This window comes from Pinus tabuliformis, chromosome 9, assembly GCF_031772625.1.
Source record: "Pinus tabuliformis cultivar Carrire ecotype Pingquan chromosome 9, CPIR1, whole genome shotgun sequence".
NCBI classification, from domain to species: Eukaryota; Viridiplantae; Streptophyta; class Pinopsida; order Pinales; family Pinaceae; genus Pinus; species Pinus tabuliformis.
The window spans coordinates 1,236,282,364-1,236,426,542 of NC_142307.1; the positions used below are offsets into that span (position 1 = coordinate 1,236,282,364).

At 38.5% G+C, this 144,179-nt stretch overlaps 1 protein-coding gene across 1 annotated transcript; it reads left to right on the plus strand.

Annotated features, from left to right (window-relative positions):
- Positions 1-12,771: 12,771 nt before the first annotated feature.
- On the plus strand, positions 12,772-99,493 carry LOC149153020 (ATP synthase subunit d, mitochondrial-like). Its single transcript, XM_089437912.1, has 5 exons — positions 12,772-13,066; positions 33,343-33,424; positions 73,553-73,617; positions 98,818-98,904; positions 99,066-99,493. The coding sequence occupies exons 1-5, from the start codon at positions 12,911-12,913 to the stop codon at positions 99,165-99,167; spliced, it is 492 nt and encodes a 163-aa protein (XP_089294038.1). The 5' UTR covers positions 12,772-12,910; the 3' UTR covers positions 99,168-99,493.
- Positions 99,494-144,179: the final 44,686 nt, after the last annotated feature.

Below are 144,179 nucleotides of genomic sequence, written 5' to 3' on the forward strand. Positions count from 1 at the left end.
GGAACCTTGCTGCTAATTCGGGGTTTGTAACTGCATGAAAACCGAGCTAATAAACATGCTTAATATGATGCTCTGATGAATCTATAAGTGCAGATAACCTCCCAAGATCCAAATAACAAACAGGTTTATGAAGTGCACAGAAACAGGGTCTAACAGTCTGTTTATATAGGCCTGGATATTCAAATATACTAGGCCACAGCAATAAGGAAATGCAAATCAAACACTAACAGTGATATCAATTGTACAGAAAATTCTCGGTACGAATAGAAGAAAAAGAATAATGATCAGTTCATTAAGAGGAACAGTACAAAGTGGGTTCACAGATTTGCGGTCCTTGCACCTTGATTAGAGAAAAAACGATTCACATTCATCATTTGGGTCTGCGTCCCCTGCGACTGCAGCCTCTTCCTTGCCATTCTTATTCTCCTTTAGTAGAATAAAAGCACAAAACCGTAAAATAAACTAATCAAGAATTAAAACTTCCATTCTGTTTCCTTCGAAACTGTTTTTGAAGACTTGATTTGCCAACGTAGTCTCAACGCCCACGTGGCAACAATCATGGTATTTAAATCTGTCTTGGTCGATCTGCTACTCGGTCAAACTAGCTTATTCATTAGGCTCAGAAGTCAACCCATCCAATGTACCTAGTTTGGGTTGAGGCAGACCCCGATTTCGTACCAATCCGGTCATAAACCAGTCGATTCTGTCATCAATTGGCCGAGTCATTGCTGTGGCGGTCACGAACCCCACGCGCAGTTGTTTTGGGCATCTGTGAGTGATTTTGATGGAATTTGGGGGTTCTTTCTCTCCTAAAACAACCTGTTCAAGCCTTTAAAAGCATTCCTCCCCTCTCATTTGCCTCACACATCTCATTTGGAGTTTTTGTGTGTAGAAATTTCTCATTTCCCACCCCGGTTTTCAGTTTCACCTTATTTCTCCAAAATAGTTAAATGCCATTTCCCATATCCATACATTCAACAACTGAAAAATAAATTTTGCTGAAAACACAAATTCTGGAAATTTTACAGAATGTTGGAAAATGCAGAAATATAAAAATCAGCACATACAAACAGCCATTTAACACATTTAAACACAGTGATTTTTTGTCAAGGTGACCCTGGAAAAACCCCCTACAACTCTTGGGGAAAACCAGTTCGAGAGCTCCTTCTTATTTCTGGAAAATGCTTTTTACAGTGAGAAATATTCAGCAAAAAATCAGCAAGCAAACTTTTACAACTTATCTCGTTTTCCGTGCCTCACAGCCAACTGGAAAAACTTGCAAACAGCAAAATCTGAACAACAATAAATGTTGTACGTCCTCCTCGATTTCTGTGCCAATTTTCAGCCTTAAATTCTGCTGTACGACCTGCCTAGAAAATCGTGCAAGCTGCCAGAAATTCTGCTGTACGATTTCCTCGATTTCTGTGCCGAAAACTGTTGTACGGCCTCCTTGAAAATCGTGCCAGCAAACTCAGATTTCTGCTCCTCGATTTCTGTGCAAACTGCTGTACGGCCTCCTTGAAAATCGTGCCCAAAAATCTGCCTTTCACTGTATGCTAACTCAGCTGTACGGACTTGTTGGAATGCTGCCTTGGAATGTGTGCCAAGCTGCTGCCTCCTTCTCCTCCCTGTCCAGAAATCTCCCTTGCTCTCTTGCTCTCCTTCTCCCAATCTGCTCATGAAAGAATGAATGACCTTTTCCTCCTTTAATCTAACCCTAAGTGACTTTTGGGTGATCCCTAAATCCAATGGCTGAAATAGATTGAGATCTAGGGCTGAGATTAAATGCTCATTTAAATCTCACTTTCTATTTTTTAATTCACCCCACTTTAATAAAGACCCACTTAGTCATTTATTTCCAAAGTCACTTTTCCTTTCTAATTTTACATTGACTTTATTAAAGTCACTTTAAAATTAGACTTTAGTAACTTTATCACTTTGATCAGTAGCATCAATTTGAAAGAATTTGGGCTCCTTGCATTTATGCCCGGGGGAGTATTTTTCATTACAGTAGTAACACAATCCTTGCTTTCTTCTTTCCGCCATTTCCGCTGGTGACACCTTTTGAACCTTGAGTGTTTGGGTAGTGCTTTGAGCCTAGGTGGGGTGACCCTTGGCTATGAAATTTGGGCGATTGGGCTGGGCTGCTAATGCATGTTCTACTTCTTGAGCTATCTTGCAAGCATCCAGCCATGAGGTTGGGTGTTGCAGTCGGACGTGGGCTTATATGGCTTCTTTGAGATCACTGACAAAACATTCCAAGTAGAACTGATCGTGTAGACCTCTTGTGCAGAAGGCTAAGGCTTCAAAGGTTGTAACATATTCATTCACTGTTCCTGTCTGTCGGAGCTTAGTGAGACGACCCAAAAAATTAGATTCATGGTCAAAGCGATCCGTAAGAGTTTTTTAGAATGTCTGCCAAGTCACGGACCTTCCATAGCAACGTTGATGCCACTGCCACCATTGCCATCTTTCATTGTCCAAGTACATGCTACCCACACTAAGCTGAGTTGCATCGTCTCTGATGTGATTCAGAGTGAAATATTGCTCCATTTGTGCTAGCCATGTGGCCGGATGAGAGCCATCAAATTTATACATGTCCAGCTTGGGTGGTCACGTCTGGGACTGTTGGTGGTTGCCAAAGAGGTGAAGAGAATGGCTAGACTCGCCCTCAATGTTTTCATTGAAAGCATATGCCTCCAAGTGTTCCTCCGACTTGCCCTTTGTGAGTGTGTCAGCTAAGGTCTTGAGCGACGACAGTACTGCGTCCAACTTTTGTTCAAGGGTGTCGATCTTCTCATTGGCCATAGCTTGAGCTCTGGTTTGTACCATGCACCGATCCGGTGCACTTAAAATTTGGGACCACTCGAAATTTTTGATGCTAACAAGTGAATGGTACCACCTTGCTCAGCTCGTCGACCTGATTCTTATGGGCTAAGTCTCCTATAAGCGTCGCGGGAGGGTCTCAGATATTTTTTTTTTTACTCCTCGCTTAGGAATACTATAGTAGCCGAATCCCAGAAAGGTCAATTCTGCCCAATGTCCTGCGAGAATCATGCCTAGGTATTGGGGCCCACACAAATAGTCTGATCTATCGGCTAACCCTCAACTGCAGAGTATGAGTATGAATGTGGCAGTGACCGAACCCCGCTGCTAGATCTGAATGGCGGATCTGATTGTGGCGACTGCTACCGAACCCAACGGCTAGATCTGAATGGCGGATCTGATAAATCTGATTGGCGGATCTGATAGATCTGAATGGCGGATCTGATAAATCTGATTGGTGGATCTGAGAGATCTAAATGGCGGATCTGAGAGATCTGAATGGCGGAACTGATTGTTGCGGCTGCGACAGAACCCCACCTACTAGAGCTGATCTGGAAAAGATGATGCGTGATCTAGAGAGAGACAAGGGAACTATGGTCTCAAGGAGTGTCAGGTGCTACAGATCGCAATATACATAAGGGTCTGACAGTAGTACTCGGCCCAATCTTTCAGGGCACTAACCAAGGAGGATCAACTGTACCCTTAGTCGTACAACCCGACTACCCTATCGTACGTGCGAGTAATCTCCCCGAGTGTTGTTCTCGGTGTACTGTAGCAGCAATACGGCGGACGGTTTATCTATGGCGAGGTTTCAAGAGAGCCTAGGGGGCTTCCAATATACCCAGAGGGTACTTGGAAGACAACCCATGCGCGGTTCTGTCTAATACGCTACTACTCGAAGGGGTACCCACAGGGGTTACAAGGGAGTCCAACAAGCGTGACCACCTCGTGTATTTCCTGCGTGCATGCCTCCCCAAATCCGCAGGTTTATGCGCTCAACGACAGATCCCGCGGTTTAAAGACGCCGAAACACGTCTCTAGCCAAATTTTTTGTTGTTGCTAAAAATGGAGACCCCCCGCGGCCCTGGAAAGTGCTTCGATACCACTTGTTATGCTCTTGACCTGCAAGAAGATACCAAAATACCAAATATGCGAAGAAATATACCCAGAACACAGAACAATAAGAAATAACAACAAGTATTTTATTATTCAGAAAGGAAAGCAATGTTCACTTGCCTCTTCGAGGGGGTAACCTCCAATAGAGCTGGGCTCAATTACAAAATAAGACACGATGCTCCTCGAGGGGAGTCTCTATCCTTTATATAGGATTCATACATGCAATACCATGGGTCAATACCATGGTTCTTATTAATACCATCTATCTAATACCATGGCCCATTTGCAACTAACTGTGGTCCCTTCTTTAGATGCGGGTCAACCACTTACAATTATTAATATGGGCTTTATTGACTCTTTACTTAACTATAACTATGACTCAATCCTATTACATAAATAAGGGGGTTAGGGTTGGACCCTAACAGAAAGCATCGCACTTTCGATTTGTCAATCTTCTTCCCACCATGGGAAGAACCGGATTTGGGATGGGACGCCTTCCCTTTCCCTTTCCTTGCCTTACTCGCTAAGGCTAGATTTTCCTCATCATCTTGCTTCGATGAGGATCCATCTCTGGTGCTTCTTCTTATTTCCTCCTACATCAGATCCGACCAAAGTCGTTCCCAATCTGGCAGTTTTTCTCTTCCATTAACCGAGTCTTGGTAGCTATGCCAGCTCTTAGGAAGACCGAGGAGTGCAAGACTCACCATGTCATCATCAGTGGTCGTGATCCCTACACTTCCAAGCTCATCCTTGTAGGTGGTGAGCTTGTTCAGATATGTAGAGATCGTGTCGCCCTTTTCACACTTGATCTTACGAAGCTTGTCTTTTAGCGTCAGCTTCCTCTGATCGTTGTTGTTCTGATATAGATCTTTCAACGTTTTCCACATTGAAAACAATGTCTCCTTCCCATGGAGGCTCGAGACAATGTGGTCTCGAACTCCCTCCAGAAGGATTCTCCTTGCTCTAGCCACACATTTCTTCCATTCCGCCAGTTGAGTAGCATTAGTTGGCTTGGGGACTTCTTGATCAATGAAGTCCTTTAGACCGTTATCCTCTATTACTGCTTCCATGAGATCCTTTGAGGCTATATAATTCGAGCTGCCATCAAGGGCATACTCGAGTCTTAAACCGCTGAACGCCATTGGTGAAATTGAGATGTGATAAGAACTCGATTTCTATATTCAGGAACCACAAACTTCGAACTTCTCCCTTCTTATATATTGTTCTTCTCCTTTGATCACCTTTGCTCTGATACCATGTCCCACTGTAGATCAACAGATTATGCAATAGACTAAAGCAAAATACAAGATCTACTTCTACAACAAACTTTGCGGAAGCTTAATCGAATTGAGCAAGATCAATGAGAACACATATAACTGAGAATGAGAAATCAATCACACAAAACACAGAAGAAATAACCTGAGGAAAGCCTCAGCCTAAAACCCCAATCTCTGTATTATCATACAAGTGGAAATCTTGTTCAAGTTACAAAAAGAATCAGCTCTCAAGCTATCCTGCTCTCTCTGCAATCAAACAATATAGCTCACAGACTGAATAGACATAGTATATGTCCTCCTCAAGCCCTTCAAGCCTCCTATTTCCTTATGCAGTTTTTCTTGGGGTCCAGTGATGCCACATGTGTGAATTGACCTCATCACACTCACAAAACCTGAAGAAGTAACTACGCAGTCCTCAAGAAAAGAATTCCTTCTGCATGCAAGAGATATTCACAATGGAATATTCTAGCAACTAATAGTACACTGCCCCTCCATTTGATCTCAACGGGTCTCTGTCTGAACTGACATGCATGAGTTATTTATGAGAGAATATTCAGTTATCTGAAGTGCAACAGTTACATGCATGCATGCATAAACTAACTGAACTCACAATTAATTCAACAAATTGTTTGAATTAATCTAACTGGACTTGACTCAGTTAACTGAGCCAACTAATTACAAGTCAATATTACAACTCATCCTTATCTCTTTAACTGATGGATAAATTCCTCAATTAATGGAGAAACTGTTGCATGTCCCCACATAGACTTCATGTTTGATTTTCTACAACTAATTAACTCATGGTGAATTAATTAATTATTTTACAAATAGCTGCTAAGATCAAATTCGAATTTTTACATCTCTATTTTAGTTTAGGGACTAACTAAAATAGGAAGGTATCCTGAAATTCTATTTATAGCAGTACTAAATTTAACACTTCTATATTTAGCATTCTTGTTGCTATTTTCAACAACAACAACACCATCAACCTTCACATGGCGACAACACTACAACCATGATCAACACCATGCAAATGCAACAAGAACATGGACTACAAGCATAACGAACACATATGCAACTGACATGAATGCATGACTAGCACACAACCCATCCAGTCCAAGGGGTGAACCATGCTCTGATACCACTCTGTAACACCCTCCTCCCACATCTACCCAAGTAACTGACCAATCGGGGTAAACATGCGACGAGAAGTTACTATGATATGATTCGATTCACTATGTGTCAGTTAAGGAAGTGGAACCAACAAGACACATCACACAAACCTTCCACATTAGCAACAGAACCCCTAGGAGCCATCCCAACTACTCAGGTAACCAGCCCCTGGGTCCCACTGAGTTTTTAGACCATTAAACCCCCAGATGCTCCCTTGATATGGAAAAGGGTGCATTTGGGGACTTTTCTCCTCAAACCTGTGCCCGCGACTTCAGGATTTGTGCCAATTTTTTAGGCAAGAGCCCATGTCACTGCCCATAACTCAATAACACTTTCATAACTGAAAGATAACAACAAAATAATGATACAAATGGAATTACCTGAATAAGGACTTGACTGGACCCCTACTAGCCATGACATACATTTCGTCAACATGTCACAATTATGTAATCTACAAGTTTAAACAACAGATCTGAGCAGAAGGGTCTTATACTTATCTGAGAATAACTAAGAAGCATTGATGCCTTAACAAATTAGCTGCAGTTTCTTCCATTAGGCCATATATACACTGTTCATTCATTTACAAGTAAAAACATTATGAGAGCCATACATAACCACTGTCATAATACATGTTCATAACCAGCACAATAGCAATAGAAACACCAAGGAAACAATAGTCATATAATCCACATATAAACCAATATAACGCTCATGAATTAACAAGCAGAAATAACCTCATATCAATGATGCAAAGGCCAACCAGGTTCATGACTTCTACGAACCAGCCGATAGTAGACATGGTTGAGCCGAATCTCTCTTCAGCTAGTCACCCTCGTGCCATATTCCAAGCATGAATGTGTGATCTCATAAAACACATCAATCAAAACCATCGAAGGCTTTAAGAGGCCAAACCAACTCAACCCATCAAACAATGATTCCACCTCACGGCCAGACATCAAAAACCATCACCAGATTGGTCTCTACCCAAGCCTTCCAGGGTTCCAGAGCATTTGTTCCAACCAAGGCTTCTAGGACTAGTAACTGAACCCACAACTATCACCGGGCTTCCAGAGCGTTTGTCCAACCAAGGCTTCCAGGACTAGTAACTCAACTCACCAAGGGCTTTAAGAACATTTGTCCAACCAAGGCTTCCAGGACTAGTAACTCAAACCAAGATGTTATAGGGCTTCCAGAGCGTTTGTCCACCAAGGCTTCTAGGAACTAGTAACTCAACCCAAGCTAAAGGAAACATGAGAACCAACCAGAAAAACAAAGAAATGAACCCATAACACCATGGCTATCCCAAAAATGCCAAGGCTAGGCAAATCCACTGTCAATCCAGACAATCCTCCATGCCAATGACAGATTGTGACTAATAAAACACATGCATATGTCATGCATGCAAAAACTAGTGAGGAAAACATACATGCAACTCAGTACCTACAAGCAAAACCCACTATAGCTGTTGATATCGATGTCCTCTTGCACTTTCCTGCTCTTCTTTTGCCTTCTTGTTCCAAGCATCCAAGTATACCACACTCTTTAAGAGTGTTCCAAGAAAACTCTAAGTGTCAAAGAGTATGAGAGAGAGAATAGAATGAGAGCTCCAAACTGAACTGACAAAAGGTTTCACTGACCAAACCCTGCCCACTGATCCTCAAAAGCCTTTTTACCAATGAGGTCTCTATTTTCTTCAATTTCCATTATTTTCCTTCATTTTCCTCCTCACATGCAACTTGTGACCTTTCACCTCCCTTTTCTCCTAATTTCCATTATTTTCATAAACAAATGTGCCAAAAATGTCATTTTGCCCTTCCAAAGCCTTTGCCAATTTCCTTTAGCCATAATAATTGAAATGAACACCCACTAGGATCTTTTGCCCAACATTCAACTTGGAATATGTGTCCCATGACCTTGGTCTTATTTTTGCCTTTATTAACTTTTACATGGAATTTTTTTAAGTAGGCCCGTTACATGAACAATACAATTAGAACACTAATGAATTTTGATAACAACACAGAAAAGGAAATGGCCATATAAATGTTAGAGAAGCTCTTAACTTACAACAACCTCCAAATGTCATAACACATTCAACTTCATTGTTGCTTGTGTGTTCAACATTTTATCTATATAATGCACATCAACACCACCGTAATTTGGAATATATAATTATATGCAATGTTTCCTCTTATATCTTTCTAGCTTGAAACACCCTATGTATTATTATTATTTATTCATGACACATAATACACCCTATGTATTGTTAATATTTATCCCATTAACTTCCCCAAAAGTTATAAGATATAATAATATCCAATGTTTTTTTTTGAAAAAAAATATGAATATCATGGAGACACACCATGTATTGTTAATATTTATTAATGTACATCTTCACAATTTCAAAGATATAATTATATGTAATGTTTCATAAATATCATGAAGAAAATCTACGTATTATTAATATTAACAATGAACATGGTTAACGATTTTGCAACTTGGATTTGGCCAAGGAACCTCCCCCAACTTTGAATATGAATATTTACTTTGTCATTGCATTTAACATGACATCACATCCACTTAAGCTATTGCTGGCTCTCCTCAAAATAGGACACCAATTTAAAGTTTAGAATGCACCATTAATTGAGGACCAAGACTTCCTTCTTCTAATCACACACAACACACCCACCTCTACGATACCTTTTTTTCGTAAAGAAAATTCATAATTTCATTGGAGAAATTACATGTTGTAGATGCCTGAAGGCATATGCTGTAAATGTGGCTGTCTATCCACTGTCAATATCTAATATTTACAATGAAACCCAATGGGTATACTGTGCTGGTTCAAGACCTCAATAAAAACTTCAAAAATTCACCCACACGCGTGTGTAATGCTGTCCATATTTACAATCATTTACTCATATATACTAAATATAAACAGAATCAAAATTACAATAAAGTTCAAAATCAAGATGCTGATAAATTAGGGGCCTCTACGATACCTATAATGAGTTATAGCGTAGATTTGGTTAAAAAAAACCTCCTCCAACTTAAACATAAATTTTTTATTTATCAATACCTTTAACATAAATTTTTTATTTATCAATACCTTTAACATAATAACACTCACTCACCCTTTAAAGGGAAAACCCATTAAAAATTTAGTATAGCTACTGACCAATTCAAAATTTACTCTCACTACTAACCAATTAAAGACTAAAAATAACCTTTTTCAATTAAACAACACAACCTTCCTACCAAACTTATAATAAAACTACAATTCCTATGTAATTAAAAAACATTCCTAAATTCAAACATAAATATTTTATTTATAAATTATTTTAATAAAATAATACATCTACTCAAGGCAACACTTCCACTTCAAAAACAAGGATCAATTCACACCAAAACAAACCAATATTGTCAGCCGAAAACCAAGCCAACCAAACAAGCATATTCAGCGTCCTTGCATTGTATCGTTATACCCAAGAGTTTACATAAAAACCACCCTTGCTTTCAATAACCTATTGGCAGGCAAAAGGCCTAACTGAGGGGAAACAAATTATTATTAATATCATTTTTATACGCGGCCTCTGGAATAGAATCCTTCCATTTATTTATCGGAGGATAGAGCGGCCAAGGGTGCGAGAAACTCTCAGAAAATTGAAACGTAGGTCGCAGGATCCAATCGCACGGTAAAAATGAGCGGAAAGAAGATCGTGGAGAAGGCTGCTAAGACGATCGACTGGGATGGCATGTCGAAGCTCCTCATTTCGGACAACGCCCGCAGGGAGTTCTTCAACCTCCGCCGAGCTTATGAAGAGGTTAAGCGAACTCTCGATACCAAGTTCAGCCAGGTAATTGCCTCGCCTGATATCTTCTCCCATATATCATTTAATTTAGTTACCCCTATTTTGCTACATTTTCTTGAATTTTGGATTGTTTATGGCTGTTGATCATGATTAGGTCATAATCATTGTTAAACTTCTCTTTTCATCGAAGTGGGGAATGCGTGAATTAAATCCTAGGGTTAGGGTTTGGATGGATGTTAGTGCAAGGGTTTTATTTTATCCGTTCGGATCTGACATTTTCGTGAAACAGTTGTTATGTATTGTAAAGAACATTTGCTTTATTCGTGATACTGTTGCAGTGGGCTGAATACGAGTTCGCTAATAAAGTTTTAAGTGTTGACTTGAAGTAGCTGGTCATGTCACATTGAATAAGTGCACAAGTATTTGTCTCCCAAAGCGATTGATTGTATTGTGTCATCATCAGAAACTGTTGTTTTTTTCCTTTAGTCTTCACACTCAAGATCATCATTAGACTTACATGTAAAATCATAATCATGCTCCTTTTTCTCATTCACCACTTCATTTAATTCTTTTATTACAGTTGTTGATTTAATACTTTCATCAATTTGTTCAATTGGCTTCTAAATTTATTCTTCTATGAGATTCAAATCTCCATCAAACTTATTAGCAACTTTGTTTTCAACTTTTTTCTCATGTTATTTTGAACACCCATATATACAAAAACGATGTTAAAAACAACTTTGTTATTCTCTTCAGTGAGAGCCTCCTTATCTTCCTCTTCCTTCTCTTATCTTCCACTCCTTTACAAACCTCTCATGCTGCAAATCAGTTGTCTTCCACATGGATTTCATACACAAGTGGGCTTGTGTCACCAAACTACAATATATCAATAAGTTCTTTCTATTGCATCATGTGCAACCACTCATCACCAATTAATAATTCTTCATCGAATTTGACATCAACATAATTTTCATTCACCCTATGGTGGGTTATCCGAGCATGCATGTTCTCATTAACAAATTCAACTTCACTAAATTCATTAGTTGTGGCTAGATTCACCCATTCACATCTCACTTTGTCGTCATCATCCACATGTGTTGTATGTTTGTCTCTTTTGTGCCAAACTCTCCTTCCAAAATCTTCCATGCTTCTTTAAGTTTGTGACCTGAAATGTGGTTGTTTCTTCATCCCTTCATATTCTCAAATTAGAATAAGGGCAAAGAAATTTAACGGTTAACTTAATTGAAGGCCCATAATTGTTTGAAATGATGTTGGAAGGAATTCAAATACATAATGGAATATAATTTTCATTCACCCTATGGTGGGTTATCTGAGCATGCATGTTCTCATTAACAAATTCAACTTCACTAAATTCATTAGTTGTGGCTAGATTCTCCTATTCACATCTCACTTTGTCGTCATCATCCACACGTGTTGTATGTTCGTCTCTTTTGTGCCAAAATCTCCTTCCAAAATCTTCCATGCTTCCTTAAGTTTGTGACCTGCAATGTGGTTGTTTCTTCATCCCTTCATATTCACAAATTATAAGAAGGGCAAAGAAATTTAAAGGTTAACTTAATTGAAGGCACATCATCGTTTGAAATGATGTTGGAAGGAATTCAAATACATAATGGAATATGTTGATGACAAACCGAAAACAAGATTCTCTAATTAGAAGAAGGGCAAGGAAAGTTAAAGGCAGACATACAGAAAAAAAAAGTGGAAGTGTCCACAAACTCAAGATTTCAAACACTTAAAATGTCTATGTGACTTCATCAATGATGAAGAAAAGAAAGAATTTATGAGATAAAGTACTGTCACATAGTCTTCGCACAGATATACTTCTCTTGGAAGCATGTCAAGAGAAAATATAAAAGGAGAAATTGGAAAAAACTTAGTCTCATTTTTTGTGAATCACATAATAAAACTTATGTGGATAAGGTAAAATTTGTGCCACCTATTTTTGTCACATGTGGATAGGGAAATAGAATAGGATAATTTTATTGAGTAAATTAAAAAATAAAGGTGAAGGGAATAAATTAGATTACATGTCTTTTTTTATTGTACATAAAATTTTAAACAAAATCATAACAAAAATATTTACATATTTTTAACAAAATGATAATAAAAATATTCACATGTTTATAACTTGTTATTGGACTATCTAAAAAAAATACTATGAATATATATATATATATAACCATACATTTTAAAATAATAAAATATAATATATAAAGCTTAAAATTAAATAAAATGGAATAAAATTTCCAAATAATAAAATATAATATAATGTAATATATAAAATATAATTAAAAAACTCATATTAGATAATAAAATATTATTATTTAATTAAGCATTTGATTCCCTAAACCTCATCCTTTTTTTCATAAAATGATAATTCCTTTCTTTCCCTCCCACAAAAAAGCTTTGATGTTATATTATTATTAATATATAATTGACATGTATATCGTTGTCATGCATATCATTGTTGGACGTTCCTATCCTAGGATCAAAAGTAAATTATTATATTATAAAATAATATAAACCAACCATCGTACTATGTATTTTGCAATTAGCAATATCGTAAAAGGAAAACAACATATTTGTAGACCAAACAAGCATATTTATCGGAGGATAGAGCGGGCCAAGGGTGCGAGAAACTCTCAGAAAATTGAAACGCAGGTTGCAGGATCCAATCGCACGGTAAAAATGAGCGGAAAGAAGATCGTGGAGAAGGCTGCTAAGACGATCGACTGGGATGGCATGTCGAAGCTCCTCATTTCGGACAACGCCCGCAGGGAGTTCTTCAACCTCCGCCGAGCTTATGAAGAGGTTAAGCGAACTCTCGATACCAAGTTCAGCCAGGTAATTGCCTCGCCTGATATCTTCTCCCATATATCATTTAATTTAGTTACCCCTATTTTGCTACATTTTCTTGAATTTTGGATTGTTTATGGCTGTTGATCATGATTAGGTCATAATCATTGTTAAACTTCTCTTTTCATCGAAGTGGGGAATGCCTGAATTAAATCCTAGGGTTAGGGTTTGGATGGATGTTTTTGGATGAATTTTTTTGGTACAGCATTGTGTCTCTTACACCACGATGAAGCCGGTGACATTTCCTTGGAAAGGCAGGAAAGATTCAGACGACCAGATCATCTTCTCGTTGCCTTGCTCATCACAATGATTTTAAGATGTGGGTGGATGGTATTGACCATTAATGGCATCAGGCGGCAATTTCTAATCTTAACCAAATCGTTTTCATCGACATTAAATTGAGCGAACGAACGCGTTTTCTCTCGAGTACCACCGTGAGCAGAAGCAAGCACCGCCTGCATTTTCACATCGTTCCGGTTGTTAGCCTGGAGCTGCTGAGCAATTTCTTTTTTCTTCCATTTATTGTAAATAGATTATTCATAATTTTATTATAAAAAAAAATGAAATGTATCTCTCGACGGATCTTATATGGGACATGAAGAGTAGAAAGTTGGTAATGTACATCATGTACGTTGGCAATATGTTTACAAGTCCACGAGTATTTAGTTATTTTCTAACTATATAAATTTCATGGGAATCTCGGTAATGAAATTTGTTAGGTAATATAGATTGATTTGGTGATTTTTAATAACGTAAAGTTGTCATCTAGTATAACTGCACTCACATTTTTATTTGGTTTATAATTATGCAACATTAACATATAAGCCCACCTACTTTTTCAATTCGTTTATAATTATGTAATCCGAGTATTTCCTTAAGTATTTATTTTTCAATAAAATAGAGTTACCGTGGACAAAGCTCCATGCTACGTTTATGAGCTTCCTATATAAATAAAATAATATCAATTCATGGAATTACTGAGGCGAATACACGATAATAAGCCTCTCCTTCTACTAGCTTGAAGCACTCTACCAAGACATTCAACTGCAAGGACAAATAGGAAGGGAAATAGGGGTATCCTTTCCTAATGCCCCTTGAAGAGTTGAAGGTTTTGGTGGGAGAACCATTGAGGAGAATGGAGAAGAAAGGTGAGGAGAAGAGAAAACAAATCCAATTAGACAAATCCAATCAGTTTAGTTTTGAGAGAAGCTGAAAGCTTTGAGGGGGTGATAAAGGTACAACTATCTTAGTTTATCAAATGCTTTGGAAAAGTCAAGATTAATAACCATGCTCACTTTCTTGAGTATTTTCAAGGAGTGGATGAGCTTATGCGCAACAATGATGCCATCTAGGATTTGGCACCCTTCTACATAACCTTATTGCTCCTTGAAATGAGTGAGGTGAAGGGATTTTAGATGGTTGGCTATTATTTTTGAAATAGTTTAATAAATGACATTACAAAGGGATACAGGCCATAAGCTACATAGTTATGTGACTTGCGGATAAGAGTGAGGAAGGTTGCATTGAGAGTAGGAAGGGCAAATCTCATCTTTCTGAATTCTTCGGCAGCTTTAAAATTTATAGGCCTAGGAATGGTCAATAGACTTGAAAGAAGTTTGTGGTAAAGCCATTAGGCTTGGGGGCTTTACTTTTAGGAATACTCATGACCACCTCTTCCAGATCTTTAAGGGTGATTTCTATCATGAGGGCGACATTATGGTCATGGGAAACTAGACAATGGATGTGGGAACTATTTTTCTAATGGAAGTTAGCCTATTGGTCGAGGGTTCTTTCAAGAGATTACTGTAGAAATTCCTGAGCTCCCCTTCCAGGTGCTTGCGTATGTGAGTTTTTTTCTAGAGTTTTCTAGAAAGGAAGATATTTGGTTGTGGTGGTGATGCTAGAGCATAAATATGTGGAAGAATCTAGTAATTTTCTCTTCCTCTTTTAACAAATTGATTTATGATTTATGTTTCTAGAGTTGTTCTTCATGTTTCCTTCTTTCTTATTATTGCACCAAGATAGATCCTTTCTGTTGAGCTAAGGCTTCAGATTGACACTCTAGGATAATGTTACTGTATATATCCCATTTGGACTTTTAATTAGTTTTTTTCTTGGCGAATATTTGTAGACTCTTCCTTGGAGCCATCTTTTGATTTGAGCCTTGAGGGCTTTTAGAGTTTTCTAGAATATGGGCATTGGGGAATGGATTCGGAGTTCCATTTCCTTCTACCATTCCTTGGATTTATCCACAGAGGCAGGATCCTACAGCCATAAGCCTTCAAATATAAATGGCCTGTTATTGGGGCCTATTTGATGTCAAGCTCAAGGAAAATGGGTCATTAAACTGACCCCATGCTCGGTAAAATAGAAGCTCCCAAGAAAATATCTTTAGCAAGAAAAGATTTAGAGATTAAAAAGAGATTAGACAAACAAGAAATTTGATGCCCCTATATCATTGTTGGACGTTCCTATCCTAGGATCAAAAGTAAATTATTATATTATAAAATAATATAAACCAACTATCGTCTCCTTACATACTATGTATTTTGCAATTAGCAATATCGTAAAAGGAAAAACAACATATTTGTAGACCAAACAAGCATATTTATCGGAGAATAGAGCGGGCCAAGGGTGCGAGAAACTCTCAGAAAATTGAAACGCAGGTTGCAGGATCCAATCGCACGGTAAAAATGAGCGGAAAGAAGATCGTGGAGAAGGCTGCTAAGACGATCGACTGGGATGGCATGTCGAAGCTCCTCATTTCATTTCGGACAACGCCCGCAGGGAGTTCTTCAACCTCCGCCGAGCTTATAAAGAGGTTAAGCGAACTCTCGATACCAAGTTCAGCCAGGTAATTGCCTCGCCTGATATCTTCTCCCATATATCATTTAATTTAGTTACCCCTATTTTGCTACATTTTCTTGAATTTTGGATTGTTTATGGCTGTTGATCATGATTAGGTCATAATCATTGTTAAACTTCTCTTTTTATCAAAGTGGGGAATGCCTGAATTAAATCCTAGGGTTAGGGTTTGGATGGATGTTAGTGCAAGGGTTTTATTTTATCCGTTCGGATCTGACATTTTCGTGAAACAGTTGTTATGTATTGTAAAGAACATTTGCTTTATTCGTGATACTGTTGCAGTGGGCTGAATACGAGTTCGCTAATAAAGTTTTAAGTGTTGACTTGAAGCAGCTGGTCGTGTCACATTGAATAAGTGCATAAGTGTTTGTCTCCCAAAGCGATTGATTGGTTTGAAGTACATGTGTGGTGTACACGAGTTGCTAGGGCGCCCTATTTCTCAGATTATGGTAGACTTTGAATGCCTTTAAAATTTTGTCTGGGTTGACCAAAAGCTTCTGATTGTTTTACATTGAATGAATAAATGAACAAAAATATTTACCCCTCAAACCGTTTGGTTCATCGGCCCTTGAAGTACATGTGTGATATGCAAATGTTCGTAGCGTGCCATGGCAGCCCTTTGATCCGTTCATGAATCTCCTGATCAACAGGAGACCAACATAATTAACAGCTTTGGAACCTTGCTGATAATTCGGGGTTTGTAACAGCATGAAAACTGAGCTAATAAACATGCTTAATATGATGCTATGATGAATCTATAAGTGCAGATGTTGAATCTATAAGTGCAGATAACCTCCCAAGATCCAAATAACAAACAGGTTTATGAAGTACACAGAAACATGGTCTAACAGTCTGTTTATATAGGCTTGGATATTCAAATATACTATGCCATAGCAATAAGGAAATGCAAATCAAACACTAACAATGATATCAATTGTATAGAAAATTCTCGGTCCGAATAGAAGAAAAAGAATAATGATCAGTTCATTAAGAGGAACAGTACGAAGTGGGTTCACAGATTTGTGGTCCTTGCACCTTGATTAGAGAAAAAAACGATTCACATTCATCATTTGGGTCTGCGTTCCCTGCGACTGCAGCCTCTTCCTTGCCATTCTTATTCTCCTTTAGTAGAATAAAAGCACAAAACCGTAAAATAAACTAATCAAGAATTAAAACTTCCATTCTGTTTCCTTCGAAACTGTTTTTGAAGACTTGATTTGCCAACGTAGTCTCAGTGCCCACGTGGCAACAATCATGGTATTTAAAACTGTCTTGGTCGATCCGCTACTCGGTCAAACTAGCGGATTCATTAGGCTCAGAAGTCAACCCATTCAATGAACCTAGTTTGGGTTGAGGTAGACCCTGATTTTGTACCAATCCGGTCATAAACCAGCCGATTCTATCATAAATTGGCCGGGTCATTGCTGTGGCGGCCACGAACCCCACGCGCAGTTGTTTTGGGCATCTGTGAGTGGTTTTGAGGGAATTTGGGGGTTCTTTCTCTCCTAAAACAACCCGTTCAAGCCTTTAAAAGCATTCATGGCCTCTCATTTGCCTCACACATCTCATTTGGAGTTTTTGTGAGCTTCATTGTAAGCTCGGAGAGTGCTGATGATCCCGTGTCTAGTAGTGGTGATGAGTTTGATCATGATGATAAGTGATCATGTTGATCATTGATATGTAGACTTGTAGTAGGCTAGTGGCGCCATAGTTTGTAGCATTGTTTTTGGACTCCAAAGGCCATTTAAAGCCTCATTGATTATGTATTTTGCCACTGATATGTATTGCACTCAATGTCATTTTGATTTATTCACCTTTACATGGTATATAGATGAACAAACTTTGCTTATTTTGTCTCTATTGGTTTGGAATCATGGTTTTAAATCCTAAAAATAGTTTTTCATTAAGAATTGCTTATTTCATGTATTTTTGTAAATATTAGTTCATTGAGATTAGATTTGGCTAGTCTGTTTTTTCTCGTTTCGGTTCAAAAACTGTTTTGATAAGTGGATCGGTTCCGATTTTAAATATTATGGCAAGCTGCAACAATGCCAATATAGCAAACTTGATGTATTTTTAACTCATGTCAGGAATGACCATGCATTTGTGGTTCAAGGTCTATACTTTGTCCAATTATTTTTATTTTTATTTTTATGTGTGTAGCAAATGGGTTTTGTTTGATTACATGCAATATTCTCTACATATGTTTTCTATTGTTAATACTGTAAAGGCATTTGGGTGGTTGCAACTAGCTTTTGGCGATATCTTTGTAGTATGATGCCTTTGTCTTGTTCTCATTAGGTACCTATGTTGACGTTTTCTATCCTCTATTTTGAGAATGGAATTGTTCAAGTTTTCCCTTATTCTAGAGTCTAGACGTTTTGATTTCAAATCTCACTTATTTTCTAGCTTGTGTAATCTTTATATGTGGTTGGTGCGAATCTCCATGGCCACAACGAGAAGATGGGTGTCTAATAAGCACGGAGTTACATTTGGCCCCAATCTTTGTCATCTCTAAATCAAAATCAATGTAATTATTGGTTTAATTTAAGGTGTTGGAGTCTTCGTCTAGCTTGTTAGGTAACTATTAGTAATATTTGTATTTTCCAATCTACTTGATTGGTGTCTTTATGTTTTAAGTTTGGTCATCACTTTTGTTTTGAGTGGGGGGCACTGACTTTTTCTATTTTTGTTTCTTGATGCATTGGCCATGAATCTCTTCCGCATCTTCAATATTTTGTGTTCCAAATGGCTCTTATCCCATATGTACAATATAGAGATAATTATACTTGGTACTAGGATATTCAACAATTATTTATTGTGAAATGTTTTCAATCTATGTTAGGCAAAAGGTTATATCCAAGATACCTGTATGCTTGTTGTATGTAATTTTATACCTTTATCTCTTAGAACATGTGCTTCCTTGTAAGAGGTCACAAGTTCAAATATGGGGGGGGGGGTAGAGTACATACCACCTTTTTGTAGACTTTAGCATTCAAATTGTAATGTGGAGGTGGGTCTCTTGTCCCATAAACAAGGGGGTCTCATACACCAATTTGGTGTTTGGCTTGGCCGTGACCTTAAAATTAGATTATCATTATTAGTATAATAATTTCAATTCTAACATCTAATTTTTGTTAGTTTGAGAATGTTAGATATGGTATATAATAAGTTTGGTTTGATCTTTGTGTGATGTTCTATTTTTATGGGTTGGAATCTCACATTATTAGATACCAAACTAGTATGGGTTCATGGTTGTGGGTCCACCAATTTTGAAATTTGTGTGTGAGGGGGGAGGGTGTGGGTGCACCAATCTTGAAATCCTTGTGTAATGAGAAAGGGCGTGGATGTGGTGATTTAGAGCGAGAGAGAGAGAGAGAGAGAGAGAGAGAGAGAGAGAGGGACTTATTTGTACGGTGGGTTTTTTGGAGCAATAGTATGGAAGGAACTATGAGTGAATGATTTTTTTCAAGTACAAATGGGTATGTGTCCTTAGATCCCAATTGGTTTCTCTTCACTTAATGAATAATAGTGTATGTAATCCATTTCCTCTCATATGTCGAGGAATTGGCTACTTGTGAGAGTAATTGTATATCAAATGGTTGTAGTTATTGGGGATTCGCATATGAGTTCGACATGAGTCTATTAGATCATTTGCCACAACACTTATCACACAAGGCCTCAACTATGTAAAATACAACTCAGGTGAAAATCGGGCAAATAAAGTTTGGATGAGGAATACTTTGAATTTCAAGTGTTGAACTCCCTAGTTAGCAGAACTAGACCATATTAATTTTTTCTCATACCAAGTTTGATTTATTTTGTTGAGGTTTGTAGCTCGAGTATGTGCTTCTGCACAAGCCTTGTGTTTAGGTATGTAGAAGTCGCCCACATCTTCTTTGAACACTTGCACTAGATTGATGTAACTTAGCCTAAGTTTAACTTAGGAAAAACACATTAATATGTTGGCTTATTGAGCTAAAATAAAACTTGGGAAAATTAAAGTAAATTACTTTAGTGAATAAGTTTAAATCTTAGCCTTCGATCTCAAGTGAGGCAATATCTAATCTTGGTCATCAATCACTTTGAGATTAGGGTTAGGGTTTTGGCTCAATGTAAAGTTATAAAACCAAGGTTAAGGTGAGGAGAAGACACACAACAACAACACAAAGTTGAGAGTGATATCTTAGTGAGCATGTGTTGGGTCCAAGAGAGTGCAAAGGGGCTGGAAATCCATATTTGTGAGAGAGAAGATTTGCAGGATAAGATCCAAAGTATAGTACTATGTAATTATTTAGTTTGGCCATTATCCTAGGATGGGAGCCTAAGTGAGTTTTGAGTTTTTATGTAATCATTTAGTTTGGCCATTATCCTAGGATGGGAGCCTAAGTGAGTTTTGAGTTTTTATTATTGAAGAACTCTTTTGTTGGGAAAAAATCTGTTTGTGGTTCAGGTCATAATTTGCTTTCGCTGAATATTATGTGTTAGGAACTTAGCTGCGTTTTTGTTCAACAATTAATTGCTTGGATTAAATACTAGGTGCTGGGTTCATGTTAATTCTAAAATGGTATCAAAGCTTCAACTTTGAATCGATCTTGGAATAATAGGTTTTGGGTTTGTTTCAGATCGCCGAAGTTAGGTGTGGTTGGGATTGTACGATTCAATTATTTATTTATTTTTTAAACGACCAAGAGCAATTTTTTTATCCAGGTCAATTTTTTTTAGTGGGCATGGAAATTTAAAAATAAAAATAAAAAGAAGAAGAAGAATAAGAGTGGGGGAATGACCCCCGGATGCGGGTGTTAGTTAGGATGGGACGTGAGAGTGCCGCATGCCACATGCCGGCCATATGCCATCACGTGGCAGACGTCGGCGGTAAGGCGAGCACAGGCGTTATAAACAGCTGGTATAAGTCTATGTAGCAGAGCATAGTAAATGCCCTGCACGGCTATTCGGCTCAAGTGGAGGTTGCAATTATGGCGGGCGTGTTCCAAGGTGAGGTAGCTGAGGCTATAAACCATGCCGTTGGTCAGGGAATGTTGCTGGTTCTTCCTTCTGGCAGGTCTCTGCAATCTCAGATGCCTTGCCTCTCCGTCTCCGCTGGGATCTCCTCGCTGTCTGTTTGGGTTCTTCAGCAGTCTATTCCTCACGCTGTCTGTTTGGATTATTCCATGGTCTGTTTGAATTTCCTCTCCTCGACCCCTGTAAGGATGGTGAGACCTCGGCAGCGTATGCTTAGCCGTCGAGGCCCTTCCAGGGGAGGAACCTCTCGCAGTCACGTTGCAGATACTTCCGTCCACTGCTGTCATTGCCATAACATGCGCTCTATTGGAGCTAATCCCCTTCATTCAAGTCAATTCATGGACGCTGGTGCTTCGAGCTCGGCTTCCTTGCCTGCCTTCGGCTCTGCTATTTTCAACTTTAGCAGTTCCATGAACCGCCCCCAGCTCAGTGCGCACGTTTCGGTCCTGTTCATTGAAAAATCCCAGGAAGACAATGACTCTCTGGATGAACATGGGCAGGGGAAAGCTGACAGCAAGGTGTAAGAAGCAAAAGATCCTGATACTGGCCCGGAGAAAGAAGTAAAGGATCCTGCCTCAGACTTGGAGAATGCCTCGAAAAGCATGCTGGATCAGAGGGCGAGGACCAGCGAAGCAGAAGACACTCCCCCACTGCTGCTGAAAAGGAGGCTTACGGTTGGTGCCGGGTAGAGGAGGAGCAAATGGACGAATAGCGATGCCCGAGCCCAAGGTTTACATGGCTCTTCTATCTGGTCTTCTGGTCCCTAATGCTGTCTGTCTTAGCTTAGTTTTGGCATCAGTGCTTTTTGTTTGTGTCCTAGAAACTTCGTTAATGGGCTGGGCAATGTTAGTCTCCCCTGTGTGGGATAATTCAGATTTCTAGTCGGCGCCCCTGCGTGGGCTAGCTCTTTTGGATGGTTTAGACTCTCTGTTTGGCGCCCCTGCGTGGGCTAGCTTTTTGATTGGCCTTAGCTGCTCCTGGATGATATTCCCAGAGCCTGGTTCTCTCTGTTTTGTTATGATGTAAATTTGGTCTTCTGTACATAATATATTAGCATAGTTTTACTGAGAAAAAAAAAAAGAGTGGGGGAATGACTGGCTTGACCTAGCTGCCATAGTCGGTCAGGGCAATGGATTTAGCTACCGTAGGAGTGCAGGTCTGTTTGTGGGCTCGTAGCGAAGTTGCCCAGGTGGATGTGATTTGACAACTAACAAATTGAGTTAGGGCCGACAAGATTAGAAGCGTCAGTGTTAGGACGTTGGGTAGTTTGGGCGTTGTTGGTTTAGCAGGGACTAGTTGCAAAATATCGTGGTTGGACAGGTGCAGGTAATTGATCGTAGAGTTGGTTGGCAAGAACAACGATAGCTACAGATTGAAGTGACCGAGCATGACATGCTAGGGGCTAAAATTCAACAAACAAGGTGCTGCGGGAATTGAGCAAGTCGTGGGGCATCAAGTTGTTAGCAAGGAGGAAATTGGCCAACATAGTAAAGTTACAGCAGAGACATGGCTGACTGTTGATGAATAACAATGTAAAGACAGTTAGTGTGGCAACAAAGAGCTTGGGTGTTGCGATAGTTTCTAGAGTCGCTGCACATAGATGCTAGAGTCGACAGGTAAATCGATGGTTCATAGGCATGCAGAAAAGCAACTGCCAGGGGTTGATTACAGTTCATGTGGGAGTATAGTTGTTGTGAGACAACAACCATTGGATAGTCAAGAAAATCACCAAGGCTGTAGGATCAAACAATTGTAGCTATAGAAAGTATTAACATGTTGAGACAAGCTAAGATAAGGGTTTGTGCAGCAAGACTTGGTCATAGGCAGAGTGGTGCCCTTGTCAACAAGGTGTTGTTGGGCGTAGTAAGGGTAGAGATAGTCTGTAAAAATGGCCAGTGGACAATAGAGCATCTAGTCACATGAGGGGGATGAGGTCTGTGTTCTGTAGTATTTCAGAGACAGGCTCACATTGCCATGTGAGTTGTCGAGCTAGCACCATGCATGCAGTAAAGGCTATTGGACGTATTAGATTCTAGTTAGAGTCAAGAGGATTTTTGGAGGTGGCAAGGATGTTATTTATTCCAGGGTTGATGGTACACTTGCTCTTAGTATCGACCTTGGAGGATGATGGGTATAGAGTTTTGTTCTAGGATGGACAAATGCTTCTATGTTCAGAGGGAGAGACCTTGGATGCAACAATAGTGCTTGTCATCAGATAAGGGCAGTCATACAGGTTGTTGGGACAACATGTGGGTGTATCTAAGGGTACCTTGGATACAGGATCAATGTCAGTTATTGAGAGGGGACAAGTGACTAAGAAGAGTGATTCTTTAGGTACTGCTAGGAGACTTAGTTTGTATGATATGTCATTGATAGATGCTCTAGAGTGTTAGGTTCTTAGAATGGTTGGTTGTGATAGGTTCTTAGCACAAGTTTTAGGTTAGGTAGCAGGATAGGTTTTAGGGTTAGAGGGAGCAACTACAGGTACTAATATGGGCTTGGAGACAGATCTAGGTGGAGGAGGTTCTTTTAGAAGTAGCTCCCTTGTTAAGAGGGAGTGTTGGAGTTTGTAGCTTGGGTAGGTACTTCTACACAGGTCTTGTGTTTAGGCATGCAAAAGTTGCCTACATCTCCTGAGAACAATTGCTCTATGTTGAGCAAGTTGCTGATGTAACTTAGCCGGAGTTTAACTTTGGAAAAACATGTATTAATATTAATATGTTGGTTTATTGAGCTAAAATAAACTAAAGTAAATTACTCAAGTTAATAAGTTTTAATCTTAGCCATGTAGAATTTCCACGAAATTCTATTCTGCTGATAAGAATTACGAACAAAAATAAAACACAGTCACACAATTCAAGACATTTTTTTTTTAATTACTAGGGAACCCATATGAGAAAACCCTTTGCTTGATGAGAATTTTATTGATGGCAAAACTCAGCAATTGATCTTTTACAAAATAACTGTCTCAATAGAAACCAATCTGATTTCTTTGCTAGAACTAAGCTTGAAACACCTGCAAGACTGTTGATCTTTGTTGCCCTCTACCAACCATGCACAAAAAAAAGGAACTCGACTTTGATTCCTTGAATTAGGGCGTAAATCAAGGAATCACTTTTCTCGCTAATTTTCGACAAGCCATCAATCTCAAGTGAGGTGAATCTTTGTCGTCAATTACTTTGAGATTAGGGTTAGGGTTTTAGCTCAATGTAAAGTTATAAAAGCAAGGCTAAGGAGAGGAGAAGACACACAACAACACAAAGTTAAGAGTAACATCTCAATGAGCGTGTGCTGGGTCTGAGAGAGTGCAGAGGGGTTGGAGATCGAGATCTGCAAGAGAGCTTTGTTGGATCAGATCATGACGATTGTCATCTGTAATTTCTTAGTTAGGCTATTATCCTATGACAAGAGCCCAAGTAAGTTCTGACTTTTTAATAATGAAAAACTCTTTTGTTGGGCATAAATTTGTTTGTGATTCACGTGATTCAGATCATAATTTTCTTTTGCTGAATATTGTGTTAGGAACTTAACTGTGTATTTGTTCAATAATTAATTGCTTTGAATTAAATACTGGCTATGGGTTTGTGTAAATTCTAACATATTTTACTTCAACAAATTATTAAAACCTCAAAAAATATCTGTCTCGAATATTTTTGAATTTGCCAAAAAATAAATAAGCTGGTATATTAACTTAGAATTCAACGGAAATAAAATGAAGAGATCAATCACACCACAACAACAAATTTAAACCTGACACTTTCTTCATCAAAGTTCTCAGGAAAGTTCTGGCTTAGACCCATAGAGAATACATAGAAAAATATAGTTGTTGGGCACGACCCCACTAGGAAAAACAACCTCAAAGAATTTGGAGTTTGGAAATTGAACCACGTAAAGCTAATTGGCAGTAGAGAATTAACCTGACTCACCAGTGAATTGGCCTCCTTTTCTCCTTGTCTCGTACCCCCCCTGTACACTAGATAAATTGGCCTCCTTGAATAATGTGACCCCCTTCACAATTGAACCCTCTTCTTCAACAACTTGACCTCCCTCTTTCCTAAACTTGGCCTTCATGAAATTCTCCCGAAATTCCTTGCTGCACTTCTTCTCGCTTCTCTTTAAGTTATTTGAGCCTCTTGCTCTAGAAATGTCGCTTCCTCCAAAAATTGTATGTCCTCACCTCTCCCTTAGGCTTCTTTTACAATTTCATTAAAGCCAAAAGCCCTAACCCTAATCTCCTTTTTTTCGAGGAAAAAATCGTAACTTTATTCAACTTGAGAAGAAACAAGGACAAAGTTACGTTCTGTAGATGCCTAAAGGCATTCAATCAACAACAACCTTGTCGTTGATGCCCACTATAAAGATAATACCATTATAAAAAAACATAAATTTCGGGGTTGTGTGATAATAATCACTTAATTTCCCCTTTTCCCTTTTTCCCTTTCCACCTTTCTCCAAACTTCATGATTGGAGGTGGATGTAACAATTGCCATATGATTTTGTTCCACTTGGGGTGGGACTTCTTTGTCCGAGTCCGAGATTTCAGATATGTGTATTTGCTTTGCCCCTCCTGAAACCTACTTCTCGAAAACTATGATCTCCTTGGAAACCACTCGCCTTTGGATGTCTTCTCTTTTTCCATTATTGATCTCTTCACGTCCATTAGCTTGAGTTTGCTCTTCTGGATTCTGACGATCTTCCTCTAGCTCTTCTTCTTCCTCTTTTGTGCAATTTGGGAACTGCCATCCCCTTTGCTTTGGGCCTGCCCGCTTTTTCTTTTTTTGGAGCCTTTTTTGCTTGAGGGCAAGAATTCTGCAGATGCCTTGTTTGGAAACAGTAATGACATCCGAAAGTCGTGTTCTCATAATCGAGAACCTATGTCCACTCAAAATTTTCATGTTTTAATAGGAGACGATTTGGAAGACTATTACTGAGGTCCATCTCAACACGTCCCGACAAAAGTAAAGATGCCCTTTGATGTTTATATGAGTCTATTGCCTTGAACTTTCCAAGGATGTTTCCATTGGCCTCTAAAACCATGGAGTGCCAGAAGGGGAGGGGAAGGTTTGGTAACCTTACCCAAACTGGAGTCGTTGTTACAACCATATTCATTGCATCAAAGCTTGGAAACCATGGGGTTACAAAGAGTCTGACTCTACCCCAGAACCACAAACCTTCATTGAGAGATTTGTCCCTTTCTTGTTGTGTCTGAAATTGTACTATGAAGAAACCTTTTGAGCATAAATAGATGTCACACTTCGTTGTCTGAGAAGAATAAATCCAAGCATATAAATCTTTTGTTTTTGGCTAGAAACCATTAAACCGACATATTAGTGCCATGTTTTAAAGATCTGCAAATTCATATTTCAACTATGGGGATTTAAACTCCTGACCCTAATCTGCTAGGTGATCTATGCCTAGGATTAAATCCTAAGCCTCATGTGAGATCAATATTTGAGATTATATCCAAGTCACTTAAATAATTTTATTATTTATTCTCAATACTTTGGCCTAATAGTCCACAATAGTTAATTATATTAATTATTGTAGTTTTCCTAAATTATTGTTAGGAAAGAAATCATAAAATCACTTACTCCACCAAGCAAGCACCTAAAGATGAAATTGAATATCTTCTACATGCTAAGACACCAAGCTTATGTATAAGACCTTTCGATACTATAATAACCAATGTTCCACCAAGGTTCCGGGACGAGGGGGCGAGGGAGCGAGGGGGCGCGGGAGCGGCCTATGTAAAAGCTCCCTACCATTTTTTAGGAAACGTGGGGGAGCGTCAGGGTCTTAAAAATTTATAAATATAAATATAATTTATTAATTGAGTCCACTATGACAATTTGGTTTGAATTGAAAAGCTGCAAAGCATGATCATTGATATGAATATCATTTGACATTATCCAAATTTATAATATCATATAAAATAATAAATTTAAAATTCTAATTCAGCTTGGTCAAATTCTAATGTAGATTTTGGTCAGACAGAGGGAGAGCTTCAGCTTGATAAAGTAGCCACTGAATTCTGTGAAAAGGTAAATGAACAGATCGGGAACACTGCATTGGCAGTAGAAGGGGCAACTACAATGGGTTGTCCAGTTGTATTGGATCCAACAGCTAGAAAGTTTGTTATATTATATATAATATAGACAATACACCATATGCTGAAAGAAGAGTTTTAGTTCCAGGAGAGATGAGAAGATCACATGAAAGAGTTTCTGACAGTTTACTATCAAATGACATTGACTGCAGGATGACCATCTGCAAACCAACTTGGGTGACCAACGATGGCATGGATAATTTGTCTACCTTATTAGAGCAATGCCATGCAGTTCAAACTTCAAACTAGCAGTGTATTTCAGGGGTGAAAATAATTTTCAGACCTGAGAATTCAAGCTGAGCAACTGTGGTCTGTGTAAATTTTGTAATTGTATAAATTCATATATAACGACAGTTCCTGAGATTTCTTGCTGCCCATAGTATTTTGTCATGCTTGCAGTAAACGCATGTTAGTCTATAGTCCACCCAATTATTTCCCACATAACATAGGTGCTGCTTCCATAGTTTGTATGTCAAATGTCATGCAAATTAAAAACACAAACTGAATGTCTCATATTCTTTGCCTGTCACTCCAGTTATCTCCCCACTGTAATCCAGCCATCCCTTGAGAAAAAAAGGAGAAGTTTTAAAAGGGAAAATTCATGTACGTGCTATATGGTCCAACAAATTTCCATGATACTGACCCTCTAAAATAACGCTTGTTGAAACCAAAAGACAGCACAAGACGTTATCCCCATACAGAACATGAGTAGCTTTGTACCACTTTAGGTCTATTAAATCATAAACTATAAGCAAGGCCATTTTTTTGGGGGCGTGGGGAAACGTCCCCTCAGGGAAGGGAAACGTTTCCCTGGCACGTCCCCCTGAGTTTCCTCCATTTTGGGAGCGTGGGGAAACGTCCCCTACTCGTCCCCAAGTCCCCGGAGTGCGGGGGAGCGAGGAAACTAGACCCCTAAGGGGGGGGGGCGAGTCTCCGTGGAACACTGGTAATAACTTCAACACTCCCTCCTAGCAATGAAGGGATTCTCTACCACCCCTGGCTTGTCTTTGTAAAACACTAACTTCCCCTTTACTAGAAGTTTGGTGAGAATATTTGCTACCTTCTCATCTGTGGAGATGTACTGCAATCTCATAGCACCTCTCTAAACTTTGTCTTTGATGAAGTGGTATCTGATCTCTATGTGCTTGGATCTATCAGGAAACATTGAATTTTCAGAGAGCTTAATGCAACTCTATTTGTCACAATGAATCACAGTGGGCCACATCTCAAGACCATTATGTGAGCATCTTATTGAGCCATATGGCCTCACAACTCGCTAGGCTTGCTGTCATGTACTCCGCCTCTGCTAATCTAAGGGCCACTGGGTGATGCTTCCTACCATACCACAAGATCATAGTTGATCCCAATGTGAAACAATATCTAGAAGTAGATTTCTAGTCCACTGCACTCCTTACCCAATCAAAATTTGTGTAGCCATGTAACTGCACTCCACTAACTCTGACATATCTCAGTCCATACTCCACTCTACCACAAAGTTACCTCAACACATGCTTCGCTGCCATCCAATGAACCCCCTCCTTAGATCCACCATAAATTGGCTTAGTGTGTTCATAACAAAACAAATATCCGACCTAATGTTGACTAAATACATCAAGGACCCGATCAACTATCTATACAAATTGGGATCCACCAACTCATCCTCAGACATCGACCTGCAACCCGCCATCCTGAATCTCCTAAGAATCTCAAGTTTCAATTGTGTATTTGCCCTACCCTAGGAAAATCTCTCTTGGCTACTGCCACACCTAATCCGAAGAAGTAGTGCATCAATCCAATGTCCTTCATCTCGAACTCCAAAGCAAGGTCCTTGCACATTCCTATGAGTTTCTTTGGTCCCGTCAAGAAGAAATCATCAACATAGAGTACCAATATGAGTGACTAACCCTCAACAAGTACAAAGTACAAGTTTGAATCCACCTTACTCTTTGTGAAGCCCAATCTAAGTAGGTACCCATCAATCTTGGAGTACCATGTGCAAGGTGCTTGCTTAAGTTCGTATAAGGCCTTCTTCAATTTGCATACATGGGACTCTCTCCAATGTACCTCAAAGCCTTGAGTTTGCTCAATATTCACCTCTTCGTCAATCACCCCATCGAGGAAGGCAATCATTTGATGTATCCTCCACCCCATCTTTGAAGCAATAGATACGATTGCTTGATAGATGCATATCTGGTGATAGGTGCAAATGTTTCCTCATAGTCTACTCCCTCCCTCTCGGTGAACCCTCTTGCCATGAACCTCACTTTGTATTTCTCGACACTGGCATCACCTCCATGCTTGATTTTAGAGATCCATTGAGAAGTGACCACTAACTTCCCCTCAAGACTCGATACTATGTCCCAAACATCATTCCTCATGGTGGAACTATACCATTCCACTGTGGCATCCTTTCAAACTTATTGATTTATTGCCTCCTCAAAAGTAGAAGGATCAAATTCACTCTTGTTGCTCATCAAGGCCAAATAACTGGAAAATCTAGATAACAGTCTACTTTCCCTGAAAGTGCTGCTAAGAGCCTCCACATGCTCCTCTGCATCCCTCAAGGTTTGTTCGGTCCATCTTAGCCTTCTTTTGGTAGAGCTTGAAGGAACATCTTGCTCCTCCTCTTGATCAGAAGACCATGTCTCACTATATCCAATAAAAAATCCCTCTCTGATGAGGGATTCAGTTTAATTCTCTTCTTTGAAGGAATGTGGATATAGACTGGACTACTGAAGATGTGCAGATGGCTCACCTTTGGTTTCACTCTTGTAAAAGCCTCCCAAGGAGTCATGTCCTCCACTGCCCTACGAGGACTCCTGTTCTGCAGGTATACAATTGTATTTCATGCCTATGCCCATAAGAACATAGACAAATCCTGATCATGGATCATGGCCTTGTCTACTCCGACTATACTCTTGTTCTTTCTCTCGATGACTCCATTTTGCTGTGGGTTGTAGGGCACTGTTAGATGTTTCTTGATTCTTGCTTACCTTTAGACATCCTTAAATGCGTTGGAGGTATACTCTCCCTCTTTGTCTAATCTCAGGGCATTGATCTTCTTCTTGGTCTAGTTCTACACAAGAGCTTTGAACTCTTGAAATTGATTGAAGCCCTTATCCTTGGCCTTCAGGAAGTAAATACATGTCCTCTTAGAATAGTCATTTATGAATGGCACAAAATAACTGCTTCCTGAGATAGACTCCACTGAGATAGGACCACATATGTCGAAATGTAGCAAATCCAACACAGACTTGCACCTGGTCTCACTGCTAGGATATGCTGCCTTGGCCTGCTTGCTAAGTGCACATCCCTTACACACCATCATGTTCTATATTAAACTCTGGAAAGCCAGTGGCATCTCTCATAACAGTGGTAAAGTCACTACTATGATAGGGCTCTCACTGGTTGTCCTTTCAAGAGATACAAATTATTCTCCCTACTGCCTATGACCAACCTCATGCTAGGATCAACTCCTTTTGGCTTGACAACTAACTCACTTCTCATGAAACTGACCTCAAGTCCTCTGTCCTCCATGGACAAAACTGAGAGTAAATTCTTCTCCAACCTAGGTACATACATTACCTCCTTCACCTCCATAAGACTTCCCGAGTCTAGTTGGAAATGTATGTTGCCAATGCCCTCCATTGCATACCTAGTGTTGTCACCAAGATCCACTTTAGATCTCTTTTTTCCTTGTCCATACTGGTGAAGATATTGGGAGATCATGTCATGTGGCAAGATGCTCCACTGTCCACAAACCACACCTCTCTTGTAATGGTGCTAGAAAGACATGATACTATAGCAAATTCCTTCTTCAATTTGTCAACCAACCCATCCATCTGTGCAGATGTGTCTGTTGTTGTCTTCCCCTTGCCTTTCTTCCTGTTTGGACATTGTCTGGCATAATGACCGAACATGTGATGCAAAGCACTTGACTTTGCTCATGTCTTTCTTCCCTTGTGAAGATACTCCTCCACTTTGGTTGTGCTTGGATTTACCCTTGCCCTTCTTTGCTTGCACAATAAGAGCAAGGTTCTCATCTCCACCCTTGCGTTGTTTACTAGTTGTGGATTCCTCCCAAATCTCCTTTCGGGTGAAATAGTCTCACAATTTGGCCCATTCAGGAAGCTTATCTTTGCCTAGGATACTTGTCACAAATGTAGCGCATTGCTCAGTATGCCCTTTCAGTGCTACTTTGACAAGATCCACCTTAGCTGCCTCTTCCCCAATAGTTGAAAGTTCATCATGAATTTGTTGAATCCTTGTGAAGTATGAGGCCACAATGTCAAATCTGCTCATCTTGATGCTATTCAGCTTCTCCCTTAGCACCATCTTTTTATTCTAGTTATCACTCTGGTATAGTGTAGTCAAGGCTGACCACATCTGATAGGATGAATCTTTCTTGGTTATGTGATCCTTCACACCATCCAAAATGATGCTTTTGGCTCTTATATCTTTCAACTTATATTCAACCAATTGGGTAGCATCTTGAGGAACTTGAATTGCTTGGCTTGCAATTTCCCACAAACCATTTGCCATTAAGACAAGAGTGATTCATTCCTTCCATGGACTGATGATGCCATATTACTAGATTGACTTCAACCACAAAATCCTCACTGCAAAATAACAAATTTTGCTACCGTAAAACCCTTGTGATCTCTCATCTCTCCCATAGAGTTTCTATTGCTATGACAGTGTGTTAATTTTTCTCATACCAGACTTGATTATTTTACTCGAACAAATTACTAAAACCTTGGGAAAATATTTATCTCAAATATTTTTGAATTTGCCAAAAAATAAATACACTAGTATATTAACTTAAAATGCAGCGGAAATAAAATTAAGAGATCAATTACACCCCAACAACAAACTTACATCCAACAAATTCTTCCTTTTTAAATATTCTTGGCAAAATTTTGGGTTAGACCCACAGATAATACATAGAAAATACAATTGCTGGGCACTTGGAAACTCAGCCCCACTGGGAAAAATGGCCTCAAAGAATTCAGCCTCTGGAAATCGAACTACTTGAAGCAAATTGGCCTTGGAGAATTAACTTGTCTCACCAACAAATTGGCCTCCCTTTCTCCCTGTCTAGTACAACACATCTGCACTAGAGAATTTGACCTCCTCCACAATTCGACCCTTTTCTTCAACAACTCGACCTCGCTCTTTCCTGAACTCGACCTCCTTGAAATTCTGTGCTGCACTTCTTCTCACTGCTATTTATTCTAGTTGAGCCTCTCACTCTAGGGAAAATTACTTCCTCCACAACTGTGTGTCTTCATCTCTCCCTTAGGCTTATTTTATAATTTCATTAAGCTAACATCCCTAACCCTAATCTCCTAAGGGATCAATGTCTAGGATTAAATTCGAAGCCTCACTTGAGATCAACGGTTGGGATTATATGTAAATAATTTTATTATTTATCCTTAAAACTTTGGCACAATAGTCCACAATAATTAATTAGATTAATTATTTTAACCTAGGAAAGAAATCATAAAATCGAGGAAGCAACTAAAGAGGCAATCAAATATCTTCTACATGCTAAGACACCAAGCCTATGTAGAATACTTTTCAATGCTATAAAACATCAACAGATTCATTGAATTGGCTGAGACCTGAAAAATATGAACGCGACCAGAATCAACAAAAAAATGAAAGAATCAGACCAAAAAATTGGTCGACTAAAAAATACATAAAATATTCAAATTTTGAAAGGAAAACATATATATCCATGTGCATCCCTATGAATCTAAACGATTATACACAAATATGCAAAGTTTATCATGTATATAGCAAGGGTGCATATGACTAAAATAGAACTAAGTGCAATCCATCTCTGAACCAAAACTGTCTTAACTTTTAAATCACAGTGGAAACTTTCCCAACTTGAGAGGGTAGATTCCAGATTCCATTCTCATAATTATAGGGTAGATTCCTGAACATTCTTGTGTAATAGATAAAGATAAATATTCTTTATCATTGTTTTAAAAAATAGTAGATATTTGGAACACCACATTTGGACATTTCCGGTCTTTGTACCTTTTGTCTGTATCTTGTGTAGCTGCTATGCAGCCCTTTTATTGTGAAATATACTTTGTCTGTATTTTAAGAGAAATATGAATCATTATATAAAAAGTAGTAGATATTTAGTTCAGAGAAGAGATTTTCATGTTTGAAAATGTCATTAGCTTCTTACCATTTATATACTTTCTGACTTGATATATGCTTTACTAATTAAACCATTCCATTTTCCTTTTTGCAGGAACCACAACCAATTGATTGGGAATACTATAGAAAGGGTATAGGTTCTCGTCTAGTTGACATGTACAAAGAAGCATACGAAGGTAAGTTCATTTCTTAAATTGAAAAAGAATCATCAAATAACAAAAACAATGTTAGACATGCATCTCTCTCTCTCTCTCTCTCTCTCTATATATATATATATATATATATATTATTTACCTTTCTGCAAATCCTAGTGCTGCAATTCGTAATAAACCAAAAATATTGCTTTTCCAAGCCTTTTAAATGGGCCAAACAAATTTGCAAAACAGATACACATGCTTTTTGCTTATTTGAATTGTTCTATGGCATTTTTCTTGCATTTTATCGTGTTTGACATTTTGTCCTCATTATCTTCTTACAATTCTATTTTTGTTCACAGTATACTTGTTATGACATTATTAATCAACATGTATAAAAAGGCATTTGAGCCATTTTATGACTAAATTTATGATAGTCAAATATATAACTTCATGCATTTAACATGGTACAGCACCTCCACATGGCATTTGCAAGAGGTGGCTTGGCCATGTCCTCACTTTATAGAGGGTTCATAAACTCACATCTTATTGTAAGTTCAAGTAATAATAATTTCTATGTTTTGCATGCATTGATAAATATTAATTCAGCATATGACAAGCACTTTTTCTTTTATGAACCAATTCATTCATAATATATTATGTTGCCACTTAAATCTAAGCGGAAGTTTGAATCAATTTTTTTTTTTGAGCAAGACACTTCAGATTATCATGGCAAAAGATTACATAGTCCAAAAATGTCAGCCTCTGGCTTGCCCAACAGGAAACCAGACTAGAGATTTAGCTTCAAGATCTTAGTGAAGCTATGGTTGGCTAAAAGGTCTGCTAGCTTGTTGATATCTTTGCGGACATGAGAAAGGTTGAGGGCTGGAATCAGAGTTAAGGGTATTGCTGTGTTTGAAACTCATGATTCTAGTCTCCAATTGTTGATTGCTTTGGATGGATCAAAGCCACATTGAATTCTTCGAAAGATGATGATTATAGTTTTCGAATCCCCCTCTATTATGAGCTTGTGGTAGCAGTTACAGATGGCGATGAGAAGACCTTGTTTGTAGGTACATATTTCTGCCACATTGTTTGTTTATTGATCCTGCATAAATGTGGGTAATTTCAAAATTTGACCGTTTGTATCATGGAAGACACCTTCGTAACTGGTAATGCCTGGATTCCCCTTCAAGGCACCATCGAAACTGAGCTTAATGAAGTCTGAGGGAGGGGGACCAAGAGGAGGGGCCGGAGAAAGAAGGCAGGTGTGAAAGGGTATGAGAGGAGAGGAAGGATGAGAGCTTAAGGGAGGAGAGAAAGAGTTGTTCGATAGGGTTACGATCCTAGTCCTTATTAGTCCAGAAGAGTGAAAGAATGGATTCCCTTAGGTTGCTAAGAGTAAGATGCTAGACATTGATGGCTGCAATGGAAATATTTTAAAAGATCCTTCTATTTCTGTGTTTCCAGGTGTTCTAGAGGAGAAAACCAGGGAGAAAATTGCAAGCTTTATTGATGATGGGGTTGATGAAAGGAGAAGTCTGCCAAGAGTGGAAGGTGGAGGTGATGTTGGTAGGCTTACGTTCAGATTGGCGGAACAAAATGGCAATATTGTCCTAGAGAGAGGTAGTATAAGTGCAATTGAGGAAGAGATGAATACAAAATTAAGAGTTAGAGGAGGTAGAGAGGGCAAATTGATGGTCCAAGGAATTCCCTACGTTGAAGCTTGTCCCAGGTTAGAGTTATGTTCCATAATAAGAGCCATAAGAAGAGGGCAATTTTAGGCCAGTGTTTGAGTTGCCATAGTTTTTCCTAGATATCGTTGTCTTCGTTAGGGATATGAGGGGTTAGGAAGCTACAGGCTTCTCACAGATTGGAATTGCCTTGAGGTGGGTGCCCCCAACAAAGGATCTCAACTCCTTTTTGAATTGTAATTTTCCAGTTTGCTAGTGTTTGCTAATGTATTCCAAGTTTGTTCCATGAGTCTAATCAATCCAGTTGCACCATTGAGAGGAGTGGGAAGGGGAGGAGCTTCAGTAATGCACGATAGATGTGAGACCTTGAGCTAGGAGAGTATCTTTGATGGAGTTTAATTGGTTTTGTGGCGACAACTTGGGCCATTGATGCTAGGAATCTTCCCAAAATAGTGCACTTTGGCTATTTTTGATCTCCTAGAAGAAGTGTTCCTTGATGAGATTTTTGTGTTCCCAAGAAGCATTCCAAATATGTGATCCTTTGATATCCTTCAGTTGGACAAGTTGTGATTCTTGGATGTTTGGTGTATATTTGTGTCTCCATATTTTACAACGGGGAGCTATTGAATTTTTGATCCATCTCCACCAAGTTTTGGCATGAGTGCCTTGTTGGAAAATCAAGGTATTTGTAGATTAGAGTTGAGTTTCCTTACTCGATAATAACTTGTGATATTAGTTGGCCTTTTATTACTTATTTTTCTTCTTCATCAAGTAATTACCAAAACAATGAAGATCACAAAGATACAAAGTGCACAAGATATAGGGTCCAAGCCAGGGAATAACCCCTCCAAGGGGAAAACCCAAAACAAGTCAAAGTCTTCCAAAGTCAATGAAGGTCAAACTTTCCAAAATCTACCCCAATCAAAGTTTCGGTCTTGCAACTTCATGTTTGCAATTCGACTTGCAACTTTCGGCCCCCAACGACTACAGAAACCCTAGATTTTCTAGCACGCGTGAGCAGAAGTGGGTAGAAAAGACGAATCTTCTTCTTCTTCTTCCTTGACCTTTGCTCTTGAAATGCCTTCTTGTCTTACTTCAAATTGAACTTATGAAGTGTCCCCCAAATGAGCTGAAGCCCCTTCTATATATACACTTCTCAAGAGGTCAAGTAGGCCTCTCTTCTAGGCCGACTTCTCCTTGGCAGGGCCAACTTGGTCTTGGAGGACAAATTGACTTTCTAGACTAAAAAATAATGATTTTCTTTTGTTAAAAGTCCAAATAGGACTACAATACATGACAAAAATTCTTCTTTGACTCAACAAGCCCTAGAAGCATGAAGAACATGCTTTGACCTAGACTTTGAACATGAAACCCATGCTTGAATAAATAAAAATTCTTTTTCTCTTTTTATATAAAATATACAATGTCATGATTACAAAAGTCATTATGAAGACCGAATCTAGTTACATTCTCCAACACTCCCTCTTAACTAAGGAGGTATTCATAATCCATCATGAGGTACAAGGATTCTCAAATTGAAGTATTCTCATAAGAAAAGTCAGATTGATAAACCATTTTAAAGCATCATAACCAACATTGTTAACATCACAAGGCCTTAACTAACATGCTCTACTTATATTAGAGCATAATGCTGGAATGCTTTACGTGAGACACCACACTACCTCTTAAGGCACATACCCCATCCGGATGTTCACTAGGTATGTCCTTTTAGGACTATTCTTATCTTGGATTCCTAATTCTCAAAGAATATCAATGCTCTTTGACTACTCATATCTTGGATGCCCAACCTCATCCTCAAAGAGTATTGGTTTATGGGACTACTTCTATCTTGGATCTCCTAATCCTCAAGAAGTACTAATCTCAAATGCTTATCCAATTCTTTGGACCCCATTCTCCCTTTATGGTCTTCACTTAGACATATGGTTGTTAGTCCTGGCCTAGTGCACGGCACATAAATAAGAGAAAATAAAGTCTATCATCACTCCCTCTCAATTAGGGAGGAAATATCCACCAAAACAAATTTGCTACTTAAGCACTCAAGCTTCTTGTTTGGAAGTTCTTTTGTCAGAATATTAGATACCTCTTCATATGTGGAAATATAATGTAGCTTCACGACCCTATCTCATACCAAGCTTCTGATATAGTGGTACTTATTGTTAATATGCTTTGTCCTAGCATGAAACACTGGGTCCTCAGTCAACCTTATTCAACTTTGGTTGTCACAATGTATAATAGTAGGGCTCGATGGTCTTTCAAATAAATTTGATAACAACTTCCTAAGCCAAACGACCCCTCTGTAAACTTCACTTGCAACAATGTACTCGATTCAACACTACTCAAAGCAACAATATCTTGCTTTTTGCTCATCCATGAGATCTTGGAAGATCCCAAATTGAAGCATCCACTTGTAGTGCTTCTACCATCTGTCTCACTGCCACCCCAATTAGAGTTTGTATATCCCAATAGTTGAATTTCATTACTAGCATATCTAAGGCAATGATGCATTGTCCCACGAAGATATCTCAGGATGTGTTTGGCTACTATCCAATGGTCATGCCTTGGCTCCATCTAAAATTCACTGAGGGTATATACTGCAAAATAAATGTCAGGTCTAGTATTCACAAGATACATTAAGGAGCCAATAAATTGTTTATAGCATGTAGGATCTACCAGGCTAGATTCTGAACTCCTCAACTTCTTTAGATTAGTAATAATAGGAGTTGTCATTGGCTTACTATCCATCATGCCAAATTTTTGTAATATCTTGATCACATATGTTCGTTGACCAAGATATATTTCACCAGGTTTCTGCTAAACGTCTAGTCCCAAACAATAGTTCATAAGTCGAAGATCTTTCATATTAAATTCGGCTACAAATTGCCTCTTGCATTTTGTATCTAATTTTCCACACCTGTGACAAGTCATTCACATATAAAAGTATTATCACAGGTTCATCCTTGACCACTTTGATGTAGAGGTTAGGATTTGCAGAACTCTTGACAAAACTAAGTCTCTATAGGTATGCATCCCATCTTGGCATACCATATTCTAGGTGCTTGTTTCAAGCCATATAGAGCCTTCTTCAATCTGCAGATGTGTGTCTCCCTCTTATGGACTTCGAATCTCTGAGGTTGCTCAATATAAACTTCTTCATCAGTGGTCCCATTAAGAAAAGCTGTTTTAACATCCATTTGATGAATGTTCCATCCCATAGTGGCAGCCAAAGAGACAAGCGATCTAATAGTTGTATATCTTGCTATAGGAGCGAATGTTTCTTCATAATTGATACCTTCCTTTTGTGAAAAGCCTCTTGCCACAAATGTAGCTTTATACTTCTCAATGCTCCCATACACTACACGTTTGATTTTGTATATCTATTTGGAAGTGACAACAAATTTGTCAATTGGTCTAGGAACAATTTCCTAGACATCATTCTTCATAATCGATTGGTTTTCTTCTTGCATTGCATTCCTCCATTCAAGGAGGAGGGTTCAACCTCAATGAGCTTACTCATATAAGTTACATAACCAGAATACCTTTTAGGTCTCTTATTTTGTCCAAAAGTTCCCTTAGTTGCTGCATGTCCCACAACCTCTTGTAGAGTTGTCCTCAACCAAGCAGGTCTCTTACGAGTTTATGGAATAACAACATGCTGCACAGGTTCACTAGGTCCTTCAACATCTTCATGAATAGATGTAGGATCTTGAACATTGTCATCCCTTGAGATATCCTAAAAAATGGGTGCCTCTTCAACAGAATCAACCGAAATATCTATGGATCTTTTGTAAGCTACATCCTCATCAAATATGACATCTCTGCTTACTTCAATATGGTGATCCTTGGGTGCCTCTTCAGCAGAATCAACCGAAATATCTATGGATCTTTTGTAAGCTACATTCTCATCAAATATGACATCTCTGCTTACTTCAATATGATGATCCTCTTTAATGTAGATTCTGTATGCTTTTGATGAAGCACTATAACCAACAAAGATGCCTTTTGTACTTGTAGGATCCAATTTCTTCCTTTTGTCCTTTGGAATGTGCATGTAAACTGGACATCCAAATATTCAGAGATGATCCACACTAGGCTTCTTTCTTGTAAATGCTTCTTCTGGAGTCATATTATTGAGAATTTTATGAGGACTTCAATTTTGTAAGTAGACTGTTGTTACATATGCTTCTCCCCATAAGAATTTAGGGAGATCTTGGTCATGAAGCATGGCTCTAACACATTCTTCGATTGATTTGTTCTTCCTTTCAGCCACACCATTTTGTTCAGGGTTATAAGGAACAATTAGCTCCCTCTTTATTCCTGCTTCCTTGCAAAATGCTATAAGCTCTTTGGAGGTATACTCTCCACCATTATCAAACCTTAGGATCTTTATCTTCCTTTCTGTCAGATTTTCTACTTCATTCTTGAATTCTTGAAACTTCTCAAATACCTCATCTTTATTCTTGAGGAGGTATATCCATGTCTTCCTAGAGTAATCATCAATAAATGTCACATAATATTGATGACCTCCAAGAGATTTTACTGCCATAGGTCCACACACACTATAGTGTATGAGATCTAAGATTAACTTGCATCTTGTATCACTTATTGCAAAGGGTTTCTTCACATTCTTGCCTAAAGCACATCCCTTACAAAGTCCTTCATGTTCTTCCTTCAATTCAGGGATACCAGTAACCATTTGATTAAGAGATGGCAATATCTTGTAGTGAAGGTGTCCATACCTTCTATGCCATAATTCATAAGGGCTAACATCCAAGTGTACTAGAGCTTTAGGAATAGGTGTAAGAAGTCTATACAACTTCCCCTCACGAGTCCCAATTATCTTAGCATGTTCAATGCTAGAGCCCTTTCCCTAAGACAAAAAACTTTGCCATCAACAAAAGCAATCTTATCAACATAGAGTATATTATTGAGATGAATACTTCCACAGGTCTCTAGCTTCAACTAAGTAGATCCAATCCCTTTCATAGGGTAGCTCTTCCTGTCTCTAAGTTCGATTGAATGAGAAGAGGTCCCTTATGATAAAATCTGGTGTTGACTACATTCGCCTGCCATATGTCTAGAATCTCCACTATCAATAACTCATATATTATAGCTCTTCTTGTCTCCAAGTTCGACTGAATGAGAAGAAGAACTGTTGACGTTGTTGGACCTGCCAACATGTCAGGGGATCTCCCTGGTAAGAAGTTCCAATTAGACCTCACACCGTTTGGTGTAGGAGTCCCAACAATGGGTTGTACGGTAATGCCTTGACCGCGGTTTCACACATAGGCAAGTAAGATGTCCCGGTTGCTAGCAAGGGTGTGACAGTTGCAGTGAGCCAAGGAAGGTGCATAAGAGGTTCTAACACACGGTGGGTGAGGTGAGTGCGCCCCTTGGAAACCTGTGATAGCACAGAGTTAAGAAGGGAACACACGAGCAACGATGCATCACAACATGGAAGGCAAGTTAGTTAGCAATCCAAAGTGATGGTTAAACCAACAACACATTTCGGAAAGATACATACATACATATACAGAAAGCTACACATGCACGCGTAAGCAAACAGATACATATATCATTTAGAGTACTCAAAATAGTTAGAATACAATACAACATATGCATGAAACGTGCTGGATCTATTATATTAAGAAGTGTAAGCTCCAGTCATACAATACATCCATGTCCAACCACTAGTTCCGACAACGGAACGTTATAGCCACAACTGCCTGCTCCTCCAAAGAGATATACTAGCTCTGCGTAGTGGAGAAGCCAAGGCGCGTTACATTACTGTCCAAGCTCTCTTTGAGATAGTCTTATCGAAAGCTTGGCTGACCAAAAGCCTATACAATAATTTATGAGGGACTATTTATGGCAAAGGGTGGGGTGGCCCTTGACATTCCCCTTTGTGACAGTTCAACTACCGTCATGACTCTTCATCTATTCTATGACTGTTACATCCAACTATCGACACTTGAACTTACACTTGACAAGACATTACATTACAGTGCACATGTACCCATGTGAGCCAAAATGGCTTGAGAAAGCCATGCAAGACATCATTATGACTCGGACAACTGTTGGAAGACCAACTCTTCAACATCCCCATGGTGATCGACAATAATGAACTGATGCCAAGCTTGGTAGTTCGTGATGGTGTTCGTGTACTCTAAGGTGACATCTTTTTGGAACTTGACTCTTGCCTCCATAACATCCGGATACACTGCTCAGGCTCCTCTGTCCAACTCGTCTGATAGCATGTGCATCTTTGTTTTGAGTGTGGCCAGACCAACAACATACTTGTGCATGGTGTCTGCACTGATGGCCAAGTTTGGGCTAGTGGCTATGCACATCAACTCGTCAAAGTACGAGTCAAGCTCTAGTCGGACCTGTGCCTTTGTCTTTTGTCTGGGTGAGTGTCCCAATAGATGGGATCACATGTGTGCCAACAATAACATCTATACTCTTGAATCCACGTGCATGGGAAGCATGTAGACTAGTGATGAGCTGCGAGAGCTCTTCATAGTTTTGGATTTGACTCCAGATGCGTGCCTTCAGCTCGACCACTCTGGGATTCATCATCTTAGGCAAGTGAAGCGGGGCTCCCTTGTATCTCATCGTCCATGTTTGGATGTAATCAACAACAACATGCACGTTCGACAGGATACGTGCTCTTCTAGCACATCGCGGCTGCCATCCATTGAGATGGACAATTGCCTTATGCACGGTACCAAACTTGGAATACAACGCTCGCATGACTCTGTCAAGAGACAATACTTCATCCAATATTGCCTTTTTCGATTTTGCTCGGGCGGATGTTGTAACCAATTCTCCAACCTGCTTGGCTGTCTGTAGCTCCTTAGCCATTCGCTCGTTCTCAGCTATTAGGAAGCGAACACTCGAGCTAGTGGCTTCGGCATATGATCTAGTAGCATCGGCCAATGCTGCTGGATGTTTGTGCGCGTCAGACACGATCATTTGTTCCTCGAACTACGCGGGAGATGTATGATCATCCAGAGTCGACACTTTGCGAGATTGCACAAGTCTATGTTGAGACTTGTCGAATGAGATGTTGTGCACCTCCTCCTCCGGATTGTCTCCAACGATTTTTGTGTCTCCTTGGTCACTTGGGACTTGCTCCTCTTCAGGACACAGTGAAGTTGGTGGATTGACCTCTTGGTGATGAGGCATGAGGTCGATGTTTTTCCCTAACTCCTGTTGCTCCATATCCGTATCCATTTGTTCAAGTGCTTGCTCTATCTCTTGAGCGAAGTCCTGCTCCTGCGATGGTTCACCCTGTCTGCTTGATGCCAGCTGTTCTGTACAAGTTGCGCCTCCTGTTGTACCTGTTCCTGCTGCGCTTCCTTCTCCTGTCTACGCAGCTCCTGTTCCTTCTGGAGTTGCTCCTTCAACTCATGCAACTCCTCAGTTTCCTCCATTCTCTGTTTCTCTATCTACCTTTGTGTGTTTCTCTTGTTGTGCTGTTGCCTCTTTGCCTCTATTACCAAAGCCGCTTTCTGCACAAGTGGGTCTGCTCGGAACTTGCAGCTTTGCTCTTCCTCCATGCTATCGACGATCTTCCTCTTTCCATTGTCGCGCACTGGTATGTTTACCTTTGCTGCTGCTATTGCTTCTGGTGCTCTTCGGGATGCTGCTTCACGCTGCTTCGCTATCCATTCCACAACGAGGCCGATCGATTCATTGAGTCTGGAGGAGTTGTAACAATATCTCCATTGGTCTTCCTCCGCCCAATGACATGCCTCGTGGATCAAATTGAATTGTACTCTCGTGCAATGATCTTTCACAAGACAATGCGGGTCATACGGATTGTAACTTCAGAGGTTGAATGGATACTTCTTTATCTGCTTTGCTTCGACATTTGCATGCTTGAAACTCCGTAGCTCATATAACTCGATCCGCAACAGAATAGTGGGCCAAGGTGCCTTCTTCTTTCGGTGCAGCTTAGCTGTCAATCTTATCGAGATGTGATATTATACTTCCTGCATGACGAGCTTGTCTAAGGTAAACTTCGGTAGAACATGCGAAGGCTTCTCCACGCTGTACATTCGTATGAAGGTGCCGGACGGTGAGGCATACCAATAAACTATGTCGATCAATGCTTCCATTGCTGCCTTTGACATGCAGGGTGTTCGAATATCATCTTGTAAACCGGGGTGACAAAATGATCAGACAGTTGTGTGGTAACTCCTTTGAAGCTGCATTCAGACAACATCTTACAATAAGTGTTCACATCAGTCTCCACCGATGTCCATGCCCACTTCAAGCTCGGGAACTCCTGACGGGCACAAACTGTATCCAAGATGTAGGCGTACATGTAGATTTTGCTTGCATACCTTTGGGCGACTGTTGAGCCCTTGTTACTTGTTCCTTCAGCTGATGTTCCAACATGTTGGACCAGTTGCATGCTTTGCCTTCTCTGGCCAGTTGGTCCAACGCGATCACCTAACTCTGTGGGAAGGTTTCCGTGCTTTCTTGGCCACACAATCGACATGAAAAGATGACCAAGTATTGATATGCCTTTTGCAGTATCTTCGTCTTGTAGACCTGGTTGGGTGTCATCTTGAACTTAGCCGACTCCTTCACCCAGTTCTTCAAAATGTCTCTGGAGTTGGTATTGCTATTGGGTACGCTGAAGGGAGTCTCCATGATGATCACGGGCTTCGACATCTGATACGTCTCATCATAATCCCGTGCCCTAAAGGTAGCAATCTCCGTCCCGCTGACATTGCTTAATGTCATCGTCTCAGGAGCAGTGTGCGAGACGATCCAATGTATCATGTCCGCGCATGGGAGCACGGGATACTTGCATGTAATTCTGTACAAGTTGGACTTTTGGATGTTCACATAGACTTGGTGGTCTTCAAGGTCTTCCCCAAATGTCCTTGCAAATGCATTATTGACCTTTTGCCATTTGATCTTGATGTCTTTGTCTACAATCAGCTTGGTGTCTTCATAGATCAACAGACTTGTAGACACTCGCTCAATTGTTGCTCTAGTTGCACTTTTGTCAGTGTCCTTTGATCCTGCTCTCTTTGAGGCCATTGATCCTGAACTGCTAAGAGGTGGACGAACACCTGCTATATTTGGAGATAAAGCGACATGCATGGCAAGAAATCTGTTAGTGAAAACCAAACAAACTTGAGGAATGACATGCAACATACTTGGGGATTGACTGGAAATGATTGCACAATTTTTCTGGGAGGCTGGGAGACTGGCTGCCAGAACTGCGCAAAAGACAATCTGGGATGTTTGGGGAGGCTCGTTGGCTACTGGACTTGCGGAATGCGCAATCCAGGCTGGCTAGCTGCTGGACTTGCGGAATGCGCAATCCAGGCTGGTTGGCTGCTAGAATTGCACAATGCACAATTTCCGCTAGTAGTGGTTGCAGGCCCAGTGACTGCATTGCGCAATTTTCTGGGCCAGCAGTCACTGGGCAAAAATGTGCATTTCCTGAGGGAAGACAGAGCCTTCCTTCTTAGGGTTACGCAATGCTGTCTTGTTGAGGCAGAGTCCGGGCCATGGCTGCACAGACCCGCTGATGGGCAACTCAAAGCAAATGTGAATGTGAATGCATTGTGATACTGAGTGTAGTAAGAGTGAATGATCGTGCATGCAAACAGTGAATGAAAGATTCAGAAAACGAAACAACATACATGTGGGTGAAGCGAGTTGCTGAATCAGCAACCGTTCATGCAAAACAGTTTCATGCATGCGACAACAGTGAGATGCTAACGAAAACTGAAACGGTGCTAGTACAAGCTAGTATGCATGTAAACGATAGTAAGCGTTCATAGAAATCAAGCAAACAACACTCACACAAGCAAAAACACAAAAAGCGACAGAAATGCTGCAAAATAGAAGCTAAGCTGACTTACTCATGAATAACTGAGTTGGATGTGTCGAAGGCTCCTGGATGTGCTGTGGGATGTCAGAGCTCCAAGATCGATGTGAATAAGTGAGCTTTGAAGCGTCGAATAAATAAGTTGAGGCTCATGACCTGCATGCCACAAATCTAGGAAAAAGCGACACTTGGAGGAAAGATTCTAAAACGATTTTTGCATGTAACCTCCAGGTGCTAAAAATAGCTCCCTAAAATCTAGGGATGCTTTTTGCATGTTGCTATTCCGGAAAAAAGCAGCCCATGCATGCAAGTCAAGTTCATGCATGCAAGTCAAATTTTCTTGGTCCCGGGTGGAACTGGTCAACCCAACTGCACATGCAACAGTCTGCTTAGCTGAGGAGAAAAAATGCACATTTCTAGGAAGGAGTTGGGCTGGCTGCCCAGAGGTATTGCACAATTTCTGGGCAGAGCAGCTCACTGTTGCCCATAATTGCGCAATTTCTGGGCTGAGAAGCCCTGCTGGGAGGAATTGCGCAATTTTTTCAGTGAACAATGACAGGCAGATTTGTGCAATTCTGTAGCCCAGCCGGTTGCCAGACATAATTGCGCAATTTCTGGAGTGAAGGTTGGTTCCCCTCCAGAATTGAGCAATTTCTTGAGGGAGTTGTTCAGCCTGCAGCTGGACCAAGTCCGGAGAAACATGTTGTGAGGGGAATGCAACAAGCCCTGATGCACAGGCTGGCAATCTGCAAGAAAATCACTAAGGCTCCAAAACGAAGCTAAGGCAAAATTTTGGAGGGTTGTTGTAGCCGCTACAACAGGTTCCTTTTGATAAAATCTGGAGTTGACTATATTCGACTGTCATATGTCTAGAAGGTCCACTATCAATAACTCATACATTATCATCCTTAAAAGTGCTTGTGAGAGCAGAGAAGAAACTTCCATCGATCACTTCTTTTGCTAGCTTGGAGATGTACTTCAAGATGTATCCTGTAGACTCCCAAGAGTCTTGAGACCTTTCTTCATAAGGCTTGCCATTGAGAAGAAAGTGTATATGACTGCTTCTAGATTGTTCTTTAATAAAAATGCCAACAAAGATGTGATCTTCAAACTTCCTTTGTTCACCTTAGCTCTGATATCATGTTGGAAAATCAAGGTATTTGTAGATTAGAGTTGACTTTCGTTTCTTGATAATTACTTGTGATATTAGTTGGCATTTTATTACTTTTATTTCTTCTTCATGAAGTAATTACCAAAACAATGAAGATCACAAAGATACAAAGTACACAAGATATAGGCTCCAAGCCAGGGCAAAACCCCTCCAGGGGGAAAACCCAGAAAAAACACTTCTCTTCTTATAGAATCAAATCAAAATGAGACCTCGAAGACTGAAAGACCAAAGTCGAGATTCCTTCCAAGCACCAAGTGAACCCTCCAATAAGATCTCTTCCAAACAAAGTCAAAGTCTTACAAAGTCAATGAATGTCAAACTCTTCAAAATATTCCCCAATCAAAGTTCAGTCTTGCAACTTCCGGTTTGCAATTCGACCTACAACTTTCGACCCCCAACAATTGCGAAAGCCCTATATTTTTTCGCACGTGTTAGCAGAAATGGGTAGAAAAGATGAATCTTCTTCTTCTTCTTGATTTGCTTCGTCTGCCCTGACTTTTGCTCTTGAAATGCCTTCTTGTCTTGCTTCAGATTGAACTTATGAAGTGTTGCCCAAATGAGCCGAAGTCCATTCTATATATACACTTCTCAAGAGGTCGAATAGGTCTCTTCTAGGTCAACTTCTCCTTGGCAGCGTGACTTGGTCTTGGCGGGCAAATTGACTTTCTAGACTAAAAAATAATGATTTTCTTTTGTTACAACAAGTCCAAATAAGACTACAATACTTACAAAAATTATTTTTGACTCAACAAGCCCTATAAGCATGAAGAACATGATTTGACCCAGACTTTGAGCATGAAACCCATGCTTGAAGAAATAAAAATTCTTTCTCTTTTTATATAAAATATATGATGTCATGATTACAAAAGTCATTATGAAGACCGACTCTAGTTACATTCTCGAACATTACTGAGAGTTTCAAGATCTCTGAGTCACAAACCACTTGTAGTTTTTGTTTAATAATGTTTATCCCAAGCAATGCGAGCCCATTTTTTTTTCTTTTTTTGCGACTCTCGAAAGGAAGCTTCGTTGAATACATTTGACCTTATTGAGAATGACTTTGGGGGCAGCAAAAGCAGAAAGAAGATAAATGAGGAGAGTTTGGGAAACATATTTGGGAAGGGTAAAGCGTTCTGCCAAATTTAGGAGTCAAAAGGTCCAATAGGATAGATGGGTTTCAAATTTTTGTAGAAGGTTTACCCAAATGGTTTGCCTTAGAGGGTTGCTGGTGACGGGGCCTCCCAAATATTTGGTCGGAATGAAACTCTTTTAAGAGCCTAGAATCCTGGATATATGAGTTTGAATGGCCAAAGGAGTGTTGAAAAAATATTTGAGATTTGGTTAGGTTATAGAAGTTTTAGAAGCTTCAGAATGCATTGAGGAGGCGCTTGAGCGTAGAGGCTTCTTTGACTATCATTGAGGAGGTGCTTGAGATTAGAGGCTTCTTTGGCTTTGGGGATGCCCATAAGCAGGGTGTCATCTACAAATGGTTGGTGGGTGGAGGAATGATTGGCTGATCCTAGAGGGAGACGTCTTAAACGACCCTCATGGAGGGCAGTAAAGATTGAGCGCTTGGGACCTTCAAACATTAAGAGAAAAATCTAGGGGGATAGTGGATCTCCTTGTCTAATGCCTATAGACGATATGAAGGGGGAGGAGGTGGAGTCATTGACTAAAATAGAGAAAAATGTTTTGGTGAGAGCGAGGATCTAGTGCACCCATCGTTCTTTAAACCCAAAGGTTGGAGAGCGTGGAAGATCTATTGCCAGGTGAGTTTGTCAAAGGCTTTGGACATGTCAAGTTTAATCTGCATGCTTGGGGTTTTGTTGGACTTGAGAGAGTGGATGTGCTCATGAGCCAGGATTATACTATCCATTATTTGCTTGCCTTCCATGTATCTTGTTTTCTCTTGAGATATTAACAAGTGAAAAATGGGTTTGAGTCTATTGGCGATAAACTTGAAGATGATTTTGTAGATAACATTGCAGAGGGCTATAGGGCGATAATTAGGAGAGTTGGCACCTGAGGATATAGGGATGAGAGTGATGAAGGTTACATTAAAGGGTTCCTACAACTATGGGGAATACCCTCTCCTTGATGTGGTATTTATTGATTGAGCAAATAGATCAAATACAAAGCAATCTGTCTCTTGAGAACATAGATGTTTTCCTGCTAATCTGGCCTATACTTGCCCTGGAAAAACCTTGAGCACAACTCCTAAATCCTAGTGCACTTGTGATCTCCTTTTACTTAGGACACAAGCTCTCTGCGCTCTCCACAAGCAAGGCTTTCTCACAACCTGTGACCTTTGTCTTGTCACAAATCTTTGTGCACAAAACATTTGTCTAATCCTCGTGCTTTCTTCCTTCTTTTATAGATTCGATACATGCTATAATAGGAAATATAAAAATTTGGAACTTGAGTTGTGATTGACTAGTTAATTGAGTTGAAATGGTTCTCTCACTAATTATCATTAGAGTTATAACTCGTCCTTCCTTTAATCAAACACTGAACTACTAATTGCCACCTTGTTCTATAGTCAAACTGATGAAGACTCCACTTAACTGAAGCTCCAACTCCACACATGCTAACTTGATGATTATTCCAGTAAACTGGAAATAACTCATCCTAATTGAATTCTAACACATGAGGACAACTCGAGGTCTTCACTGGCCAAGACACAAGCCAAAAGACCTTGCTCAATACATTTTCAACAGTCCCTCTTAGCGAGGAAGGTACTTTTGGAAGAACCTTGTCTTCTAGGATCTGTCTTCATCACTACCACATTATTCGCTTCTGCAGTTGCTCCCTCTGAACTAGAAGAATTCCTTGCTTCCTTCTGTAGAATTTGATTTGAAGACCTATTCTTTCCAACCATGTTCTGCGAGTCTATCACTTCAGTCATAAGTGCCATGTACGCTGTATACCTCTGTGGTTGCTTCTTCTAGTTCAAGGTGATACTGGAAGATCCAATTCTCTCATGATCTCCCTTAAACAAATCCTTACCCACTTGGCTCGAACTCTCCCTATACTGGGAGTCGCGGACTAAGTGACTGCTTCCATTCGCCCTGGGCTTTGGTCCTCATCCTGCTTGTTGACCCAACTGCCAACTAGCCTAGACTCAAATTGAGATATTGGCTGAGGCTCCATCTTGAGAGATCTGTCATGCTCTCGCTCAATTATCACTTTTCCCTTTTGAGAACTTCCTTCCTTGCTGCTCAAGGTTGTGCTTGTCTCTACTTGCAACTTGTAGAGATTCTTCGCTGTCACACATATTTGCTTCTTACATCCAAAAGCTAAGTGCTGGAGGTAAGCCTTACCTATGCTGAAGATGACATCATAACCCTTGTCCTCAAGGGTAGCTACCGAAACAAGATTTTGCTTTAATCCTAGACATGGAGGACATCTCTGAGATGAAGATAATTACTTGACTCCCTCTGAAAACTAATAGTACCAATTCCACTGGCTGGATACATGCCATCATCTCCTAGCTCAATCTGAAACTGCATGTCCTTCTCCTTCAGGTGGCTGAAATTCTTTTTGTTCCTGGTCATGTTGAAGGATGCTCCTGAATCAATATACCATAGACTGCCATTTGCTGCGCTTGCCATGCAAGCTATCAATGAGAAATCTTTCTCAAACTGGGCAGAAAATGCATCTACCTCCGCTGATGTAGCTACATGATCCTCACTGGACTCCTTATTCCACTTAGGACACTTAGTGGCATAGTGTCCAAACTCATGGCAATGGAAGCACTTGAGCTTGCTCAGATCCTTCTTCTTGCCCTTCTGACTTGACCCGGCCTCTCCTTGGCCGTTATTTCCCTTGGCCTTGCCTTCCAGGGCATGGTTCTCCTCGTCAACTGTCGTAATTGATCTACCATCTCTAGTCCCTCTCCGGGTCTCTTCCTGAATGTAGTCAGTCCAAAACCTTTTCCAATTGGGAAAATTCTCTCTGCCACTGACAACATCCTGGAAACCAATACTAAGACGTGTGAAGCCCCAGCAAGGCCAAACTCAAAAGGTCATGATCAGATACAATCATGCCCACTCCACCCAGTTCATCTCACACTTGAGTGAACCTTGAGAAATATGTGATGATGGGCTCATCTGGATACTCCTCTGCTTCTCCTTAAGAGCAAGCTTCCTGGTATCATTGGAACTCTGATATAGTTCTAAAATGGTTTTGAACATCTCATAAGCTTTCTTCTTCTCATGGATATGAGGAACTATATGATCTTTGACTCCTTCTAGAATAATCCTCCTTGCCTTCATATCATTCTTAGTATTCTGGGTCAACTGTTGGGGATCTTGTGGTGGTGGTATAGCCTGCTTCACAAATTCTCCCACGCCATTATCCTCCAAAACTATCATGATCCTCCTTTCCATGGAACAAAGTTTGATGCTCTCTCTAAACAGTGGTCTGTTCTCCACCCTTGGAATGCCTTTTTGCTTCTCAGAGAGCTCTCCAACACCTGTGAACTAGGGCTGATTCACTAGCCCTCTTTGCTGCCCTTTAGTCCTTCAAAGTTCAGCTCCAATAATTCTACCTCTCCTACCAGTCTTATAGTCCTTCACAAGGCTCAATGGACACCTTCTAGTGGCCCTCCAATCTGTTCTTAAGCTGCTGCCAAACCTGTCTCAAATTGGACACCATCAATCTAGCAAACCATCAACATGGAAGGACATACATGCCTCTTGAAAGAAGACTTCCTTCCTCTCTGAAACACCTCCAATCTGGCTTGTGTGAATTATGGCCCTGGTTAAGTCTACATGTAGCAGCTGCTACAGCCCTCCTACTTGGCCTCCAATCCACCTGCAGAACTGCCCTGTCCTCTCTTCTACCTAGCCCTGCTTCTGCGCTGGCCTTGAGACTTACTTGGCCCCTGTTCCAGATCCCAGTTAGACATTACGGCCCTCCAATACTAGGCTACAGGAGCTCGGCCTCTTCCCAAAAATTGTACAGAACCTGCGACCAGTTTTTGAGAGAATTAGCACCCAAGACTGTGCACAGATCTGCCCTCAACGTCTGCCTGCAACTGCCCCAAACACGGCCTTCCTAAAGCACAGAAATAACCCAAAACAACTTATCCTCCTCTTGAAAAGACTCCTATACTTGCTGCAGCTACTTCAGATCAGATATCTTTCCTCTATGATGAATGCACACTTGCGATGAATGTGTTTATTCACGCTCTGATACCATGTTGAATTTCCACAAAAATTCTGCAACTGCCATGATGAACAATCTGAAACTAATTTCTTTTCACCAAGACACAGAATTTCTCAACACACAAGCAGCGGAATAATCATAGAGCTAAAGAAAGTCACACAAGGGGACAATTATTTTTTCTAGGGAAACCCAACTGGGACAACCCTCTCTTTGATGTGGTATTTATTGACTGAGAAAATAGATCAAATACAAAGCAATTTGTCTCTTGAGAATAGAGATATTCGCAGGCTGATCCTAGACTTGCCTTGGAAAAACCTTGTTTGCAACTCCTAAATCCTAGCGCACTTGTGATCTCCTATTACTTAGGTCACGAGCTCTCTGCGCTCTCCACAAACAAGGCTCTCTCACAACCTGTGAGCTTCGTCTTTACACAAACCTTTGTGCACAAAACAAACAAAACAATTATCTAATCCTCGTGCCTTCGTCCTTCTTTTATAGATTCGATCCATGCTATATTAGGCAAGTTTACAGATTTAGAGCTTGAGTTGTGATTGTCTAGTCAACTGAGTTGAACTGGTTCTCTCTCCAATTATCATTGGAGTTATAACTCATCCTTCCTTCAATCAAACAATGAAGACTAACTCCCTCTAATCAAACTACTAACTGCCACCTTCTTCTGTAGACAAACTGATGAAGACTCCACTTTACTGAAGCTCCAACTCTACGCATGCTAACTTGATGATTATTCCAGTAAACTGGAAATAACTCATCCTAACTGAAGTCTAACACATGAGGACAACTTGAGGTCTTCATTGGCCAAGGCACAAGTCTGAAGACCTTGCTTGCTACATTTTCAACAATTTCTTTGAGTAAAAGCTCATTCTGTCCTCTGGTGAAGATTCTGGGTATGTTGCTGATGACTTTCCTTATGGCTGGCCTTTTGTCAAGGATGGGCTCACTCAGAAGAGTTTGAAAGTGGTTCAACAGCTTGTGAGTGATGTTCTCATGACTCTCAAATTTCAGATTGGAAGCTGTTTTGATACTTGAGATTTGATTATTTTGCTGACGGTTGATGATTGATCTATGCAAAAATCAAGTGTTTTCTTGCCTTCTTGCAACCATTGGACTCTTGATTTTTCTTTCTAAGTATCTTCTTGCCTCAGACGTTCTTCAAGTTTAAGGGAGATGGTTGTTTCCCGATGATTTAGATCCTCTGTTTTACCTTCTGTGATTATAGTTTGTTGAATATTAGCTATCTCTTTCTCTAAAAGAGTCCCATGTTTGTGTATATTACCAAAGTTGGTTATATTCCATTCCCTGAGTTTTTGCTTGGTGAATTTAAGTCGCTCTTGGAAGTGAAACTTTGCTGTTCCAGTAAATATATTAGAGTCCCTCCACCAATTCTCCATTTCAGGGAGGAAGTCATGGTGCTTGAGCTAGAAGGCTTCAAGTTTGAAGGGTTGATCATCTAGTTCATCGATAATTGAATAGGCCAATGGTTTGAGCCATGGCTTGGCAAGATAGTGGTCTCGAAATTGGTATTCGAGATCAATGGGGATTCTATTATGAGGAATCTATCCAGCCTGGAGGCGATTTGAGTGTTACCTTCTCTGTTGTTACAAGTGTGAATACCATTGTGAGTGCTAAGATCTACTAGATGAGAGCTGTCGATGAAGCCATTAAAGAGCAAGCTTTCTTCATCTAGGCGGCAGGTTCCTCCTTTTTTTCTTTGAGAATTTTAATCATGTTAAAACTCCTCCTAGAATCCAGAATTTGTCTCCAATAATATGACGAGCCTTTTGGAGATTTTGAAGAAAGACTTTTTGTCCCAAGGAGGGTTTGGACCATAGAAATTAGAGATATGACATTGAGTGGCTAAAGCCAATGGTCTGGAATCTTGCAGATAGAATTCTTGGGAGAGTGAAGGAAGGGTTCCAGATTATAGCTAATCCTCCTGAGGCTCCTATAGCGCCTTGGGCTATGTAATCATTGTTTCACTAGATAGTCTTGACTCTTGAGAAAGGTTTGAAGAGTTTCTACAGAGCATTTTGTTTCCTGAATCATGAGAACATCTGGATGTTCAATCTTGATTTTATATTTTAGGAGTCTGTGGTTGGATTTACCATTCAGATCCTGAATGTTCCAAGTGATGACTTTCATTGAGAATGGTGGGAGGGTTGGAAGATGGCATCCATGGTGGTTGCCCACCCAGAATTAACTAGGAAGTCACCTAAGGCTTGCAGGAGCTGACTGTTGCTTTTTCTTCCTTTTTCTGTTTGGTTCTTTTGGATTATTTCCTTGGTCCTTAGAGCATTTCTTTTTGTGCCATGAGAACAAAGGAGGGATGGAGGAGTGGGGGGACACCTGATTCTTGAGCTTGTCGTAGTAGAGATTCCTGCTTTTTGATGTAGGCTCAAGCTATAAGTTAAACCTGGTCATCAGGGATGGTAGCTGTGTCTTTATTGTGCCATTCCTCTGCTAATGTCTGTAGGTCGATACCATGTAGTTCCATGGCTTCAATCTCCTCAGCGTCTGATTGGTCTAGGATATTCTCCTCCATTTCCAAGTCTTCCAGCGGTTTCTGCTCACTGGTGTGTTTGTGCTGTTCTTCTGCAATCGGATGAAAGGGCAGACTTGTTTGGCCCAGTTCTCTTTTTTGGTGATGCTTTGTTTCTTGTGATGGTTCTTTTGAAAATAGTAACAAGAAATGCTAAAAATAGAAATGCTAAAAATAGAAATGCTATACATAGCATTGCTATAGATAGCATTGCTATAGATAGCATTTCAGAATATATTCCAATTTTAATTTGTCCGTGAACTAAAATTGAGAATTAAAATTCGAATTTAGTCTCACTAGCTATTTGAAAAATAATTAATTAATTCATCTTGAGTTAATTAGTTGGTGAAATTCAAACATGAAGTCTTTGTGAAGACATGCAACAATTATCCCTTTGATTGAGGAAGTTATCCCTTAATTAAGGAGATAATGATGAGTTGTATTTGAGTTGTAATTAGTTAGCTCAGTTAACTGAGTTAAGTCCAGTTAAATTAGTTCCAAACAGTTTGCGGAACTAATTGTCAGTTCAGTCAGTTAATGCATGCATGCATGCAACTAGTGTTCTCCAGATAACTGAATATTCTCTCATAAATAACCAATGCATGTTAGTTAAGACAAAGACCCAGTTGAGATTAAAGACAGGGATAGTGTACTATCAGTTGCTAGAATATTCCCATGTGAATATCTCTTGCATGCAGAAGGAATTCATTCGTTGAGGATTGCGCAGTTACTATAGAGGTTAGAGCAATGTGTGAGGTGAGAATCACACAAGTGGCAGCTAGAGGACCCAGGAGAAACTGCGCAAGGAAATAGGAGGCTTGGAGGACTGAAGGAAGACATATGTGTTGTCTATTCTGTCTATAAGCAGCAGTGAGGGATTGTATTGAGAGCTGGATAGCTTGAGAGCTAAAGCTTTGTGTAATCCTGAGATATTTCCACTTGTATGATAATACAGATAGCGGGGTTTTTAGCTGAGGCTTTCCCCAGAGTATTCTTCTGTGTTTCATGCGTGATTAATTCTTCTTCTCTGTTATATGTGTTTTGTTTGATCTTGCTCAAATCGATTAAGCTTCCGCAAGTTTGATTGTAGAAGTAGATTAAGTATTTTTCTTTAGTACATTGCATAATCCATACTAGTGCTGAGGAGAAGTCCTCTCTCTGGGTCCAATCTAGGAGTCCAGGGTTTCATGGAGAGGCCTGCTGAGTTCATGAAATACAACGATTCTTGGAAGATTCTATTCCTGTTATCTATATTGTTGAATATTGATTTAAAAAGCCATTTGGAGCCTAGTTTTAATTCTAGGTCTCCTTTGAGTACCCAATTTTTCTAGATCAAAGTTATCAGAGTCCTTTCTGACGGCCACATCGCAACAAATTTGCAGATAACGGCGTATTCCCTCACGTGCTCTATCTTTGCCCCTAATTTTTTGGAGTAATCTCCATGAGGGGTGCTTTTGTTCTTTGTGGCAAGAAAGGACCCACTCCATTGATTGCATGGTTTGTTTGCTTTCCTGACGCTGCAGCAGAGGACTCAGGGCATTTACCGTCAGAATGTGATTGCTGAGGGACCACACAGTGTTTTGAATGTCTTGCGTTTGTTTTTCTTAGATGGGTTCATTTTCGTCGCTACAATATTTCAGGAGGAGGGGCTACCTCCTGTGCTCCCCCATGGGGGTGCCATGATATAGAATAGAGGACGAGTGCAGAGGTTGCAGAAACCCAAGAGAACTTCAGAGCCACCAAGCCATCTCCTTTCCAACTATTGTTGAAATTGGAGTTTGAATCATTTGAAATAAGTGAAAATCTATTCTTTTCTTATTCCTTTTATTGCCAGGAATTACCACAATATAGATTATGGTTTAGACAATGCCTTATTCTATACTATGAAACCTTGGTCTTATACATTCTATGGGTGGAAACTATAAGATATATGTTATATTTTCTAAACCATGGTAAGCAGACGAACTATTAAAATGTGGCACTGTTGATAATATTGGCGATATTCGAAAATATCGTGATATTTTCGGCAAAACGATATATCGCCGAGAAAATATTGTGATATTTTCAAAATATCGGCAAAATATCGCCATATTTTGAAAATATTTCCATATTTTGAAAATATCGGCTATGTTTAAAAATCCGAAAAAAATCGATTTTTTATGCTTGCCGATATTTGCCGATATTTTGCTGATATTTTCTTCGATATTGCCAATAAGATGTTTTCTGGACCCTCGCCGATATTTTGCCGATACCGATATTATCAACACTGGTTAAAACTTCTTACTGCTTTCTCTTTAAGTCTGAACTAAAACCAGGTACAGGAAAAATACAACATACTAAGCTCACTGCTGAACTGAATAATTAAAATATATACCCTTGCCTTTTCCTTTTAGACCAGGAAGTAGAGTAGGTGCAGTGAATCTGGAAATATGCATGATAGTGCTTCAACTGGAGATGATTGGAGACATTCAAGCATGCATCTTCCTAGACTTAAAAAAACCCTAACCTAAGGTGTCTTGAATTAGAGTGCACAAAATGCATGAATGCATGCATCTTTATTTTCAAGTTAACTGCACCTTTGTTATGAACATAAATATATATAAAATAATAAAAATAATAACTCATAATTAAATAATAATTTATAATTAATGAAAGGAATAATAACTTATAATTAGTGAGGAGAAATATGAAAGGACATGAACCAACTAAAAGACATGACTCTTGATGAAATATCTTTATTTTCCAAATATTTTGGATATCTACTTGTTGAGCCAGACTTAGTTATCACATTTGGTATGAGAGCTTTGTTTTCTACTCCCAGCTTTTGGCCACACTCCATTCAGACCTTGTCTGATCAGGTCTCTTGGCCAACCCCATTTCCCAGAGTTTCTCTGATTTCTTCAGGTCTTACCACTTTCAGGCACTTGGGTATTGAAAAATAAGAATTTATGTTACAAATGTAAGCTATTGCGCTGGAAATTTGAAGATAAGAACAAAAAAATTGAAAGATATAACCTGTCAGTATCACAGGAAATCTGAATTACAGTCAAGGTTACGTTGCTGCAAATTGGGAAAAAATTTCAAGTTCTTAAAGCCTAGAATGAGAACAAAAATATTGAAAAATCAGAGGTTACCAATTAATTGTTCAAATCGTGGGTACTGTAAGGCATCTCTATGTTCTGTTGGATTTTCTATGCAAGAGTGCAATAGATACAATTTATGCCAGATAATTATTTCCTAATAATTTTATGCGTCTATGATGATTGAATAATTACACTTCAGGGAATCTCAACGGTAAATGCAGTATAAACAGTAAAGATCATAGAAAACAACCATGCACAATAGAGACAATAATTTCACCCTGGGAAACCCAACCTTATTGTCTCTATTTTTGCATCATTTTTTGCTTCCTGTTTTGTGTCGTAATTTGCATCGTGTTTTACACCATATTTTGCATCCGATTTAGTGCCTTTTTTTGCATCCAGTTTGTGCCAGTTTTTGTATCTAGTCTTATGCCATTTTTTGCTTCTAATTTTGTACTTATTTTTACATCTATTTTTGCGCCAATTTTTCTGCCTTTTTTACACCAATTTTTGCATCCAATTTTACACCAATGTTGAATCTGATTTAGTGCCAAATGTTTTCATCCATTTTTGCCCGTTTTTTGTGTCTACTTCTGCATTTTATTTGTCTCCCTTTTTCGCATCCTATTTTGCATCTAATTTTGCATCATTTGTTGCATCCAAGGACTTACAAACAACTTTTCTTAGGAGAAATTATACTTTAGCAAGGTCTACAAATCATATGTTTGTCCAGAAATCTATGCCAATTTCCAAGTCAAAATACCAATCAAACTTGGCCAGCCTGCTGTTCTTTGAGGCTAGCCCCTTTTGCCCTTCTTTAGCCCCGTTTCACCTACAGCAAACGACCTTTCTGCTGGTCCTATGTCCTTCCTGCGGTCTTCATGCTACTCCTACGACCTTCTTGCGGCTCCTACGGCTTTCCTGTAACCCAAGTGCGGCTGTCCAAGAGGGATAAGAGAGATGATGAAGAGAGAGAAGAAACTTGCTCTTGCTTGATGGAGAAAATGAGACATCACACCCTCTAATTATGTTGAAAAATGTGTAACTAGGTTCGGTCTTCATAATTATGAAATGTACTCTTGTAAATAATAAAATGAAAAGAAATTATTATAGGAGCATGGGTTTCTTTTTCACGTGTGGTTCACAAACATCCGCAGTCACTGGGTGGCCGCTACGTCCACGGAAATATCTGAGCTTGATCAAGGGTATCAAGCCTCGCGGCCAATAGTTAGGCCTAACCCCAAGTGCTTAAGGGAGAATTGACCCTGTGACCTCCCGAATGGCGAGGCACTTATTTGACCAGTTGAGCTAACCCTTGGGGCTTAATGTCGCTCTTACTTTCAGGAAGACAAGAACCCTATAGGAGCATGGGTTTCATGCTCAAGTTTTTTTATTTTATAGGTCAAGCACCCATTGAGTGCTTCTAGGGTTTGTTTTAGGTTAAAGAGTCATTGTCATATATTGAAGACCATATCGGCACATTGTATCTTGTAAAGAAAAAGATATTTTGTCTTTAAAGTGTCGAAATACATCCAAGATCAAGTCGGCCTAAGGAGCTGTCAAGTCGGCATACATGAAGAGCTACATCTACCCTTGGAAGAGCCTATATATAGAGAGGAACTCCCCCTCTATTAGACACAATCACTGATCTCATTCCAGTGAAGAAGAGGAAGGAGAAAGGTCGAAGAAGAAGGTATGAAGAGGAAGTCGAAGAAGTCAAAGTGCTTGGGCTAGTTCTCTCTCTCTTGTGAAAGTCGAAGTTAGGGTTTCTGCGTTGGGACTATCTCTAGTTCGATCTTGAAGGGAAGCGAGAAGGAAAGGCAAGCGAAGGTCACATAGGGCATCTCATTAGCCCCAAGTCTCAAGGAAAGGGAAGCAAAGGGAAGAGAAGGCTATTCGAGGGTGATCGAAGTCTCTAGGAAGAGCAACAACAGTTGCCGGAAGACAAAATTTCAGATCTACAGTGGGAGGTCAAAGTGATTGCAATAGGAGGCCGATTTGATCTTGATCTGTCTGAGTCACTAGGTCATGGTATTCATCAATTGAAAGACCTATAAGAAGAGAAGAGATTTAAGGGTTTTCCCCTCAGGAGGAGGGGTTTTGGCCCTAGCTTGCAACCTAGTCACTGTTCTTATTGTTTTGGTAGCTATTTGATGTATTTCACACTGTAATAATAAGGAACAAAGCTAATAAGGAAAAAGGTAGCACAAACAATTATCAAGTTAAAGAGAATTAAAATACATTCTGCCTTATTGAATTCTCAACATGGAATTAAAGCTAAGGTTATCTAAGGGAATCATGAAGATCTTCTATACAGTGAAGAAGTTCATCAAGAAGATTGCAAGCCATCTCAAGAAAGGTATTAAGGAAGCATGGAATTTCTTATTTTCTACAAAGAAGGTATCGATCAAAGAAAGGGATGAAAGTATCTTCTCGGCTCTCTCTGGCATATTTCAAGATGAAGACATTTGGGTAATTGATAGTGGTGCATCAAGGCACGTGACTGGCCATTCCAATCGATTGAAGACCTTATCAAAAGGTAAATCCGCTTATTTAGTGGAACTTGGAGACAACAAGAGCTATCCCATGAAAGGTATTGCATCAACTTCCATAAAGTTGGAAGACGAAAGCAACATTCACCTCAATAACATTCTATTTGTTCAAGGTTTGCACAAGAATTTACTTTCTATTTCAAGTCTAGAAGATAAGGGTGATAAATAACCTTCATTGATGGAAAGGTCATTGTTTGGGGAAAGATCAAGTATAGATCAAGCCAAAGTTATTGGAATTCTAGAAGGGAGACTCTACAGACTGATATCTCCTATGGCCCAAGCCCTAGTTCACATTGAAATTAGTCCATGTTAACTTTGGCATCGAAGATTTGGTCATCTACATTTCAAAATCCTTCCAACTCTAAGTTCCATAGTGGATGGAATTCCTAATCTGAAGGAGGATCATGAAGGTGTCTGTAAGGGATGTGCATTGGGTAAGAATACCAAGAGACCATTTGGAAGCAGTGCTTCAAGGTCGAAAGAAATATTGGATCTCATTCACACTGATGTATGTGGTCCTATGACTCCTAAATCCCTTGGAGGTCATCTATATTAAGTCACATTTATAGATGATCATTCAAAAAAGACCTAGGTTTACTTAATGGAAACCAAGGACAAAGTATTTACAAAATTTCAAGAATTCAAAGCTGAAGTGGAGGACCTTACAAAAAGAAGAATCGAGATACTAAGCTCTGATAATGGAGGAGAATATACATCCAAAGAGATTATAGCATTCTGTAAGGAGTCTGGGATTAAGAGGGAGTTGATAGTCCTATATAATCCCGAACAAAATAGAGTTGCAGAAAGAAAGAATAGATCCATTGAAGAAAGTGTAAAAGCAATGTTACACGATCAAGATCTACCTAAGGTTCTGCGGGGAGAAGCCACGAAGATACTTGTCTACATTCAAAATCGAAGACCCCATAGCTCTCTAGACAACAAAACTCCAGAAAAAGTGTTCACTGGAAAGAAGCCATCTATAGATCATCTTCGAATCTTTGGGTGTCCTGTATATATCCATATACCAAAGGACAAAAGAAAGAAGGTGGATCCTTCCGGCATGAAGGTAGCATTTGTTGGGTAGAGCAACTCATCAAAAGCTTATAGGATCTACATGAAAAATGGACATCACATAGAAGTCGGCTGTGATGTCATATTTGATGAGAGCATAACATTCAAGAAATCAAAGGAACTTTCCATAGATTCTGATGATGAAGAACTTCTGATATTTGAGGAGGAAGTTGACCAAGGGAAAGAAGAATCACACCATGAAGAAGAAGGTCCCAGTGAACCTGTTCAACCTGTGGTCATCCCTGAAACAAGGAAAAGACCTAATTGGTTGAAATCTACACTACTTGATGCAGAAGGTCATGGAGCAACGACATGCTCATTTAGAGAAAGCAAGAAACCCAAGAGATATTCTGGATATGTTGCATACATGACAAAACTGATAGAAGCAGAACCATCCTCCTTTGAAGACGCTGTAAATAATCGAGAATGGAAGGATGCCATGAACGAAGAGTATCAATCTATAATGAAGAATGGAGTCTAGGAGATCATACCTAGGCCCGAAGGCAAATTTGTGGTTACCTTTGGAAGAGCCTATATATAGAGAGGAACTCATCCTCCATTAGACACACTCACTCATCTCATTCTATGTGAAGAAGTGGAAGGAGAAAGGTTGAAGAAGGTACGAAGAGGAAGTCGAAGAAGTCAAAGTGCTTGGGCTAGTTCTCTCTCTCTTGTGAAAGTCAAAGTTAGGGTTTTTGTGCTGGGACTATCTCTAGTTTGATCTTGAAGGAAAGAGAGAAGGAAAGGCAAGCGAAGGTCACTTAGGGCATCTCATTAGCCCTAAGTCTCAAAGGAAAGGCAAGTGAAAGGAAGGGAAGACTATTCGAGGGAGATCGAGGTCTCTAAAAAGAGCAACAACGGTTGTAGTAGTTGCCGGAAGACAAAATTTCAGATCTACAGTAGGAGGTCGAAGTGATTGCAGCAGGAGGCCGAGTTGATCTTGATCTTGGAGGGTATTTGTCTGAGTCACTAGGTCATGGTATTCATCAATTGAAAGATCTATAAGAAGAGAAGAGATTTAAGGGTTTTCCCCTCAAGAGGATTGGTTTTGGCCCTGGCCTGCAGCCTATATACTGTGTTACTCTTCTTATTGTTTTGGTAGTTGTTTGATGTATTTCACACTGTAATAATAAGGAACAAAGCTAATAAGGCAAAAGGTAACACAAATAGTGATCAAGTTAAAGAGAATTAACATACTTTCTGCACTATTAATTCTCAACAAATTATACTTGTCAAATGAGGTGAAATAACCGAAGGGACACACCCCTTCATACGCTGGGCCAACTTAACTTTCCTGATCCCGACTTGTCACTTCAAATATTATATTTTTCATAATTCTTCGAGGCTGACTTGAAAACCATTTAGCCATATGGGAATACCTCTCGATGCTCCACAAAAGTCAATGCTTCCTCTCAGTGAGGGAGGTATTGTCCTTAGCTGATAACATATTTCCCCTTAGTTGAAATTTATCCTTTACAGGAAATTTCATGAGCTTGCTATATTGATGTAGTGTCTCCTCAGATGCACATCTATAAATATAGATCACTCAGGCAATGTGAGTAACGCGGGCCATTTACCCTTGGCCAAATCAACATGGACTAGCGAAATCAACATGGCTTCTCAGTTAAATGTATCCATCTCCCTTGGTCAAATTAGCATGACCTAGTCAAATCAACGTCACTTCTCAGGGCATGGTCTACCCCTAGGCCATTTACCCCTGGCCAAATCAGCATGGCCCAGCCAAATCAACATGGCTTCTTTGGTGAATTTATCATTCTTCACTGGTCAAGTCAGCATGATCCTATGGATGCCAATTCTACATGGATCTAATGGAAGAATGTTTGCCCCATGCTACAATTTCCCTGGGCCATTCACCCCTAGCCAAATCAGCATGGCTTCATGGGTAAATGTATTAATTTCTCCTACTCAAATCAACATGACCTTAGCCAAATTAGCATGGTTGTATGGGAGAAAGTCTACGTCAATCTTGCAAGCATCAATACTCCAGGTTGTTCACCCCTAGCTAAATCAATGTGGCCCAATGGGTCAATGTATCGTTCTCCCCTAGTCAAATCAGCATGACCTTGTGGGAGAATGTTTGCCCGATCTTGCAAAGACATCAACACTCCCTTTCAGCGAGGGAGACATTCTGCATCGCGCCAAGCTTGTCTCTGAAGTATACAAACTTTGCTCTAGACAGAGGCTTGGTGAGAATGTCCGCAATCTGCTCATCTGTGGATATGTATTGAAGTTTCACTACCCCCTTCTGCACCATGTCTCAGACCATATCCAATTGTACCACACAGGAACCTCAACACATGCTTTGTCGCATGCCTCGACTCAAACATAAATTGGCCAATGTTTCACTGGATCGAATACCACAATTGCTTTCTAGTCACCCTAGCTAGGTGCTCCCTCTGACACTGAAACAAATCCTCCTGTGGCAGTTCTGGCTGCTCCTTTTGTCACGGAAGCAAGTCCTCTTGCCACTGTTGCTCCATATTTCACTGAAGCATACCCCGCTGTCTGGCATGGTCCCCTCATAGAAGTAAAACTGCTCCTAGATACCTCCTATCTCTTATCATCCAGTTTGACAATCTCAATCCATAACATCCTCTTGGAAGGCTTCCCCTTCCACTCTGCCTCACTATCTGCTCCCCTTGAACTAGAAGCTCTTCCGGCCATCTGGCACGGTCCAGGGTGTTAAATTTGGGTACTAGAGGACAAGTGGTTCCCTAAGGCTTTGATCTTTGGCCTAGGGAAAAGTGTCCAAATTTATCTTTTACTTTTTTCCTAAAGTGATTTTATAAGTGGTAAAGTCAAGTTAATTTAAAAGTGACTTTATAAGTGGTAAAGTTACATTCTAATCTAAAAGTGACTTTATAAGTGGTAAAGTTACATTTTAATTTAAAGGTGACTTTATTAAAGTCAACGAAGAATTAGAAAGTGAAAAAGTGACTATGGAAATAAAAGGCTAAGTGGGTTTTTTATTAAGTGGGCGAGTTAAAAAATAGAAAGTGAGAATTAAATGCACATTTATTTTCATCCCTAGATCTAAATGAATCTCAGCGATTAGATCTTAGGGCAACCCAAAAGGTCATTTAGAGAATAAAAGGAGAAGAGAAGAGGAAAAGATCGATTCATTCTTTAATGAGCATTTGAGAGAAAGAGAAGAGAGAGCAAGGAGAAAATTTTTGAGCAGTCAGGTAGTGAAGGGGAGCAGCAAGAAGACATTTCAGCAAATTTTGGCAGCAACATTTATTGGCATGCATCCCAAGGCAAAACCGTACAGCAGGAGAAAGGCACAGATATCGAGGAAGAGGGACAACACAGAAATCAAGGAAGAGGGACAGCAACAAGGGCATGAATTTCAAGGCAGATTTGGGCACGAATTTCGAGGTAGTTGTACTGCTGAAATCTGTACAGTCCGTACAACAAGTTCTGGGCATGTTTTTCGAGGCTGGCCGTACAACATTTAATGTTGTTTTATTGCTGGAAAATTTCTGTTTTGGCTGTTTGCTGATTGGCACAATTTTCGAGGCAGAGTTCAAGCACGAAAATTGAGATAAGTTGTAATTTGTGGTTGCTGGAATTTTTACTGTGTATTTTAGTTTCTTTGTAAAAGCATTTTCAGAAATAAAGAAGAGCTCTCAAACTGGTTTTCCCCAAGAGTTGTAGGGGGTCTTTCCAGGGTCACATTGACCAGAGCATCTTCTAGCATTTGGTATGTTGACAGTGGTGCTTCCCGCTCCCGCCACATGACAGGAGACAGAGAGTACTTCTCAGAGCTTTCAGAGGGTGATACTGATATGGAGGTAGTACTTGGTGATGACATCATTGTTAGAGCAGTTGGTGTGAGGACATTGTCATTTGATAGGGGACTCAAACCTCCCTTGAAAGTGTCAGATGTTTTATATGTGCCTAGAATGAAGAAGAACTTGATATCTTTCTCAACACTTGAGAATAAAGGGTATGATGTGTTGTTTAGGAGAGGGCATGTGCTTATATATCCTAGGGGAACTCCAGCTTCTTCAGCTAGAGAGATTGGTGTGCGCCATGCCAAGGTGTACAGGTTCTCATTCCAACCCCTGATGGCATTGAGTAGCAGCACCGGAGACAGGACTGACAACAAATCTAGCAGTTCAGAGTTGTGTGAGATTTGGCACCGCAGGATGGGGCACATGTATCATGGGGCCTTGAGTACATTGCGGGAGATCACCACTAATGTGCTAGATTTCAGTTCTGATTACCTTGATGTATGCAGAGGATGTGTTATGGGGAAGTTTGCCAGATCCCCTTTTCCCAGCAGTGACAACAAAGCGACCAAGATCCTTGACTTGATTCATACCGATGTGAGTGGTTGGATGTCTCATGTATCCTTGAGTGGCTATGAGTACTATGTTTTATTTATATGACCACTCCAAGAAGACCTGGATTTATTTCTTGAAGACCAAGAGTGAGGTCTTCAAGCGATTTCAAGAGTTCAAAGCTCTTGTGGAGATCCAGACATGTAGGAAGATCAAGGTCCTCAAGTCGGACAATGGAGGGGAGTATACCCTTGGTGAGTTTGTTGATTTTTGTGCTGAGGTAGGCATTAGAAGGGAGTTCACAGTTCCTTACAACCCCCAACAGAATGGGGTTGCAGAGAGGAAGAACAGATCCATTGCAGGGGCTGCCAAAGCCATGCTTCATGATCAGGGGTTACCTTTATTTTTGTGGGCAGAGGCCTGCAACACTGCTGTGTACTTGCAGAACAGGAGTCCACATCGTGCCTTAGGGAATGTGACTCCGGAGGAGGCTTTTTCTGGGAAGAACCTGATGTTGGGCACTTTCGTATCTTTGGGTGCCTTACATATTCCTATGTCCCTAAGGAGAACAAGACGAAGCTAGAGCCCACTGCAAACAAGGGCATCTTTGTGAGTTATAGCGAGACCTCGAAAGCTTATCTGATTTATATTCCTGCGCAGAGGAAAGTGGTTGTCAGGTGGGATGTGGAGTTCGAGGAGGAGAAAGCTTTCAAGAGGTCACAGGGTAGAGTATCCAGAGTCACCAGACACTCAGGAGCAGTTGAGTCAGTGACAGGGATCGAGTGGTCAGGGATCAGGAGGTACATCGATTATAGTGTCATGTCCATCAGTGAGCAGTGGGTCTCAAAGTTAGGTGCGTGGTTCCTCGGGCATCATGCAGGGCAGTCCGCAGAGCAGTTTACAGGGTAGTCCACTAATGGACAGTTCGCACGATACTTCAACATCTACAAGCAGATATTCAAGCATGAGGTCAGTTGATAGGCCTTCAGGAGTTTAGGCTTTTGATGACGATGAGGATTTTTTCACTCCGGTGGGAGAAGTATGCTTAGGGAAGAGGAAGCACAAGTGGCTTCAAGATACCTTGCGCGAGGCCACATCAATTGCTAGGCCAAAGAGACAGGTTAGAGAGAGTAAACCACCTGAGCGGTTCTGTAGTTACATGGCATTGGTAACAAGCATTGTTGACTTCGAGCCTTCTAGTTATGAGGAGGCAACCAGCCAGCAGGTCTGGAGAGAGGCCATGATGGAGGAGTATTCTTCTATTATGAAGAACGATGTTTGGGAGGTAGTGCCGAGGCCTGAAGGTAAATCAGTTGTTACTTCCAGATGGCTCTACAAGATAAAGCATGCTGCAGATGGCAGCATCGAGAAGTTCAAGGCTCGATTTGTGGCGAGAGGGTTCTCACAGGTAGAGGGAGTTGACTATGAGGAGACCTTTGCTCCTGTAGCTCGGTATACATCTATTCGCTCCATTATATCGATTGCAGCAGAGATGGGTTGGAAGATCCACCATATGGATGTGAAGACTGCATTTCTCAATGGCTTCATTCAGGAGGAGGCTTAGATTGAGTAGCCGTAGGGCTTTGAGGTGCATGGGAAGGAGGCCCATGTATGCAGATTGAAAAAGGCACTCTATAGCATGAAGCAAGCTCCCAGAGCTTGGTACTTTAAGATCATACTTGCAGCAGTTGAGTTTCACAAAGAGTGAGGCTGATCCGAACCTATACTTCATTGTGGTGGGTGAGGAGCCTCTCATTCTGGTGTTGTATGTTGATGATTTGATCATCACTGGTGCAGAGAGACTCATTGAGGGCTGCAAGAGAGATCTTGCTTCAGAGTTTGAGATGAAGGATATTGGCTTGATGCATTCTTTTCTGGGATTGGAGGTGTGGCAGGAGGAGGGGCATTTCTTCCTGGGACAAGGGAAGTACATTGTGGATTTTCTTAGTAGATTTCACATGGAGGACTGCAAACCCATGTCTACACCTATGATCACTAATTGGAAGAAGCTTCACGCTTCTAATTCCGAGTTGGTGGATCCTACTCTATACAAACAGTTGATTGGTTGTTTGATGTGTTTGGTCAACACTCGACCAGATATATGTTTTGCAGTTAACACTATGAGTCAGTTCATGTGTGAGCCCAAGAGTGTGCATTGGGTGGCTGCAAAACACATTCTTCGTTACTTGCAGCGCACTGTGGATTTTGGTCTGGATTATAGACAGGGTGATGGAGTGAGACTGGTAGGGTACACGGATTCAGATTGGGCAGGTTGTGCTTCAGATAGGAAGAGTACTTCCGGGTGTTGTTTTGGGTTGGGTTCGACAGTTGTGTTATGGATCAGCCGGAAACGATAGTCAGTTGCATTGAGTTCAGCTGAGGCAGAGTATATGGCTGCTAGTTTGGCTAGTTGTGAGGCCATATGGCTTTGCAAGATGTTGTTTGGTCTATTTGGTTAGGCATTGAGACCTTCAGTAATTTACTGTGATAATCAGAGTCGCGTAAAACTCACGAAGAATCTAGTTTTTCATGACAGGTCAAAGCATATTGAGATCAAGTATCACTTCATTAGAGACTATGTCCAAAAGGGCGCTGTCAAGCTTGAGTACATTTCCACAAATGAGCAGGTAGCATACATTTTCACCAAAGCCGTAGCACAGGGCAAACATGTCTACTTCAGAGACAAGATGGGAGTGGTGAGGAACACTTTCCTCGGTAAGAGGGAGTGTTAAAATTTGGGTACCAGAGGACAAGTGGTTCCCTAAGGCTTTGATCTTTGGCCTAGGGAAAAGTTTCCAAATTTATCTTTTACTTTTCTCCTAAAGTGACTTTATAAGTGGTAAAGTCAATTTAATTTAAAAGTGACTTTATAAGTGGTAAAGTTACATTCTAATTTAAAAGTGGCTTTATAAGTGGTAAAGTTACATTCTAATTTAAAGGTGACTTTATTAAAGTCAATGATGAATTAGAAAGTGAAAAAGTGACTATGGAAATAAAAGGTTAAGTGGGTCTTTATTTAAGTGGGCGAGTTAAAAAATAGAAAGTGAGAATTAAATGCATATTTATTCTTATTCCTAGATCTAAATGAATCTTAGGCATTAGATCTTCGGGCAAACCAAAATGGCATTTAGAGAATAAAAGGAGAAGAGAAGAGGAAAAGACTAATTCATTCTTTCATGAGAATTTGAGAGAAAGAGAAGAGATAGCAAGGAGAAAATTTTTGAGTAGTGAGGAAGTGAAGGAGAGCAGCAAGAAGACGTTTCAGCAAATCTGGGCAACAACATTTATTGGCATGCATATCAAGGCAAAACCGTACAGCAGGAGAAAGGCATAGATATTGTGGAAGAGGGACATCATAGAAATCAAGGAAGAGGGACAACAGCAAGGGCATGAATTTCAAGATAGATTTGGGAACGAATTTCGAGGCAGGAGTGCTGTTGAAATCCATATGGTCCGTACAGTATGTACAACAAGTTCTGGTCACATTTTTTGAGGCTGGCCGTACAACATTCAATGTTGTTTTATTGCTGGAAATTTTTTGTTTTGGATATTTGCTGATTGGCACGATTTTCGAGGCGGAGTTCAAGCACGAAAATCGAGATAAGTTGTAATTTGTGGTTGCTGGAATTTTTATTGTGTATTTCAGTCTTTGTAAAAGCATTTTCAGAAATAAAGAAGAGCTCTCAAACTGGTTTTCCCCAAGAGTTGTAGGGGGTTTTTCCAGGGTCACATTGACAAAAAATCACTGTGTTATTTTCTGTGTGTGGCTGTCATAATTTTGCTGTGTTTTATTTCTGCAATTTCAGCAGTTGTGAAATCTCTAAATTTGTGTTTTCAAAAAATTATTGTCATTTCCAGATTTTAAAATTTTTATTATGTTTGGATTTAAAACTAAATGCATGGAGTGATAAGGAAAAATGATAACCGGAGTGGGGGTTGAAATTTCTTCACAGGGCATCGTAACAATCTGTACAATACTCCCTCTCGAACACTAATCACTCTTGTTGAGTCTATACTCGAGCCCTTAGGCCATACAAGAACCTGACCATTTGGTGACTGGAGCAAAAGCCTCCTCGTAGTCCACTACCTCTTTTTGGGAAAACCCTCTTGCCACAAACCTCGCTTGGTACTTCTTGATGCTGCCATCTGTTGCATGAATCATTGCCTGGGTAGCCTTTGCAATGGGTCTGTTCTTCCTTTCCGCAATTCCCATTCAGGAGGCCATGTAAAAAGGAAAAAAAATCATAGCCAAGCAATCATTTTTTGATATCCAAAGCATACCATACAAAATAGAAGAACAAGAGGTTGACCAAAAATTCAAAGGAGTTAAGTAGTTATCTCTTGATTGAGGAAGAAGTTGTTGAGGGTTGTATGGAATTGTTGACTCCCTCTTGATCCTTGCCTCCCAACAAAAAATCATTGATGTCCTTGGAAGTATACTCTCCTTCTCTGACCTCAAAACCTTGATCTTCTTCCTTGTCAAGATTTCTACCTGAGCCCTAAACTTCTGGAACTTGTTGATGACCTCATCCTTGGCCTTAATGGGAAAAAATCATTATTGAATGTCAAAAGAAGTATTCTTTCCGAAGTCCATCTGCAATCTTATCAAGTTTAGATTCCTTTGTCTTCTTTTGAGGTTGATGTTCATCATCATCAACATCGGCTGTTGATGCATGCTGCCTTTCCCTTCCTTCCTTTTTCTTCTGAGGACACTGGGAAGCATAGTGTCCAAAATCATGACAATTGAAGCACCTGACCTTTGACAAATCCTCCTTTTGATCCTGAATTGAAGCGGGGGTCTTCTACCTGTAATCATCTTATCGAACTTTCCAAAACTTCTACCTTTTCCTTTCTTTGCATGAGCTGCAAGTGCTTGAGTTTCTTCTTCTTGAGGTCTTTGCAAACTGCCCTTGGACAACAATTTGGCCTCCTCTTGGAAACACTCAGTCCATAGCTTATTAAAACTTGGCAAGCTTTTTGTGTGCACAAATTCCCTGAACAAATGGGTCCCATTGTTGAATTTTGTGCCTATGGTCAGTCTTCATAATTAATATTTATTGATGTACTTGTAAAGCATGTTCTACATGCTCAAAAGAAATTATATTCCTTATGTATTTGTCAAAAGAAAAATTAGAAGGCATGTTCTTCATGACCTTCACTAAAGAAAAATTTGAATTTTGGAATTTCGGTTTATGACTCCACAAGAAGGCCAAGTCGGCCCTCCTCCTTGTCAAGTCGGCTCAGCCCCAAAGAGGCACCTATTCGGCCCCCAAAAGGACTATATATATATATATATATATGCATTTGTTCTCTCTTCTAAAGTGCTATTCGGATCATCTGTTTTTATATCCCTGAGGCCAGCAACGATGTCAAGGAAGAAGGACGAATTCAAGGCTTGTATAAGATGAATCTCTCTCAAGGAAAGGATCGAATCTTTGTGATCTTTGTTGAAGGCTGAACCTCTGCACTGGACTAAACCTCTGTAAAGGGAACCGAATTTTATGGAAGGACGAGAAGACCTAATTCTAAAGCAGACCTAATTTTGTGGGCAGATATCTTGGAAGGTTGACTTGAATTCTTGATGCAAATGTGACTCATCATCTTGCTGGTCAGTTTATGTATGGCTTTGAGGTCTCTTGTTGAATTGATTCTCTAAGGAAAGGATTGATGGGTTTTTAGTATTTACCCCATGTGGGTTTTCCCAGGGTAAATGCTTGTATTCTTGTGTGGCTGTCTCATGATCGTATTGGCACTTTTTTTTCTATATACTATTAATATCTTCTACGTAATTACTTTATGATGAGCAATAAATACAAGCTGATGAATAATGAATGCAATAAAATATAAATTTAAGTAAATCATAAGAAGTAATTACCAGTATAGAGGATACCTTGAAAAATCAACATGAGAGTCACTGTAACAAGCTTTGTATCATCGATGTTATCTCCAATGGCTCTAAGTTCATCTCTCATTTGAGAAATTCTCATAAAATAAGAAATAACAAAATCTGATCTAGACATCATAACCTTCTGAGAGTCTGACGTTGATGCCTCAAGGTTAGCTTCCTCCTAGTGTTGCTACTCTTGTACAATCCCACCAAAGCATCATACACTTCTTTGGCAGTCTTCAAACCAACAATATGAGGGATCAAGTGATCCTTTATGGAATCTATCAAGATTCTTTTAGCATTGGATTCATTCTTTTTATGCCTGGCTTTTTCTTCAACACCCTCTGACTTGGAATAACTTTCTCCACATGATCTTGAATCTCATTTTCTTCCAACACAAGGAGTATCCTAGTCTTTCAAGATCCGAAATTGGTGGCACCTTCCAAGCTGTCTTCTACTATGAGACTTGGCATCATTTTTGACAAGAGATCCAATCAAGCTGCTAAATATTGTCTCTTAGGCTGAATTCAATTCAATGGCTGCTATTTCAAAAAATCTTTGATACCATGTTGAATTTTCTATGCAAGAGTGCAATGGATACAATTTTCTGCCAGATAATTATTTCCTAATGATTTTATGCCTCTACTATCATTAAATAGTTACACTTCATAAAATCTCATCAGTAAATGCAGTGGGAACAGTAAAGATCATAGAAAGACATCCATGCACAATAGAGACAATAATTTTACCCTAGGAAACCGAACCTTGGTAGAAAACCCAACAACTTTTCTTAGGAGAAATTATTCTTCAACAAGGTTTATTAATTAGATATTTGTATAGAATACCAGTCAAACTTGGCCAACCTGCTTTCCTTTGAGGTCAGTCCTGTTAGCCCTTCTTTATCCCTGTTTCACCTACTGCCAGCGTTCTTCCTGCGGCCTTCCTGCTGCTCCTGCGGCCTTCATGCGGCTCCTGCAGCTTCCTGCTCCACATCTGCCCCTGTCCACGAGGGATAAGAGAAATGATGAAGAGAGAGAAGAAACTTGCTCTTGCTTGGTGGAGAAAATGAGACATCACACCCTCTATTTATACTTGTCGAATGAGGTGAAATAACCCAAGGGACACACCCTTTCATAGGCTGGGCCAACTTGACTTTCCTGGGCCGACTTGTCACTTCAAATATTAAATTTTTCATAATTCTTCTAGGCTGACTTGAAAACCATTTAGCCATACGACAATACCTCCCGATGCTACACAAAAATCAACATGTTCAACATATGGTTGAAGTGAATTCTTTGAAGGCTGGCATCCAAAATCGTAAATATACTAAATATCCTTCCCTGACAATATTAAAAGAAACTAAAACTACTGTTGGGGGAACTTGCAACTTAGAACACTGAATTGGGGCATAATAATAGTGATGTCATAAATAACCACAGACCTGTGGCACCCTTCCAAATTTATAACCTAGTCACTGTAGCATGAAATACCCAACTGGGGGTGTTGAGTACATTTTAAATTGTGTTTGGAACAGATTAATTATTGCAATTGATTGTATGTGAATTCCAGGGTAGGGCAATTTGAATGAAAGTCCCACTGTTGAGCTATTAAACAACACCTGTTTTGAAATCACACCATTGCCATTCGTATCTACTGGGGAGGTTATGACCAGTCAACAATGTCCTTTCAAATTATAATATAAAAGGTTAACTGCCACCAATATTCATGCCAGTAAGGGAAGCTGTCATTCTTTTCCCAGACTGTTTGCCACTGGGGAGAAATCGTGAGCTGCCACTCCATTGTGTCTACATTGGAATAGCTTTACCGTGAAAAATCAGCCATTGATATTATTTCCACAGACACGTTTTTACTCTTTCTGCCTCAATTGTATACATTAATTTCCCATTCATTAGTAGAGTCACCTTTATTCGTATAGCCACCTTTTCATTAACTAGGCCACTTAAAAACATTCCTAAACGTCTCTTAAAAATATAAGGTTTCAAGTTTCAAGGAATTATAAGAGGTGAAAGTCAGAAGAATGAAGGATTTTTTTTACTCATTATAACAAAGGGTACAAGGGAAATTATTGGTTGGAAGAATAAACGCACATTTATAAGGAATCTCATAAGAAGCATAACAAGAATGAGTAGAAAGTGACAATTGCATTAGCCCCCTTGAAGAACTGTACCTTTGGCAGTGCTTCTGTTACTGTAAGGACTTGGTTGTAGCTACCATACAAAATCAATACAGTTTTTGAAGGTGCTTTTTTGCAGTCTGACCAGGGACCTGGCTTTTTTTTTTGAATAGAGGAATTGGCAACTAGGTGCGTCTCATACTCACATGACATGGGGTTGATTCCCACAGTTACCACTATAACCTCTAGTTGGAGGTCAGGCAGGTGGGACGCCTATGGGGTTTTGAAATGGTGACCATTATGCAAGGAGTGCCTTAACAGTGCATCCACTACCGACTGTTCTATGCCCCATGGGTTACAATCTGATTTATAACGATATGTAATATCAGAAGCATGTTATGGTTACCTACTTTTGCCTTGGTATAAATTGTTATTGCATTTCATGATATTTTCATCTTTAGTCAAGCACAAACAGTGTTTTTAGGCTTATTGAATGCATTATAACCATTAGAAAAAAGCTAAGGTGGATACAATATCAAGCATTGGCATAAAAAGTGGAAATAAACATTATATTCTTCTATTTAACTGCTATAATCTATTTATTGTTAAAGACAGCAAAATTTGGGTTCCATAAAACCGTAATATTTCATTTTCTTGTTTTTTTCCAGGTGTTAAAATCCCAAAATATGTGGACAAAGTTACTCCTGAATATAAGCCAAAGTTTGAAGCACTGGTGAGCACCAGTAGAATTAGTACCTTTTACAATCAGTGATTGATTAAGTTTGCATAAAGTAAATCATGTCAGGTTGCTCTCATGCTTGTTTATATTAGGAAAAAGCTGAACTAGTTTGACAAGTTCTTAACATGATGCCCATGTATCAGTCCATGGTAGGAAGTCTCCAGTTATTTTCTGTTTTCTGTAGTTTTCATTTGGTTGGTACTGGTCCTTTGTCAATGAAGTGGGCTCTTTCTTTGGCATAAGTACCATGATCAAGGGCTATCTATCCTGTCAAATCTATCCAGGACTTTCAACTGCACTTGTAAAATTTATACATTTGCACCTATGGGCCATTGAGGTCACTGGGAATTTCACCTGGTTTGGATGGGGTAATTAACTATTTCAGTTGCACGAATGTGGCAATGTGTCTTTGGTGGGGGGGCGGTGGGGTGAGGAAGGGGTTAATCCTGGGACTAGGCACTGAAAACACTTTAACTGATCCCAGTTTCTGGGCATATGAAACATCTTTTAGATTTCTGCCATTATTTGCTGCTTTCTATGTATAATTCCTTCAGGTGTAATAAATCACCTCGTCACTTTTCAAATTGTGTGGTTTTCTTTTATTTTTCATTTCTGCTTGGGATATTATCATATTTTCTTAAGCATTCCCATCACAAGGATTTATGAGACTTTCTTCTGATTTTAGCAATTTGCATGCTCTAAAGACTTATTTTGTCATCCTAAACAAAGCCTATCGATTTGGATTAGATTAGAAGCCCTCTCCTGGAAAATTTTAATGGCTAGTATTTTTCTAAAAAAGTTTGGTGTTTGTTAATAAACCTTGCTAATTATCTATAAATATCTAAATAAGGACTTCGTTTTTAAAATTTTCTCCAAAAATCTCTAATTGATAATTTATGAACAAATGTATATTTAATCGGATTTCTGAACTCTAGATGATGTGACAGCTTGTAATTATTCTGAGTGTAATATTACTTATGGCAATAGAATGCTGAGAATTCTCTGTTGCTCAATATTTGGTTTTTAATTTGTGAAAATTATATTCAATGTTATTGTATTTGGAAAGTGCTTCATCTTTGGACGGGTTTATCTACTAACATCTTTCTTCAATTGTTCTTTGCTTTTACAAATTTGGCCTGTGTTTCACTGTGTTTATTGTGCCTGTATTTGCATTTTTCTAACCCATGCTTACTACGTCATTTGTATATAGTATATTAATTCTTTGCCAGCTTTGAGTTAGATGCAGCAATTTTAGTTTGCTTCACTCTTTGATAGTTGAAAGGCTGCATGTTATGCATAAAAAATAAAATAACCACCTGAGGCTATATTTAAGCCAGGGCCTTCATTGTAAACAATAAACATTCATATATATATATAAGTGTAAAAATATATATGTTGCACGAAACTTCTAAGAACTTGATGTTTTGGGACGTAACTGTACCCGAAACTCTGAAACTCAGTCAAAACTTGACCGAAACTCTACCATTATGTAATCATCTATGAGAGTTAAGATAGACTTGGTTTTCCTTCTAAATTGTCATCTATGGGTCTTATTTCCTTTTTTCTTGCAAGATAATGTGTTATTCACTTATTTATAGATTTCTTTTTATATATATAAACATATATGGCGTTTCAGCCAATGTTTCCGCTGACGTTTCCATTTTTGGGAGGTGACGTTTATAAACGTACCCATTTTGGAAACTCTGAAACGTTTCGATGTTTCGCCCACGACACTGTCATACGATGCCATGTCAACCCAATTTCGCCACAGTACTGCCCTTTGTTCCCTATTTGCACCTTACATCCCGTTTGCGTCGCTGTCATAAGTTCTACAATCGGCCATGCTATTCTATTGTAGCCACCCTGTCATCTGCACACCACCCTGTCATCTGTGCTAAGATTCTTTAGTTGCTGCGTCCCTGTCGTCCAACTGCCATGGTCTCTGTCATCTGTGCTAAGATTCTCTAGCCGCCCCATCACTGTTGTCCAACAACGATAATCCCAGTCGTCTGTGTTACGATTCTCCACAAACTGATGTATACTTTGTTCACTGTTCGCCATAGCTACCCATCGCCATACTTACTGACCCTGCAACAGCTCTCAGACCTGTTGCTGTCATTATCACATATCACAGCCCTGATTGATCATGCGTCGCATCGTAAACTTATAAAAATTCGAATTAGTGGAAAGGTCATGTTTGTACTGTGTAGGTATTTTTTTTGGAAATTAGAGTTATATAAGTCTTATAATAAAGTTAGGATATATATATATATATATATATATATATATATATATATAATAAAACTGTAAGTAGCCTAGATCCATTTTAACTCCGTATCTACGAAGCACTGAGGGATCAAATCTATTTTCACTCTAAAAGAGGTTTGAATATCAAGGGAGCCTCTTGGCACTGGGTAGATTCAGAGTTAGGCTGCATCTAGGTTGGTTTAATTATTAATAATTATAATTGTAAATGTAAGTATTAATTTATTGTTTTTTAATTTTTATTTCAAGTTTTATGTAATTTGTCCCAGTGAAAATGTTTTATTGTTAATTATAATTATTAATTATTAATTTAATTTTACTTTTATTTTGATAGAGTCAAAATGTTTACAAGACATCACAACATCTCTATCACACTGGGTTAGAGAGCGCCTCTCAGCACAATAATATATATTCCCACAAGTGACGTGATGGATGTTGACAATATTGACAATATGCCTATATTCCTCATGGAATATACAACATTGTACCTGTGAGGAATATACTTATACTGTCAACATCCACCATGTCACTTGTGGGAATTGAACCTTGGTGGGGAGGATTTCGTTTTGTCCTCCCAACCACTCGAGATAACCCCAATTGACTTATATATTTTCTGGATTTTTTCCAAGGAAATATCCAAGCAGATCCACCCAAAGGGATCACATTCCACCAGCTTATTAGTAGAGCCTAACCCCAAGGGCATCATGGAGAATTGACCTCGTGACCTCCCATTAGCGAGGTGCTTTAGCGATGGGAACTCGACCAATTGAGTTAACCCACGAGGATATATATATATATAGAGAGAGAGAGAGAGAGAGAGAGTATTCTTATTATTTAAAGAATTTGGTCAATCAAAACCATAATCAAGTGATGAATACTTTAAGTTGGTTCATGCACTTAGGGAATGGCACAATGACCCAACAAGAAGACTCTTCGAATATGTCAAAATTGGCTTCACACGCCCAAAGTATCTGCATTCATCTACCATACTAGATACACAAATCAATATATTGAATCCTCATAATATAATGATTCCTAACCAATTTCCACTATACCCGAACCAATCGATTGTCACATACCAATGAAGGGCAAAGCTTGAATTGTCAAAATTTGATGGCAATGAGAAGCACAGTGTGGCATGGTTCAACAAAGTAGATGAGTATTTTGAAATTTACAACATTTATAGCAATGATGAAAAAATCAAGTATGCATCCATGCAACTTGAAGGCGACACATATAACTGGTCTACATGGTGTAATAAATTCAAATGACTTCTTTAAACGATTCCAAGGTATCAAGGGAGAAGAATTCTTAGCGAAACTCACTAGACTACAACAAAAAGGAAGTGTGGATGAATATACTTGAGAATGGGAAACATTGGCTACAAGAGTGCTTGGATTATTAGTATGACGTCTTATTCAATCATATATTACTATACCTCAAACTATACAACTATGGAAGAAGCAATTCATAAAGCAAAAGCAACTAAGAAAAAAATTGAATTATCTCCATTGCTGAGATTTGATAAAGTTTATTGAAGACGAAAGCTTGTACAACCTACAAATACAAAAAATTCAAAATACCTTCCACCTCTTTTAAGAGAAAACTGAAAGCGTAGTCTATAAGATCAAAGATTAAAGGAGCGAAAAGTGTAAATACTGTGGAGAAAAATGGGACCACAAACACAAATGTCTTAAAAGAAACATCATCAAAAACCTATATACGTGCGAACCAAAAAACGATTCAGATATTGAAGAGTCATATGAAGAAGACGAGACTCTTCATAACCTTTCCCCATATTTCAAAAATGAAGAATCATCACGAATATCACTTGCGGCTATCACAAAGATAGCCCAACCACAAGCATTAACATTAGAAGGACATATCGAAAAGAATAATGTAATGGTCTTAATAGATACTGGAAGTACCCATAATTTCGTCAACATGAACATGGCAATAGGACTTAATCTTTTCATATATTCGATGCCCCATATGAAAGTCATGGTAACAGATGGAAAGAAGATTGAAAATGTGGGAAGTGCCGTAAGGTTGAATCACAAATTCAAAGCTACAATTTAGAGTCTCATTTTACACTGTGCCTCTCAAAGGAGTAGTTGTAGTCTTAGGAATACAATGGCTATAACAATTAGGCACTTATTTCGCAAACAATCAAAAGCACTTTTTAAAGTTCAAATGGTAAGGGCAAAGGTGCAAATTATTTGGATTCGACCCACCTCAAAGTCAAATGGTATCTTCTCAGTGGGTGATGAAGTTAATTTGGAAAGGAGCACTAGCCTATACGATCCAATGTTGTTAGATGGAATAATTGTCCTTAGGAGTAGTTGGTAATGAACAAATTGGTATTTAGGAATTGATTAAAAAACACAAGGTGTTCCAATATATTCCCCTTCAGATGCCTCTCAAAAGGGAAATTGAGCACATAATCGAAGTCAAGGTAGGGTCAAACCCTATCAACATTAAGCCATATAGATATCCACATCAGCATAAAGAAAAATTGAAAGAATATTCCAAGACTTCTTAAAATGTGGTATAATTACAAAAAGTAAAAGCTCTTATGTTGCTCATGTGATTCTAGTTTAGAAGAAAAACAAATCATGCAAACTATGCATAGATTATAGAGAACTAAACTAGATAACATATAAGAACAATTTTCCTTATTCCTTCATGGATGAAATGTTAGTTAAATTTCATGGAGCTAAATATTTTTAAAAATTAGACTTGATATCTGGATACTACCAAATTAGAGTAAGATTAGATGATACTGCAAAAACTGCTTTCCAAACTCATGATGGTCATTATGAGTTGAAAGTAATGCCTTTTGGTTTAACTAATGCTCCAACAACTTTCCAGGCTATTATGAATGAGGTATTCTAATCATACTTGAGTAAATTTGTGCTAGTTTTTTAAATGATATTCTTGTATATAATAAGACATGGAAAGGACATCTACAACACCTGCAACATGTTCTTATTATACTAAAAAAATTAGTTTTATGCAAAGATTTTCAAATTCACCTTTGGAAAAGAAGTAGAATACCTCATACCCATAAAATATCCTAAGGAGGAGTAAAGGTAGATCCCAATAAGATCAAGGCAGTTAAAGAATGACTTAAACCAAGTTAACATATGCAAATCAAGAGTATTTTTAGGGTTGATCATGTTGATTTTTCAAGTGCATTAGATACAAGCACTAATTTTTGAAAACTGATAATTACTTCCAATGATATAGATATTATTTTAGCACTTTCAATTTGTCATTGTAGGAATTTACAAGGTAAGTTCCTCAGATAGAACACCAAAGGACACCACTCACAAATAGATCACAGATCAATACACCAGTGTTCTTGACGTGGTTAAAACCCTCAAAGAGGGAAATAGTGCACGGCCTGAGCCAACGCGGCAACTTCAGGCAATTTATTAATAAAAGAATGAAAATTTACATAAGCTTCTCTCATGAATGGTTACCCTACAAATGACCCTCCATGCTCTTTAAATAGAGATCATGGTCCAATCGGGTGTTAAGCCACGGATCAAGTGTTGGTAATATGGAGGAGAGAATGAACCGTTAGATCACTTCATGTCTAGAACATATCGTGACTGTCGGTTGTAAGTTACAAAAGTACATAGTAAAGAAACACACTTTAGAGCCTATCCCCCCTTAGTGACAACTTCCTGAACTCCAACCATAAATCGAAGTTAAGTAAACTTCGCCTCTATGAGAGCCTTTGTAAATATGTTTGTAACTTGATCATCTGTTGAACAATATTGCACTTCAAGAACATGGTCAAGAATGAGCTTTTTGATGAAGTGCATGTGCAGTTCAATGTGTTTGTTGCGCTGATGTTGGACTAGATCTTTGCATAGTTGAATGGCACTTTGATTATCACACCAAAGTGTAGTCGGACGCTGCTGCTGAAAGCCAAACTATGACAGGATTTGACGCAGCCACAAGGATTCCTTACTAGCTTCTATGACACCACGATACTCTGCTTCTGCTGAAGAAAGAGAAATGGCACTTTGTTTCTTGCAAGCCCATGTAATAGGTCCTGAACCAAGACTGAACACATAACTTGCAGTAGACATCTGATCATTAGGGTCACCAGCCCAATCAGAATCATTGAAACCAACCAATAGAGGAGATGCTTTTGCACTGTAATGAATCCCAAACTGAATTGTACCTCGAACATAACGAAGTATTCTTTTAGCTGCTTTCCAATGACTTTCATGTGGGTTTTGCATAAACCGAGCAATAAGGCCAACAACAAATGAAAGGTGAGGACGCGTATGGGTTAGATACAAAAGTTTTCCTACAAGTTGACGGTATAAGGTAGCATCAACTTCAGGGGAAGTACAAGTGATTGAAAGTTTGGCTCCAGACTGAAAGGGAGAAGGGGCTAGCTTACAATATTCCAGGTGAAAATGGCGTAGAAGATCACAGACATACTTGGATTGGGAAAGGGAAATACCTTCCTTGGTTTGCAAGATTTGAAGACCAAGAAAATAATGCAAGTGTCCTAAGTCTGTCATTTCAAACTTCTTTTTAAGGCTGTACTTCACATGGTTTATAAGGTTGGGATCACTACCAGTAAGGATAAGATCATCAACATAAAGAACAAGAATGATAAGAGACTTGCCCACTTTCTTGGTGTAGACAGTATTGTCAGAATGACACCTAGAAAAGCCAGTTTCTAAAAGAAAGCTTCCATTTTGGCATACCAAGCTCGAGGGGCTTGCTTGAGACCATGAAGGGATTTCTTAAGCCGACATACAAGGCTGGAGTTTGTTTGTATAAAGCCAATAGGTTGTTCCATATAGATTTCTTCATGCAACTCCCCATGCAAGAAGGCAGATTTAACATCCATCTGATGGACTTCCCTTTTGAAAGAGGCAGCAAGGGAAAGAACAAGGTGGATAGAGTTCATTTTGGCAACAGGGGAGAAGGTTTCAGTATAGTCAATGCCTTCAACTTGTGAGAAACCCTTAGCAACAAGACGAGCTTTATGTTTATCAACTTTTCCATCTGGTCCATACTTGGTTCTGTAACCCATTTGCATCTAACAAGTTTTCGTCCCTTTGGAAGAGGAACAAGATCCCATGTATCATTTGCCAATAATGAATGATATGCTTCATTCATAGCTGCATCCCAATCTGGATGGCTTGAAGCTTTTGCAAAGGTGTCAGGATCATAATTCGTTGAAGCTTGAGCCAGTAAAGAAGAGGCTCTATCGAATTGAGAACGTGTACATTGCTGATCTGTAGGATCACCGACAAGAGCACCTGATGCATTCTGAGTAGCACGGACCCATTTTGGAAGCCAAGGAGCTGAAGGAGGATCCTGAGAAGGTGGGGGAGGATTGTCATCCTCGCTGTCATCATCTGAAGAAGAAATATTTTCAGAAGTAGAAGGGATAGAGAGAGGTGGCACATCTGTTGAACTAGTCTCGTAGTCTGATATATTTTCAACAAACTTTACATCTCTTCTAATGATAACATTTTTGGACTTAAGTGGAATAAGTCAATATCCTTTAACATCTTCAGAATATCCAACAAAAATACATTTTTCACTCTTAGGTTCTAAAGCTTTATGTTTCTCATCTGGAATATGGGCCCATGCTTCACTTCCAAAAACACGAAAGTGACTTACATCTGTTTTAATTGAGCTCCATGCTTCTTCTGGAGTGATAATCTTTAAAACCTTAGTAGGAGTGCGATTTACTATGTAATTTGCACAGTTAATTGCTTCTGCCCAAAAATTAAGACTAAGTCCTTTAGATTGAAGCATACAATTAGCCATTTCCTTTAAGGTGCGATTCTTCCTTTTAGCTACACCATTTTGTTGTGGAGTATATAGAACAATATGTTGCATTTGAATTCCATTCTTAGTGCAAAAGTTGATGAATTTGTTGTTAACATATTCTCTGCCATTATCAGATCTTAGCTTAAGAATTTGATGTCCAGATTGTTTTTCAACAAAGGCCTTAAAGGCCAAGAACATGTTAAATACTTCACTCTTGAGTTTTAAGAAGTATACCCAAGTGCGGCTGGAGAAATCATCAATGAAGGTTAAGAAATACTTGTAGCTAGAGAATGAAACAACTGGAAGTGGACCACATAAATCACTATGCACAAGCTGTAAAGGGGTTGAGGCGTGCCAAGAGGCACATTTTTCAAAACTATCTCGATGATGTTTTTCGAGTACACATCCGGAACAAACACCATCTCTGTAAGATACCATTGGAAGACTTGTCACCATATTTTCTTTACATAGACTCTGAAGGGAGCGATAGTTTAATTGACCAAATCGCTCATGCCAAAGTTTGCTCACTTCATCATTATGAGCAACAAATACCGAGGCAAGATTCGACGACCCAAAGTTGTTAAACTTATACAACCTTTTAGAATCATCAACAATGCCAGTAGCTAAAATCTGTCTAGGATCTCTTAGGTCCTTAATTACAACATCGTGAGGTGAAAATTCAAAGATTTTACCTTCACCTGAATGAGTTATCTGATATACAAATAGAAGGTTGCAAGATAAGGTTGGAACGCATAATACGTCATTAAATTGACCATTGTCCAGATGAACAGTTCCAGTCCCTACAACACTAAGAGATCTATCATCACCAACATATATATTTTTGGTGTTACAATCATTTAAAGAAGAAAACATGGCTTTGTTTTTGGCCATGTGAAAATAAGCTCCAGAATCAATGAGCCACTCATGAGAATGAGAAGAAGAAGATACATTTAGTGCATAACCAGACTAAGATGCTTGACAAGTACATGCAAAAAGTGCTATTCTTGAAGATGAAGTTGAAGTTGAAGAGTGCTCCAAATGGATGTTATGCTTCTTCATTGTTGCTTCCAAGGCTTCCATCTTCTTAAAGCATTTGGATTCTAAGTGGCCATATCGATTACAAAAGTGGCAATGTCTATCAGTCTTTTTCCCTTTGTTTTTATTTGCCTTATCATTTTGTTGAAATGAATTTTCATTTTGAGACTGAAATTGCTTAGGACCATTCTTTTTAGGATACTGCTTCTTAGGATTCTTTGAATTTGGTTGTTGCTGGGTGGCTAAGGCTTTCTTCGAAGCGTTTCCAAGATTAAGAAGACCAAGATATAATAGCTTTTCTAGTTCAATTATTAAAGAATCATAGAAGGCATCAAAAGATGGGGACTTGTAGTCTTGTCCTTGAGAAATAAAGGCTTCTCTAGTAGAATGGAAGGTGGAAACAAACAGAGAGTAGTCTGGTCCCAACTTAGTAAGAATGGAACAGATAAGGCTACCATCTTCTTTCTTAACCTTAATACCTTCCCATAGAAGTCTAAGGGTCTTGAATTTGGACAAAAAGTCTTCAATAGAAGAAAAATTATTGGGGTCCAGTGTAAGCAACTCATTTTCGAGTTGATGGGCTCTAATTTTATTTTTAATTCCAAAAACTTTGGTGAGCTGTTTCATTGCTTCATTAGGAGTATCAAATTTTGCGATATGGAATCTAAGGTCTGGAGAAATATACATCCCTATCAACCCACGTGCTTGATCTTGCTTATTTTCCCTTTTGGCTGCCTTATTTTCATCTTGAGGTTTGGTTTCTTGGCCTAAGGCTATTTTGTAAAGACTTTTGCTTCTAAGTAAATCCACAATGTAGGACCACCATTGGAAGTAGTTGGTGCTATCAAGAATAACTTGGCATAGACTTTCCATTTTAACAGAAACTGAAGCTGTAGATGCTGAAAAAAATCCTTCTTTTCTGTTTCTGATTTGCTCAGATTGCACAGAGTCGTGGGGCAAAGAGCATACGCAGAAATGAAAGATATAGATCCGGTAATAAAAAACAGAGAGGTAAATAAACCGAAATAAACAGAGAGATGAATAGCTAGAACTGCAAATAAAGACTGCATACCTCCAGATCTTTAAAATGACGTAGCTAGGGCTACCGGAAACCTTTTCGTGTGAAATGAAAGGTGTTCCTCATTGGAACAAATGCTCCTAACGCAATAGAGCAGTCCTCTCGGCCCGAAAGCAGTCAGAAACAATAGATCTAGGAAACGGCAGTCGGATGCAGTTGTACGACTTCAGATTTGGATCACCAACGGATGCGGCCCTCAAATAGCTCGATACCATGTAGGAATTTACAGGGTAAGTTCCTTAGACAAAACACCAAAGGACACCGCTCACAAACAAATCACAGATCAATACACCAGTATTCTTGACGTGGTTAAAACCCTCAAAGAGGGAAACAGTTCATGGCCTCAGCCAACGCGACCACTTCAGGCAATTTATTAATAAAAGAATGAAAATTTACATAAGCTTCTCTCATGAACGGTTACCCTACAAATGACCCTCCATGCCCTTTAAATAGAGATCATGAACCAATCGAGTGTTAAGCCACGGATCAAGTGTCGGTAATACCGAGGAGAGAATGAACCGTCAGATCACTTCATGTCTAGAACATATCGTGACCGTCGGATTGTAAGTTACAAAAGTACATAGTAAAGACACACACTTTACCTAACTCTACACTAGACCAAGTTATACTTAACTGTTTCCTATGTGTCGGAATATCCTAACAGTCATTAAGCAATTACACTTCAGAAATTCAACCGTAAAAGCAGTAGGGCAGTAGAGATCACAATGCAAAAAGATAACACAAGATTTACCCTCGGAAAGCCCACTTGGGGGAAAAACCCAACAACCTTTTCCTTAGAGAAATTATTTAGTTAAACATGACATACATCTAATTCTTCTAGTCAAACACAAAGTCAAATTGAGCAACAATATAACCTTGGTCAAACTGCCCACAAATCTTGGCACTACCAAGTCAAGCAAACTTCTTGTTACTCAAGTGCATTTTCTGTTACTCGTGCACTTCTTTGACTCATGTGTACTTTCTATGACTTGTGCACTTCTTGTTCTCTCTCTCCTTCGCATAGATAAACATAAGAATAGCTAATGAGTGATTTAAATTGTGTCAAGAGGAGGTCGTCAAGTGCCTTAGTTATAGTCTTCTGAGAGGTCGAATTGGTGCCACTTTGATTGGGGTCGACTTGACCTAATGGAGAGCCGACTTGATCATCTTGGAGCCAAAAATTCAAAATTCATATATATATATATATATATATATTTGTTTTGAAAGAAAAATGAAGAACATATCTTATATTTATATATATTTCAAAGGCTAAAATATTAATTATGAAGACTGACCATAGCTACAAAATTCAACACTCCCTCTTAGCTTGGGAGGTATTCGTAATGACTATCCATATGTTCTCTTGTTAACAAATATCTCTAAGGTTACAACAATTCATCATTAATATCAACATCATTTGATTACCATGGTCAACAACTTTGACCCATGGTAAATCAACAATATCAACTAGGTACCATAATTTTGGTCAGCATCTTTGACACATGGTACGTCATTAGCATCAACTAGTCACCATGATTCTGGTCGGCTCCTCTGACCCATGGTATACAAACTAGTCTTGGTTCACTATCATCTTGGTCAATCTCTTTGATCCATGCTGAAAGCCTAGGGACACACTCAATCCATTTGAGTAATCCTTGTCCCAAATTCGAAGGTCTCACTTTACATGAGTACTTCTACACCATGATGCTAAATGGGCTCACTCAACCTATATAGAGAGTAATCTTGAGCATGATACTAAAAGGTACCCACTTAATTCTACGACAGAGTAATTTTGGGCCTCTAAGACCATTCTTCCTAATCCTGCTCAACATATTTGATCTAGAAAGAATGTTTGTCCTTTGCCAGACCATTCTCCCTAATCCTGGTCAACATGCTTGACCTAGGGAGAATGTTTGTCCTTGATGCTATCACATCAACACCCTTCTCATTGAGGGAAGCATTCTCAACAATTCCAAGCTTGTTCCTGAAATATACAAACTTTGCTCTGGTTAGTGGCTTTGTGAGAATATCAACCATATTCTCATCAGTAGAGATGTACTGAAGCCTCACTCCTCCCTTGTGCACCATGTAACAAATATATTGGTATTTGATCTTGATGTGCTTTGATTTGTCATGGAAAACTGGATTATCTCCAGAGCAGGGAGTGGGTCGACTGTGAGTTGCTTGTTACAGACTAGAAGTGGAGAATGTCCTAGAAGTCCTTTGCTGTGTATCTGAGTGGAGCCCCATGCTGAGCCATTAATTTCCTGAGTCCCCATACCTTCATTTACTCTCGGAAGACATGCAGCGAAGCCTCTTCTTTCTGTGCATCTTCCCATGACTGGGACTGTTGTAGTTCAGCGTCGCTTGACTTCCCATCAGAGTCATACTCATCACAAGAAGGAGAATTATCGAATTCCACTGAATAAGATATTTGAGGGTTTATTTGCAACTTGATGATGTTTCCTTCTTTGCTTTCTTGACCATTGGGCAATGCTTCTTGATGTGAGTATATCTTCTTAGAATGTAGTCTCACAAACATCTTCAACAAGATCATTACCCTCAGGGATATTTTCGACATTAAAATGTGCGCAACAATCTTCAAACTGAGCATTCGGTGGATATAATCTTTTGCAATAAAGATGGAATGTTATATATGAAGATATGTTGCCATGAGGTATTGTTTTGTACCAAATTCTAAAATCATCTTCTAAAGAGTACATGAACAATTTCATTCGCGCATCTTCAAAAATAATACCTTGTTGTTCCATGCATTCATGAAAATCCTTAAGGTGTTGGTCCAACCTTCTATCTATGTTTCCACTGAATCTAGGCAAATAGGTATTCCATTCATGAAACGAAGGGACATGATTGGGATAACTAGTAATAGAAGAAAAATTCAGTGGGGCAAATTGGTTGGCCAGGAATGCAGGAATGACCATTTTGAAAACCCCATAGGTGAGTGATTTCAGTGTCAAAGGTGGGAAATTTTTTGACTGCTTTAGCATCAGAGTGAGTATGAGGTTGCTTGAAAGCCAGGACGATCAAATAGAGATATGGACAATGGAGTCGCCAAGATGTTTACCATAAAATTGAAACAGTGGAGTTGCCAAGGTGAGAGATCTTCAACCCACACTTCCCTTGCTCACCTAACAGAGGGAATGTAAAAATTTTGTCGTACCCAGGGAAAAATATTCTAATCCGTTCCCCGACAACGACGCTAGAAAGATGTTGTCGCTTTTAATGGCACCTGTAGCATGAGTGCTTCGGGAGACATAGAAAGCTTCCTAGAGACAGCCTCTGGGTTGATTGTAGACCAGTGCCTAGGACATCGTAGATAGAGGAGTGCATTTGAGATTATCTGAGGGATGAGTTGCACTCCAATTTTCACGAAGTTTTTAAAAAGAGAATAAAGGGGGCTTGGTTCAATAGGCCTTCATGAAGGTAAACTCAGGCCAATGCATGGGTCCGAATGCTCGGGGGGTAAATTGGGCCAACCTCAAGGAGAAAAGTCTGGTTCTGGTGGCCAACACACAACAACAGACAGCTTAATATTGTAGTTATAGTATAGGTGAAGAGGAGGAGAGAAAGGAGGGAATTCGATGCATAGGGCTGCCAACAGAATCCTAAGCAACAATGTTCCAGCAGAAATATGGAAGAGGGAGGAGATGAAAGAGTGGAGAGCTAGTCAGGGTTCCAGTACCATATACTCACGGGAACATTTGTATCTAAAAGTGTAAGCAAATATGTGCACATTACAGGTACTTAAGTAAATCTGTAGCTAACACAGGTACTATTGCTACTTGGTAACAAATATACAATCATGAACAAGGGAGAAATCGACAACTTCATCACACTATTTTAGAGACAGAAAAACATATATGGAATGAGATTACAGAGGGGAAAACATACTGCACATTGATCTGCTTGGAATCACTAGGGAGTTTCATTAATACTTGAAGGGTCCAAATAACCAGTCCATTACATTCAACATGCGTCGCTCTCAATTAGAACCAAAATGGAACCCAAGAACTAGGACCACTCGGGTGCAAAATTCCAGAACTTGTGTTAAGTGTTTCTCCCCCTTATTTATACAGAAAAGGGGGGGCTTTGAATCAACATTTACAAAATATCTCAGCCCAAGACCAACTGTTAGATTGACTAGCTGTCAAGGCCTACGATAGCTCTGCTGCCCAAAATGATTTCCAAGGATTTGATTCCTTTCTTGAAAACAAACAGAAATTATAGAATAAAAGAAATTACAGAAAAATAGAAAAGAGGAAACTGAATGATGATGGAGGAAAATATTGTCCCGCGGTTCTTATGAAGGCCCTTGATCAGGCCACGTCTCTACCACAATGTATCCCTCTTGCTGCTTGGTTGGTTTTTGTCGCTTTCGCCTTAACTGCCTGAATCGCTCGTTCTCTAGAGCAGGGAGTGGGTCGACTGTGAGTTGCCTGTTACCGACTAGAAGTGGAGAATGTCCTGGCAGTCCTTCGCTGTGTATCTGAGTGGAGCCCCATGTTGAGCCATTAATCTTCCTGAGTCCCCATACCTTCATTTACTCTCCGAAGACATGCAACGAAACAATCGAATTCATTTTTGAGGCCATTGTTGTCCTGGGTTTCTTGTTGCGGAGGTTTCCACAGGATTAGCCCATATCGCTCTCCAACTGCTCCATGCCTTCATTTAATACCTCAGCTGCCGACCTATATGCCGAAAAATACCCTCGCCGTCCCACTTAGCGGAAGCGAAATAGACATTTTAATGTCTGTTGATCTGGGTCGTTGATCCAGGCCTGTTGGTATCACAATCGCAATACAGGGGAGGGCTTTTTACCATATTCCATAATGTTTTGCCGACTGGTTGGACCCGAAATTGTAACAAACTGCAATATATAAAATATCGCATCCATCACAATCACAAGTTGGAAGGGGCTTTGGCAGAGGAGGAACTTGTGACTTGAGCGATCCTCGATTGTGATATCACAATCGATGGGGAGAGAACGATAGTAATCGACAAGGGGAGACAGAACTTACGATATCACAATCAACAGGATGAACTTGCGATATTGGCAGACGAGGGATTTATGATTTATGATATCGCAATCAGCAGGGGGAGGAGTTATCGCAATCGACGAGGGGAGGCAAAACTTTATTGCGGTAAGCGGGAAACTTTGCGATATGTGATATCGCAATTGCAAAAGGAAAAGGGAGATGAGTAGACATGTATAGCAAAGGAAAATGGGCCGATAGTGATAAAATTTGTGGGTCCTAGGCCTTTAAAAGGCCTTCAATATGTTTTATGAATGATTTTTTTAAAGATATTTCAAAGGGGAATGGGGAAACACAACTAAAGTTGGAAATACAAAGGGATTTCGGCTAGAGTTGAAAATGGGTCACCGTGGCTAGAGTTTAAAAAACAAATTTTGTACTTTTGGAACTCTCTTTTTAGAGGGTGCAACACCTAGTACATATGGTATGTTGCTAAGATGAACGTTTTCACTTGATTCTAGCTCAATGGATGATGATCCAGCACCTTTGACTGCGGTAGATGTTGTTATCTCCAAGTTATACCTTATGTGATGATCTCTTTTCCATCAGATTTATGAGATTGTTACGAGCTCCTGCCATATGTCTTGAGGTACCACTATCTACAAACATGTCATTGCTATCTGCAACAAAACTTGTAAGATTAGAAAAATAGAAGAAATATTTATCACTTGGATTTCCATTCTTGGATTTCTTTGGATGTTCATCAATGTCTACTATGGTAGCATGCTACTCTCCCTTTCTCTTTCTATCATTTGATCCTCTAGGACATTGGTTTCTATAATGATCAAATTTGTTACAACGATGGCATTGAATCTTTGGCATATCTTTCTTCCCTTGAAGAGTAGGTCTTTTACCTTCTTTTCTTCTTTGGAAGCCAAACTTCTTTCTTCCTCCAACCTTCTTGGAATGTGTTGCAAATGCTTGAGTCACCTTCTTCAGTTCTCTGAATCCTTCCTTTTGATATAAGCCTAGATTCTTCTTGGGTACATGAAATACATAGTTCCGTAAAACATGGAATCTTTTCTCTGCCACAAATACTCGATGCAAATGAGTTTTATGGGTTAGGCAAGCCATTAAGTATCACGCATCTTCTTTGAAGTGTCAAGTTTTGAGACATGTGGAATCAAATGATCACTGATCGAATCCACAATAATACTCATGGCTTTGATGTCATCCTTCTTGTATTTTACTTTCCCTTCATCATCTCGTGGTACACTAACTTTGCCCTTCAGAAAATCCAAAACATCATTCTTTGCAAGAATGAGGTCAATCCTTGTCTTCCAGGCCCTGAAATTTATAGCTCCTTCCAACTTGTTCTTGGATTTCATAAAGGAACCTATGGTCATAGATAAATAATCAGAGTGCAGATGTAGGTCTCTTCAAGAGTGATCTCAATACCCTTTTCTTCACCAAAGCTCTGATACCATGTTGATTTTTCAAGTGCAATAGACACAAGCACTAATTTCTGACTTCCAATGATGTAGATATTCTTTTAGCACTTTCAATTTATCATTAAGAAATTACATTTCAGAAATTCAACCATAAAAGCAGTAGGACAGTAGCAATCACAATGCACAAAGATAACACGAGATTTACTTACCCTAGGAAAAACCACTTTGGGGAAAAGCCCAACAACCTTTTCCTTAGAGAAATTCTTCAATTCGACAAAAGATCCATCTAATTCTTCTAGTCAATTACAAAGTCGAATTGACCAACAATATAATCTTGGTCAAACCTGGTCAAACTTCTAGCAAGTCATGTGAACTACTTGTTACTCATGCCACTCCCTATTACTCATGCACACTTCCTGTGACTCGTGCATAATTCCTATTATTGATGCATAGTTCTTGTGACTCATGCGCACTTCTTGTTCTCTCTCTCCTTTGCATAGATAAACAAAGTAATAGATAATGAGTGATTCGAATTGTGTGTCAAGAGGAGGAGGTCAAGTACCTTATTTAGCCCTCTGAGAGGTTGAATGCGTGCCACTTCAACTGGGGCCAACTTGACTTGATGGAGAGAACGTGATCATTTTGGAGCCAAAAATTCCAAATTAATTTTTTTTTTCTCTTTTGAAATCGACATGAAGAACTTGTCTTATATTTATCATTACATATTTCAAGGGCTAAAATATTAATTATGAAGACTGACCATAGCTGCAAAATTCAATAGACCGGATACTACTGAAGATTTATTTGAAATAATGCCCACATAACTGCTCCTTTGACAAATATTTTAAATAAAAATTAGTTACTGTGGGATGATGAAGCATAAAAATGTTTTGAAGTATTAAAGGAAATTTTGTCAACATCAGTATAATCAACTCTTGATTTTTCAAAACCTTTTGTAATTGAATGTGATGCTTCTTGGTTCGGAATAGGAGCCATATTAATGCAAGATGGCCATCCTATAGCTTGTGAGAGCAGGAAGCTAAATAAAAGGGAGTGCTTGAAATCAACATATGATAAAGAGATGCTCTTATACATGCCCTAACCAAATGGCGACAATATCTTCTAGGAAGCAAATTCTTTATACGCATAGATCACAATAGCTTGCAATACCTTCTACAATAGAAAACACTTTCAAGAGAACAACACAAATGGTTGGAGAAAATAATTGCCTTGATTTAGAAATTCTACATGAGAAGGGTAAATACAATGTTGTAGTCGATGCTCTCTCTTGAAAAGACGGAGATCCATTATTATTTGCAATCTCAACTGTAGTTCCAGAATGGTTAGACGAAGTTCGAAGTGAGTATGCGAAGAATCCAAAGACATGTAACCTAATCAAGAATCTTGTTTATAACTCAAAAATCCGAATGGAAGAATCCTTTGGTATAAAGGACAAATCTATCTAAGTCCAACTTCCAAATTCAAATCCAAAGTTCTTAAGGAGTGTCACGACTCTACAACCACTGGACATGTAGGATTTTTCAAAACCAACTATAAGGCACGTCGATCATTTTTCTTGAAAGGAATGTATAGGGACATTCAAAAATATGTGGCAGAATGCAATCAATGCCAGAGAAACAAAAATGAAAATATTACGACACCAAGATTCCTCCACCCCTTGCATATTCCAAAACCAGAAGTGGGAAGAAATATCGATGGACTTCATTGATGGGCTACCCATGCCGAACTGGAAGGACAAAGTCTTTGTGGTGGTAGCTAGACTCACTAATTGCACACACTTCATGGGTGTAAAGAGATCGGACTTAGCGAAACAAATTGTGGAAATATTCTGCAAGAATATTTACAATTTGCATGGGTTTCCCAAGATCATTGTTAGTGACAGAGATGCCAAATTTAAGGGAAACTTTTGGAAGGTGTTTTTCAAATAAATTGGGACATCCCTCAACATGAGCTTAGCCTACCACCCCCAAATAGAATGGCCAAACTGAAATTGTCAATAAATATTCGGAAGCATATCTTCGTTGTTTTGTAACAGGCAAGCAAAACAAATGTTTCGAATGGTTATATCTAGCAGAATGGTAGTACAATTCCACTTATCACACTTCAACAAATATGATGCCATTTTAAGCTCTCTACCGTTGTGAACCCCCGTAATGGAAGGAGCTAGCCATAAATGATGTAAAATTTCCAGCAATAAATGATTAATTGGAAGAGAACTAAAAAGTTGTTCAAACACTAAAGGAAAACCTAAATATCACAAGAAACCCTATGAAGTAGCAAGTTGACCAACGTAGGTCAGAATGAGAATTGAACGAAGGAGATTGGGTATATGTGAAGCTTCAATCATAGAAATGGTTATCATTAAAACAACAGGGAAAAAACAAGCTAGCCCTTAAGTTCTACGGGCCATATCAAGTTGTCAAACAAATCAATCAAGTAGCTTACATTTTAAAATTACCTGAAAAAAGCTGCATCCAAAACGTTTTCCATGTTTTTAGTCTAAAAGGGGTGTTTGGGAAACATCAAACAACACAAACAACACTTCCTGCACTGAATGGCGAGGGAGAAGTTGTATTAGAACCAGAAGCTATCATTGCCAACAAAGAAAAGCGATTACATTCCTGAGTAATTGAATAATACCTCATCAAGTGGAAGGGCCTATTGGAAGAAGATGCTTCTTGAGAAACACAAGATTTTCGTTAACAACATCCCTTATTACGTATGCTTTAAGGACAAAGCATTTCTTTGAGGGAAAGACCATGTTATTTATAAAAAATAGAATAACTATAATTACATATCAATTATGTAGAGTGGGCATGATAAAAAATCATGACCCCTTGTAAAGAGGCACCTGAGGCTATATTTAAGTCAGGGCCTTCATTGTAAACAATCATCATTCATTTTTTCAATTTTTTTTCCAAAGAAAAAAAGCAAACTTTTTATTAAAACATAAAAAGTTACAAGCATATGCTTTAAGCATTCAATTTGGCTGTGTGGAAATTAATCATACAACCTGCAATGTACAGCACTGCCTAAAAAGCAGAAAAAGAATGAGCTGCTCCAGCTTTTTGGAGTGCAGCAAAAAAGGGGGACCAACTGGTCTAAGTCTTCCTGCCCTTCTTCTTCTCCACTTTTCGCCAACCATCCATGTTGGGAGGGGAGTCAATAACGGCTAGCTGGTTTTCCATCGTGCTCATTGGTTGCTCCTTATCTGAATCCGATCCTTCAGGAGTGTGGCTTCGTTTGATACCACTTGTTTCCATCTGGAGCTCTTGTTCCTTTTCCTCATTGATCTCCTTGTCCTTATTGTCCTGATTTTTATCCTTTGCTGTATTTTGTTCTTTTTTCTTTTCTGCAGTTGCCTTCTTATATGCTGTGTCTATATTCTGCCATCCTTTCAGCTTCCTTTGTTGTTGCTTGCTCTTGTTGAGGCTTGGACATGCATTGTACAAATGACCTGTTTGTTGACATCCCCGGCACCTGAAAGTTGTATTCTCATAGTCCAACGGTTGTTCCCACTGTGTATTATTGAAATTCAGAATGATACTCTCAGGTAGTCCTCGGCTAAGATCTACCTTGACACATATTCTGGCAAAAGTAAATATTCCTTTTATGTGTCTCTCTGCGTCTATCTTTATCATTCTCCCCAGTGTATTTCCAATTGTTATTAGAACCTTTGAATGCCAAAAATGTAGAGGAAGATTATGCAACCTCACCCATACAGGCATCCTTGATACCACCATGGTGTTAGCATCAAAATCAGGAAACCAAGGGGTAATAAAAAGTCCAGCACTGCCCCAGAACCATGGCCCTTGGTTGAGTACTGTTTCCCTTTCTTCCTCTGTTTCAAAACATACTATAAAAAACCCTTTGGGGTATAGGTAAATTTGGCATTTTTTTGTCCAAGCAGAATGAATCCATTGATACAATGCATCAGTTCTAGGCCAAAAACCATTAAATCTACAAATGACTGCATTTTTTTGTAGATCTGAATATATATTTTTTACCTCTGGTATTTCGATGGAAATAGCTGGGCTCTCCGGCATTTGATCTACAATGTACTGCCCTGGAGGTTCCGTAGCCGCTGTGGAATTTTTTCCTTTGCCCTTCACTGCTTCCTTAAAGGACCCATTGCTTTGCGAGCTAGTTCCAGCATTTCCGGCTCCTCCTCGTAATCTCATATTGAGAATGATTGTGGAACCTGGCTTGATGTTATATCCTTGCATGGTTCTGTATTCCTGCAGCGATCTGCCCTCATTTAACAGGTGTTGTTCCTCAGCCGGGTAGCCAGTCTGATCGGCAATATTTTTCTTTAGATCTGAAACCCTGTCACTGTCATAAGTCCAGATCACGATTGTAGTTCCTTTTGGCGTCTTCACAAAGATTTGAAACCCGGATCTGGCAATCTGGGGTGGCTCGGTTCTTGTCAGATCTGAGCCATCCGACTCCGTATCCAAGAGAGGTTCCTGATCTCTTGGATTTTGGCGTTTCCTTCGATTGTTGTCCAGATCGGGTAGATCCAAGCCAGATCTGGAAGTCACTGATCCACCCGCTCTGTCATGGGCATTTGTATCCAGCAGTGGGATCCAGATCTTCGGGCTCATGGCCGGTATGGTTAGGGTCTCTAGGCCCGACTTCCATTCAATGACGAAAACCCTCGTCTGTTCTGCAAGGTACCGGGCCATCCCATTCTGCACAGACCATATTCCCCTTCGATCTGTCCAGCTCGGCCTTCCTGCTACTGGCTCATTTGACCAATTTCCAGCCTGCATGTTGCATTTGACGAGGTCTAGGGGGGTTACGCCATTTTCGGTTAGATCGCATCTGAGAATGCCTCCTGTGGTGCGAGCCGCATCAAAGGCTGGGGGATACATGGCATTTTTCCCCTGCTCACTGGGCGCCAGCACGTCAAAAATCTTGGGATCCTTTGCGTTATCATTAACCTTTTCTGCGTAAGCCCTGGCGCTGTTGATATTTGGCAGAGGATTCCTGTTTCTGTTTATAAATGTCTCTGATACAGACGTGCCTCCTCTGAGATGGCAAGAAGAAGCAGGGGCGTACAGAACGCTTGGAATCATCGATCGGGTGGTTTGCTCTGAGATTGCCATCCTGGCAGCTTCGTCTCCCATTCATTTTTTCAATTATATATATATATATATATATATATATTAAATTTTATGTGTTAAACTGCACATGAAAGGCTAGAAAGGTTAGAGTTATGCCTAGGAAGGCTGCACATGAAGCTATAGAAAGTTCTGAAGCTTTATCTTAATAGAACCACCTATACAAATGTTCTAAAATATTAAAAATATTTAGTCAGTAGACTGGAATAACCGGGATTAAGCATTGGTGCTGTTTTGTGGCATGTTGTATGCATTGTACGTGTGTCGTACTTCTTTTATTATTATTATGTGTTCTCTTTTGTTACATAGATATGTCTGTAGATGTTTCGGCAATAATTTCTGGAATCCTCTAAAATGTTAAAACTATTCAGTCAGTAGGTTGGAACGATAAAGGGATTAAGCATTGGTGTTCTACTGTGGAATTTTTGATGAGTTGTATGTGTTAAATTTCTATCTCTTCTTTTTCTTGTTATTATCACCATCGTCAACATCATTATTATGGCCCCGTAGTCTTGAGGCCCAATTGGTTCATCACCTTGAGTGTTATGACATTAGTTGATGTCCCTAGATCTATCATGCAATTGTGCAATATGTCATGCAGGAAAGGAAAGAAAGGGCTGTGACTACTAATTTCTGGAATCCTCTAAAATGTTGAAACTATTCAGTCAGTAGGTTGGAACGATAAGGGGATTAAGCATTGGTGTTCTACTGTGGAAATTTTGATGAGTTGTATGTGTTAAATTTCTCTCTTCCATTTCTTGTTATTATCATTGTCGTCAACATCATTATTATGGCCCCGTAGTCTTGAGGCCCAATTGGTTCATCACCTTGAGTGTTATGACATTAATTGATGTCCCTAGATCTATCATGCAATTGTGCAACATGTCATGCAGGAAAGGAAAGAAAGGGCTGTGACTACTATTCTTCCTTGGTTCATTGTCTGCAATATTACAGGATCACCCTCAGCAACTTCAATAACTCAGTCAAAGCCTAAGTATTTCATAAGCTTTTCTTTCTGTGCTGGGATCTTTAGCAGTTTGAGAAAAGGAATGAATACATCTGCCTTCAAGTATTTCGTTAAACCAATGTTGTTCTCTATATGTACTCTGTCAAAGTCTTGCTTATGAACACTCATTATAGGATCCCTTTGTAGAATGAGAATCTGCCTTCCCACTTCATGCTGTCGCTGACTTGCTTTATTTCTTCTCTATCAGGTGATCAATTTCTTACGTGCGCATCCTTCTTATTTCTTCTTGAGAAGAATTCTCAGCAAACATTAGAGCAACGACACCTGAATCAATGCTTTTTCCTTTAATTTGCTTTTGGCCCTCGGATACATTATATGCCTTCGCCATGACATTATTGATGACATCCATTCCTTCACCTACAAATTTCATAGTGTCAACCCTGCTCGATTCTTCATTGCTTTCTTCTCTTGATTATCTTAAAATTGCTCAATTCTTCATTGCTTTCTTCTCTTGATTATCTTAAAATATCTTTGGCAAAAGGGTGTGAATCTTGGTCACAAGCAGCTTCACAATCATTGCACCAAGGCAACACTTACAAATGACAATGAACATGTTATTACAAATGACAACCCAGATCCCACATCAGAGTTCTAGATAAGGCAGATCTAATCCATTATTCAGTGCAGGTGGGATAGAATAAACATGCTGTTACAAGTGAACCTGGATCCCACATTAGAGTTCTAGATAAAGGCAGATCTAATCCATTATTCAGTGCAGGTGGGATTGAATGAACATGCTGTTACAAATGGCGAGCCATACCTGCAATCATAAATGTTATATAGGGAGACTTGGGAGAGTGGCTTTTCCAGGCCTCTCTAGTAGTATTTTGTGTTGACTGCCTCAATAGTAGATGTGAGATTTTTCATTCGAAGGAGGGATCCCACGTTAGAGTTCTAGATATAACAGATATAATCCACTATTTGGTGCAGGTGGGACAAAATGAATATGCTGTTAATCATTGATTGTATGTAGAGTGTGGGCTGGGAGAATGTCTTCCTACTATCGTTGAAAGGTAAAAGAGGGCTTCTGTGCTACTGTTGCAAAGATGCTTGTTGTTGATGAGGATCGGGTGTTTTGTTAAAATTATAATCATCTGCAAAACTTGGTGGCTTCTTCTGTATGTTGAACCTATGGGAGGTTTGGTTGACCAAATCCAATGATAACTTGATTGGATGGTCGAAGTTGAAATTCAGATATAGGACAACTTACTGTCTCAGCCTGCAGTGTTATTTGCTAAGAGGAACTGTTCCACCTACAGCCTCATCCCCTATGCTGGAAGGAGAAAACTCTCCACTAGGAAATTAAGGGTTTTGTGAGTCATTGTTGGGGTTTTCCTCTAAGCATCTTTAATGACCCTGGTGTGTCCCACAATGATAACGTGGGTGGCAGTGTTACCTATGATGACGAGTAATCATTGTATGCCTGGCAATGAACGGCCATGGCTACATGCTATTTAGGCTTGACCAAGAGTTGCTTATTTTCTTGTTCTTTATTTTTCTTATCACGAATATAATTATCATCATCAATTATGTCCTAATAATATATCAACGGATTATTTGATTTGATTTTATTTTCGTCCTGAGAAAATCCTCTTGATTTACGAATTCAAGTTTTTCTATTTCATGATTTAATCAATTCAATTTTTTCAGAAGGAAAAAAACGCTGGTTATTATTAATATATAAACCAAATAATATAAACCAGTACAACATGTCACAATACTTTCATGAAAACAGTCCACTATATGAAGGCAACATGTTGCCAGAAACCAACATTATGTTGCCAGAAACAAACAGACTAGGGTGCAGAAAGCCTCCATGATCAAAATATAAACAAAAACATATTTATCACCGGCAGGGACAAAGAAAGCAATTTTATATCCATAGATCAGCAACAGAAAGTGGAGTGAAACCGCGGAGAACAAAAAACATATATAGAGTTTCGAGTCTGCCTGAGTCATTGAGCATCGAGCTCATGGACTGTGCAAAGACTGTCAAAGCAATTGTAAATATTGATTAATCAATTCAATTGTCTAAACATATGCTGTGATGTGATTTATGATTTGTAATAATTTTAATGAACGCATTTTCAGTGTGCCTTTGTGTGAGATTTTCATGAATGCATAATTAAAACAGATAGATTATCCATATTATCGATTTCAACCACTGTCGAGTTTTGCAGCTTTTTGCACCCTTCGCTGTGAAGGGTGGAGATTTATAGGCATAGTTTGTTTCTGTGTTATTTTCAGAAACATTAGTTGGCGTTTCCTTGGTTCTCATTTCAGTAACTGCCTCTTTAATTCTGGTCCTATCATCACTTTTCTTAGTCCCACTCTGGGAGAGATTGGTTATATCGATCTGCTGTAATGTTTGATTTTCATGTAGCTCAAGGAGGCTAAGGAGGCAGAACAAAAATCTTTGCAAGAGTCGGAAAGGCTGGAGAAGGAAATTGCTAAGATTCAGGAATTGAAGGTCAGCATTCTCAGCTGTAATCTCATTGAAATTGAATTTTTAGACTTGCACAAGGCTAGTTTAAATTCCTAGTTTTTCTTTTATGTTATTTGGTTTATTTTTAGCTGTTCTAATTACTTCACCTCAGCTATTAATCATTTTGAATCCCGTTCTAACTACAGAAGAAAATCACCACCATGACTGCGGATGAGTATTTTGCGCAGTATCCAGAGCTCAAAGCAAAGTTTGATGAAGAAATTAAAAATGATTATTGGGGGTATTAGTCGGGAGACGAGTTTTAGTAGCGTTCACTTGCAATAAATAATGTCGCGTTGGTGCCATTTAATATTCAGATTTTGTTTTCTCGCAGCCCCAAAAATTTGAGCAGATCTTTGTGTTTGTACCGGGAGACTGTTCTTTCTTTAGATTGGTCAATGCCATGTGAAATGTAGTATCTTCTCCAAAGAATACTGTAGTGTCTTGACATTTCAAGCCAGTTACTAATTTATGTGGACTTCAATCAAATAGCATGCCTCAGATGCCTGCAAAATTAAAGCTCGTCTCATAACCGGAGAAGTTAAAATTGAGTAAATATTTAAAGTTGAAAACATTCTTGGTTTCTTGAAGACTGCATCTAGTGCTTGGACGTTAGACAGCATGTTAAACTTGCATGGGTTTTTAAATGAACGATTTTGCTCTGGAAGACATTGTTTTAGGTTTTCCTAACACCACAAAGTGCGACGGAAGCGATAAAATGCGTGACATTATTTATAAATTGGCATACGCGCTACTATATTCCGACTTTTGGAAATTGACCTAACAATTCCAAAATAATCTTTATGAATACTGTTGCGTTTCGTAAATTTTCCTAACGACTCTCAGACGGCCGAGTCGTTTTAAATGTCTTTGTGGGTATATGTAATGTTCAAATGTTTGGTTTTGCTTTTGTGTTTCACCGCCTCGCAGATCGCACAGATAATGGACTCCAGGCAAGGAAACAAAGAGGGCATTATTTCCTTTATTTCCACTGATTGCAGTGGAATTTTTCAAAAAGAAATAGAAGTGTTTGTTCCCTCTGGCCCGAAAACGAAGAGCAAAAACTGTCGGTACAAATAGATGGCAAAGTGGAATAGCAGAGGAACGACAAATTGTGCAGTTGGAAAGTACAACAGGAGTTTTAATGAGATGCTTTATATAATCATTATTTATTCTTTTCTATATTTATGGAGGCTTCACCATCATTGATAGGTGGGAACCAGGGTAAATAGTTGGTGCATAGGTTCAAGCACCATCTTGAAGGGATGAGGAGAGTCGAAGTGGTAACCTCTTTAACTTGGGAATATATCTTAAATATAATTCATGACTACTTCAACTAATTCTTAGAATGAAACGACAAAATATTTATATATCTCTAGTTTTATGACAATTTGTGGTAATGAGTTTTTGGGGCAAATAGAGTAGTTTTATGACAATTTGTGGTAACGAGTTTTTGGGGCAAATAGAGCAGTACTAGTATGGAGAGTTTTGCAACAGGACTTTACTGAGCAATATTGCTCATTAGAAAAAGCAAGAATGAACATCACTCCTTGAATAGAGGGTATCATTGTTTTTGCAGTTTTAGAGGTTAATTATGTATGATAACTTGGTTAAATATTAACTTGAAATTAAGGGGGTTAGCGGCATGGGTTCAAATACTGAATGATCACGAATATATAACACTTGGATTAAGTTGTAATTTTATTTTGTAACATTACGACTTTGTTCGAAATTTTAATTATTATTTTAAATTTATTTAGGATGTATTTGTTTTTTCAATAAAGATATCAGATTTTTATATTAAAGAGAATATTTTTCATTTGCCAAAACACACATATATCACTAACATAGATCCATTTCAACCATGGATCTAACATGAGTTGAAAGAGATCAAATTTCTTTAGGTGCAAACTTATTTTAATGTAAAAAATAATATTTTTCATTTGCCAAAACACACATATATCACTAACATAGATCCATTTCAACCATGGATCTAACATGAGTTGAAAGAGATCAAATTTCTTTAGGTGCAAACTTATTTTAATGTAAAAAATAATCTGTAATTTTTTATTGTTTAAATTGTATTTTTGAATGTTAAAGATTACATAACATAGCCATTGAGCCATAGCCATTTTATCACCGTACATTAAATTGATTTTTTGTTATTAATATATTTTCAAGTATACATCAATATTAATTTATATTAAAATATTTTATTCATAACTCACATTGGATATTTTATTCTATACAATATTAAATTATTTTCTTTAAACATTTATTTATATATAGATACATATGAAGTTGAAAACATGTGTTAAAATATTTTTAAAAGTAAAAGTTTTAAACATCTTACTCATATTTTTTATTTACTTCTAATTATTTTACATGAAATTATATTAGGTCATATGGACAACTAATTAAATATGCATAACATTTTTTTTTTCTCTTTTTCTTTTTAATAGCAAACATTGCTTTTCTATTTAGAAAATATTTTATTTTTATTTTACGACGAATGAATACTTACACATTGCTTTCACAGTGGGCTATAGAATGAATGAGCCTCTTGGCTCAACAAAAATGGATTAACCAATTTTATGAGTCCAATTTTTTAACTCATTTTTATTTACTTCTAGTTACTTTAAATGAAATTATATTAGGTCATATGGACAACTAATTAAATATGCATAACATATAACTTTTCTCTTTTTTATTATAGCCGACATTGCTTTTCTATTTAGAGAATAAGTCTCTCGGGTCAACAAAAAGGGATTAACCAATTTTCCGAGTCTAATTTTTTTAGATATCTTTGACGCCTGCCATTTTTTGTTCTCACTTTTAGAATTACTAATTACATCTCAATGTTCAATGATAGTCCTAATGCCCATAATTTTTAAAAAGGCCAAAAGTACCAAAAACGAAAAACCTAGCAAGGCCAAAAGTACTAAAAACGAGAAACTTATGCCACTGCTTAGTTAATTTTTTAAAAACTCCCAATTATCTAATTACTTGTTTGATTAAATATCAAGTTTTGTTTTAATGGAGACTCCAAGTACCTATGCCAATAGTCGAAAACCAGTGTTAGTGACAATGTTGTGTTTTCTGTATGTTATGATGAGAGTAAAAGTGATGTTGAGAATTCAAGTACAAGATGTACAAGCAATATTTTTGATCTACTAATAATTATTTGTGAATTTAGAGCTTCTTTATTTTTTTCATCAAACAATTATATTTCAGAAATCAATAGATAACAATGACAAGAAAGTAGAGATCACAGAGCACAAAGCATAATAACAAGAGACATCAGAGTTTAGGTCAGAGCCTAGGGAAAAACCCCATAAGGGGCAAAATCCAATCAAACACTTCCTTAGAGAGATTGTAACGAACAAAGTTTGTATACCCAGAGGAATGCTCTGATACGGATGTTATAAACAAAGCTCGTACTTATGCAATAATTTTCAGAATACTTCAAAGACAAAGACATCCATTGTAATATAAATGAGATGATTACAATGAAGGTAAGGGCTTGCTTATATACCGGGGCAGATACCTTTTCACCAACGATCATGTCCTTAGAAACACAACTCTTCATTAACTAGTTACTAGTTATGTAATCATTATTTATTATTTTTATTGTTTAGATTATATATATATATATATATATATATATATATTATTCATAACACTGCCTCCTTCAAAAAGCTTTGTCCTTTATTGTTGACAAGGTGTGTCATTTTGTTTTTTTGCCTTGTAAACTATTTGCATCTTTCGATATTTTTTGGGTTGTCATCTTCGTTGACACAAGATGATAAGATCTTTGGAGTGAAATAAAATTGCAGAACTGAGAAGGGATTTCACCATTTGAAGTTAATCTTTTGTGGAATCTTGCGGTGATTGGAAGTTTGTGATGGATTGTACAAACTTCAGTATTCCTTGGAATATAAGTTTGTTGTTTATGTTTTGAGTGATATTTGTACATAAATTGATTGAAAAGTATGCTCTTGTGATTCAGATGTCGATAATGAGTTCTTCTGTTTTGACTTACTCTTATCATGTGTGTGGCAATTTTTTGATTTACTTCAGGTACTGGTGTTGCTAAATTGGTTACAAAATCTTCACTTGGAATTTCCATTGTCTGAACTTAAACATCTAAATATGTTTTTCCTTCAATTGATTGGTTGACTTCTTGAGTTGTAATGTTGATTGGATTGGTATTCGTTCCTCTTTCTTCAATTTGGACTGAAGACTTCAACACTTCTTTTGTGACAAGTTCTCATTTGTTTTTCAATGATTTCTTATCATCTTTAAGTTTCTTAATTTAAGTGAGTAGACTTTGATTATGGTTTCTCAGATCTAAGAGTTCCTCATTTTCTAAGTCAACTTTATTTTGGTATTCAAGCTTTTCATTTTTTAAACACTTGATTTGTTCTAATAACCTTTGGTTAAGGTTCTTTAAGCATAAATTTTCCTATTTTTTTGATAGACTTTCGTTGAGTTTCTTTTCAGAAATTTCATTTTCTTGTTCTAAATTGTGCTTCTTAGTTTTACATTTTCTGATTTGTGTAAGTAGTTTCTGATTATGTTCCTTGAAACATGAGTTTTCCTTGTTTTTGTTAAATATGACTTTTTCAAGCTCCTTTTGCTTTTTTAGCATCAATTTTGAAATTTTCTTAAATTCTTCCGATGAAGGCATTATCAATGATGACTTCATTGTTGTGTCTTGAAAGGTGATCATCTTTTTCTTATAAGGAAACATCAATTTTTTTTCCTACGTTTAACATGAACGTACCCAATTCTTTTAAAGAAGGTTGATAAAAAATTATGTCAATATTTGGGTTAAACATAGTTACGACACATAATTGAGAGATGCATTCACAATGGTTATTTATTACTTGTAAATCATTAATTTCATGCTATTTTTCACCAAAAGTATTTTTTCTTTCTTCTATGTTCGACTCTGGAATTAATAGTTGATTTGCCAAATTAATATTGAGTAATTTTTCTCGCGATTTTTGCTGATAACGATATTAATTTCTTTCCTTTATTAATTCCCTTTAATATAAGTGACCTACAATCTGCTATTGAAAGACCATTATAAAAAAGCCTTTTTTCTTTCATCATTTTTTTAAAAATTTATATATGCTCTTTCTTTTATGTAGATATTTTGATTTTTTTATATGCTTTTTTCCTTTTTTCTTTTCTTCCACTGGATGTTAAGTATATTATACGTTTATCTTGATATATTGCTTATTAAGAAGTTTAAGCAAATTATTTAACGAATGTGGTTGCCCTCTCTCTAAAATTAATTAAACCATTAAAATTTTGTTTTCAAATTGTTATGAAAAATTACACCAATATGTTGTACTTGTTGGAGCATATCTCAGATCCAAGATGAAATTGCCCTATGAGATGAACTAGTGTGAACAAGGGTCGCAGTAGAAATCAAAGGTTTGATAAGGGATAGTGGGTGGCTAGGCATGAAAAAGAAACAGAGCACGATCAGTGGAGGTAGGGGCGCGACTAGCATGTGAGGAAATTGAATGTGGTGACTGTTGGTGCAAACACAACAATGGTCGATTATGGATGCAGTGAGCGACAAAACACTGGCATATATGAGGATGATAGCAACAGTGGTTAGCAGTCGACACACCCCTCTATGCGGATGGTCGTCTAGCAGTTGTCTGAATGGTGGCTACACGAACATCAAGAAAACAATATGTTACACTAGCATGGCTACGTGGTACGATTCCAGAGGTTCAATGGCTCCAACAGCGCATAACAGCGACGACAATGTGGCACATGTTCTCGAGGGTTCAACATTGTTTGGATTATATATATAATGTTTCAAATTATATATATGTAATGCAATTTTTTTTTATTACTTTATTTTATTGTTTATTTATTTATTTTTATTTTTATTATATATATATATATATATATATATATATTTTTTTTTTCAATCTTCCTTTTTTTCTTTAAATGGCCAAAGGCCTGAATGACAAAACTGGCGAAACAAAGAAACTCCAACTTTGTGTAACGAAACACTTCAATTGTGGTGACAACAAGGTTGATGAAGGATTAATGACCAAAGGTCGGATCAAACTAGTTTTCTGTGTAGTGGTTGAGTGGCCAACGGATCAAACAACTCTGATACCAATATAACGAACAAAGTTCATATACTCGGATGAATGCTCTGATACTAATGTTACGAACAAAGTTTGTACTTATGCAGTAACATTCAGAATACTTCGAAGACAAAGACATCCATTATAGGACAAGTAATTCTATATAAGAATATTTGAATACAAATGAGATGATTATAATGAGGGTGAGGGTTTGCTTATATACTTAAGAAGATACTTCATTAACTAGTTACTAATTAATTAATCATTATTTATTATTTTTGTTGTTTACATTATATATGTATATATTCTTCATAACAAAGATCCTTCAACAATACATCAAGACATGGATAATATTAACCACAAGATGACATCCACAAGTGCTAAGTCTCCAATTTAAATATCTGCAACACAATGTCAATAAGCTGTCCAATAGAGTGTCCAACGAGCTCACCACCAAGAGGATGATCCTCTCACCATACCACAGAAAACAAGGCTCGGATAATAGATCTCCTAAAGTTCAGACCTTAAATAAAATTACAATCAGATTAGAGCATGGATCTAGGCTTAGATCTCGGCCTAGTCTTAGTCAAGAACAAAACACACTTTTGATAATGAACAGATCTTGGTCACCGGGCTTTAGATCACACGTATAATAATCAGATATTGGTCACCATACTTTAGATCATAAGTGTATTGAACAAATCTCGAACCTATGACTTCATATTCTAAGTATAATGAATAGATCTTGAACCTTGGACTTTACATCGTAAGTATAATGAGCATATCTCTAATCACTGATTTCAGACCATAAATGTAATGGGAAGATCTACAGATCTCAAACCACTTTGCAAGGGAGAGCTGATGAGTAAGTTATGTTTGTTTGAATTGCATCACAAGGAAAGTGAATTAACCTCTCTATATAGCCATCATGTGACCCGAATGAGTGTGTTTCTAAGCAAATGAACTAGCCATTATGTGATTCGAATGCGAAAATTTCATGGCAAGCCAACTAGCCATCATGTGATTTGAATGAGAGAGTTTCAAGGCAAATCAACATGATCATCTAGAAGAGCCAACCTAGCACTTGCGGAGCCACTTGAAATTATAGATAAAAATAATAATTTTGTTTCTCTCAAATAGAATGAAAATAAGTAATTTATGAAGACCAACCATAACTACAATTTACAAAGGGAAAAGAGGAATATCTTAAATCCACTAATCTTTATCTACTTTTCAGCCACATCAAATCAGCATAGCTTTGCAACCCATCGAAACTTTTTGCATTTCAAATATGAATTTGACAAATTTGAAAAATGTTTTTGAAATCGTAATGCCACATATTTGTGGAATTCTGATCAACTATTTGATTTAAGGTGAGCATACCATGATCATGTAAATGTTGAATAATTTTTTTGAAGAAAGATACCATTCCCACCATCAAATGTGACATCACTTAGATATGAATAAAACATTCACGGTTGTTTGTAGATTTTTATGGTTAGTGTTGTTGTTGGATTGCATAAATCTTTAGGGTTTGGCTTTAATATAAGGTAGTATATTATATACATTATTGTAATTTCATATAATTTTTAATATTATTACAATATATTTTCTCTATTTGGTTGCATTTTTCCTTGTTTTTCTTGGTTTCTTTTAAGTTTTTAGATTTCCCTCGTAGACATGAACTTTTGCTTTTATCAACTTGTACTTATTCCTTCACTTATGTAGCTTCTTCTCGACAAATTGGTCTTGATGATGAATCTTGTTATAGATTCAAAACATTGATCAACAAAATAGAGTCTGAGGATTATTCTCCGATTATGCAATCCAACAAAAACCTTACATTATCAACCAATAACATGGAAGACAAATCATGGCTTTTTGTTTGTTTGTTTTTTTTTTACAGAAACGGTTATGAGATTTCATTAAATGTTTGGCAAAAATCCATAATTCCGGTTACAAATAGCGAAGCTAGTTTCTAGGCATCTCTTCAACAAGCGGGACATAGCACAAATGCTTGTGAATCGCCTCTTTTTACAATTTATCAAATGAACTCTTGCTGCTGATTTCCCGAGCTTATGAATGCATACAAACTGATTCAATAAAAAGCAGAAGAACATAGAAGTTTAGGGAATTGGGTCCCAAGAGGTTTCATTATCTCTGAGAATAGTTTCGGCAGCTAGCTGGACTGCCTTATTTGCCTCTATGTCTGCTTCTTTGTTGTTGTTTCTCAGGATATGAAAAAATTTCAAATTTAGGAGCTTTGTCATGCCTTTAATTCTTGTAATTGTCCTTGCAAGTCGTAGATCTGCTGAATTTGTGTTGGTCGCCATTGCTTTGATGATGACCTGGGAATCACTGAAAACTATTGCCTCCATGTGTCCCAGCTATTTGAGCAGTTTGATCCCTTGAAAATTGAGGTTGAGGGCTGCTCCAAACTCAATATCCTGCTGGCTTAGATTTGTGTCATCGATTTTGTCTCTTAGCCACTCATTTAACTGACCTTTCACTGTATTTGCTACTAGTCTAAAGTCTTGTTCCTTGTTTATGAAAATCCTTCTGTTCCTCTCCAACCAAGTTTGCCAGCTGATGAATTTAGGCAGAGCAGTCCATGCTGTCTTGACTATCTTGTTTTTTGGATTTGGGCCTGGATACCTGGCCATCCACCCAACAAACAGGTCCGGGACTGAGTGGGGGAAGGTGAACATAAAATTCGATGGTTCAAGAAGCTCATGCTAGATTAGACCTGTGAATTTGCACTCCAACGTGAGATGAAGAGCAGATTCCGAACTTTCCTTGCATAGCGTGCATCTTGATGGCCCTAGAATGCCCCTTTTTTGTAGCCTGTCATCTGTTAGAATTTTTTGATGGCATAGCAACCAGTAGAAGTGGTCAATTTTTGGAATAGTAGGGAAATTCCAAATGCCAATCCAGGAGGCAGGATTAGGAGGCACGTGAGGTCTCTCCATGCATTTGGCATAGCCTTGAGCCACCGTATAGCCTATCTATTTCCGTCCCCAACCTCTCGTATCTTTCCTTCTTGTGTGCGACGGAGCCAGCCCATGCAGCATCATTAACAGCGCATCAAACTTTGATTGCAACGCAGGTGGGATTGTGATCTGTTTCCAGCCCGACCAACTGTCTCCACTCCAGTTCGATATGTCCCAGAGTGTTTTGATATTGGCTTCGTCCATCCATGTCTTCAGCTCGATCCTGAGACCCGAGTTTGTCAGCGGAACCCTGTTCATGATGCCATCATCCCACAAACTGATGTTTTTACCATTTCCTGATATCCAGTAAGCGTGGTTTCTTATTAGAGGGCCAATTTTAATGCTTAGAGTGCTAAAGGGGGTTCTGTTTTGGTTTTTGGACTGCTCCAGGCACCAGAGTCTCTGTCCTCTGAAATATTTCCTCCACAGAGCTAATTGAACCCATCTTGGATTTGGAGCTATGATTTTCCAAATCAATTTGGCTCCCATAACTAAGTTTTGTATACTGAGATTTTTGAAGTTCAATCCTCCCTCCTGAAGCAGTCTGGAGACTATTTCCCAATTGACAAGAGGAATTCTCTTCTCATTATGTTTGCCTCCTTTCCAGAAAAATTTCTTGATTAGCTCCTCCATCCTCTTAATGATTCCCACAGGCGCCAAAAGAACAGAGAATTGGAATAACGACAGGCTGCTAAGCACGAATTTGATGAGCACTGATTTTCCGGCAATGTTGAGCCAGGAGGATCCCCAGGCCTGCATTTTTGCTTTAAATTTTTCTATCTGGGGAAGCCAATCCTTGCTCAAAGCCCTCTTATGAAAGATGGGCAACCCAAGGTATTTAAAGGAGTTCCAAGATGTAGAAGCTGCAAAGTCTAGACATCTAGCTATAGAACTTGCAGAAGCAGCAGAGATATTCCAACAGTATATATGACATTTACCCTTGTTTAATTCACTACCCGAAACTTTACAGTAGTCTTCCAACACTTCTTTAAATTTGATTGCAGAAAGATGAGTTGCAGCCCCCAACAACAAGGTATCATCTGCGAAGAGGGTGTGGTTGATGCTCTTAACCCCTCTTGCTATGCACAGGCCAGCTATATCTTGGTCTTGTTGCTTCTTATCTAAATAGAAGCTGAGGACAGAGGCCTGCAACACAAAGAGGAGGGGTGAGAGGGGGCACCCCTGCCTCAGCCCTCTGGAAGCTTTGAAGAAGTCAGCAGCCCTGCCATTCACTAAAGGAGCAATCCAGGGTTCCGAAATACAAGCTCTGATCCACTTGATAAAATTTTGACCAAACCCAAGCTTGTGCAAAACATCAAACAAAAAGCTATGTCTTACACGATCAAATGCATTAGCTAGATCTAGTTTAATAACCATACCTTTTTCTTTTCGACGAAGGCTGGAATGGATCACCTCTTGGACCAGGATGAAATTATCTACTAGCTGTCTGCCATGTATAAATCCACCTTGATTCTCCGGGATGATTTTGGGGAGAATTTTCTTCAACCTGTTTGCTATTACCTTGGTAATCACTTTATATCCAATGTTACATAAGGATATAGGGCGAAATCTATTAAATGAGTTTGCACCTTTTTCTTTAGGAATGAGGGCGAGAAAAGCTGAGTTTGTGCAGCCTCCAATTTTCTGACACTCTTGGGACTTCTGGATCATTTTAAAGAGCTCCTTCTCAACGATTTGCCAACAGGTTTGAAGAAATCTGGGCATGAAACCATTAGGTCCCGGGGCTTTGTCGGTATCCATTGCAAAGAGGGATTCCCTAACTTCATTTTTGCTGATTTTTCCTTCAAGGGCCTGATTCATTTGAGAGGTGATGAGGTTGGGAATAACATCTAGCAGATTGTCGTTTTGGCTAGCCTCCATGTCTTCACTATACATCTTCTCAAAGTGATTTGAAGTTTCCTTCTTGATGCTGCCAAAATCCTTTAAGGTGCAGTTATCTTTTTTGATTTCAGATATAGAATTACGGCTTTTCCTGTCTTGAGCTTGCTTGTGGAAAAAAGAAGAGTTTCTATTGCCAGCTTTGAGCCATAAACTCCTGGACTTGAGCCTCCAGAATTCTTCTTCTGCCAGACAAGCCTTATGGAATTTATGCTGTAACTGATACTCCTTGTCCAACTCTTCTTTGGTGATTTCAGCAGCTTCTAGATGGAGGTGCTGCTTTTCTAGGGCACTTTGGATTTTTTTTCTTTCAACAGCAGGATTGGGCAAGGTCTTAACCCAGCCTTTCAACATAGCTTTTACTCTTCGAAGTTTTTCCTCCCAAACAAAAAAAGGGGAACCCTTGACTGGATCTTTCCAGCAATCTCTGACCTTTTGCATGAAGTTTGTCTCTTTAGTCCATAGAGAGCTAAATTTGAAAGGGATATGCCCCAGGTCCTAAGAAGTCAATAGCTCTAGGCTAATGGGCTTGTGTTCTGATACACTGCTATGGAGAATACACATTCTAGCCTCTAACCCAAGAAGCAGGAAGGAACTTTGAACAAAAAATCTATCAAGTCTTGCCGCTATGTGACCATTCCCAACTCTCTTATTTGACCATGTGAACGTGCTAGTAATCGGCTTGATATCTAGCAGGTCCCAATCTTGCATGAGGTCTTCCGCCCATTCTCTTGCCGGATCTCTAACGATGCTACCTCCTCTTTTTTCTGTTGAGAGGAGGGTGAGGTTTAGATCTCCGGCTATGATTATGTTTTCCAGATTCTCTAGATCTGCCAGGCTTTTGATGGAGTCCCAACAGTTTTTTTTCTCACCTGCATTGTTAGGAGCATACACATTGAATAGACAAATAATCTCCTTAGATTCTAAATGCTGCATTTTTAAAAAAATCCAATGGGTATTCAGGGACTCAGAGATTAATGAAAACTTATTAGTGTTCCAGAGCGACCCAAGCCCTCCTGATGCTCCATGGGCAGAAATTGCATGCGCTCCACTTTTATTCCAAATTTTTTTGCTTGCTTGGAGGAAAGTTGTGTCCTCCAATTTAGTCTCCTGGATGAGGAGGATATCCGGGGCTTCCAATCTTATTAAACTATTCATTGCTTCTTCTTTAGCTGTGGTACCCTTTCCCCTACAATTCCAGGAGACTATCTTCATCATTTATTTTTGCTGTGTTGAGCTCCCTTGGAGCCCTGGGATTCAATCCTCGTCATCTTCAGGGTTTTTGCCAGGAGTTTCTCTAACGTTGGCTGGTTGCCCTAGAGCTTGTCCTTATAAGTTTCTTGTTCTCTTTTTTCCTTTGCAGACTTGCGTCCTCTTGTATATCTTCTAGGAGAAGACTGTGATTCACCTATTTCCCCTTCTTCCTCCGATTCCTCAGACTCTTGGGTTTCCTCCTCTTATGATATCCTCCCTTTGGATCTCTCTGATGCACTTTTGGTGGAGGGGGAGGCTTTAGATGGAGAGGCCTGTTATAGAGATTTTTTTGCCTTACAGATCTAAGCATGAAATGTCCATAAACCAAGGGCTCCTAAGTCCCTAAAAGTGTTGTTCCAACCCCTAAGGGAACAAGGTCAACAAATTACAGCTTCTCCCAAAAGTTCTCCACCAGAAACTGCTTAGAATAAGTCAAATCAGGATCATTTCAGCTGCTCCACTAGCCAAGTGCGTTGCATAGCACCTAAGTCCACTAGCTAGGTGCGTTGCAACGCACCTAAATGCACTACCAGGGTGCATTGAGCGGGAAATGACAAATGGCAGTGTCATTCCGCGAGGTGGAGAGACAATGGAAGCTTCCAGAATCTTTCCCAATGACACTTGCCTCACTGAATTCGACCAAGGATGAGTAAGAGGCTTTCAGTCTCCAAGTGGAAGCAAGAACTGACAGAGAGAAGCCACTAATCAAATCAGGAGCTGACTCATCCTCCTTGCATACATCTATATATGGATCCCTCATCCCAGAGATCCAGAGGCTGGAATTTTGCACATTGTAAGGAATTGCTGTTGGTTTTGAGATACAAATCGGAGGATTGAGTGATCTATGCTTTGTTGGGGTTGAAGAAGGGATTTCTTTGTTGGGAGGTTGATGCTGGGTCAGGAATCATCGGTTGTAACTCCTCCTGGATCTTCTTGTATATCAATAAAACTATTTGAGTTTCTTCTCCATGCTTGTGTTTCATTGATGCTTGTTACATTTGTATGGTTAACTTAAATCTGATCCTAAGTTATTTATGAATATAAACCCATGTCTTTGTATAGTTTCCTTCTTCTGTGATCTTACAGGTACTTGGTGAAGCTGGGCAAGTAAGGGAGCAAGTAGCTGGAAGCTGTCAAAGAGGAGAGAGATTGGATCAAAGGACTAGCGCAAGGCACAGGTTGGTTCATCCTATTCCTCTTTGTTTATGGTTCATAGAATACAAAAGTAGTTTTCTCTGTTTGTTTCTAAGGTAGCTGTCACACCTTAGTGGGATAGAGCAATTCTAAATAGACACTTTTCCCGATAACAAAATGGCGACTCCGCTGGGGATCGTGTCTAGTTAGTTTGTTTGTGTTTCTCTTGTTGTTTATTTCATAAACTTATAAGTAGCAATCGAACTGCATTTGCCATTAACAAATGCAAAGTAGACATCTGCTACTTTAATCCATCCACTGGATCTGTTTATGATTTGAACAGCTGATTCATAGACTAGCTGATTGCCCTTGTGACAGCTCTTAGACTCCCCTTAGATCTACCTCTGATTGTGCATTATTGATTGCTTTTACTCGGCCAAAAACCAAATATTAAACTGCAAACCGTGACCCAGAACCCGGATAGAATTCTCGTTTTTGCCCCAGCGCAGGCTCTGTGAAGAGGTTCTGCATTTCAACGCACTTCCCGAGAGGGCTACCTGCGCTGCAATGCAGTTTCTCTGTGTAACAGGTGCGCTGATCAGCCTAGCCCTGTGCAGCTGAGGTTCTTTGCTTCATTTTTTCAGTTTTGTCTCTGATTTTTGCAGCCTGTGATCAGTATATGACTGTTTCAAACCCCTTTTCCTTACTGATATTCTGCCTCATTTGTATAAAAGAATTGTAGACGTTTTTATGTGTTTGTTGAGTCGTTTATAGTTTTCCATTGCAAAAGTAAAATAGTCGTACTGTCGTCCTTTATTTAGATCTGTCGCAAGTGTCGATTTTGATCATAGGATAAAGTGTATTTGCTATTGATAGTCGATTATGCTTTTACTTTTGCCTTTGGTTTGAATTTGTGACTTTCTAGTGTCGAAACGAGTATTTATTTCAAAATCATAAAGTGTCGTAATCATCTCTACCTTTTGATTTCGAAAAGAAGCTTGTTTGTGTTTGTCGCTTGAAAGCAAATTCAGATTTGTACATCAACTTTCTTTTTAGGCATCAATATTAAGAAAGTGAAAAACAAATACATGCATGTGCATTTGCATATTGACAGTCTGTTTGGCTTGATTTAGGAAAGTGCATTTACAGTGTGCTCTTTGCTCTTTGCGAAAAGATTGTGTCTTTCTTTTCCCCTAGTAGCTAGGATTTTCATTGCTGAAAAGAGATAAAAGTTTGTTTATCATCTTTAGATTGCATTTTAGGAATTACATCTACATCTCGTGGTGAACCCAAAAGGAAAACTTCATAAGAAAGATCAACTTAAAATAAATTCAATGAACCTAACAACGCTTTGGAACTTAACGCACAACATTTAGAGGTCTAGGCTAGAGACGTATTCCGGCGTCGTAAAGCCTGGTAACTGTTGTCCTCATTGATGGTTGGGTGATTCCTCCACTTTGAGACGATAAGTGCCAGTATGGACTTGTGCTCCCACGTACCGTCGAGTATATATTGGGAGACCCCTATAGGCTTAAATCCTTTATCCATAGGAAGCCGTGTCGGCCGCCCTACTGATCGCAATGCACCGAACACAGCATTCGGGAAGATTGACTGCCGTACCGTAAAAAGTATTCTGCAGTTTTGCGATTGGTTTGGTACTCCCTCTACCTAGACCTCCAGAGTAGTCCCTTTCGTTCCTTTTCAGACTCTTTAACGGAAAAGGTCCATCTGAGCACTTGTCACTTCAGGCTCATTAAAAATCGAAGGAGACTAGAGTCATCTTTTGTTTTTTCTCGACTCTTAAAAACTGAAAAAACAAGTTGTGTCAAAGCGTGTTAAAATTTATTTTAAACGGAACATTCATTACCCCTTTCCTACGTTGATCTTGGGTTGAGAAAATGGAGCCTACCAACTAAGGAATTCCCCTTGGTGGAAATCCTAGTCCCTTCTCCTCTTGGGGAGATGTTGGTGCGCCCCATATGGCCACATTGTCGCTTCCGGGACTGACAATTGGTTTGCCCGTATGGCTCTTCTCAATCTCTGTCGTTCAGAACACCACTATTCCTGAACAATCGAATCAGCAATTAGACGAGTCCAGAGTTGCCCACCAACCTTCTACTTCCTCTAATCCTTCCTCTCCTCCTTCCTCTTCGCTTGATGGGGCTGGCAAAGCCAAAAGTCAAGTTCCTAAGGAGAAGAAGGAAAAGAAGAAGAAAGAGAAGAAGAAGAAGGAGCCAAAAGCGAATGGGGGCAAACGAGTGTCGTCTAGCGAAAATCCACACACTGCACCGACCAGGCCTAAATCATCATGTGTCATTTGCAAAGGAGACCACTTTCACAGAGATTGTCCTTGCATCCCCTGGATACTAAGGGACTGGTCTCCTCGTTTGCACAACCCAGTGTCGTCAACCTCTGATGATCATGTTGAAAGCACACCGTCAACTAGTGAAAGTGAAGCCCCAGGACAAAAAGGGAAAGCTAGATTTCCCTGTAAACTGTGCGAAGGCTATCACGCCGTCCACCGTTGTCCCTTCTTAGACGAAGCTAAAAGAGTTTTGGATGATCGTCCGGTTTCACCGTTGCGACTTCCTCCTGGATATAAAAAACTCTTGCCAAGTCCGTCACTAGTTGAGAATCCAGCTGGCCTGCTCAGGTGGTCGGCTGAAGCACCTATCATTGAAGATAAACCATCTGGATCCATACCAGACAAAAGTCAAAAGGTCGAGGCGGTAGTTGACCCTGTCTTGCTTTCAGAGGTTTCATCTTCAGATGATACAGTCACTGAAGAGAACAAGGATGACACCGTCCAAACTCTCTTCATAAACACAGACTCCGACGAACATGGGGGCAATTTACCCATTCCTTTACCGCAGGAAGGAAGTTCGTCAGAGCCATACCCGGCCGTCTATTTGGTCCCACCTCCAAGCAACCTAGTTGTCTCCTTTGACTGGAATCAACTAGGCAGACCCCGTTTACCAGCTAGCGTACCATTTCGAATTATCGTTCAAATATATAGAATGGTTATGGCTGGTACCATCATAGATGAGGGGGATTCTGTGAGTATCCTTTCCTCTACTGCTTGGAAAGCGCTTGGTTCGCCATCGCTTTTGCCTGAGATGAGAAATCTGACAGGCTTTGATAAAGGAACCAGTCGACCTTTAGGGATCCTTCCCGATGTGCCCATAACATTGAGAAGGAAGACAGTTCGCATGAACGTAATGGTAGTTCAAGGACCCTTGGATTATAACCTACTCCTTGGACGAGACTATATTTATTGCATGGGAGCGATTGTCTCCTCACTCTTTAGAGTAATGTGTTTTCCGCACGAAGGAAGAGTGGTCAAGCTCGTGGACCAGCTTTCATTTCCCGGATCACGCATAGCAAATAGTCATATACCGTCCCTAAATGGTCTTTTCACGCAAGAAATGTCTCAATCTCCAGTCCGTCCTCCCGATGAGCGTGAGTAATTCGGAGGGATATGACTGAAACCCAGGGGGCATGCATCCTGGTCTGCTTCCGTAGGAAAACTTCGGGTATAGGGTAGGTTTCCGCGGGAGAATATGACTAGTCTGTACCCCGTCCGTGATTGGAAGAGGGGTTATTCTAGAATAAGATTCTCTTGTCAAAGTTATGTGAGTTGGCGGGCATCGTCACTCACCTTTGTTTATTTCGAGAAACATTGCCGAAGAAGTGTTTTGTTTACGCCGTAAATAGAACAATCTTTGGGTAGCCTGTAAGAGGTAGGCCTCTCGCGGTAAAACGAATGTTTTGACGGAAAGAAGTAGAGGTAACCTTGAAACTCTGTTTTATACCTGGGGCATGCAAACCTTTAGGAGTGCAAGCAAAGAGCGATTATTTATCTGTTTTTTGGATTAGTCGTTTCTTAACTTGCATAAAGAAAGGATGTGGGGCAACACTCGAAAAGTTTCCGTTTTTATATGAGACATTCTTATCATATGACTGGATTAATCGAGCAGTGTTACCGCAAGGTTCAAGCTCGTTAAAAAATAAACCCGCACCGAGCAAATGTTTCCACCCGCGTTTAAGCTCGTTAAAAAATGAACTATTCCCTGGTAAATAACCACCGTGAATGTAGCATTTCAGCCATTAAAGCCTTGGTCGTGTTTGCACTGTCACCTCCACTTTTCCATTGGCCGATCATTCAACTCCATTTGATTGTTTACCCATTTTGAGGAACAGCTGCGAAGAGTGATTTCACTAGCCATCCTTGTGACACTGTTGTGATTGGAAAATTGCAAACCTTACCTGGAATCAGCTGCTACCCATTTTATCACTCGTTCCTCAAAAGATGAGTCTTCTTTAAGCTCTTTTCTGACTCGTAAAATATGAAAAGATTGCCGAGTTCTGGCCTTCCAGCTCGTTAAAGCGACGGGAAGTGCTATCCCTCCTCTAAATTTTAATTTTTTTGGACTGGAGGGATTATTGCAAAAAAAGATCGAGCGCTTGTTTTGTTCGGCTCGTTAAAGCGATCGAAAATTCATCCCCTCTGTATTGTTTTATACTTTTTCGGACTTAAGGGATTAGGTGACGAAAAAGGAATTTTGGAGTTACCTTTACGTACCTTTTCAGACTCTCTAAAAATGAAAAGGACCGAGTTATCTTTATCGTTAGACTCGTTAAAAAGATTAATAGTGACAAACTTGTCTTTAGACGAGAACGAGTTTCACTATCGCTAGGCTCGTTAAAACATAGCGATGGGTTTGCCCGAAGGGAAAATTATAGAACAAGCATATGTTATCCTCCTCAAGCTTGACAAAAATAAAGAGGTACTGGTCAGCAATGACTGGGGAAAAATTGGGAAGAAAACTCAAAGAATCTTTATTGGTAGCAAGTCGCTCTTGAACATGACACTTCCACTCCATGCCCGAGTCGGGTTGGGTTGTTTCATTCACCGGTCGCATCGCCATGGTCTCGCCATACCATCCACATTTGGGGTTAATGCTACCAATCCATCACATAAGTGTCGCCAACATGTTCAAGAGAAGTCATCCAGAAAGGCCACCTGTGTCCCGCCCACTACCATACATTATACTCCATTCTTTCATGACCGCCACCCTGAACCATATATCATCAGATCGTTTTCACCTCCATCAAAATCATTTGCTCCATTCCGTGTCATTGATGTGGGATTCATTAAGGCCCTCCTATGACGGATCACTTCTTGTCGACATCAGCTCATTATCCAAGAAGTTGATCTAGGAACACCCCATTCAGTACTTTGAAGCTTGCATGCCTCAATGGCAAGTTTCTCACTTCCGGCGACAGGTTTGTATCAATGACCTTCGACCGAAAGATTTTGCATGGTGTTCGACGCCAAGTCCTTTATTCACACCACGTGAATTGTACTGCAGTACCTTGAGGGTCATTATCATTATCGATGATTCCTCTAGCGCTTGTTAACAGTTTACATCATTGACTGGTAATCAAGCGATGTCTTTCCATGTTCGACTTCAAAACATTTCTCACATGGATCGACTTGTAGTTTCATCCATCTGGGCTGCGATATATATTCAGGAAAATAAAGACATTGAAATGTACAACATTGCAGCACAGATAATCATCCTACCAAAAGGATGATGGCTCTATCAGAATCATCAGTCTACCATCAGACGATTGTCTGTCCTATCTACATGAAAATGAATTTGTAAAGCTGAGCATGGGAATGCCCGCCTCAGCTAGATCATGAAAACAGTATGAAGATAATGTATTGTATTGTATCTTATTACAGGTCTCCTCCCAGCATTGAAAGAACTTCGGATCCTCCTAATAAAGCATTTCACCCGATAAACGGCCTCATACTTTAGGGGGCAATTGTTATAGACATTTTTGTGCCTTACAGCTCTAAGCATGAAATGTCCATAAACCAAAGGCTCCTAAGTCCCTAAAAGTGTTGTTCCAACCCCTAAGGGAACAAGGTCAACAAATTACAGCTTCTCCCAGAAGTTCTCCACCAGAAACTGCTCAGAATAAGTCAAATCAGGATCATTTCAGCTGCTCCACTAGCCAAGTGCGTTGCATAGCACCTAAGTCCACTAGCTAGGTGCATTGCAATGCACCTAAATGAACTACCAGGGTGCGTTGAGTGGGAAATGACAAATGGCAGTGTCATTCCGCGAGGTGGAGAGACAATGGAAGCTTCCAAAATCTTTCCCAATGACACTTGCCTCACTGAATTCGACCAAGGATGAGTAAGAGGCTTTCAGTCTCCAAGTGGAAGCAAGAACTGACAGAGAGAAGCCACTAATCAAATCACGAGCTAACTCATCCTCCTTGCATACATCTATATATGGATCCCTCATCCCAGAGATCCAGAGGCTGGAATTTTGCACATTGTAAGGAATTGCTGTTGGTTTTGAGATACAAATCGGAGGATTGGGTGATCTATGCTTTGTTGGGGTTGAAGAAGGGATTTCTTTGCTGGGAGGTTGATGCTGGGTCAGGAATCATCGGTTGTAACTCCTCCTGGATCTTCTTGTATATCAATAAAACTATTTGAGTTTCTTCTCCATGCTTGTGTTTCATTGATGCTTGTTACATTTGTATGGTTAACTTAAATCTGATCCTAAGTTATTTATGAATATAAACCCACGTCTTTGTATAGTTTCCTTCTTCTGTGATCTTACAGGTACTTGGTGAAGCTGGGCAAGTAAGGGATCAGGTAGCTGGAAACTGTCAAAGAGGAGAGAGATTGGATCAAAGGACTAGCGCAAGACACAGGTTGGTTCATCCTATTCCTCTTTGTTTATGGTTCATAAAGAAGAATACAAAAGTAGTTTTCTCTGTTTGTTTCTAAGGTAGTTGTCACACCTTAGTGGGATAGAGCAATTCTAAATAGACACTTTTCCCGATAACAAGGCCTCCTTTGGGATTTCTGTCTCCTGAGTGGTCATGATTTCAGATCCAAGGATCTTGAATTTATTCCCTTGGCTTTCCATGGATGGTTTCTGGGTAGGATCTGCTTGAGGAGCTTTAGCATTTGCATTTGCATTCTTCTTGTGAGAAGTTTTGGAGCGCTCTGCCTGATTCCATCCATCTTCCTTCCCTTTTTCTTCCACCCCTTTGGACAGGTAGTCTTTGGGAAAGTGTCCATAGACATGGCACTTCCGGCATTTAAATGGTAGCTGCTCATAATCCAGTTTCTGTACATGAATCCAGGGACCTACAATTATTTTGATGGCTTCCGGTAGTCCGACCTCCAGATCTACCTCCACACAGATTCTGGCACAGTCATACTAATCTTTGCTGTTAGCCTTGTCTATAAATTTTCCAAGGGTATATCCTATGTGCTTCAGGGAGTCCCAGTTCCAACAGTGAATTGGAAGGTTGGGGAGTCTCACCCACACTGGGACCGCTGTAGGCACATCCACCGCCAGGTCGAAGTCTGGCGTCCATTTATTTAAATACAGATTTTGAGGGTGCATGAAGTAAGGGCCATTCCGGAAAATGAGATCTTTGTCCTCTTTTGCAGAGAACTCAAACAAAAAATATCCTCTTCCGAGGAAGTAAGAGGTTACCTTGTCTTTTATCAAAGGTGCCTAGTTCCTGGCGACCCAGTTCTCAGTTGATTTCGGGGAAGGCCAAAGTCCTGTAAACTGACCAACCAAAGCTCGATCTGCCAGAGACAAGGCTACTTGGATTGGTCCTTCTGGCGGAAGGGCGATCTCAGGGATATCTTCTAGTTTTTTCACAAACTTTGCAGCTTCCATGCATTTCTTCTTTGTCAGAGAGGCCAACAAGGTTTTGAAGGCCTCAGCGGTGGAAGGCAGAGGAGGAGAGGGAGGCCCCTGTGGGGGAGTCAACGCCTCCATGGTGAGCTAGCAGACCCAGCCAGGCCGGCTGCGGCCTGCTGCAAATCCCTCAGCGGACGCATGCGCAAGTTTCAGAGCTCGCAGAAAGCGGATCCCGTAGGTTTTAGTGCGCGCAAAATACGGATTATAAAATAAAAAATAGAGATATGGCTTTTTGTTTGTTACAGACATCTCTAATAGTCTTTTTATCACTCCTAATTATTTGCAAAAGCTATATTTGAAAGATATATTGCAAAGACTTTTGTCAACTAGAGCTTCAAAATAGATGAATATGTTTGAGGCCCCCATCCTTTTCACACTTTTGTTGAGCAAGAATTTTCTATTTAACAAGATGATAATCTCCCTAATATGAGTTTCCTCCCAGAGTCCCAAAAAAAACTATTTTTACTTGCCTTATCGAGAATCCCTTTGGGAATGTGCACTAAGAAGTGCCAATACACATGAATGGCCTCCAACAAAACCTTAACTAGAGTCCATTTCCCACCCCCAAGACAACAACTTGTTACATTGAAAGCGTATTTTTCTCAAATTTTCAAATAAGCCAATGCCAATCATGTTTGCTACAGCTGTTTGGTTTCAGAATGTAGCCCAAGTATTTAAGGCCATCATCGAAAACCAAATTTATGTATGGGAAGAATTGCCTCAAAACACCTTGCATCTTTTATTTTTATTATTGAAACTAATTGTAGATTTGTATAAATAAATTTCCATTCTCTTACCCTGGTAATGCAAATAAATAATCCCTTGCAACTTTTTCCCTTCAACCAGAGAACCATCACTAAAGGTAATATACCATCTACAAATAAAACATGACTAAGGTGTTCATCCCCTCCAATCTTAATCCCTGTAATAACTTTATTTCTTTTGGCTTTTTGAATGGCTTTCAGGGTCACAACTTTTGTCTCTCATCAGGGTCACGAATTTTGTCTCTCCCAAAAATGGAAAGGACAGGATAATTCATTCTTTAGAATATCACCTCATATATATCCGGCGATCAAGGTCACCTCTCGGGAAAGTATGAAGCCAATTTAATAATTTCCGAAATATTGATTCTTTTTGCCTCTTTGTTCATGAAAGTCATTAAAATTCCTAACAATATCTTTTTCTTCATTTGTTATTTCCTAATGGTAGTAATGTCTTTTATGAAAATATTTTGTATTTTCATTTCGTAATTCCAACTAAGGAGCTCTATTTTTCAATTTCCATGAGGCCTCTCTGTTTTCAAAAATTTGTTTTGCTTGTATTCTAAATGCCTCAATCTAGCACAAAAAAAGGCCAGTTGTGTTATTCCTGAATATCTCGCCGATCTCAAATTCAGTCACCTTTAGATTGATGCCTTTTATCTCAGTTCACTGTCTTTCACCTACCCAAGAAACAACCTTTTTTTACTAGATTTTAGTGAGACCGCAAAATGTTTGCTTGCAGAACTTCTACAGTTTTAGTTGTAACACTCCAATTCTGCCTAAAAGAAAAGTTTGATGAAGAAATGAAAAATCGTAATTGGTAATATTAATTAGTATACGAGTTTTGGTAGCGTTCACTTGCAATAAACATTGTCACTTTGGTGACAATTAATTTTCATACTTTGTTTTCTTGAAGCCCTCAAAATTTAAGCAAACCTTTGTGAAAGCAGAATAACGATTCTATAATGTGGAATAAACACTTAAAAGAATCGAAAAACTTTAATACCCAAGAAATCATACCTCCGGCTATTGATGCTACTCACACTTAGATACCAGACTTTCAGCTACACTTGAGGCAGTCCCTTCCCTTTTGATTTATAGATGGCCTACTTGCAGAAACGAAATTTGAGAAGGACCGCGTTTTTGATTCGAGTTAATAAACACTGGTCTTTCCCTCCATGGGCTTCAGTTTCTGCTGCTGAAATTTTATTTTTTATGGTAAATATTACAAAGCTTCTAAAGATTTAAAAGAAGCCGAGTCTTCCATCAACGAAAATCATGATCCATGAATCGTTTGAAGGGTTTGACAGGAAAATATTTAACTCAGCCCAATTTCATTCAAGGCTACAGTGCCAAGAATGACATAACGCCACGATGCCCAGAAACTAATACATAATACATGACAGTCTCTTTATAAAGCAAAATAACTCTAGTAAGAGGATGGGAAGAAATATGAATATTAAAGCCTTCAAGAATTTTCTGTTAAGCACAGGTATCAATTATAGAAGGGCTTTCAAACTACGGCAGCATTCTGGTATCTATAATCTTCCAAGCTCTTCTCACTCTGATTTGATGGTGTAAGGCTGAAGGGAATTGAGTAGTGAGCTTGGGGAACAAATAGAAGTATATATAGCCAAGCTTCCATCAAGCTTTTGTTGGCTATGTGTTAAGTGTTCCACAGAACATGGTAGAGAACTGCAGAGGGAGTAATGGACCACTCTAGGAGCTCCCAACAATAAATTAATTTAACAGCAGTCGGTTTCCGTAACTGGTGGCGAACAATTTCCAAATCAACGACGGCTGTGAAAAGGAGCCGCTTTTCCAAATTATCGGCGGCCGTAAAGGGAGCTAACATTCTCCCACTTGGTCCATACTTCCAATCTTAATGTCTCATCTTAAAACCCATTGATAATCTGTATTAAGTAATAGATACATGAATCATGACGATAAATCCTCTAATGACGAGTATTATCTTCCATGTATTACTATGTATTTATTTCTATTAAAATTTATGTGGCAACAATTTCTTAATGAATAAACCTTATGTTTATTCTTGGTCCTACACAAATGAATTCACTCAAATCAAATTAAGGTGCACATAAATATGAGGAAACATCACAATAATTAAGAATTTCATTAAAATAACATTGTCCATACAATGAGAAACTACATAATGGAACCAAGTCCCATATTTATTACATGATCCTTGAATTTCAACGGTGGCATGCCTTTATTCAAAGGGTTAGCGATCATCAACTCAGTGGTGACGTGCTTAATGACCACTTTCTTTTCTTTAACACGTCCCCTTATAGCTAAATACTTAATGTCGATGTGTTTATTTCGACTCTCAATGGCTTCGAGATAGAATCCATAATTCTAAGCCCAAAAATGAAACTCTTAAGCCATACACCATGTAAAGTAGCTTCAAAATAGGAGACGAACTCGGCTTCCATAGTGGAAGTGGAAATCAAGGTCTGCTTAGCAATCCATGATACAGCTCCACCGACCATCATAAAAATATATCCTGATGTTGATTTGCGTGAATCAACACATCCAACAAAGTCAGAATCTGAGTAGCCAATTACTTCCAAATTGTTCGCCCGACTATACATAAGCATGTAGTTTTTGGTTCCTTGAAGGTACCTCATTACTTTCTTTGCAACTCTCCAGTGGTCTAAACCTGGATCACTCTGATATCGTCCCAACATTCCCACAACAAATGCAATGTCAGGTCTTGTGCAGACCTGAGCATACATTAGGCTTCCGACAGCAGAAGCATATGGAATGTTCTTCATTTATTCCCTTTCAAAGTCGTTCTTTGGGCATTGGTTCAAATTGAACCTATCACCCTTCACAATGGGAGCTACACTTGGTGAACACTCCTTCATCCAAAATCTCTCTAAAATTTTATTAATATAGGTTTCCTGAGACAGACCCAATATGCCTCGAAATCTGTCTCTATGGATCTTAATGCCAATGACATAAGATGCCTCACCCATATCCTTCATATCAAAATTTTTAGAGAGGAATCGTTTCACCACATGTAGCAAACCCTTATCATTGGTTGCTAGCAAAATGTCATCCACATATAAAACAAGAAAACAGATTTTACTCCCACTGACTTTCAGGTATATACATTGATCCATAATGTTTTCTAAAAAACCAAATGAAGAAATTACATTATGGAATTTCAAATACCATTGGCGGGATGCTTGTTTTAAACCATATAAGGATTTCTTGAGCTTGCAAACCAACTGCTCACCATCACTAGAGGGGAACCCTTCAGGTTGTTTCATGTAAACCTCCTCCTCTAGATCTCCATTGAGAAATGTCGTCTTTACATCCATTTGTTGCAACTCCAAGTCAAAATGGGCTACTAATGCCATAATAATGCGCAAAGAATCTTTCTTAGATACAAGAGAGAAAGTCTCCATGTAGTCGATTCCGTCTTTCTGAGTGAATCCCTTAGCAACAAGTCTTGCCTTGTATCTCTCAATGTTGCCCAATGAGTCTTTCTTTATCTTAAAGACCCATTTACATCCAATGGCTTTTGCAAAATTAGGCAACTCAACAAGATCCCAGACTTCGTTACTCTTTATAGAATTCATCTCTTCCTTCATGGCATCGTACCATAATTTTGATTCCTTGCAACTCATGGCTTGTGAAAAAGACTCGGGATCATTTTCGTCTCCAATGTTGTAGTCAAATTCTTGCAGATACACAACATAATCATCAGGAATTGCTGATCTCTTTAGTCTAATAGATATTCTTAATGTTGTACCACCATCTTCCTGAGAAGTATGTGGTTCAAATCGTTGTTCAAAAGTTCTTGGCAACTCTTGAACTACCTGATTTGCTGGAATGTCGTCAAAAACTTGTGGAACTTCAACAATTGGTTGTTCAACACCAGTTTGTACTTGAGGGGTGCTGTGAACAATAACCAATCTATCACTTGAGGTGGAAGGTTGAGATTTTGAATGATCCTTCTCAGAAACTATGTTCCTAGTTTGATCGCTCCCAGTGATCAAGTCATTTTCAAGAAACTTTGCATTTCTTGATTCCACAATCCTAGTGCTATGAGATGGACAATAAAATTTGTAACCTTTAGACCTTTCAGCATATCCAATGAAATACCCACTAATGGTCCTTGGGTCCAGCTTCTTCTCTTGTGGATTATAAATTCTCACTTCAAACGGGCATCCCCAAACGCGCATATGTTGCAAACTCGGTTTCCAACCTTTCCATAATTCAAATGGCATTTTAGGAACAACCTTGGTTGGATCTCAGTTTAATATATACATTGCCCTCTTAAGTGCTTCAGTCCACAAGGATTTAGGAAGATTGGAGCTACTAAGCATACTCCGCACCATGTCCAATAATGTTCGGTTTATTATTTCTGCTACACCATTCTGGTCGGGTGAACTAGGCATGGTGTATTGGGCAACAATCCCATGCTCTTGAAGAAATTTTGCGAATGGCCCAGGTGCTTGTCCATCTTCTGTGTATCTACCATAATATTATCCACCTCTATTTGATCTCACGATCTTTCCCTTTATGCAGTCCACACAAGTCTCAAAATGAGTAAAATCCAGAGTATTAAGTACCCCTTCATTTACTAATCTTTTAATTCTTTCTATGGAGATATGACCTAATCTCCGGTGCCATAATTTAGAGGAATCCTCATTAATAACACATCTTTTAGTGCCAGTGTGAACATGCATTGAATCATAAGTGACATAGTTTTGTAAATTAATGCAGTAAAGACCATTAGACAAAATACCATTCCAAACACAATCAGATTTATAAAATAAACTGAAAGATGTTTATGAAAAGTTAAAGGAATATCCAAAATGTACAAGCCTTGAAACTGAAATCAAGTTTCTAGAAAAACTTGGAACATAAAAGGTATTTTCTAATTCTAAAACAAAGCCACTGCTTAAAGTTAAATAGCATGTTCCTATAGCTTCCACATTTGAGCCCATCTTGTTTCCTGATAAGATGCTTTGCTCACTTCCGATTGGCTTCCTTAGGTTTTGCAAACCCTGCAAGAAATTCAAAATGTGAATTGTTGATCCAGAATCAATCCACGAGGTGTTAAAATTGACATTAACCATATTAGATTCATAACAAACAAACGAAATTGGATTACCTTTGTCTGCAAGCCATTTCTAAAATTTGGCGCATTCTTTCTTCATGTGTCCCTTCTTTTTACAGAAGAAACACTTGGAATCCTTCTTGATATTGGCTTGGGGAGGTACTTTACCTTTCCCTTTCTAATTGGCTTGAGATTTGCCCTTTCCACGCGTTGCCAACATTGCACTTTCTCCCAGTTCCATCACCAGTCTCCCTTCCTCTTGAACACACATGGTCATGAGTTCATTAATTGACCATTTATCCTTATGTGTGTTGTATGAAATTTTGAAGGGTCCGTATTGGTGTAGAAGAGTGTTCAGGATGTAGTGCACCAGCAAAGACTCCGAAATTTCAACCTCGAGTTTCTTCAATTGAGCCACAATGTCCCTCATTTGCATGATGTGCTCGCATACACCTTTCACACTGGTGAGCCTTAGGGATGAGAACTTCATGATTAAGGTGCTTGCTAGTGCCTTGTCTGAAGTGACGAATTGATCATCAGTGGCTTTTAGCAAGTCTCAGACCTTTTCATGCCGATCAATGGAACCACGAATACCAGCTGAAATTTTAGTCTTAATGAACATCATGCTTAGGCGATTAGATCGCTCCCATCGTTCATAAAGCGTGATGTCCGCTGCAGTGCTGGTATTAGTGAGTGCCGGTGGTTCATCTTTCCTAATAGCATAGTCTATGTCCATCCACCCCAAATGAAGGAGAATTCTCTCCTTCCAGACCTTATAGTTATCTCCCTTAAGTTCAGGGATATCACAACGAATATTAGAGAAATTTGCAGGTTGTACAACTGCATAAAATTAAAGATCACATACTTATGTTAAAATTGAGGCCTAAAAAATAAAATTTCATGCTTTACCAATGTAAATCATGCTTAAAATTGAATCTAATGACATAAAAATTCTGGACTAAATTTTCAATTCAAGCAGATTCAATTATTCTTTATGATAGAATTTATCAAATTATTCACTTAATTCATAATTCTAAAGGGTATATTATGATTATAATTTGATATAAATTCTATTTTAGATTTAAGCTTAATGATAAAACTATTAATTCATAATTCCTATGGGTAAGTTATGAATAATTTGATATTTTATCGTAATTAATTATATAAATATAATAAAAATTCCTGTGGGATAAAATTTATTATATTTAGTATAATTAATTACAATTAATGTCTAAATATTCTTTATGTGATCCTAATCAATCATAATATATAATATTATTTAATTAGAGACGATGTGGCTATTCTCTAATCAATTAAAAATTATATGGATCACTTAGACATTATTTCTTTTATGCATAAAAATTAACTTGATATGAGAATAATTATAAATTGCATAAATAAAACTATAATATTTATGCATAACATTCAACGAGTATACTCATCCAAAATAACATGTATTGATTAGAGCAGAAATTAGACATATTTCCAAATAAATGCCTTAATTAAGAAAATTCTCAAAATATGGCATTGACCCAGACAGAGCATGTCTATAAACTCCAAGGCAAAGATAAAACAAAGGCTCCAATACCAAATGAAAGCAGAATAACGATTCTATAATGCGGAATAAACACTTAAAAGAATCGAAAAACTTTAATACCCAAGAAATCATACCTCCGGCCATTGATGCTACTCACACTCAGATACCAGACTTTCAGCTACGCTTGAGGCAGTCCCTTCTATTTTGATTTATAGATGCCTTGCTTGCAGAAACGAAATTTGAGAAGGACCGCGTTTTTTATTCGAGTTAATAAAGACTGGTCTTTCCCTCCATGGGCTTCAGTTTCTGCTGCTGAAATTTTATTTTTTATGGTAAATATTACAAAGCTTCTAAAGATTTAAAAGAAGCCGAGTCTTACATCAACGAAAATCATGATCCGTGAATCGTTTGAAGGGATTGATAGGAAAATATTTAACTCAACCCAATTTCTTTCAAGGCTACGGTGCCCAGAATGACATAATGCCACGATGCCCAGAAACTAATACATAATACATGACAGTCTATTTATAAAGAAAAATAACTCTAGTAAGAGGATGGGAAGAAATATGAATATTAAAGCCTTTAGGAATTTCTTGTTAAGCACAGGTATCAATTATAGAAGGGCTTTCAAACTACGGCAACATTCTAGTATTTGTAATCTTCAAGGCTCTGCTCACTCTGATTTGATGGTGTAAGGCTGAAGGGAATTGAGTAGTGAGCTTGGGGACCAAACAGAAGTATATATAGCCAAGCTTTTGTTGGCTATGTGTCAAGTGTTCCACAGAACATGGTAGAGAACTGCAGAGGGAGTAATGGACCACTCCAAGAGCTCCCAGCAAGAAATTAATTTAACAACAGTCGGTTTTCGTAATTGGCGGCAGATAGTTTCCAAATCAATGACCGCTGTGAAAAGGAGCTGTTTTTCCAAATTATCGGCGGCCGTAAAGGGAGCTAACACTTTGTGTGTGTATGGGGGACTGTTCTTCCTTTTGATTGGTCAATGACACTTGAAATGTAGTATCTTCTCCAAAAAAATTATAGCGTCTTGACATTCGAAGGCAGTTGCTGATTTATGTGAACTACAATCAAATAACATGCCACAGATGTCTGCAAAACTTATGTATGTCTCATAACTGAAGAAGTTAGAAATGAGTAAAATTGGTTAAAAAATTCTTGGTTTCTTGAAGACTGCATCTAGTGCAAGGACGTTACACAACAATGTTAAACTTGCTTGGTTATTAAATGAATGATTTTGTGCTATGTCGATGGTTTAGTTAAAGTTGAATAGACAAAACTATACAACTCCTCCGATCTTGTTATCACAACAAAAAATGAGACAATTTACTCGTGGAAATGCTTGATATTTTATTTTATAGATATATTTACATTGTAGAAACATAAAAGAAAACTGATATATACCTCTGGAGCATGATATTCACAATGAAATGAATGATTAACCAGTATTAAAGAAAAGAAAAATCAAACTTGAATTAACAACGAGTTAGTATAAATTTAATAAAATAAGATATATGTATAAGGAAAAGGTTGTATAGCACAATAAGTTGATTTTATTAAAATAATAGCCAGATCTTAACAACAGGTCTCTGTGAAAACTATTGACCAGTTCTAGGACTCAAACTATTGCAATGTACAAACTCATATAAACAATCAAGAAAATCCAATGAAACTGACAACATATCGACCCTTCAAGCAATTTTCATGAATGAACAACTTGCTTTCTACATAAAGATCATTATTAGCAAAGATAAAATAAAAATCAGACCTTCTGAACAACAACTAAATGATCAGAAAGAACACAATACACCTTCACAAATCCTTGAATAATTGAGGGAAGTCACTTTAATTGGTCTTTCCTTTAGAGGGAGAATTGTTGTCACCATCAAGATCAACTATCTAGTTTACAGAGAATAAAAATATGAAGAATAAAGAATAACCTAGTTTCATTGTAGCATACCTCTCTTCACAACTTTTTCTCCCTTTGCCTTCTTATATCTCTCCTCTTTTTAAAGAGGACTCAAGTGGTTTTGATAATTTCTGGGCTTCAAATGTTAGACTAGTCTGTCTTAAAATGTGAGACAATTTCTGGGCATTCCTAATCAGTGTGATTAGGGTTAAGAGGAGGAACTTCTAAAGACTTGTTTATAATTTTTTTTATAATCAAAATGTGAGACACTAATAGGTGGGACCCTCATTCCCATTTTTCTAGGCCTCATTGTTTTCATGCATTAGATTTAAACCATCAATTTATTTATCTCATAAATGTTGGTCACTAGTAAACATAACATAATCATGCCATGACCACAATCCATAAAAAATAAATGCACATCATGATATAAAGGCCTCACATTGTAAACCCCAAAAAACAAAACCTTGTTTATCTTCATCTCCTTGTTTCTCCTCAAATAATCACATAACTTAAAGTGGCGCCACCATAAATATATGCTTCTCTTGTCTTTAAGTCGCATAAAAGATGTAAAATTGTATCCAATCGATAATCTGGAAAATGATTAGTAAACAACAATATCCACAAGAAGTAACCCGTGCCATAAATAGAAATACAACTAGTTTTTTCTGTCTGTGAGAGAGATAATCCGTTTGTACCTCCTCCGCCCCTGCCTCTTCCCCTATTCCCGTTGAAAAAACTCATTCTGCAATATATAAATTCATTCAATTACTTGCAGGCAAAAAAAATGTAAAGTATTCATTAACAAACATCAAGCAATTTTGAGTTTTAAACAACGACGAGGATGTATATCGAATGGGAAAATGGGAAAATGATCAAATGTTGATACTTTAATCACAGTTGTGTTGCCAATCGAAATACCTAATATAGAACAAATGATATGGATTTTCAATATATAAACTGTAATTTTCGACCAAGCACATTGAAAAGCAAGCATCAAATTAAGATGAAAACCCTAGGACAAGACTTGAGTTTGTCCAAAGTGAAACAATAGGTCGATTATATATATTTATTTGATCATCATACTTTATGAAACACATATACAACATTGTATAAAAACATAACAAAACCCTTCACAAATATCGATACTTAATTTTGTATACAAAATTTCGATGGGTGGACACAACAATTTTGCATTATCAATTGTGGGAGAGGACTGACCAGAACCCTGCACACGAGGAACCAAGGTTTCTTTCCAAAGGTCTTGAGACCTCAAGGGCTCCATGACAACACAATACAACGAAGTAATGAAATTTTATGAGAGGGTTCAAATAACTAATTGGTTTGATGATATATATAAATTTTGTCATAATAGCCATATTAAAATTTATATATGTTAATTTTTCTTTAACGAACTTAAAATAATACAACGTCAGTCAAAACATATTGTATTAACCAGAATAGCCAACCATTGCTCACGAGGGATGACGAAAAGTGCTTGGCAGTATTTATCCGATGGTAAATCCTCAAGGGCTTCATGCCATTAATACGTAGAGTGATAGGTGATGCATGGCCACCGAGGAGGAGTGTTTTTACAATAAACATAAATTTGAGTTTCAGACCAACATAAAGCATAATATTAACATTGAAATGAGAAAAGGAAACCAGGGGGAAATGGGTAACTAATGGGAAAAAGAAACTCACAGATCTGCTGGTACTATCAGTTAAATAGTTTAGGATAGATGTACTTGGAAAGTGAGAGCTCTGATGCACGCTCAGGCCACAAATGTACCAAGTCCTCGTTGTCGACTTCCAAAAAGGTCACAAGAAACCCTTCTACCAGAAACATGTGCAAAGAAAACAAAAACCAAGAGAATGAGAAAGAACGAAAGACCCTCAAAGGATTTACGAAGCTCGAAACAATGGTGCATGGCTCGAGAATTGGCTGTAAATGCGGGTGTGTGAGTAGGTTGCCGAGTTAATGGGCTCATTATATGATGCCATACAAAAAAATGTTAATGTAATACGTGTATATTGTGGTGGATCCAAATTATAAGTTAAATATTACAAGAGTACAATTCCCTTTGAATGACCATCATATCACAGTCCAGTTGTATTAATTTTTCTAATGATATTTTCGTCAATTAATTTTTCTAATGATATTTTCGTCAATCATTACCTGGAAACTATGACCTGATAATATACGATCACCATGCCATAATATGTTGCATGCTGGAAATGAATTGTGTATATTTCAACCATGATTTATAATCGTGTTTAATACACCACAATTGACTTCACATTTCAATACATAGGTCCAATTGGCATTGTGTTCGTTTTCAGATATATAAAACCAAGCAAATTTCAATCCCTTGATTAACGCCAAACCAAATAAGAAGTGCCTCATATGTCACACATATATGTATCACAATCCGATTGCATTGAAGGGTTATGAAAAATACCTCTTTGAATGCTAGTACACACGTTAACACAAAACCATAAACATGACACACATGATATCATAGTCCACACATAACGATAGCTGTATCCCGTGTCACAAAAAAACAAGCTTGACCCCAATCATTGTATCATCACCAATCCAAAGTCTTGATAGATAATTTTTCGCAAAGGGCGTATTAACTTTAGACCCAAAAAACATGCTGTATGTATATAAGTCTTGAACAACAAATTCGTTCAAACAAAATATGTATATAATAACCAAATAACACCAAAGGGTCATAAAAACTAATATCCAAGCAATGTTAAGTGATATGAACATGGTTCCCAACCAATATATAATCTCATTTGAATGCTGGATAACCATATCATATGCATATCTTCAAACATTTGCATGTAATCCAATGACTATTCAATGAAGTATTCTTGTTAGAGAGACAAACTTGATTTGCCAAAAACTTCCTTATAAGAGGGGTCCCACCTATTAGGTCTTTAGTGGATAGCCAAGGACAAATGAATAGTGTTAAGGAGAATTTTAAAATAAAATACGCAATGGTTTGTGAATGAGATTAGTGTTGTCTATCGCCAACATTGGCGGCTTCACAGGGAGACTCGCAAAGCGAGTCAGAACTCATAATCTTTGGTTATATAGAAAAAGAAGTGACTGTGAAAGAGAAGGATGTAAGTTGTTAAGGGGAAAGGAAGCATGGGAAGCAAGAAATGGGGCTGAGAGGCATAACTTGCAGTGACTTATACATGTAATAATAAGGTTTGACACTTTAAGGATTATCCCTGTAACGATCAGGAGGAAATAACTTGGTTCCTCAGTAAGAGATCTTGCTTTAATAATGCCCTTTTTTAAAAATAAGAATACAATGATTAAAACTTCATTGAAAAAATCAGATAAGAATTTTCCCCTTATAAAAAATTACTCACTGAAGGATATGCTGCCAGTAAAATTTCCTAACTATTGAAGCAGACAAGCAATAGTAAATATAATAAATTGTTTAAAGAACATGGCATTTGCAGAAAAGAGTTGTCAACAACAAGCAAAGTATCACAAAAAATAAATCAAAACTAGTAAAAATAAGTTCAAACAGTGAAAACATAATTAAAACTAGGGCCAAGCAACTGAATTTTTTTGGAGTTTATTATTATTATTATTATTTATTTTTTGTTTATGTACATGAGGAAATGAGATGTGTGCTGATATTCATACTCGGTGAAATTGTGCATAAAATAATGCATCATGAATAAAAAATGCAGAGTTCATGGCTCCTTGGATGACAATTGGGCAAGGGTGATTACTGTGCCAACCAATCAAAGTGTGTCACTGTGAGAATGGTTTAATGAAAAGCCAAAAATATTGTTGTCCATCATGTATGGTGTACAAACCAACAACTATGTGCCAACAATCACATACCATAATGGGTAAGGAAGAGAATTCATACGTATAATGCCAAAAATTTACATTGAGAAAATGATCATTGACATTATTCATATCACAAATCACTTCAAGCATTTCAAGTTCATACCTTCCAAATTCAATCAGAAATAACAATGGCATTCGTCAGGTTGAAAACGATGGATTTCCTTTCGAGTTCATTAAAGAAAGTCTTGTCATCCTTTTCAAGAACGCTAGAGGCCTTCCCAAGATCAAAAGGAGAGAGTTATTTTTGAGTTTGATTAAAAAATGACTCATCATTGCTCATGTCATGATAGTCAGCGAGACTCGACTCTTCACAAGAAAGATATTCATCGGGAAGGAGTTCATTCAAGGATGAAGTGTCCTTCATATCATGGAAACACCCTTGGGAATTAGAATTCGACTCATATTCATCATATACGTCATATATAACATTGAAACTAGCATAAAGAAGGTCAAAACTAGCCTTAGGACCAACGTCTTTATCTTATATGAGAGATTCATTAAAGAATGAATGTTGAATCATATTAAAAATCATTCTTGATGACTAAGGTTGGATCTATCTTGATCAAAATTGTAAAAAATAGCATCGTCATCATCATTAATATCCAAGGAATGAAAGGTGTTTTTAAGATTGGGGGCGAGAACCTCTTCATCAAAAGATGAGAAAAAAGATTGGTCAGGTAGAACAAGAAATGTATCCTCATCATCAAGGTTTGATACTTTGAGATCAAAGTCCTCACAAATAACATAAACTTCATAACAAAGGAGTTCGAGATTGGCTTGAGGTTCAGATTGGTCATTTTATGCATGAGATTCGATATCTTCTTGGAAGAAAGAGTGATCAAATGGAAAGATATCAGATGGCGATCTTGAATCAATTAGATAGGGTTTAGAAGCAACTTTTTTATAAACAGTAGGGGATGTAGATTCAAGATCCGCGAATTGGAAACCATAGGAAAATATTTTAGAGTCCGCATACTGGAATCCATTAGAAGCGATAGGATTGTCCTTTTTTAGTTTGTATTACCTTCTAGCTTCAATGCAAATTTGACAAGCTGAAGGATAATGGGCATTCTCTTAGAAATTACACCAGAACTAGGGTTGGGGAGGCTTGGGTGAAGGAGGAAAATCACAGATAAATTTTCAAAAGTGGGCTGGCCCAAAAACATCAGGGTACCAGTCTTTCGCCTCTACGGAAAGAGTGAGAATAAACAAGCGGGAAGCAGTATGAAGGTCATGAACCCCTACAGAATGACAAAAAATTAAGAACTTGATGACATGATCATGAGATGATTCATTAGGAGAACTAGTGACGGTTGGGCAAAGACGCCAAGGCAAACTCTTAACTAGAATCCAAAAGGAAGCGCAAATGCTTAGAAATATACAAACTAAGGAGCAAAATTAATTTTGGTCCCGAGTATGGTCGCCAAAAGACGTTGATGGTTTTGTTAAAGTTGAACATACTAACCTATACAACTCCTCGAATCTTCTTATCACAACAAGATAATGAGACAGTTTGCTCGATATATATGATGAAAAGTGGAAATATTTGATATTTTATTCTATGGATATATTTACATTGCAAAAATAGAAAATAAAATTGACATATACATCTGGAGCATGATATTAATAGTGATTATCAGGTATTAAAGAAAAGAAAAATCAAACTTGAATTAACAACAAGCTAATTAGGATTCAAGGCCGAAACCTTGAAAAGCTATAGAGCATAAGCTGTGAAATACAATGAATAAATTTAACAAAATACGAGAGGCGTATATGGAAAATGTTGTATAGAAGAACAAGTTGATTTTATTAAAATAATAGCAAGATCTTAAAACACAGGTCTCTGCAAAGACCATTGACCAGTTCTAAGACTCAAACTACTGTAATGTAAAAACCCATATACAACAATAAAGGGAATCCAATGAAAATGGCAGCATATTGATCCTTCAAGCAATTTGCATGAATGGACAACTTGCTTTTTGCATAAAGACCACTGTTAGCACTGATAAAATAAAAATCAGACCTTACGAACAACAAGTAAATGATCAGAAAGAACATAAGATACCTTCACACATCCTTGAATAATTGAGGGAAGTCACCTTAATTGGTCTTTCCTTTAGAGAGAGAAACACTGTCACCATCAAGATCAACACTCTAGTTTACAAAGAATAAAAATATGGGGAATAAAGAAAAACCTAGTTTTGTTGTAGCATACCTCTCTTAACAACTTTTTCTCCCTCTGCTTTCATAGATCTCTCCTCTTTTTAAAGAGGACTCAGGTGGTTTTGAGAGTTTTCAAGCTTAAAAGTTCATATTAGTTGCATTCCTAATCAGTGTGATTAGGGTTAAGAGGAGGGACTTCTAAATTGTTTAGGTTTTTTTAATCAAAAGGTGAGACACTAATAGGTGGGACCCTCATTACCATTCGACTAGGCCTCATAGTTTTCATGCATTAGATTTAAACCATCAATTTATTTATCTCATCAATGTTGGTCACTAGTAAATATAACATAATCATGCCATGACCATAGTCCATAAAAATAAATGCACATCATGATATAAAGTCTTCACATTGTAAACCCCAAAAAACAAAACCTTGTTCATCCTCATCTCCTTGTTCCTCCTCATATAATCACATAACTTAAAGTGGTGCCACCATAAATGTATACATCAAAAAATATATATACTTGTTTCTCCAGTATTTAAATGGGGCAGCTCAATTGGTGATCAAAGTAATGTTAAGTTTGTGTAAACTCAGAGATCCAAGGTTCAAATCCCCCTATTTGCGACCTAATTTAAGGAGAGGAGGACACGTCGTAGACCCCTTGAGGTTTACTAGTAGTTATGTGTCAGATAGACTATTGGGTTCCTCTGAATAAAAAAAATAGCATAGAAAATGTAAAATTCTATTCAACAGACAATCTGGAAAATAACCAGTAAACAACAATATCCACAAGAAGTAACATGCGCCATCAATAGAAATACAACTAGTTTTTCTGTATGTGAGAGGTTTCTGTATGTGAGAGGGAGATAATCTGTTTGTACCCCCTCCGCCCTGGCCTCTTCCTCTATTCTCGTTGAAAATACTCATTTTGCAATATATACATTCATTCAATTACTTGCAGGGAAAAAAATGTGAGTTAATCATTAAAAAATATCAAGCAATTCTGAGTTTTAAACAACGACGAGGACGTATATCCAAATGGGAAGAGGGGAAAAAAATCGAATGTTGATATTTTAATCACAATTTCGTTGCCAATTGAAATATCTAATATAGAGCAAATGATGTGAATTTTCAATATATAAACTATATTTTTTCGACAAGGCACATTGAAAAGCAAGCATCAATTTAAGATGAAAACCCTAGGACAAGACTTGAGTTCGTCTAAAGTGAAACAATAGGTCGATTATATATATCTATTTTATCATCATACTTTATGAAACACATATACAACATTGTATAAAAAAAATATCAAAACCCTTGACAAATATCGATACTTAATTTCGTATACAAAATGTCGATGGGTGGACACAACAATTTTCCATTATCAATTGTGGGAGAGGACTGAACAGAACCCTGCGTACGAGGAACCAAGGTTTCTTTCCAAAGGTCTTGAGACCTCAAGGGATCCCATGACAACAAAATACAACGAAATAATGAAATTTCATGAGAGGATTCAAATAGCTAATTGGTTTGACGATATATATAATTTTTTTCATAAGAGCAATATTCAAAATTATATATGTTAATTTTTCTTTAACGAGCTTAAAATAATACACTGTCAGTCCAAACATATTGTATTAACTAGAATATCCAACCATTGCTCATGAGGGATGACGAAAAGTGCTTGGCAGTATTTATCTGATGGTAAATCCTCAAGGGCTTCATGCTATTTATACGTAGGGTGACAGGTGATGCATGGCCACTGAGGAGGAGTATTTTTACAATAAACATAAATTTGAGTTTTAGACCAACATAAAGCATAATATTAACATTGAAATGAGAAAAGGAAACCAGGGGGAAATGGGTAACTAATGGGAAGAAAAAACTCAGTAATTTGCTGGTACTATTAGTTAAATAGTTTAGGATAGATGTACTTGGAAAGTGAGAGCTTTGAGGCACGCCGAGGCCACGAATGTACCAAGTCCTTGTCGTCGACTTCCAAAAAGATCACAAGAAACCCTCCTACCGGGAAAATGTCCAAAGAAAACCAAAATCAAGAGAATGAAAACGCACGAAAGACCCTCAGAGGATTCATGAACCTCGAAAGAATGGTGCATGGCTCGAGAATCGGCTGTAAATGCCGGTGTGTGAGTAGCTTGGTTCTTTAGATGATGCCATACAAAAAAATGTTAATGTAATATGTGTATGTTGTGGTCAATCCAAATTATACGTTAAATTTTACAAGAGTACAATTCCCTTTGAATGAACATCATATCATAGTCCAATTGTATTAGTTTTTCCAGTGATATTTTCGTCAATCATTACCTGGAAACTATGACCTCATAGTATACGATCACCATGCCATAATATCTTGCATGCTGGAAATGAAATGTGTGTTTTTCAACCATGATTTATAATCGTGTTTAATACACTACAATTGACTTCACATTTCAATACATAGGTTCAATTGGCATTGTGTTCGTTTTCAGATATATCACACAAAACAAATTTCAATCCCTTGATTAATGCCAAACCAAATAAGAAGTGCCTCATACGTCACACATATATGTATCACAATAAGACTGCGTTGAACGGTTATGGAAAACAACCCTTTGAATGTTAGTACACACGTTAACGTGAAATCATAAACATGACACACATGAAATCATAGTCCACACATAACGATAGCTGTATCCTGTGTCACAAAAAAACAAGCTTGACCCTAATCATTGTATCATCAACAATCCAAAGCCTTGATAGATAATTTTTTGCATAGGGCCTATTAACTTTAGACCCAAAAAACATGCCGTATGTATATAAGTCCTGACCAACAAATTCCTTCAAACAAAATATGTATATAATAACCAAATAATGCCAAAGGGTCATAAAAACTGATATCCAAGCAATGTTAAGTGATATGAACGTGGTTCCCAACCAATATGTAATCACATTTGAATGCTAGATAACCATATCATATACATATCTTCAAACATTTTCATGTAAGCCAATGAATATTCAATGAAGTATTCTTGTTAGAGAGACCAACTCGGTTTTAGAGGTAGTGTTGTTGTGGCCAAAAATTTCCTTATAAGAGGGGTCCCACCTATTAGGTCTTTAGTGGATAACCAAGGATAATGAATAGTGTTAAGGAGTGTTTTAAAATTAAATACGCAATGGTTTGCGAATGAGATTAGTGTTGACTATCGCCAACATTCGCGGCTTCACAGGGAGACTTGCAAAGCGAGTCAGAACTCATAATATTTGGTTATATAGAAAAGAAGTGATTGTGAAAGAAAAGGATGTAAGTTGTTCAGGGGAAAGGAAGCATGGGAAACAAGAAATGGGGTTGAGAGGCATAACTTGCAGTGACTTATACATCTTATAATAAGGTTTGACACTTTAAGGATTATCCCTGTAACAATCAGGGGGAAAATAACTTGGTTCCTCAGTAAGGGGTCTTCCTTTATGAATGCCCTTTTTTAAAAATAAGAATACAATGTTTAAAATTTCATTGAAAAAATCAGATAAGCATTTACCCTTTGTAAAAAATTACTCACTGAAGGATATGCTACTAGTAAGATTTTCTAACTATTGAAGAAGACAAGCAATAGTAAATATAATAAACTGTTTAAAGAACATGACATTTGCAGAAAAGAATTGTCAAGAACAAGCAAAGTATTGCAAAAAATAAACCAAAACTAGTAAAAATAAGTTCAAACAGTGAAAACATAATTAAAACTATGGCCAAGCAACTGAATTTTTTTGGAGTTTATTATTATTATTTATTTTTTATTTATGTACATGAGGAAATGTGATGAGTGCTGATATTCTTACTGGGTGAAATTGTGCATAAAAATTGCATCGTGAATCAAACATGCATATTTCATGACTCGTTGGATGATAGTTGGGCAAGGGTGATTACTGTGCTAACCAATCAAAGTGTGCCACTGCGAGAATGTTTTAATGAAAATCCAAAAATATTGTTGGCCATCATGTATGATGTGAAAACCAACAAAAAAGATGCCGACAATCACATACCATAATGGGTAAGGAAGAGAATTCATACGTATAATGCCAAAAATTTACATTGGGAAAATGATCATTGACATTATTCATATTTCAAATCACTTCAAGCATTTCAAGTTCATACCTTTCAAATTCAATCAGAACAATAAAAATGGCATTTTTCAGGTAGAAAACGATGGATTTCCTTTCGAGTTCATCAAAGCAAGTCTTGTCATCCATTTCAAGAATGTGAGAGGCCTTCCAAAGATCCAAAGGAGAGAGTTATTTTTGAGTTTGATTAAAAAATGACTCATCATTGTTCATGTCATGATAGTCATCGAGACTCGACTCTTCACAAGCAAGAACTTCATCGGGAAGGAGTTCATTCAAGGATGAAGTGTCCTTCATATCATGGAAACACCCTTGGGAATTAGAATTCAACTCATATTCATCATATACGTCATATATAACATTGAAACTAACATAAAGAAGGTCAAAACTAGCCTTAGGACCAACGTCTTTATCATATATGAGAGATTCATTAAAGAATGAATGTTCAATCATATCAAAAAGTCATTCTTGATGACTAAGGCTGGATCTATCTTGATCAAAATTGTAAAAAATAGCATGGTCATAATCGTTAATATCTAAGGAATGAAAGGTGTTCTTAAGAGTGGGAGCGGGAACCTCTTCATCAAAAGTTGAGAAAAATGATTGGTCACATAGAACAAGAAATGTATCCTCATCATCAAGATTTGACACTTTGAGATCAAAGTCCTCACATATAACATAAAATTCATAACAAAGGAGTTCGAGATTGGATTGAGGTTTAGATTGGTCATTGTATGCATGAGATTCAATATCTTCTTGGAAGAAAGAGTGATCAAATGGAAAGATATCAGATGGAGATCCTAAATCAACTAGACAGGGATTAGAAGCAAATTATTTATGAATAGTAGGGGATGTAGATTCAAGATCTGTGAATTGGAAACCATAGGAGACTATTTTAGAGTCTGCGTACTGGAATCCATAAGAATCGATAGGATTGCCCCTTTTCAGGTTGTATTACCTTCTAGCTTCAATTCAAATTCGACAAGTTGAAGGATCATGGGCATTCTCTTAGAAATTACACTAGAACTAGGGTTGGGGAGGCTCGGGTGAAGGAGGAAAATCACAGATAAATTTTCCAAAGCGGGTTGGCTCGAAAACATCAGGGTACCAGTCTTTCGCCTCTATGGAAAGAGTGAGAGTAAACAAGCTGGTAGTAGTATGAAGGTCATGAACCCCTACATAATGACAAAAAATTAAGAACTTGATGACATGATCACGAGATGATTCATTAGGAGAACCAATGATGATTGGGCAAAGATGCCAAGGCAAACTCTTAACTAGAATCCAAAAGGAAGCACACATGCTTAACAAAAGACAAACTAAGGAGCAAAATTAATTTTGGTCCTGAGTATGGTCGCCAAAAGACTTTGATGGTTTTGTTAAAGTTGAACATACTAACCTATACAACTCCTTGAATATTCTTATCACAACAATATTAATAGTGAAATGAATGGTTAACAAGTATTAAAGAAAAGAAAAATCAAACTTGAATTAACAATGAACTAATTAGGATTCAAGGCCGAAACCTTGAAACGCTATAGAACATAAGTTGTGAAATACAATGAATAAATTTAACAAAATACGAGATGCGTATATGGAAAAAGTTGTATAGAAGAACAAGTTGATATTATTAAAATAATAGCAAGATCTTAAAAACAGGTCTCTGCAAAGATCATTGACCAGTTCTAAGACTCAAACTACTATAATGTACAAACCCATATACAACAATATGTTGAGAAATGGCAACAAGAAATTCGAGTTTAATTTGTCCTTGAATTAAAATCGAATTCTATTCTCATAGCAACTTAAAATAGTTAAATTAAGTTTATTAAACTTACTTAACTTAGGAAATTCGAGTTGGAAGTCTTTTGGTATATGTTCTCCCTACTTTGTAGGAGTCTAGTGTGAGTTAATTGTGAGTTGTAAGATAGAAGACTCAGTTTCATGAGTCAATTCAGTTAAATTAGTTGTCAAACTTATTGAGAGAACTAATAGTGAGTTAATAGTTAGTGGTGACACTAATGAACTCCACCAGTGCTACTCTAGTTAACTGAATATTTACTCATCAGAAACTCATGCATGTTGATTATGAGAAAGACCCAGTTGAGACTAGAGTGCAGGGACAATGTACTATTTGTTTTAGATTTCTTTGAGTTGCACTGATAGTGCATGCATTCAGGAACCAATTCTTGAGGGATTGCACTATTTTTAGAGGCTTTATTTCCCTTTAAATACAATCTATCCTTCATAGGAATTAATCATTGGAATAGATATTTGGAGAGCTTTTGAAGAGGCTAAGCTTTGGCCTTGAACTTGCTTATGAGTTGGAGATTGAATTTGCTAAGTGTTGGGATTGTTCTAGAGAGAAAAAGCATTGTAATTTCATCTTGATTTTCCAGATTAATACAAAACAGATAGTGGGGTTTTGAGATGTGGCTTCCCCCAGATATTTATTGTGTTATGTGCCTTTGATTCTCTTCCTCTATTGATTATTATTTGCTCAATATTTATGGGCTTCCGTTGTAAAGAGTAGAAGTATATTCTTGTCTCATTCTTTAGCAAATTGCATTAGCTTGTGAATCTACAGGATTTTCTACTACCATATAACATAAGTAAATCCATGGTTTGTGAGTGAATCCAACAACTTCTATTTACACAATTTCAGAGGAAGAGAAACATATATGAAATGAATTATAGAGGAGAACACATACTGCATACCCCAAATGCTTGGAATCACATGGACTTCTTCATTAATATCCCAGAATGAATTACATACCACAAGCCCAAAACTGGCGAAAATGTGCAGAAACAAAGCAGACTCATGGAACAAGAAATTTGGACCAAAATTGGAACCTATTTCTCTATAAACAGAACTCGGAACCTCTGTAGAGACAGAATTCAGACCCCCTAAATAAGAATTTGGGAACCTTTAAAATGAGTTTATTCCCCCTATTTATAAGGAGGGGGAGCTTGGAACAAAAATTACAAAATATCTTCTAGAGTTACAGTTGTCTGATCGACTAGATGTCTCAGCATATGCATATTCCTGTGATTGCATAACAGATTGATTCCTTCTTTAAAATGCAACAAATTAAAAAATAACAAAACATGGGAAAACTGAATGATGGCCATGAAAAAATATATCCATGCTAATTATTGTGATCAGCTCTGATCAAGCCACGTCTCTGCCACGGTGTTCCCCCATAGTTACCGACCGATATGCCTGTCACTTTCTCCCCTTACTGCTTGAATTCCTCTTTCTAGAATTGGAAGCGATTAACTATGGTAGCATTAGTGGTGCTCTATAACATAGTAAACATAAATTCGAGTTTTAAACCAACAAAAAACATAATATCAACATTGAAATGAGAAAAGGAAACCAAGGGGGAGTTCAGTAGCTAATGGGAAGAAAAAACTTAGAGATTTGCTAGTACTATCAGTAAAATAGTTTAGAATAGATGTACCTGGCAAGTGAGAGCTCTTATCCATGCCAAAGCCGCAAATGTACCAAGTCCTCGCTGTTGAATTCAAAAAACATCACAAGAAACCCTCCTACTAGAAACATGTTTAGAGCAAACCAAAACCAAGAGAATGAAATGGCAGGAAAAACCATTGGAGGATTCACGAAGCTCAAAAGAATGGTGCATAGCTCAAGAATCGACTGTAAATGTGGGTGTGTGAGCAGGTTGGCGAGTTAATGGGCTTGTTAGACGATGCCATACAAAAAAATAATGTAATGCGTGTATGCAATGCTGGACACAAAACATATGATAAATATTACAAGAGTACTACTCCCATTGGATGACCATCATATCATAGTCCAATTTATGAGTTTTTCCGGTGATATTTTTGTCAATCATTACCTGGAAACCATGACCTGCCGAGTATACTATCACCACACCATAATATATTGCATGCTAGAAATGAAAATGTATATTTTGCAACCATGATTTATAACCATGTTTAATACACCAAAATTGACTTCACATTTCAATACATAGGTCCTCTTGGCATTATGTTCGTGTTTAGAAAAAATCACACAATTTCTATCCTTTGATTAACGCCAAACCAAATAAGAAGTGCTTCATACGTCACACATATATGTATCACAATCTGACCGCGCCGAAAGGTTATTAAAAATAACTCTTTGAATGCTAGTACACACGTTAACATGAAACCATAATCATGACACACGTGAAATCATAGTCCACACATAACGATAGTTGTATCCCACGTCACAAAAAAATAGACTTTACCCCAATCGTTGTATTATCACCAATCCAAAGTTTTGATACAAATTTTTTTGCATAACACCTATTAACATCAGACCCAAAAAAGATGCCGTATGTATATAAGACTTGACCAACATCGTTCAAACGAAATATGTATATAATAACCAAATAACACCAAAGGGTCATAAAAACTAATATCCAAGCAATGTAAGTGACATGAACATGGTTCCCAACCAATATATAATCTCATTTGAATGTGGATAGCCATTTCATATACATATCTTCAAACATTTGCATGTAAGACATTCACTGTTCAATGAAGTATTCTCGCTAGAGAGACAAACTTGGTTTTAGAGGTAGCGTTGTTGTGGCAAAAAAATCCTTATAAGAGG

Excerpts from the sequence above, each read along its gene's own strand:
- LOC149153020 (XM_089437912.1), top strand. The coding sequence starts at position 12,911 with ATGAGCGGAAAGAAGATCGTGGAGAAGGCTGCTAAGACGATCGACTGG. Across the intron at positions 33,425-73,552 it reads GTACAAAGAAGCATACGAAG|GTGTTAAAATCCCAAAATAT; the intron begins GTAAGTTCATTT and ends GTTTTTTTCCAG. Across the intron at positions 73,618-98,817 it reads AGCCAAAGTTTGAAGCACTG|CTCAAGGAGGCTAAGGAGGC; the intron begins GTGAGCACCAGT and ends ATTTTCATGTAG.